Raw genomic sequence first — 131,109 nt, forward strand, 5'->3', positions numbered from 1 at the left:
ATGGCATAATTTTCCATATGCTAGGCAATTCCTTGGAATGATTCTGGTACCGCATCTCTTCGTGTTTGGTTTGTTTGTGGTTTTCTTGTATCTCGTTCTTTTAATGTAGTTAATTTTGTTATTTTCTTCCAGCGTCTCCAGCTGTTCCTAAGCCAATTCAGCTGCTTTGCATAAACGAATGCATTTTTCCAGATCTAACTTCTCCTCTCTCAGCAAACGGTCTTTTAGGCTAGTATTTATTTTGCCACTTATGATTTTATACTTTATTAGGCTGTCTTTTAGTGTGCCAAATTCGCATTTTAAACTCATACGTTTGAGTTCCGTTATATATTGGTCGATTGTCTCGACATCCTTTCCTGGTTGCTGGCTATTTGGGCTGTTAACCAAAATTCTACCAAAATTCTATTGTTTTCATATGTGTCTGCCAGAGTAGCCCAAGTGGAAGTTATCGTCCGTAAGTGAGGACTTTGAAACTATGTTCAATGCACGAGCTGTTGTTTTGCACAAATGTTCTTGGACAAATATTCATATCGACCTTATTTGACCGATAGAGAACACGATATTCTTTTCGTTACTTTTTTTATTGAACCGTAGATAACAGGCTTTGCACATGCAATTTGATTTTTATTTATGCTTAAATAAACACACTATTTTTAAATCACTTTATTTACTACTAACGTTATGCAGGAGTAATTGATGTAATTCTACAAATTTTCTCTGTTGATTGTTCTGTTTGATTTCTCCAAATGGAGAACTCAAGCAGAAATCCGTTTTCTTGGTTTAACCAACGTTTATTTAAAAAGAAAATTCCGAAATTTTTAGTTTGTTTTATAATTCAAAGAACAACTTTAATTTTTTGAAATAATAGTAATTTTTATTATACAAGTAAAACACCTTGTTATTGTGGTTACTATCAGTCTATGACTGATTCTTTATTCAGTTTCTGTTTTTCTTTTACTCTAAACTACTTATTCGATAATTTCAATAAAAAGTGCTGACTTAATTGTAAGTGCAGCGTGTGGAGGAAATGGGTTGTTTGGATGGGAAATGGGTTCAGTGAATGAACTGAATGGAAATAGGTGTTGGGTTACGGATGGGGTGAAGGTTATTAATATTTATTAGAGTGTTGGTTGAAGTGAAGGTGTTGTTGATGTTAACTTACATTTTTGGTTTTATATAATTTTATCTCACGTTTAGTCTTTAACTCTTAATTTTTTCTTAAACTTTTCGTTAAGTTTTTTTGAGTGGTCCAATTTTCGTTATGAGGTGTTCCATCAAAATGGCAGATTTTTACTGCGTGTTTAAAGGACAAAAAAAATGTATTTAAGAATGAGATGACTATATTTTTGCAAATATATTGCGCTTTTTCTTCTTCCATCTGGACGGTGTTGCCAAGTTCACTTAACACTAAGGTAACCTTTTTTATTTGTACCCTTCAACCCAAACCTCAGTACTTAGTTAAGGTGTAGTTTTGTCTCCAATCTACCACACAAATTCTTGGGCACGCCGCACAAAAATTGATTTCCACCATCAAAATGCGTTGTAAATTATTTTCCTGTTTACTGTTTATTTTCACTAGGAACAAAAACTACTTCTTTCACGTATAAATTTCACCATATATATACATACGTACTACTTCTAGATTCGAGCAGACATGGATTGTAGCAGTACGGATATAACTGGTGAAATATATACTCCTAATAAGTACTTTCAAAGAACAAGTTTCATTGGTTTTTCTGTAGCTAAAAAAATACTGGTAAATATACATCAGAAGCACTTCCAGATGTGCTTCGCTGATGTACTTTAAAAGTACATTTGTCTGTACTTTTAATGGAGAGGAAATTTATTTCATGTTGCATGCAAGAAAGAGATAAATGCTTCACGTATTCTTATATACAAAAAGTATATATATGTGTAATCTTCTCCAAATTTTATAAAAAAGAAACGCACTTTTTAAACAATGAATGTTTTTTAATTTAAAGTTTTATTATTTGTAAGTATAAAATGAATTGAGAAGAAACAAAATAATATAAAATTTACAAAAGATTAAAAGGACTCGCTTCGCTACTGAAGCCATTTGCAACAACAAAAGAACACAATTTATTTTTTTTTGTTCACTAAAAATTTTTCGTTTTATTTTCACAAAAAAACATATACATATCAGTGGCGTAGATAGCTTTTTGCTAAGGGGGGGGATAGATCTAGTTCGCAAATTTTTTTTTAAGTTTTAATAATGCTTCTTTGTATTGTTTTTATTCTCTTTAAATTGGAGAAAGTTCTTTCGGTAGTTGACGTAGAAACCAGCAGTGTAGCTAATATCTTTAATAAAATATAAATACCAGGACAACTTTTTTCGGTGCAGCTTTCGAGCGCTTTCAATGAGTTCATAGAGGAAGTATTTTTCTTTCAAAATTTTTTGTAAAAATTTCATATTTTTTCCAACTTGGCACTAGAACAAAAATTGTGACCAATATTTCTATAGTAAGTTGGAATAGGTGATCCCGTACATGATCGTATTTTTTTTATTAAAAAAACAAAACCGACTTCCATTGTCAAAACTGGGTTTTATGGGTTTTCTAATAGTACTGAACAGGCACCAGCTTTTCAATACCTACAAAAAGAATTATCAAAACTGGTTCACTCGGTCCAAAGTTATGAGGTGAAAAACACAAAAAAAAGTACAGACGAATTGAATAACTCCTCCTTTTTGGAAGTCGGTAAAACAGTTAGGAAATCCCGATTGTTTAAATAATATTTCCTTCTTGGATGAAAACTATAAGGAAATCTTATTGTTTTTGTTCTATTTTATGTGGTCTAGTTTTTGGTAAAACTCAACAGTTTCATTAAATTTTTTAAGCTGCTTTGTCTATTTCAGACGAAGAATCCTTAGAAAGAACCGGAAACCCTTCTAGTGTGTTTTCATGGTTTGTACATTTTTCTCCAAGGCGCATTACATAGAAATCGAGAAAAAGATTGAAAACAGTAACACGAAAATATTCTTTACTGTACTTTGAACCGAAGGGTTCGAACGATTCTTTTGTCGCTTCACTATTCTCTTATGTTTAACGCCTATGTCAAGGATTTCAGCTAATTTTTCCCATATACAAAAAACTTTCGAAAATGAGTCGTCTTCTGCCCGTTTAATTTTTAGTTGCTCCCTTAAATCTTTAGCGAGCTCCATTGCTTGGACCAAGTCTAAATTCACTCTTTGAAATACCGACTTAATGGGGTTGCGTACGATTGACCGCATTTTAAAATCTTGTTCTTAAAACCTCGCATCTTAAAATCTCGCATTATGAAATCTTTTTTATCGAAATCTCGCAATTTCAAAATCTCGTTTACCAAAATCTCGCAACATTAAAATCTCGAAATTTATAATCTCGCATTGAAATAAAATATTTATTAATTCAATGCGAGATTATAAACCTACATGATATTGCTAGCTTAGGAAAGCCCAGAACCTCCCTCTTCTGTTTTTTCGTTTTGTTTTGAAGAGATAAATAGAAAAGGAAAAGGTTAGTGCACTGTCAGACGCCTATGCCAGTTTTTTAATAGTGTTCAGGGTCAACTGTTGAATGTTGGAGTCAAAAGGACTTAATGCATGTGAATTTGTTGTATTCGACCTTCTCTTTTCTTATAATCTTTTGCTTATACATTTTGCTGCCAAAAAAGCAATTTAAATTTAAGATACTTTACGCTCTTCTTTTAATGAGAGATTTTGATATAGAAAGAATTTAATGAACTTGCGAGATTATTTCTAAAATGCGAGATTTTAATATGCAGGATTTTGAAAATGCGAGATTTTGCTATGTGAGATGTTAAAAATGCGAAATTTTGCTTTGCGTGATTTTTGCAAAAATGCGAGATTTTGTTATAAGAGATTTTAGTTTGCGATCAATCGTACCGCTCCCGACTTAATGGCAACGAAAGTTGGTAAACCATATTTATAACATTTAAGCTAATCAAGAACTCGAAATCCATAGCGTTTTTTTTTTTTCAAAGTGCGCTTCTTCAACTTATTTATTCATGACTGTTTATACTGCACAATTATCGATCCCAATGGGGGGGGATATATCCCCCTGATCCCCCCCCTATCTACGCCACTGATACATATTAATAATTTTCTCTTGATACTGTCCGTCGGCTGGAGTGGTGTTTGATCCTTGATGTATGTAATTTGACAAATTATTGAAGAATTGTAGCTGTTAAATGTTGATGGTGGTTTAATGCCGGAGAAGAAGATTACCTACGAAAAACATAAAATGATTAATTTTATTAAAAAGAAAATTACTAAGTTACATATCAGCAATGCATACCTTTATTTTTGGTTGAAATATTCCAATTTGTTCTAATATTTATGACGAGCCACGACGACGACATGCGAATAACATCACTTGCTTATTCAAGATGATTTTAAAAAAATAAAACAAACAATTTACAATAATAAAGTAGTGAATTTATTGTTAACACGATTTTTTTAACATCCGTTCTCGTTTATGTCTCACAAACTACTCACTCCAGAGATTTTCCAAGATCCCGCAGTTTCTATATTAATATGTTTGGTCAGCAAAATGACCAGACAATACAAAATAGAAATTGCTTGCTCCGTGAAGGAATGTGCAAACTATGAGTAATTATTATCTGGACTAACACAATCGGTGACGCATGTTCTGACACACTCGGCTCCACAATACAATCACGGACCCAATCTGCTACCTGTCTTTCTACTATGTACTGATCGCTATACGCCAACCGCCTTGCCCATCGCTACCTGCGATTCTACAGTCTTCTTTGGAACATAACCCTTAATCATTGCAATTAATTTATCTTTGTCAGTATTCTGGAGATGACTGAGATCCATCTCATCGCTACATATGGGCAAATTCTCCTTCTTCGGCTGACAGGCAGATAGCTCCCAATTCCATTAGCAATTCACTATCCACAGTTACCTTTGCCTCAAAGCAACCTAATGTATCTGTCTTCTGCCCTCTTGGCTGTGCTCAGCTCAACACTGTTTAGTAAAATTAAACTACATATCATACCGCAACAGGTTTAGGTCGCTACTCGTGTCGAATAAAGCTGACAACTTCTGGCCATTCAAAATTAAGTCTTTGAAAACTCGATTGCAATTGACTGCCAATGAGATTTGGGACTCTGGTATTTCCTGGGTATCACATGTTTTGGCAGTGTGAACATTGGTTTTCCTTTTATTCCCCTTCTGCCCCTCTTGTCCCCTATTTTCTACAATCCTACATTCCACTGATCTATGCCCTGGCTGCCCACATCAGAACCTGATCTCACGCCTCGCTGTACACTCTCTCGCAAAGTATGTCGCTTCACCACACCTGAAGCATCTTCTCTCCCCATTCTCGTTCTTGATGACAGCACCACTTGTGGATGGTACTGGTGTTCTTGGATTTGACAAATGTTGACTAGTACCCTTCAAGCAAACAAGTCCGACCTCGGTCCGAATCCACTCCGCCTCAGGCGGAGCTGAGTCCGACTTCGGCTCAGAAACGGGTCCGAAGGCGGCTCAAATTAGTATGGATATTATAATCACCGCGAAGCCGATTGCATATGTATTGGTGTGGTGAAAATCTCCACTCCAAGAAAATGGAGCCGAAGTCGTACCCGAGTCGGAGCTGCGAAAACCTACCAGAAAAAGGAACAAAAAAAAAAAAGAAATGACGCATTTGCGACCAAAAAAAGAACAATATATATTTTTGTTTCGTTGAATTTTTTTTTTATTTGTCAAACTTTTATTTTAATCAGAATAAATACAATATAAAACTTAAAATACAATAATGTCGTTTTCGATTGGAATCACTCAAGGATTCACTCAAACTGAAATCCAATAAAACTGTTTGAATTGCTTCCACTCAATTCTATTTTTTTTGTGTTTGTGTTTGTTTTTCTGTTAAAATTTAAAATGTCAAATATGGCATAAGACTTGAAAAATAAATTAATATGTGAAGAAAATAGTACCTAATATTCAACAAATTAATCGGGAATTCGTTTTGCAAAATATTTTAAAAGCTTAATTTATTTGTTTGAAAATAAATAAACAAATTAATTTCAGAAAACGAAAAATATTTGAATGAAAAATAATAAAAAACAATGATTGAGTGTATCTTTGACATGTGAGTATTCATGTATTAGTGCTTCTTGATTTTATTCTGATTTGAAATCAAGAAGAGAATTTCTATTCTGAGAAGCGTTCTGGCTGTCATTTTCATGCCAATAAAACGGTTTCAGAAGTCTTCTGAATGATTCCGGACGCTTCCGGAGAGCCAATCGAAAACGACATAAGTCTTTTAATTCATTTGTTGTTGCTGCTGGTTGTTGGTGTTGTGCAGAATACTTTCATTTCGCTAATGATGTCGTCTCACGCCAAATGTTTTTTTTTTTTCCTTTTTCGAAATTCCACTTCCCGGTTGCACATTGAAAATCGCGACTTGCAAACACAACATTTTTCATATTTAATTTTTCATAGTAAATTTTACATATTTTTGTATTATTATTTAATATATTTTAAAAACAATTAACTAAACAAGACACGACACGAGAACGAGACACTTCACAAATGGAATAACAAAATGACGCTGATTTTTTTTTTGCCCTTGTCTTTCCTACGTTCTTTTTTCCTTTCCACTCTTTTTCACCACGCTTCTCCTTCGACTTTGTGTTCATACACAAAAAGTTGCAAGTGTGTGAGTGCAACCCGGTTTTTCTCGGTCGGAGTGCCTTTTCTGAACTCCGTTTTCTTGCTTGAAGGGTACCCCTCATCTTTTCGTAAATTACTATTTGGGTTTTCAGCTGCGCGATTGAAGAGGCTTGGTATAAGCAGAGTTTATTTTGTCTGGTGTCGGGAATACCTTCGATGAAGTACTCGATGGTGCTTTCTTCATCCAAAATAATACTTTTACCTAACTCAATCAAACTGTAAAGATATTCCTTGAAGGACTCGGAAGCTCTCTTTATTGTTAAAAATACATTTTTACCCGACTGACTATACATATTCTGGAAGTTTCTCTACCTTTAAAGCTTTCTCAACAGACGTTATTTTTTTAATTGAACTCAAATTCAAACGAGAAAGAAGAAAAGACAAAATACAAAACAAATGCGCAAACAACTAATTTCACTCACCCCCTTTTTTCTCTTTATTTTCTTCTCGTTGTCTCAGCAACTGAAGCTCCTCTCTCTTGAGTGGTTCTCTTATTTTTGTTTTGTAGTGGTCTCTTTTTTCATTCGATGTTGGTATGTATATATTGTATTTTATGTGTTTTTTTTTAAGTGATTCCTCACGATGTAGTATGAGAGAGGAGAGTTGGTTGTTGCGATAAGTGCGGTGATGGTGTGGTGTGACAGGTATCTTTTAACGACGTTAATAAATTGTCAAAATTCAGAGGCGGAGGTAGCTCTACCGTACTGAATATGCAACAAATAATTATCGTGTGATACTGCTGCTGTCCTGGGGTTCCACAGAGTCTGATGGAAAAAATCTTCAAAATAATGAAAACAAAACAACTGATAATTTCAATAATCATAAATTTTATTTGCAGAGGCGGAGGTGACTCGACCGTACTGATCAAAAGTAGATGATTGAATGCGGACATTCGTTGTTTTAGCTCTCTGTTTATACAAATTTTCTTATGAGCTTTTATGCTGGAAGAGCTTTTGGTTTTGACATTTCGTTTTCTTATTAAGGCATTGCCAGATACTTAAATTTAGATAATAAAATAGTATTGCCAGAAGGGCTTAATTTTAATAGTAGAATTCATTTAGTTTTATTAATTAAAGTTTAAATCATAATATTCATAAATATATACATGTAGTTGCTACAACGATCATTTTCGCGCACTAAGAATTTTTCCCTTTTTTTTCTTGGGTCCGGCAATTCTGTCTGTCTGTCTGTCTGTCTGTCTGTGTGTCTGTCTCTATCTGGAGCTGCAGCCTAAACGAGTGAAGTGATTTTCTTCAAACTTGGTAGTTAGCAGTTTTTGGTGATTCCCTAGAGGGGAAATTGAAATTTTTTTTTTATGACCAAAACTAACGGTACCTGCCATATAACGGAAATAGAAAAGTTAATTTTTTTCAAAAACGGCTCTAACGATTTTGATTAAAATTTTTGTGTGTAGTACTACACATAAGGGCCAACTTTTTAAATAAAAAAAATATTTTTTGTACCGTTATTAACGGTACCTGTCATAGAACGGTTTTTTTTGTTTCTGAATATCTCGTACAACATTAACCCGATTTAAATGAAAATTTTTATACAAAAGTGTGTAATTAAAGATAATATTAAAATTTTAGAAAATTTTCAAAAAACGCATTTTTGGTTTTTTAAAAAATATTTCAAAATTTTTTTTTGAAAAATCAATTTTTTGAAAACGGATCAATGAAAAATTTTGAAATTTAATTTTTATGTGTAAATTAATTATTTCTTCACAATGGCATACCAACTTTTTTTTTGAAAAATGTTAAAAAATTTTTATATACAAAAAATTATTTTTTTAAAAAACGGCTCCTACAATTTTCGAAAATTTTTTTCTTAAAATACCTTTTTATACGAGAAATAAAATGGCATATTTGTTTTTTATTTTAAGATAATTTAAAACGGAGTTTAATTAATTATAAAAACAGATTTAATTTTTTTATACTACTTATGAAATTTCTTCAAAATATCAAATTTTAAATTTCTTGAATAAAAAGCTTTAACATTATAGTTACTTTAAGCATAAGAGCAAGTACGTGCGACCCCAGTCGTGCAATTTATTTTGTAAAACATTGTAATTATTTACGTTTTATTTTAAGATTTTAAAATGGAACATTTACAAAGAAATTATTTATGGTGGCGAAATATGTTGTTTGCGTTTGCGGTTTGGGATGCGACTGACTACTTATTTTTAATGAAATGGAATGCGGAAAGGAGGGGCGCGTATTCGACTTTGTCCGTTTGTCTGGGTGTGTGTTTGTCTGTTATCGTTTTGTCGTCACCGGGTGTTCTCGGAGAATACTTATTTTTTGAGTATCTGATGCAAATGCGATTTCCATCAGACGTTTTTATGAATTATATCAACATACTTATTGGAATATCTGGAGTTTCAGGAGGAATATAAGAATTGTATAAACAATGGGTAGGTGTACCTTTGTTACTATACCCCCCCCCCCCCCCCCCCCCCCGCCTTAGATTAAAGACTCTCATGAGGCTTCATGATTTTAATTTCATTAAGAGGTAAATTATAAATGCAATTCAATAAAAAAAACCTTTTTAAAAAGATTTATCGAAGAGCAGAGCTCTTTTCGTGTCTTTATTATTCGCTTGATACTTAAGAACTAAACTGACCATCGCAGATAGCCAGTGTGTTTCGCGACAAATTCTTTGTCAGCGTTTTATCTTTTTATTCTTTTCTTTGGTGACAAACACTTTGTCAGCAATTTATGTTTCTTTATCTCAATGATTCTTTTCTTTGGTGACAAACACTTTGTGAATTTGTTTACCGGTTCATTCGGTGCCTGTTTACAATTAATTAATTCATAAATTAATTGCGAATGATGTTTTGAGTCTTGATATAAATCTTTAAGAAAATTTTTTAAATCGTCCCAATTTAAAAACACTATTAATACAAGCAGTTTTTGCTTTCCCAGTAATTTGGGTTTGGATGTAATCGAGGAGTATGTATTTTTGCGTGGCTGTAGCCAGTGCGAAAGCACGGTTACAATCGCTTATGAATGATGACAGTTCTTCGCGATTGCCATCGAAGGGTTTTATAAATTTTATCAAAATATTAATTGGGAAATTTAGGAGGGGTAAGGAGGATTCTTCTTTTGTCCCAATTTAAAAACACTCTATTAATACAAGCAGTTTTTGCTTTCCCAGTAATTTGGGTTTGGATGTAATCGAGGAGTATGTATTTTTGCGTGGCTGTAGCCAGTGCGAAAGCACGGTTACAATCGCTTATGAATGATGACAGTTCTTCGCGATTGCCATCGAAGGGTTTTATAAATTTTATCAAAATATTAATTGGGAAATTTAGGAGGGGTAAGGAGGATTCTTCTTTTGAATCTTTTAATTCTTTTTGTAAAAAGTGCCCAAATAATTTAAGTAAAATAAAACACAACTGTTAAGTGGCAATCCGTTAAGTTCACCGGCGTCTAAAAATATGTATCTTTATTTCAATCTTTTACATCTTTTTCTTTTTCTCATTCTTACTTAGCTATGTTCCACATTAAAACTATAATCTTTCTAGTTGGTCGTGTTCAATATAAATTCTTCAATTAAGGCGTGTTTACATTTATTACACGCTTTTTTTTTATTATTATTTTTTTATACATTCAAGTTATGTAATTCATCACATCAGAGTCTATTTTATACAACGCTTAAATAATAATCTTAGAGTTTAATTACAGTTAATCATTATAACGGCTTGGTGGCCTTATTACTCTTCCACTGCGCGTTGTAGGGTATCTATTATTAAATGATCTATTATTAGTGACCAAACTAGATGATGGAATTTGAGTCATTGATGATTCAACGCTCGGGACCTCAGAGGTTTCATGATCAATAATACTTTCTGGCAAAGCCATGTGTGCACTTGATGTTTTGTTTGATCTGTCCACCTCTAATTCCCTAGGCTTATTCATATTAAAGTTTTTATTTGAATCTGGATTATTAACAGGGACAGGAGATGGCGACTCAACGGGTGTTACAATTTTTGGGCTATCAATATTTCTGACTAATGATTCATGCAACAATAACTCACTAGAATTGAAATCATTATTTTTTGTTTTGACAATAAAACGACGATTACGATGAAAATGATTATTATAATTATCAACAATAATATACGATCGATCGTTAACACTCCTCACAATTTTCCCGTAGTGCCACTCCTGCCCATTCTTCTTAAACATTACTAAGTCATTAGTGTTCAAGACCGGCAACGATTTTGCATGTTTATCAAGGAAATGCTTTTGAATTTTTTTCTTTTGATTCAATTTCCTTTCAACCTCCAAGTTTCCGATCTTGTTAGGGTACAACAATTTGTTTACAATAGGTAAATGAGTTTTCACTAAACGACCAAAAAACAGTTCCGAAGGGGACAGTTGCATTAATGCAACTGGTGTCGTGTTGTACTCCAAAATATGATATTGAAATTTATCAAGCACATTGGCCTCATAGCATCTTTTTAAAATGTTTTTAGCGATAGCAACTCCCTTTTCAGCCAACCCATTGCTCTGAGGGTACCTTGGGCTAGAAAATGTTAAGACTATATTTGCATTATTTGCATATTGTTCAAATAATCGTGAATTGAAAGGAACGTTATCACTTTTTATTTTCGACGGATATCCGTGGCAACAAAAAATTTCGTCTAAGATATCTATAACTTGGCGAATGGACTTGTCTCGCAAGGAACGAGTTATCAAGAAACCCGAATACGAATCTATTAGTGCAACAAAATTTTTTCCCGCATACTCATAAATATCAATCGATATACTCTGAAACGGGTACTTGGGTACTTCATTCTGCACCAGAGGCTCTTTCTGATTACTTTTTCACAAACGGTGCATCTTTTAACAACTTCCTTTACATCGTTTGACATGCCCGGCCAAAAGAATTGCTTTCTTGCCCGAGCCAAAGTCTTCTCTATGCCGAAGTGCGGGGCATGAAGCCAATTGCAAATTTTTAACTGTAATCTGCTCGGGATAACTAAACGATGATCTTTGAACAACAACCCACCCTCAAAATGCAAGTCGTCTCTATACTTATGAAACAATTGACTCAGGTCATCTAGCTGATGATATGAAGGCCACCCGTTAACCACGTATCGCTTTACTCGATTATACCTTTCATCAGATTCTAATGTTTTGACATACAAGTCAAAATTATCCCTAGATAGACAAGCGCTTTGAACTAGTGAATGCACCATAGCAGACAAATCTTCATTAAATGCACCCTCATCAGCCAATGGTGCGCGAGATAAACAATCGGCAACTAACATTTCTTTCCCCGGTATATAGGTAACTGCCATGTCGGGATACTTAAGCAGTTGCAAAAACATTCTCTGCAACCGAGGCGTAACATCATCTATATTCTTTTTAATTAGTGTTTCGAGTGGTTTATGGTCAGAATGGACAACAAAATTGCGACCATACAAAAAGAAATGAAATCGTTCACATGCAAACACGATCGCCAGTAGCTCTTTCTCAATCTGAGCCCATTTTTGTTCACACTTTGTCAGTGTTCGAGACGCATAGGCTACAGGCATTCCATTTTGGAGCAACACACTTCCCAATCCATCTTTTGAGCTGTCTGTTTGAATGACGACTGGTGCTTTTGGATCATAAAGAGCCAATGTGGGTTTTTCAGTTATATATTTAAGTAACTCTTTACTCTCTTGATCGTGTTCTTCAGACCATTTCCACTCAGTATCATTTCTAGTAAGATTACGCAAAGCTGATATTCTTTGCGATAGATTTGGAATGAATCGAGCCAAGAACTTGAATAAACCTAACAAACGTAAAACTTCTGACTTATTGGACGGTTTTGGCATATCAGTGATAGCCTTAATATATTTATCACTTGGCTCAACCCGTCCATCAACAACAACATGACCCATAAATTTTATTTTGTTTGTGCGATACTGAATCTTGCTCCCATTAAATCGAATGCCATTGGTACGAGCACGCTCAACTACAACAGCAAGTGCCTCATCATGCTCTTTTTGCGTGTCACCGGTAATACATATGTCGTCAAAATACACTAATACCCCTGAAATGTCCCCAAACAACTGTACCATTTTCCTTTGGAACATTTCGGGAGCACTTTTGATTCCAAATGGAACCCTGTTCCAACGAAAACGTCCAAATGGTGTCATAAAAGTCGTGAGGTTTGAACTCTCACGGTCTAGTTGCATCTGCCAAAACCCATTACGCAAATCTAACACTGTAAACACTCGTTTGTTTGATAATCGGCCCATCAAGTCCTCAAAAGTGGGAATCAGAAAATGCTCACGCTTAATACACGCATTTAGAGGTTTCGGATCGAGGCAAATGCGAATCTCTCCGTTTGATTTTTCAACCAACTGAATATTGTTTACCTAATCTGTTGGATAATCAACAACACTGATAATCTCTTCATTCACCATCTGATCCAATAATTTCTTAAGCCTGTCATGCATACTCAAAGGTATTCGTTTTTTGTAATGCAGTGAAGGTACAGAATTCTCTTTAAGAATAATTGAACATTTACCCGGGATTTTCCCTAGCCCATCAAAAATATCAGAGTTAGCATTGACAAATTCACCTACCCCGGGAGGAAACGATGTTGTTATTGAATCTAATCTCTTAACCAACCCGAAAGCTTCGCATGTTTCCAAACCCAAAACAGGTTCACATTTATCATCAACGACTAGAAAGTTACAAGTTTGATTCAACTGCTTCTCGGCATCAAAACACGTTAGTTGAACAGAACCATGTATTTTAATTGGATTAGAACCGTAACCAATAACATTACAATTAAATTTATTTGAATAAGGTTGAAAAGGAACTTGAATATTTTTGATAAAACCAATCGGTATGCAATTAGGATCTGATCCGGTATCAATTTTAAATTTAATCGGCCGATCTTGAATCACATAATCTTTGTACCTTCTGATCCGGTTTACATGTAACCTGCGTAAATTTAAATCATTACCTCCAATTGATCCTATTCTAATTGTACTGTTAGCACTACTTAAATTAAAATTTTTATTACCATAAGTTGCGTCACCATCCCAGTTGACACTGTGAATCGGTTTGTTTGGATGTTCAAATTTCTTAACCTGTTGATTCCTTCCATCTGGTCTCTCCTTTGGTGCTGATTTACAGAATTTGCTGAAATGCCCGACTTTTGAGCAACTGTGGCATGCCACATTTCGTGCTGGACAAACACGGCGATGATTTCCATTGAAGTTTTGACCACAGTTGTAGCAATTGTTTCGTTTGATGACCGCAATATGTGATTCCTTTTGTTCTTCATCAACGATTGCCTTGACTTCTGTTAGTGCGTCCCTTTGTTCGAGTATCTGCTTGTTGGCAGCTGCCGCTTCAAAAACCTTACATGTTTCGATGACTTTAGATACAGTATCTTCCTTAGAGTCCAAAAGCTTCATTTGGAGTTTCTTGTCATTAACAACAATGACGATACGGTGCGTTAACATGCGATCAGCGTATGGCGATTTACATTTTGTACACTCAAAATCACAATACTTTAACTGTGTTCGTAGTTCAGTTTCATATTCAGCAAATGACTGTCTCTCCTTCTGTTTGATCATATCAAACTTAAAGACTTCCATGGTAATGTTCTTACGAGGCAAACAAAATTCGTCAAATGCCTTTATGACATCTTTCAATGTACGAGTTGAGCGTTGTTGTTGATTGGCATTTTCTTCTACCTCCTCTTGAACCTCCGCTTGTGCATCGGAAAAAAGATCATCTAGTGAATCATCATCGTTTGGAAAAAATGATTCATAGATTTCCATCCCCCGTGGTCCAATCGACCATAAAAATGTTGCAATTTTATCCGGTTCGGAATTTGTATGCTTCCCTGAAGCTCGCAAGTAGACAAGAAAAGATTTCTTCCATCTCGGCCACTCCTTAGCAATATCCACACACTCAAGTTGAGGTGGTAAGCGCAGTTCTAGTGCAGCCATTACTGTGTTATATTTTGGCGACCAAGTGCGATACGACGACAAGAAAATTATTTTAAACTTCTCTTTGCGAGATGACTAATTAAATACTTTATGTTTTACTTCTGACACCATGTAAAAAGCGCCCAAATAATTTAAGTAAAATAAAACACAACTGTTAAGTGGCAATCCGTTAAGTTCACCGGCGTCTAAAAATATGTATCTTTATTTCAATCTTTTACATCTTTTTCATTTTCTCATTCTTACTTAGCTATGTTCCACATTAAAACTATCATCTTTCTAGTTGGTCGTGTTCAATATAAATTCTTCAATTAAGGCGTGTTTACATTTATTACACTTTTGAATCTTTTTTATCTATGTTGTCGCCCGTCATTGTTAGGTATTTTTTTTTTTACAATATAAAAATATAACTATAAAACGTTCTGGGGATAGAAATTTAACTTCCGACACCAATCACCAATATTATATTATGACTTTGATTGAAATTAAAGATAGATGATCTTGTTTGGTTTGCGTTCAGCACAAGACTGACTCTTTATTATTGAAACTTTTATTATTGAGATAGGAAGTGGGAAGAAAAGTGCAGATTTATGCATTTAGTAAGGATTGTTGTTTCTTGTGTGGGATGTGGGATTTAATGTGTGAAATGAAATAAGATAAGGATGAGAATTTAATGTGAAGTGAATACCACACGTAAGTGTTATTATAAGATAAGGGTATAGAGGATAGTATAGAGGATGTGTACATAACACTTCCTACAAACACTAGCTCAATTTTTCTTATAAAACATTATAATTATTTACGTTTTATTTTAAGATTTAAAAATGGAACATTACAAAGAAATTATTTATGGTGGGAATTATATCAATATACTTATTGTAATATCTGGGGTTTCAGGAGGAATATAAGAATTGTATAAAAAAAATGTGGAGTGAAGACCACACGAGTTACGTAAGAGATTCTCCGGGATCTTAAAAAAAATATAATTTTATATTCTTCTTCTAAACGTGGATGAAAAAATGAATAGGCGAACACAACGAACTTTTTAATTTTAAATGAGATCAATGATCTTTCTTTATTGAATATTGAACAAGAACTAACTTAAAACTAAGATACAATTGATAACTTAACCTACTGTGCCGAATTGATTATGTATGTATCTATTAGTGTTAAGTATCAACTGGATTGGTATCAACTGTGGAGTGGCCATGGGAATGGGTAGTGTTACCTTTGTAACTCACGTAAGTATTTATAAAAGGAGTATTAGAATGTGTATAATAACATTGGCGACAAGAAAATTCTCTGGATAACCGAAATATCCATTTCGTTGGATTACGTTGTCAACGATCCTCTTCAAATCCGATTTCAAATAAGGACTCAGACTAACAGTTTGCCAAAGGTGCTTAGCTCCATTTATACCCAAGGAATAAATTTTATTGTGAACCACATTGGACCATAAACTTTCATCACGTATGTAGCTTAGACTGATTAAAAAAAAAATATTTTTTTTTGTTCAAAGCATTACCGAAAATATTGTTGAAAATGACGAAAAAAAATACTGTAAAAGTTTCAGCCCTTAATATTAACATTAAGTACCGCCGCGCCGCATCGCAAATTTCTATTTCCCATATGATTTACATGGGAAAGATTGTGTTTTTGAGTTTGGAATTTTATAACTTTTAAATGGTGTTTTTTTTCCTCAAGCAAAAGAAATTTCATTTCGTCTTGAAAATAGAAGATCCTAATAAAAAACTCATCAGCTCATTTAAAAACATTTTTTAAGCAGCCTGCTCAAATATCAGGCAGAAAGTGTCCAGGTTGATGCTGCTCTATCGTGGAATATGGATGTAGTGAATCCTACTGCGCGTGTGGTAATAGTGAGTGGTACTGCTCTTTTCTGCACGGTCAGTTTGACCGAGCTAGCTACCTGCTCAAGCTGTTTCGAATCATCTGTATTAAACAGACCATACTTGTTGGCGATATCCGAGAGTCGTCGTTCTTCATCTTGTGCATTTTTTCTGTCCCGCCATACCTTTATCCGAAAAATTTAACCCCATTAGTTTATTGATAGCTTCTGGAGCAAGTATTTTGGTAAGGCATATCCAAGTAGATTCCTGTTAGGTCTACAGTTCGCGGGGAATGTGCCGTTCGGGAATGGGTTCCAGTCCCCAAACTGTCTTTCATCACCTCTTCCTGTGTTAACAGCGAGGGTTCGCTCTATTAACTTACGCGAAATGAAAGGACTGGCGTAGCATTCATAGGCATTATGATTTGAAGCATCGATGTATCCAAAACTACCTCCCGGGATAGCTGGTCGTGCTTCAATGGCTGGCAAGTTAGTAGTTGACTCTCTTCCAGCAATTGCCGTAATGTGTGGAAGGGGAACTCCACCTTCCGGGAAATTCATCAAGATTCTGGATCCTGCTGGAGTAATACTAGTATGTATACCAGCTATATACTCTTTGAATAATAGTGGTATCCTAAGTCTTTCAATTTCCAGTACTCGATAGGGATCTGCTTCGTTCGAGAATCTAGCGTCCTCATTCTCATCTATTGAGTGTTTTATGAGATACGCGTTGAGAATTTCAAACATGTAATGTTGATACATGCAAAAAGGCATTCTACGTCTGAGTCTGCCATCTGTTTTTTCCATGGCGTCGTAAGTTTGTTCAATTAGTAATGGAAAAGTTGAAAATTCTATATTTTGGGCACACTGCTCTATATTTGGCTTTCCACCGGAGTATAACCCTTCGAACATGACACCGTCTTGTGGTGGAGTTTCAGTCGTTGACCTCTGCTCCGATGCTTTCGGTCGGTACGTTGGTTTCGGATTCCGAACACGTGATAGAGCTTCCTGGCTCTTCTCATCGACCTCTATCTGGTTAGACCAGGGACCAGATTCTGCTTTCTGTTCGTTATATGCAGCTAGTCGGCTTGCATCACGGGAATTGTTTCCCTTACCCTTTACAATTTTGCTTGGTTTTCCAGAGCTTTGTTTGGGTTCTTCGTCCTGTTGCCGGCTTGGCTTTGCGTTTCGCTGTCTGCGATCCATTTTAGATAAAAATGTGAGAAAAATTCTGATAAATTTTCAGTCAAATTCGAAGTGTTTCTGAATTTCTCTTGGTTTCTCACCCTCCTTGATTTCCCCTGGCGGGGCTTTTTCCCGTTTGTGCGGGAGGGAGGAGGCCGGAGCTGCTTCAGCAGCTGGTAGTTCCTCCTCTTTTCGTAAAAATTGTTGACGATTCATTTTATCGAAAATTGTTGTGGTTTCGTTTAATCGGAAACGAAATTGTCCATAGCAAACCAAGTTCCACCAATGTGAGTGCAGCACTCACCAAGTGCAATGCGCAGTTTTGATGAACCCATCTTTGTCTACTGCTATCCAAACCCGTAGCGCTGCAACGTTCATTAAGTATAAAGAAGAACTTAAAATCTATTTTTTTTATAATAAAGAGCTAAACAATGTCAAATGAGCTATCTTAGTCAAAAAGTTTCGTCATCACTCTCCGAGCCAGTACATGTGGGCTAGTTTCTAATATTTCTTAAAATGTTTGGTTCTCTTCATGCACATAGGGTTAAAGTTTTATGATATCTGCTATCTTTTTTTCATTTATCGGTCTCTTGGTCATGTAGGCCCTTTCTGTTGGAAAATTTATGGGTTCTTGGCCAAAGTTTTTTATAGGAAGCCTTAAAACAAAACTGAATGTCCACAATGAACTCCTTACATATCACTTTTCCAAAGTCATCAGTCTTATGTATTTTTAGCAATCTTCTTTTCAATAAATTACATTCAATCACGTTCTTAATATCCTTTAAATAAAAATCCTGTAAACATTCTTGTAAACAAGAATGTCCTGGTTCACAAAACTTTTGAGTTATTTCTTCAACCAAGTTCCGATGGTCATAAATAAATTGGAGGATAGCGTCGACGTTATTCTATTCTATTAAACAGATGACGCAGTATGTTGTTTTATTCTGGCCAGGTATAATAAGCGTACCAGCTAAATTATATACGCAAAGTTTTTTTTTATAGTAAAAGTTTGAAGCATATATTTTTGGTAAAGTAAAAATGTTAAGAAAAATTGCTGTACTCCAGGTTCTGTAAATCTTTTTCCCTATCTGCCTTCGTTTATCTTTTTTCCTCCAAGTGCTTTTTTCAAAGCTGGATTACCGAGATAATGTTGATTTAGGAAAAGATTTTTCTTTAATGTCACTGCAAGTCTTCTTAATTTCCTTTGCGTCTCTTACCGTCTCTTTGAGTTTATCGTCGTAGAGCCATTCATTGGAAATCATTGAGTCAATCATTGGTTTAATATTTTCACACAGCTGTGGAGTAATATATGACTTCCGTGCTTCTGTCTGTTGAAAGTAAGCATCGGTTAAGATTTGTCCTGTGTGACGATGTAATCAGTAAATAGGTCTTCATCCAACCTCTCTTTCGGTGGATCCAAGAGCAATGAAACTGCTGCTCCCAACGCAGATATTGCAGTCCCGACGCAGTTTTGGGTCTCTATAAAATTTTGGTCTCTCTTTTTGGCGACATCTGTCAGCAAAAGAACGATTTCAGGGTTTGTTTTTGGAGCTCCCCTTTTCTATTATAGGCCTGCAAAATATCTTCTTTATTTTTCTCGGGTAGTCTTTTCTTTTTCCACTCCAACCAAGTTTCTTTTAATTGTGGGTGGTATTTAATGTTCTTTACAGTGGATTTACTTTTATCCTTTCCCAAAATCTTCAAAAAGTCATTCAATGGTATATTATCTCTTTCATTATTTGCATCTTCTGTTTTCTCCTTAGAGAAAGTGCTTCATACACACTTTCTGGCTTTTAACATTTATATAATTTTTTGTAGTTCCGTAAACCGCCAGCCATTTTCTTAGTGTCTCGGGATCATTTATTGGGAATCTATAAACGAAAATGAATTTTTACAAATACATAACATCAAATAATCAACCATTATTTTAAGCAAAGAATTTACTATACCCGAATCAAGAAATATTTGAGCTCACAGCACCTGGATGTGCTGTAAAATATACCTATATATTAAGGAAAAAAGATTGAAATGCATGTACATATATGCCTGTAGCTAGTTATGAAGAAAATAAAAAGATTCTACATTTCCACTTACGATTCAGAAAACTCAGGAATATCAAAAACTGTGGGAATTGCATCGGGTTTCAGATGCAATTCCTCGAATTTTATTTTGCAAAAAGAAGCCCATTATTTCTTTTTTTCTGTATTAGCTGGAAAACTACAAAGAAATTTATGTTTTTCTTATAATTTTTTCTAAGGTTTTCTCACTCTCTTTCTCGCTCTCGTCCTCACTCAAAATGCCTTCAACTGGCGTATCTATATTCTGACTTTTGTTTTCTTTCTCACGATGGATATCGTGTATCTTTTTTCCTCCAAGTGCTTTTCATAAAGCTGGATTTCAGCCTCTGTGTAACTTTCATGCTTATTTGCCTTTCGCCTCCTTTTTACTTCGTCCTTTTTGATAAAGTTTCCATAAAAAATCTTCTTTTCTTCCAAAGTAAGACTCCAAAAATACGAATGGATGTTTTCCTCTCTTTGCCAGTAAAACATGAATGTATGCAAAATTCACCCATAGCTCTGCCAGCGTAGGTAAGTCACCATTTTTCGCTTCGAATGAAAGACCCTGCTCTCGTTTAACGAAATAGATTAAATAAAACCAAAAGCCAATAATATTAAAATTCAATTCTCAGAATTCTCTGGGTGTGTGGTGCACATGGTATGTCTTCAATCTGATATCGATCGTGTGGGAGAACGGCTGTCACAATGTTAACTCGATAATTGGTGTTGTTCTTTTTTGCATCTGGGCCGAGGATATTGTTATCGATCAGTGGTCGTTTTCTAGTTTGGGTGCATTGTCTTGAGTTGTGACCTTGCTCATTACAATTATAGCGGGTGACGTTATTTTATTGTTTTATCGGCTAGGTTGATGCGTTTAAGCAACATACTCATTTCGAAACAATAATTCTCAATTGTCCCGCTTGCCCTCTTAACCTTTCTAACTAGTTGTTGGTGTATGTCAATTTCATTTGTCTGATGAGGAAAATTAGTTTTCAGCCCTTCAGCTGGTTGGCACCATGAACTACATACTTCTTGCATTGAATCCCACCAATGAGGCCACTTCCATAAGTAAAGAAACATCACCAGGTGAAAATAATGGGATTGCATCCGCAATTTCTCATTTCATATGTTCTTTATTTTACATAAAAAAAACTTAATGCTAACATTGATTAACAAGATAAAAATAATAACAATATGAAAAACAGCGTAAATTTATTTATATGAAATAGTTCGGAACATTCAGTTGTCGAACGACAAAAGTTGAATGCACCATCAAATTAAATTAATTTATGATAAATTGATGGGGATCAATATTGTAATTTTGTATAATAATTTATTAAGATATAAAATTTTTTTTTTTGTTTTTATGTAATTTATGTTTAATCGAAAATAACATCAAAGAGAGAAAAAAAATATATTTATTAAAAAATTAAAAAATATCAAACTACTATATTAAGAATTGTATAAATTATCATTATGATTTAAAGTAAATGGGAAATATTTAATATTTTTCAAAAACGCATCTAATATTATTTCCTTAGGGGACATACGACAAACGTTTACCGAAATTCCAGTAAAATTTTTTTTTGTATGGGTTCAACGCTTTCGGAATTTTTAAGGGATTGGATTGGTCAAATTCACACAGAATTTAGGTTCATCCACAGTAAAGAAAAGCTATATATCGGCTATTATTGGGAAAATCTATAAACGGCCACAGATTTTCATGGTTGGGTGGGTATAGGCCGCACTGCACTTCCATCTGCAGCGCTATAAATTTGTCGATATCTCTCTCCGGCTTTCTTTTAAGCTTTTTTGTCCAGTGTTTTTAAGCAGCGCATAGCTAGAAGGATCTTTCTCTTGAAATTAACATTTTAATCCAATGTTTTTCTAACAGCCTTATTGCGTTGATAAAACTTAAATTTCGATATCTTATTACTTAATTAAGAAAAAAAAAATTATAGCAACCGTTTTTTATTGAAATGTAATTGAAAAATTCCATTAAGAAGTTGCACATTCTCCCTATAAACTAAGTTGTAAGATACCAAATTTCAGTATTTATCAGCTATCAATTGATAGGAGACACTCACAATACGGGTGTAACACTTTACTTATAAATTTCGTTTTTCTTGCTTTTTTGCTTTTGTTTTCAACAAACTTAAGTATCTGGTATGATTTTTTTTTGTTTAATTTATCATTATAGAATAGTCATAAACTTGTCATAAGAATTCAAAACCAATAACAACAATGAACCTTAAACGCTTCAAATTTAACTGTCATTTAAGCTATCGCTGTAAAATTTAAGATTAACTGAAGTAATTCACTTGCAATTTAAAGCAATAGCTTTAACATAATAAAAAAGAGTAGGTTCAAATAAAATACAATAAAAAATTTAAATTCCAGAGTATTTCGATGTTAATTTATGTAAAAACTTTAAAATTCAGATTATTTTTTTTTGGTAATAGAAGGTTTTAATGTTGTTAGTAAAAAAAAAAAAAAAAAAAAAAACAGTTTAAACTTGGACCTGATTGAATGTTGCAGTACCTAAGGAAACGATTATTTATTAATTTAATGGTAACATCTAATTTATGTTTTTTTTTTTTAATTTATTACATACCTCCTTCCATACACAAATAAATGTCCATTTAAGAAAAAAATAAAATAATTTGTTTTATTGATCGTTAAATTAAAATTAAAAATACTTTAAACCGAAAAGGAAAAACTGGCTTTTTCAAATAACTACAAGGACACCAACGTAAGTACATATATTTAAATTACATTCTCAACATAACAACACTCAAAAGTAAGGATATAATGTTAGGTTTCGTGGATGGTAAAAATATATTACAAAATGGCATCGCTACAATCTACTCTTTAAAGTAGACTCTTTTTAAAAATGAATCTCAACGGCACGCACCAACACAAGCAATTTTAAATATTTTTATTTGAAATTTAGTAAAAATCTTTAAAAGATTATCCTGCCTAGAAAAATACGGGATTTCGAAAATATTAAAATTTGGGTTTTTAGTACGCATTTGAAGTTACTAGTAGTTTTTTTTTTTTTTTTCTTAAAAACAGCAACCCTTTATTGCTTATAAATTTTTGTAGTTAAGTATTCATTTCTAACAATTCAATATTGAATAGTAATTATTTAAAAAAAAACTTTATAATGTGTCTTTATTTTTTTTTATATTTTTTGTTTTTGCAAGTCGCTTAACTAAAAACAAAATCATTCTTCTAATATCGTAGATGTGTCTATCACTTTAGTATGTGTTTTGTAATGTGCCTGAAATTAAAAAGAAATAAAAATAGTTAATATCCTTAAAAAATAGTAAAAAAAGAAAAAAAGAACTTACTTGTAAATGATGTTTTCGTTTGAATCTCTTTTCACAATAATTACACTCGTATGGAACTTCTGCTTTGTGCACAGCTTTGAAATGCGTTCGCAACGTATTTGGTGACATATATTTTTGAAAGCACTCAGGACACTCAAATTGCTTTTCAAAGTGTGAATAACGATGATTAATCATGTGTGTGTTTGCCTTGAATCTTTTTTCTAAAATAAAGTTTTTAAAAAACTATATACAGAAATTGTGCGATTTTGAATTGCGAAAATATTGAAAATTACCACAAATATCACATTTATAGCGCCTTTCATCTGTATGACACCGCATGTGTGTTTTTAAATCGCCTTTACTGATGAATGCTTTCTGACAAACATCACAAATTATGTTTCTTTCATTACGATGATTTAGCATGTGGTAGGTGTAATGTACTTTTTGATTGAAGGTTTTTTCACAAATATTACATCTTTAAAAATCATACAAAATTTGAAAAACAAAATATATGTTAAGCATTATTTGAAAAAAAAAAAAATATTAAAATTAATACATACTGATAGGCAGGTAATCCGTTATGTACATTAATATGGGCCTGATATGTATCTTCACACAACAGCATCTTGAGACATATTGGGCATTGAAGTTTTGTTGTTACTTTATGCATTTTCTTTCTGTAAAATAATTTAAAAAATGAGATGCAATTATTTCAATTAGTTCACCATAAAAGCAAAATCTAATGACCATTTTTCTTCTAAATTTAGACTTAGATCCATTTTAAATTCTTTTCAGAAAAAAATTATATACAGAAATTTGACTTTGAAGAAGAGTGTAATTGAGAATTTTAGTGTTAAAAAAATACTTAAAAAGTATGCCAATTTTCATATTTTTGTAACAAATAGTTGAACTGGAGGAAAACCCTATCTTATTCTCTTAAGAAACTTCGGCTACTCGAAAGCTCTAGTTAGAACTGAATCGTAAATTTCAAAAACAAATTAAGTCCACCAGTTTACTGATGGACTTAAGTCGTTTTTTGTAATGACCGATTCAATTAAGATAGAACCTTGACAACTGTGGAATATCATTTGTTTTATTTATTTCCAAACATGTGAGTTTAAATCCGCATTTTGGCCATAGATGGCGTTAGTGACCCTATGAATCTCCCACATATAAACCTGCAAAACTTTAATTTTTTTTATTTTTGCAATGATTTGCAAAGTTTTTGTTTGGACATTATGTATTATGGGTTATGTAACTTTAACACTAATTTAGTTTAGTATAGTCATTGAATAATTACAAATAGAAATGGACATCCAGGGAAACTTCCGCTGTAAAATTGTCGGCCCTAGTATCTTGCGTTGAATTTAAAAAGCAAATCCAACTATCCAAAAGCAAATCCAACAATTCAAAAGCAAATCCAGCTACCCAAAATCTAATCCTAAAACGCTTATACATATAGATAAAAGTTTACCCATTTCAAAAAGTGGAAATAGCCTAGAAGATAAGGTGAATGTCTGGTAAGTTTACCTAGGTTCGAATCTGACGGGAAATTGAGATTGTTTTTTTTTTTTTACATTACTAGCATACAAATTAAATAAATTTGTCAAAAAAAAATCTCCACAAAAAAAAAACAATTTAATTTTTTACCGGTATTAGAACCTAGACCAGTAGGAGTAAAAGGCATCGTCCTTGTTCTCTAGACTAATATGATTTTTCAATATACGAAAACTTGTATCAATATAAGCTCTTTGAAATGTATAATAATAATTACACTGGTCAACAAGGTTTTTGCCACAACAACCAAAATATACTTTTCTAGTAGTTTTTGATGTGCTGAACTCGAATCTGAAGTCAGAAAATTGTTATTGGCCTCCGTTTTTTAAATATTACCGTTAGAAAATGTCAAAAAACGTCATTTTGGCTGCTTTCGAGGTTATGTTTTTATGTGGGGTAATACATTATGAATAAATTTGTAACGGTGGCTATAAGAACTGATTTTATTCTTTCAAAAAATGTTTAAATCTTTCCGATATCTCTTTTACTGCCCGAGATATTTAAAATTTAAATAGCGGTCTTTGAATCAGAAACAACACTGGCCAACCAAATTAAACTTTTTTTGCCACAAGAATTAAAATATACTTTTCTGAAGGTTTTTGGGTTGCTGAGCTCGAATTCGCAATCAGAAAAATTTTATTAGCCTTAGTTCTTGAAATATTACCGTTATAAAATGCAAAATAAAGGTTTTTTTTTATAACGGTAATATTTCAAGAACGAAGGGTAATAGAGTTTTTCTGATTGCGGATTCAAGTTCAGTAACCCAAAAACCTTCAGAAAAGTATATTTTGGTTCTTGTGGCAAAAATTCTGTGACCAATGACTTAATCTTTAAATTAAGTTTAGTTTCTCTTTGGCTTATTAACTGAAACTTAAGATATCTCGAGCAATAAAAGAGATATCGGGAAAATTTAAACAGTTTTTGAAAGAAGAATATCAGTTCTTATAATAACCGTTACACATTTGTTTATAATGAATTACCCCACATAAAAACAGAACCTCGAAAACAGCCAAAATGACGTTTTTTAGCATTTTATAACGGTAATATTTCAAAAACGGAGGCCAATCAAATTTTTCTGACTTCAGATTCCGATTCAGCACCCCAAAAAATACTAGAAAAGTATATTTTGGTTCTTGTGGCAAAAAAAAAGTCAAATTTTGTTGACCAGTGTTATTAATTTTTTATGAAGGTTTAAAAAAAATTATTAGTTAAGACTCAACTCGAAAATATATGATAGTTGAGGCGCAAACATGTAGTTCATCTATCTTCCGGTACGTTGTGGTCGCATGAGTAATCTGCGGTGTCACTTCTATTTGTAATTATTCAATGGTATAGTTTTTCCGAAACTTAAAATTTTAAAATTCCCCACGAAGTTTAAAATTTTGTAAAATATGAGAATTTAGTTCGTTAAGAGCCCCCGCACACTACTAACTTTCTATCGGTCGACAGTTAAGTCGGTCTCTTAATCAGTTTGAAAATGTACCTATGAAAGAGCGCACACTAGAACGATTAAGTATCCGCCGATCAGAAAGTTTGCTAGATCGAAAAAAAAAGTTTATTTTGCTACAAAATCGCCTTCAAACTCACGGTTAGTGACTGTTTATTCTGTATAAGCATTAAAAAAAATCATTCGTACACCTGAAAAAATTGTCTTTCACTGGCAGGGACTGAGATTCGAACCCAGAATCTGCCCTCATAGTCCATCGCACTAACCACTCTTGTGCCACTGAAAATAACTCCACTTATAAAGAATTATGACAAAAAATTAATATAAACTGTTATAAATTACATATGTAAATAATTTAAGTGAACGTAAAAAATACTTACTTATGTGTACTTAATTGTGTTTTAAATTGGAAAACTTGATCACAGTAAGGACAAGGAAAAATACCATTACTCTCTTTAGATTTATTAGTTGACTTTTTTTCGTTTGTACTTTCTTCCAAAATAATACTTTCTCCATCATATTCCTCTTCATTTAATTCTATTTCGGTATTTTCTAGAATTATATCATCATCTAAATAACAGATCTCAAAATCTTCGTCTTCTGATGTATCCATACGAATATCTTCTTCATTGTTGGTGAAATCATCAAAATTCACAGATTCGTCTTCTCTTTCCTCATTGTCTTCGCTTTCTTTTTCTGCTCTTCGGTCTTCTACACCTTCTTCTCTCTCTTCTATTTCTTCTTCTATTTGTTCTTCAACTTGTTCTTCTCTCTCTTCTTCTATTTCTTCTTCTTTCTCTTCTTCTGTTTGTACTTCACTCTCTTCTTCTATTTGTTCTTCTCTCTTTTCTTCTTTTTCTTCACCTCTCTCTTCTTCTATTTCTTCTTTTCTTCCTTCATCTTCTTCTTCAACAGGTACAAATATATTTTCACCCTCAGTCTCCAATTCATCATTATTGATAATGGCATTTTCCGCTAGGTAATTTTCAATAAAGTCACTATCAGAAAAATCATTTCCAGTGACTTCGTTGTCTGGTTGTTCATTATCTCGGCAATCAATATATTCACCAATCGAAGTATGCTCATCATTTTCAATAAAATATTCATCCTTTAAAAGGCTACTATCTATTATTGATTCGACGTTGTTGGCTAATTCTGCATTGGATTGGTTTTCTTCAGTCTCCACATGATATTCATCTTTGCAAAGAACACTATTAAATAGATCATTAAGTAATAAATAAGATTCAAGAGCTTTGTTTTTAAGTTGTTTAAATAGTTTCAACTGCAAATCACAACTGCTACAAATATATGCAAGCGTAATTTTTCCATCAGCGATCTTAAATGAAATAAATAAATTTAGTTTTTTTTAATCAGAAAATATTTAAAATGGATTAATGAGTTTCTGTTATTTTAATTCTTAAAACTAGTATGCAGATGAATTTAATTATAGCTCCTATTAAAACTCTCTTAAACTTAGCCGAGATAAAATGAATTCCAGAACAGCCGATTTGCGTTAAAAAATCACAGGATCAAGAAAACATAATATTCCTTTTATTTTCTATCTCCGTTAATGCCTCAAGCGCATCTAATATATGTATACTCACACTCACTTAAAAAATTGGCTTATTGGAGTAATTGGAGTTAAATCAATTTAGGCCCAATCCACTATTCATTAAATTTAAAGACTCCATTAAAAATAATAAATCTGTCAAATAACATACAAATTTTAAAATTTCCCGTTTTTAATGAAGACTTTAAATTTAATGGAGTGTGAATAAATTGGGCCTTATTGGATTGACTAGCTTTGAGTGTTTCAACACTGACTAATTGGTCTAAATTGATTTAATTCGACCATGTTTCACTAAACGAAATGGAGAAATACATAATATTTTTGGATTGGAATGATTAACATGGAACTCATGGCAGTAAGAATGTAACAGGAATAGTAGGTGGAGGCTCACGTTGCAGGCAAGAACCAGACCTGCGCAGTCAAATTTTTTTTTTTCAAAAGTTCAAAAATTTATTTCTTAAAATTTTTTTTTGATTTATATTCAAATTAAGGCCCAATTCCATTAAATTTAAACCCGCCATTAAAAAAGGGAAATTTTAAAATTTGTATGCGATTTGACAGTTTTCTAATTTTTAATGGAACTTTTAAATATAATGGAGAGTGAATAAATTGGGCCTAAGTAAATGCTTTTATATATAAATTGTTGATAAAATTGAATAAGTCGTTTGGGAGAGATTCAGAATTAAATAAAACGGTTCTAAGATAGATACCGTTAATAATGAGAACTTTCGTATAAAACTTTTTCGTAAAAAGATAGATCTTGTCCAAAAACTCACACTTGAGTTTTTTTTTAAATCGTTAAAAGATTTTTTGAGAAAATTATGCTTTTCTAGAATTGGTATATTATGAAAACGTGATTTAACTTATCACTTCACAGTTTCACAGATCGGGAATTGACCCCCAGTAACGTTAAATGAGTTTCTTAAAAAAATCAATTCCAAAAAATCCTCTGTACAATATCCAAAATTGCCAAGTTTTAAGAAAATCGATCTAACTGTTTAGGCTGTAGCTTCTTATACAGTTAGATATTCGAGTCACGCTGAAGTCTTAAGCATGGAATACACGGTACAATTATCTTACCGATTATGGTCGAATGCTGATGATGGAAAACAGGAAGTAGTATGTGATTGATTAGCTGAGGGCTGTACTGTGTGTTGGCTTTTAATTCATCTATGAATCAGTTTTTGAGATTGATAAAAATGAAAAAAATTGTTTGACAGATAATGAAATCGTAAGTGAATCGCATGGTGTATGTGCTTTCTTTTGATATTGAACGATATTGGTACAACACAAATCGTGTACGATGATTGTATCATGTATTCCATACTTTAGATTCAGTTCTTATGGGGTTTATTTTTTAAAATTTAAAATAAAAATTTAAATATTAATTTCATATTTTTTTCCTCACAAGAAACAATAATTTAGACTATAATGGAGGATTCCAACTCAGCCGTTCAAGATTTACGTGGCCGCTCCCATACATTTTCAATGTTTTAATTTAGTTTTGCCGCAAACAATTATTCGAATTGAAGGGTGCTTTTAAGGGTCAACATCAAAAAATTATATCGGGAGGTGAAAAAAAAGTTAAACTGGAGTATAATCCCACAGCAGAAGCTTGTATTGAAAAAAATGGGAATATATTCGTAGTAGGATATACGCAAACTGTGCTGAGGCCCAACATGCGGTTTTTGGGTAGAACAATTTGTTATTCTTCTTATTCAATTAGGATGAAAATATCTTTCAAACGGAGACGCTCTGAATTTGGCCGACAACAAAGGTACACTTTTGCTAATGACTTACCCGCCTCTAACAGTGTGGTTATAGGTGAGGAAAATCTACCATCGACCAAATATTCGTGCTAGGAAGGCAAGCAGTCCCTTCTTGCTCTATCTAAGGGGTCGGTTATAGGAAAATGAATAAGGAAAAAATTTCAAATGGATATTTTGTGATGTTTTAATTTGATTTGAAACACAAATGCAATACCAATCGATTTATAAAAATGACTTAAAGAAATTTTTTCGGAAAGAAAATTTACAAGAGAAATATTATTTTTTATTTAAATTGTATTTATTTGTTTTCCTGATGCAAATTCATTTTTCGTGCCAACTGACTGACATTTGAAACAAAATGAAACAAATCGTTCCCCGGAAATGTTTCAATTTTTACCTGTTGCACTGCATACGAAAAATTTTGTCGTGTGTATTTCAGTCAGGAAAAGAAGATAGTAGGTAGATTTTGTGTGTGTCAACTGACGTAAGTTTTTCTGAACGCTATAAACGAGCACCAGAAAAAAATATTCAATTCATACTGTTTTTTTTTTCTGATGCATTTTCCTGATCGCTATAACCGATGTCTAAGAACGAAGGAGGCTTTGTAAAAGATCTTAATCATCCCATTGACAAAATATCAAATTTCGGGGATACTTGGAGAGAAAGTTTCTTTTAGAAAGATTCAACGACGAGCTATACGGACTTAATAGTGTCATCGTCTTGGTCAAAAAGCTGAAAATATAGCGACTCGGATATGTGTAGCATATGAACACAGTCGCGCGAGCCTCACGGGATCTTGTACCTAACCCGTATATGCGACGAAGAAGATATCATCTAAGATAGCGCACTCAAGTATAGAGCAAACTCAGCCAGCTTTATGTGCGCAACTGGAGAGCGCTAACAAGGAACAGAAGAGGTTAAAGGTTGAAGACTCTGTTAGTAAGAAGATCTCATGGGTGAAAATAGAGTTCGAATGGAAATCAGAATAGTCGTGATAATGTTTCTTATGTTCAGAAACAAATAAATCCAAGCCGCAGATTTTGATGAAATGTAAACACTAGGGGACTCACCAGGACGGACTCAATCTATTCAATCTCGATATTACATTGATTATGTGTGTATTTTTTGTTAAAAGGGTAAAATTTCTAACATCATTGATTTACTAATTATTATTAAAATAAATTGTACTTATAAAATTAAAAAATAAACAAAAAAGTTTTTATTTACTACACATACGGGTATGCTTAGGACTTCTTCGTACAAATCACCAACTACACTTAAAGTTTTCTTGTCTTCCAGAAACAAATCTTGGCGTCCAGTTGATTGGGTTTTGGATAAACAAATTCTACAACAATCTTGCTCCATTTTTTTCAATTCAAAAATCAAAAATATTTATTTACTTTGGATTAAATGAGCGTGGTACAAAATTCAACTTTTTTAAAAACAAAACAGAAAAATGACATTTGGTGTCAAAATAAGTTCTGTTTCTTTCTTGTTTGGGAAATTTAAACGTTCAGGTGCGAATTATAAACATTGCAATAAGGGAATTTTATAATCGTCTGTTGAACCCTTGTCGAATTAAAGTGAAAATTTTTCGACTAGCCCAAGTGAAATGATTTAATTTGCAAAATGACACATAAATTGTCATTCAAATCTTAAATTTAAATGTCGCTAATTTAGTACTAACCAAGGCCGCAAACTTTGAGAAAGTTAGAATTAGTTGTGCTTAGCAAGAGTAGAAAAACAACACTGAATACCCCGTTTACCAGAGTCTACACCGTTTCATGAAAACCCCTTTTGTCTCCATTTCTATTTGAGTTAATTTCTTATAGCTGGATTCGACTAGAGTCCAAATGAGACGCAAAGGAAATTATTTCATTTGACATTTAAACTGAGATAATTTAAGGTGAGAAATATCTCACTTGGTTTATCGGTATCGATTGTTTTATTTGATTTTCAAAATTTACATAAGTAGTTCATGCAAATGTTTGGCGAAAAATCAAAATATTCAACAAAAAAGGCAAATTTACCACAGTGCTTGAACACCATTTGAGAGAAATGGAATTTTAAGGAAAATATCCCGTCGCTTCACTAAATCCATGTGTTTCTAGCTTAATGTGTGCGTTTTGTATATGTCAAAACAAAACTAGATGTCAAAATGCAACAAGTCTATTTTTATTTTTGCATTCGCGATAATTTACTTTTTTTATATTTCTAATTGTATTTATATCTTTTAATAATTTAACTTAAAATATTATACCAAATACAAGATGAGTTTCAATAACAATATTCTTTCAAAAATAAAAAGTATCGATGCAGAAGATTTATATTTGATTGAAAATGATTTATGTTTTTACGAAAAGGTAACTCAAAATAATCAACATGAATCGCGACCATATAATAAAATCTGTCGGTCCATAGAATATTTCTTATGAACAATAGGTTCGGTTCTTCCCCTAAACTTTTATCATTCGTTTTCAGAGTGCGTTTTTTTATTTGATGATCGAAAGTATGTACATCCATTTCTTCAAATTTTATTTGAATGTTTTGTGTACATATTTTCAAAAAAGTCTGCAACTTTAGTTGATACAACTGTTTACCTCTTTAAGTTTCCTTCAGCATCAATGAGAATCATAAATTATCGTCTTAAATCAAAGCTTTTTGGTCCTTAGTCCAAGTTTAGCCCCCTGGGGTGCTATTTCGGTTCTATGATAAACAAAAATAATAAATTGATCACCATTCAATTTAAATTGTGAAAAGTTTTTTCATTGAGCTTATCACAGAACCAGAATAGCCCCTCTAGCAAAACAAAAATTTGATTCACAGTTCCTACTGAATTCAAATTACGGTAGTCAACAGGTATTAACCTGTTAACCTGGAATTAAACTTGAACCAAATATTTTAATTAATTGAATATGTAGTACTTATGTACCTACTTGAAAATATGCAGGAATTTATAGACTACTCATAAGTAGAGAGTAGATGAAAATGATATTTTAGTATAACCTCCAAGCTACCACTACCTACTCATTCTCTCCGGCGCGAGTAGATGAGTTTAGCACGGACTTCCTTTATTTCCTAATGAAGTACCTCTATGACTCAAAATTTGTATTCCACCCCCAAATTTTCCAACCGCAGGTTTAGAAGCAATCTTAAATCTCAATCCCTTAGATCTATTTGTACAAGAATTAGCAGCAAATAGTGCCCTACGACTCAGCCAAACCAACATTTGGAGAACTATTCAAAGCGGCCATACTACGATCCTTTCTAACTACGTTGGCAACAACGTAAGTATAGATTACATTACCCCTTACTTAGACTTCAACAAGTCTTTTAATGCCAGTTTCCCCAACAGACAAAATTGGGAAACAGTGTACCTATTTCCAATGAGTCGACTATATCCATCTTCACCAATGGCTCGAAAATGAACACTGGGGTTAGTGCAGGTTTCTACTCAGAAAACCTCAACCTTGCCAGTTCTTTCCCCGATTACAGCAGTGTCTGCCGAGATACTGGCAGTGAAAAATGCTGCTAAACAAATATCCATGATGGCGATAACACCTGCTGACATCACCTTTTTCATTGATAGCCAAGCGGCAATAAAAGCGATTTCTGCCACCTAAATCAAGTCAAAGCTTGTTTCTTGCTGTTGCGAAGAGGTTAGGATTCTTGGTATGCAGCATAATGTAAGACTCTGCTGGGTTCCCGGCCAAAGTGATGTGTTCGGCAACGCAAAAGCGGATGAGCTTGCAATGGAAGGCTCAGTACTTGATCACTCTCTCATAGACCATAACACCACAATGTGAAATAAAACGAAATATTGTCAATAATATTTTTCAAAAAACCAATGAAAGATGGAACCTCCTAGATACCTGCGGTCACACCAGGAAACTATGGCCGAATTACGACGAGAAAAAACCCAATAAGATCTTACTACTTAGTAAACCTTCCTTAAGATCCCTTATAGGCGTCTTAACGGGACATAACCTACAAGGATACCACAAAAAAAAAAAAAAAAATGGGGCTTAGTACGGATGATCTATGTAGAGGCTGCGGCAATGAGGACGAACAGGAAAACACTATTCACTACTCTGTCACTGTCCAGCACTCTGCCGCATTAGGAAACTACTTCTTAAATGAATTAGAAGAACTCTCAGGCAACACCCTACTGAACTTTGTCAAGTCCACCAAATGGATCGACCAACCATAGCATTCATAGGTTAACACTTTTTTCATGAAGTTACAATGTTTCAGGGTATCACAAGGGATCTACATTGATCTAAGTGTGACGGTAACAAAATCAAGTGTCAGCCCATATAACCTAACCTAACCTATGCCACCCCCAAAGAACAGAGCTAATAAAAGGCGGTCCAACGGAAACGCACGTTGTTAATTGTAAATAAAACATTTACACTTACATCTAATCTTGTCCGTAGATAAATCTAGCGGACCAGAAAACACTGCAGCGCTAAAAACTAAGTCCATTGGCTGATACAACAGAAGTAATTAATACAACACAAAAAGACAAAACAGAGAAAGGACAACAGAAGAACATAGAACTAAGGGGCACAGAGGGGTAGACATATTTTAAAAATTGTCTCATGTTATCGCACAGGTGGCTTCAGTTAAGTTGGCGATTTAGAAAAACTGCTCAGCCGTCCCTTGGACTCAAAGCCACGATGGCTCTGCAGTTAACTATCTATTCCCGAAAAGGCTATTTAGATGCCAAATACAAATATTATCTTATGTCGAATTCCTTTCAATTGAAAAATCGAATTTTCGGCGATCTCGAAGCGAATTTTTTCTGAAAATCATGTTCCATAGAAAAAAAATCGCCTCAAACGAAGCAGAATTCGAATTTTTTTTAATCCTTCTTTTTTGAGAGATTTACACGGATTTGCACACACACTTGGAACATTTGACATTTCTCAAACGTCAAGCTGAAAGTTTTCTTTGCGTTGTTTGTTTATTTGAGAACACCAACTTCAAATAAAGAGAAAATTTTAATTGAATATCGTATTTTTATTGCGGAAAAATATGAAATAAATAAAAAAAAAACAATGTGTGATCAAAATATATTTTTTCCTGGCATAGTTCTTGTGAAAAAGTCAAATTACTGTGACTTTTCTTCTCGTAATTATCGTCAGAAAAATTTTTCTCTGTAAAACCACAGCATACGGCCAAAATAATAACCTTCTACTTCATCTTCACTCAGATCTTAATAATAACTGCAATTTCCCTTTGATTCTGATTAGAATAAATCTATATTACCGAAGAAAATAAACAAAATTATTGATCAAAGGAATCTCTGGTTTTATTTTGCAGAAATTGTTTTGGTTTCAGCTTGACGTTTGTGTAAAAATTGTTGTCAAATGACACACATACAATCGCAAAAAGAATTCGGTCTGTTTTCATGTTCCTTTTTAACACCAAAAATTCGATTTTTTTGAGGCGATTCAAAAAATTGAAAGGAATTCGACATTAGTATCTTAGTTACTTCATAACTACCCAGGCAAATTTTTGACAGCTCTTCCAAACTGAACAAATTGTACCTCAAGGGGTACTAACAACATAAATGAAATTTTTAAATAGGAGCAAACTTTATTTCACTGTCTTCGATTTTTTTTTTTTTTGACACGACACCAATACTAGCTTTATAGACCAAGTAAAAATGTTGACAAGTGTAAATCAATGAGTTTTAAAAATAAAAAGAAATTAGGCTCTTATTATTACATGTTTGAGTCTTGTTCATTAACTAGACCATCCTTTTTTTGACTTGATGATGATACTTGACCCAAAAATATCTTTCAGGTATCACTATGATTATATTTATCAATAAGGCTAATCAAACTTTAGGATTCGTTAAACGATTCTCTCGTGATTTCCATGATATAAACGTCTTAAAACTGTTATTTATATCATTTGTTAGGTCTATATTTGAATATAGCTGTGTTGTATGGTCACCATACTATTCAATATATATTTATAGAATAGAAGGTATTCAGAGAAGATTTATGTGATTTTTTCTCCCACGGTCTCCCGGAGTCTACTATCTCCTTACTACATCGCCATCAGCTTTGGATCGTTTACATTTCAGTTTTAGTCAAGCTAACATAAGAAGACAAATACCTTTACATATATCCATCTTTCAATTGATTTCGGTATTTAATAAGTATTACTTTATGGTTTCTTCAGTTAATGATAATTTTAAAAGTATTAAATTTAAACAAACCTTTAATTAATTTTAAAATGCATTTTTCTTTTGGAAAATCAGCTCAAAATGTTATAATATAATGCTATTACTTGTACAATAGTTCTTGTTTCCTACGGGCGTGCATTCATAGAATCTTATCTCAACTTATTTTTACCTTTTTTGTGAAAAAATATATTCGAATATTGGAATTTTTTTGTTATTATTTCGTTTTGATCATGGATTCACAAAACATGGATAGACATCAAATAATAGTTCATAGTCACCAAAAGATTGTGAAACGACTTTTTATTTCATACACCTTAAAAAAAACTTTCTTTTTATATAAAATATTCACACTTTAAAAATAAAAACGAACATATTTTATATATCATGTATAGGTATCGTTAGCGTTTTTGCTATTTGCTGATTCAAAAACAAATGCACAATTCATTTTACAAAAACTACTAATTATATCATCAGCTCCAGATACAACGACAGATATTTTAATCAGCTATACACAAGTAAATCAAAAGAACTGGAAGTCATATCTTGTGGAAGCCTTAGCAATTATAAAAGCCAATAAAGTTTTGCGAAAGCTTGGTTTGCGCCTTTCAGACGTCCGAAACCATTTCCTGCCACACATACCGGAAATGAGTTTACACATTAATCCAATTGTCAAAGTGCTTTACTCAATGTGTGAAATGCTTACGCCCATCGATGCTGGTAAACTTGTATTGGAAGTTCGTGATACAATAAGTCCCCAAGATCATTTACGTTTTTACAATTTTGACTATTTGGAAATTTTTCTACTCGACTGGATAACGAAACGTGTCATAGATGCATCTGGTAGTGAAACAACAGATATTTCTATCCTCATTGATTATTTTAAACTTAATAGTTTACAAAATATGAGAGATATGTTGGCATATTCGTTAAGAGATATCAATATTCGAACAAATGATAGTGCAAGAAGAGAATCTAATGAATTGCAAAGTAATAATTTTGTCAATGACTGTTCGAGTTCTAGTGCAGAAGCCTATCAGCGTCCAGAAGTCTTTCAACGTCTAGAAGTCTATCATCGTCCTGTGGAATTGAAAATGGGTAATTGTTATAAAATCGAAAAAGAAAGTGCAGGATTTGTATTAATAATCAACGAACAAAAATTTCATAGGTCAACAAATCCCGAGTTACAGGTAAAGTAAACAAAAATTATTTTTAATTATTATTATTTTTTCTAATACAAACAAAATTTTAAATTCTCTTATAAAAAAAAAAATCATTACCACATCATAAACACATCTTCGAAGATACAAAATTTTCTATTTCGGTTTTGCTACAAAAAAAAAAAAAAAACTAAATTTCAATGAAACCTCATATCTCATTTCAAAATTTCCCTAAAATGCTCATAACTCTTGAAGTCAAGTTCGGTCGTACTTGTAGAGATTATTTGGTCAGATTGTGAAATGCATTAACGGACTTTGTTTTTCTTTTCAATTCTGAAGAAACGGTAAATGAAGAGATTATTTGATAGATTCATTCCAATCTCACTAAAAATACATTTTTTTTAGAAAATGAAATTCCTTGGTAAAAACGCCAAACCGCAGGCCGAAAATTAAAGGGTCGTATGCTCAATGGAAAAGCACTAAGCCATACAAATCTGCAACGTACAATGTAAATCAGTCAAATTGAGCAGAAAATATTGAAAATTTGGGAACAATTCCGAACTCACTAAAATTTTGTAGGTACACTTGTTTTTTTATCTCATAACTTTTTTAAAAAGAAAAAAGAATAAGGTTTTCTTGGTTTTTCTTTTTAATCACTTGGTTTCCGAAAAATAAGAAAACACGATTAATAGACAGTAAAATTTGCTTAAATCCTCATTTACAGTTTTTACAAATAGACTCTTTTTGTACAAAGTATGAAACTTTGAGCGTGTTGAAAAGTCGAAAAAAAAACGTTTTTTTGAAAGTGATGTCCAGAAAAACCATAAAGTTACAAAATATTTATAACATTGCTCAAAGACTATGGTACCACCTATTAAAGACTTTTCAAGCACAAAATTTTTTGGTTCCGAAAATTTGAAAAATATTTTTATCGTACCTAGTTCAGTGAAAATGAACATAAAATGATAATAATAAATACTAACCCAACAGACTTAAGTTCAGCGAGGTCCAAATTTTTCCGAAGTGGTCTATTTTAATTTTAGTAATGATCATAAGTCCTAGCTTTCCCACTGGGGAACTAACACCTTATAATCTCTAGTGTTCATCAACTTCACACGTGAAGTAGGCCGAGTTACCTCAGAAAGCGAAGAAAAATGGCCCGGTTTTCTATTTTTCCAAAAACAGATACCATCTTCCAGTTGAAGTAGTAATAAAGTTTTTGTTTGTATAGACATAAAACTGTATCTCATGTACACTACTGCATTTTCTTAAATAATTTATGAGAAAATCAGAAAGGCATAACTTGGGAGCCACTCTTCATACATATATTCATCTCATTCTCATCGTATTCACCTACAAATTTTTTTGAGTGAAAATCATCAAATTCATTTTAATTATGTATCATTTACTTTTCGTTATAATAATTTTGATTTATAAAAAAAACTTGTTACGTTTATCTCAGCATCTCCTGCCGAAAAAATCATTACTGGAACGTTCAGGGACAGATGAAGATAAATTAGCATTAGAAAAAACATTTTCATCCTTTGGTTATAGACCAATCGTTAGGGATGATTTAAATCACATTGAAGTGTTGAGTAATGTTCGTGAAATCGTAAGGCGTTCAATCATGTACGATTCGTTAATTGTATGCATTCTAACTCATGGCTGTGAAGGTTTGTTATTTGTTTGTTGACAATATGTAATACTTATTTTTATAAACACAAATATCAATTTATTTCAGGTTCTGTTTATGCATGCGATAGCATACCGATAAAAATAGATGATATCAAAAAAATATTAACTGAAAAATCATTGATTCGTAAACCAAAAATGCTTATAATTCAAGCATGTCAAGGTACTAATCTTCAAAGAGCCAGACATGACGACAATTTGGAGAGTGACGCACCTGAAGAAGATGCCACAGATTATGGAGATATGGTGCAAGCAATGTCTACAGTTCCTGGATTTGCCTCATTGCGTCACACGAGGACAGGATCTTGGTTTATACAAACTTTGTGTGAAAAAATCAATGAGTTAGGCGATAGGTGAATTTATTAATGTGTTTTTACGTTTACGAAACATTTTTGTATAATTTTTTTTTATTATTTCTTTTTACAGCGAACACATATTAGATATTTTAACTGAAGTGAACGATGAAGTTGGGAATAAGAGAGGATTTGATAATGCATGCATGACTCCAATATCATCTCAAACACTTAGAAAAAAGTTTCGGTTACCTAGTCGCTTGGTTTAATGGCTAAGCCATTAACTATTGTAATTATTGATAATTTAAAAGAAAAAAAAACTACATATTTTTGTATTTAAATAAAATAAGTTGATATTAATAAAAAATGAATAAAACACATTTACCGTATTCAATTATTAGATTCAAGGCTCTCAAGGAAACCGGACAGAGAGGTTTTTGGGAATTTTTGGAGCCCAAATGCACATAAGGTTGAAGTATTAATTCAACCTCAAATTCAACGCTTTTTCTTATAGCGTTTTCGTTTGGTCGTCCGATTCTGAAAATGTTCGTTTGGCACTCAATGACAGTTCTAATTCTGAAAAGAAGAGAAAATCGATTCTGAATTTTGAGGCAGAATCAAAACCAGAATCACGCACACATGTTCACACTTAAGACGTCAAAGTAATAAAATGTCATTCTTTGTTGTTCATTTCTCAATTTTTAGATTTTTAACTATGCACAAACTTTAAACTATATTAAAATAAAGTGAAGAAAACAAAAAAAGAATAGATAACTTAATAATAATAAAAAAAATAAAAAAAACAAAACTTTCATCAGACGTTCGCATTTGATGTTTCACAAATACAAAGAAACCCAAACTTCAGAATCAAAAAAAAGTATACAACTCTGATCTTTTGGCATTCCGGATCGGACAGTCCCGGACAGTTCTAAGAATTCCCAAACGAAAACGCTATTAGTCTCCTCTCCATTGTGCAATGCATTCGAGATCAGAATTTAATGAGCTTATATTGTAAGAGCTTGCATCAAAGCTGTCAGCTATGGATGTATAACCAAAATTATCTACATTTTGGCAGTTTTATAGTTGTATACATCCTTTTATCGAATTCAAAAGTGTATCAATTTTAATTTTCTGATGTATATTGTTTTCGGGGGGTAAAATAACGTTAGTTTTCCAACATGAATGTTAGGAATGTATGAATGTTAGGATTCAAATGTGAAACTTGTCCCATAAAATGATTTTGGTCTCAGTAAAAATGACATAGAGAATTGAGCACTCAGAATGTACTTTTTTGTGGGGCTCCAATATCCAATATATTTTTGTATATAGATCTTTCAGTGCACACATGACTAGTTAGTTAGTCAGTATCCATGAAAAACTAAACTAAAATGTTTATTTCGTAAACAAAAGATTAGATCATTTTTAACAATTCATTTCGGTAGCCCTAGTGGAGACATGACTTGTTTTGAAAAAATCAAATCAATTTACAAGTATTAACTACTTCAACGTTATAGATCATGAAATCTCTCATAGCCCGAAAATATAAGAAACGCGTAAAACAGATTGCATATTATTTTAAATAATATCGATTTGCCTTTATTTCGTTTCTTTTTTAATTTTAACAATACAAACATAGTTAAGGTATTATTTAAATATTATCATATTGTTGTTTGTTTTTCTTAGTAATGAGAGCTTTTAACAAGCAATTTCAATGACAATTTTTTTTAATGTTTTCTCACTTTTGTTTTCGTTTTGGCAAAAATTAAAGGAATACATAAGTAGGTACATTAATTTACGACATAATTTGTCAACTTAGTGGTCGGTTTAACTTTTTAAATTCGAATTTTTTTAAATAAATTATTTATTTAACATTAATAATAATAATAATACATAATAATTATACATAAATTTACCGTCATTGTTTTTTGGTTTCATTTCATTATAATAATAATGCTGATAGCTTTGGACCTTATTATGGTACATGCTCGTATATTTAATTTTATGTTTCCATTGGGTGTTTTTTTTTATTTTTTTTTATTATCGGCAATGTTTACAACATGTGCATTAAACTTTTTCGTTATTCCTACAAGTTTTATTTTATTTTATTTTGTTATTTTTTTTTTTGGTAATTATTTTTTATTTGTTTTATTAAAAAAATAAATATGGAATGAAGCGAAACGCTGTATGCTAAATTGATTTCAATTCAATTTCTATATTTTTTTGATGCATTTACATTTTATTTTTTCTCTTTTGTACTGACCGTACTGGGCGTCATTGGGTGCGATTAGTTTAGTGGCCAATATTATCCTTGATCGCGTACAATCTCGATCTTATCACATATATCTGAGTCAGGAATAGTTGTAAAATGGGTGCGATCACTTCTAAAGGTGTTGCGTTCGTTTGAGCTTGTTTTTAAAGACCTTTCCGATGGAGTTTCAGTGCCAGGCTGTACACGTTTTTGGAGGGCTGATACGAAATTCTGTGGATTATTTGAATAGATTAACAAAAACTACCAACAAATCCTACATACAAATTTTATTTTAATTTGGATTCAATTTCTCGTGTGTCTAAAGTTCAAAAAATTGCATTATTTCGGAAAGAACAATTCTGATTGTAATAATGTTTTTTTCTAACGTCGGTAATCGGTAACAATACGGCAACAGCAGCAAATTTTATTTCTATTAAGGTACTATAGGGCAGATTTAGGATTCGTAAAAACTCAAACTCGAGATCTGATATGACATTACTATGCCAAAAAAGTGGGTCCCGCAATTCTGTCTGTGGGTTTCTATCTCGAGCTACAGCCCAAATCAAAGAATCGTTTTAGTTCAAAATTCGTTGTTTTGTATTTTGTAATCCAATCATTTTCTAATAAAACATGGTGTTCAATGGCGTATGCGTAACCTTTTTTGTCAGTCTGTAAGTTAGAATTTACTTATTATGTACTTTGTGAAGGGTGATTTGTGTAATATTCTGGATGAAAAAAAGTTAAAGCGTGTTCAATTTTGTGATCAATAGTTTTTGGAAAATTAATTTCGAAAAAAATAATTTTTTTATAATTTTTTTTTATCAATTTTTGTTTAAGATTTTTTTGAAAATCATAAATCATAAAAGCATAAACTTCTTTCGTAAAAGTAACACCTCGTTGCCAAACAACCAAGTATCGGTGGTGTCCCCTAACGTTACTGCATAAAAACGGCAAAAACACTGCAATTACTACCAAGCGTTCTAAGACATTTAATAGAATACTGCAACTTACTTGTGAAATAATGTCACCTCTAGCTGTTCTAACTTGATAAAGATATCGATACTTTCGCTGGCGAGCTTCTTCTCGTGTTTCTCTAGGCCTGGAAGTAGATCGACAACGTATGTCCTGAGGATGTCTATGGTAAATCCGTTTGCGATGATCAACACGCCATCCAGTAATGAAACATTGTACCATTACACTTATAATGGCTGCAACTGGCCAAGTACATATAAGAATTCCACCAAAACAAGGAGGTGGGGCAGGATTTGGTTTCATGTTTAAAATCTAAAAGGAAGATATTTAAAAAAAATTAATGTGTTTAAAAAAAAATTGATTTGTTTTTTACCCAGTTTGCAGTGTCAAGTCCATGCATGAAAAAGTCAATGGAAGCCACAATCATTGCAGTACCAACTATACTAGATGCTAATATTGTTATGTATTTTACACAACAGAGTGTTAAAACCGAGAAAATTACAGCTCCACCAACGACAGCAACATAGATTTCTCTTGGCTAGAATTGAATATAAAATTATAAAAAATTTTTTTAATTATATTATTAAGATTCAAGAATTATATGTACCAAAAATAACTTACCCCAAACTCATTATCTGGCATTGTTGCTACACAAACCGCCATAGCAACAGCTGCTAAAAGTGCTCCAGCGAAAGCACTAACTAATGCCGATGCTATAGGGTGAGCGGAACCTAAAACGGCTCCAATTAAACCAGCTACAATTGCAAGAGCTGAATCTGCTGGGCTTCCCAGGAGTGTAATTTTCAAATCTTGCAAAATGAATATACCATTGGCACCAACAAGCAAACCACTCAAAAATCCAACAGCTCGAAGACATCGATAGCCTTTGCAAATAAATGAAAGGAAATTAGTTTATTGTAAATATTGTAAAGTCGTACATAAAATATCAGTCAATATTACCTAATAGTGCATAAACAATTCCAAAAACAGCTGTGATTGTCCATAAAAGGGCAGATATTGTATCTGGGGCAGGAGTTGCACAGGATGGATTATCCATTATTCCCTGTTGATAAATAAAATTTTAATTTTATATAATAAAAAAAACTATGTTAGCATATCAAACTTTGAGAAAATTCGGCGGAAAATAATAGCAAATCTAACTTGCTTTGCTTTTTATTGTTCCGCACACTCAAATCGATTAATTAAACACCGTTTTAAATGATGTTTAAAAAAAAAAAAAAATTTTCGAAAATCATAGGAGCCGTTTTTTTAAAAAATAATTTTTAATATGTATGTATATAAAAAATTTCTAACATTTTTCAACAAAATAGTTGGTATGCCATTTTGAAGAAATAATTAATTTACACATAAAAACTAATTTTCAAAACTTTTCATTAATCCGTTTTCAAAAAATTGATTTTCAGAAAAAAAAATTTTGAAATATTTTTTAAAAATACAAAAATGCGTTTTTTGAAAATGTTCTAAAATTTCAATATTACCTTTACTTAAACACTTTTGTATAAATTTTTTTATTAAAATCGGGTTAATGTTGTACGAGATATTCAGAAACGAAAAAAACCGTTCTATGACAGGTACCGTTAATAACGGTACAAAAAATATTTTTTTTATTTTAAAAGTTGGCTCTTATGTGTAATACTACAAACAAAAATTTTAATCAAAATCGGTAGAGCCGTTTTTGAAAAAAATTAATTTTTGTATTTCCGTTATATGGCAGGTACCGTTAGTTTTGGTCATAAAAAAAATTTCAATATAGGGAATTACCAAAACCTGCTAACTACCAAGTTTGAACAAAATCACTTCACTTGTTTAGGCTGCAGCTCCAGATAGAGACAGACACACAGACAGACAGAATTGCCGGACCCACTTTTTTGGCATTCTCCATCATCGTAATGTCATGTAAAATTATCTCGAGTTCGATTTTTTTTACGAATCCTAAACTTGCCCTATAGTACCTATATCGCAAGTAAGAAAACGGGGTCGCATCTAAATATCTGTCCACATGACTTTATGTGGAGAAAGTTGTTTAAATGGTTTACCATACAATTTTTACAATTTTTTTTCCGAATATCGTTATTCATTTTTTCAAACATTCCCCAAAAAAAAAAAAATTAGAATGTATTGCTATGGAAATTTTATTAGAAACATAAAAAAAAAAATTTGTTTTAAATTTAATTTTACAACTACTCAAACACTTTTGAATATAATTTTTAGTTGAAATCAATCAATTCATTTAGGAGAAAGTTAGAAATCATAAAAACGGTTTTGTATGAAAACCAAACTTTCTTCAAAATAAAAAAAAAAAAAATCAATTAATCACGTTACTTGCACGCAACTTGCATAAAAAGTAGTTGTTATTTGTAACTAATTTGTTAATAAAAAGGAAGCTTGCAAATTTGTTCATACTTCCGAAAGAATTTATTGTCAGCAACTATATTCCTTCGATCATTACCTATAACAAAAGTTTCTAAGAAGATCATGTACAAATTTCAAACCGATCGGTCAAGTCGTTTCGGAGAATTTTTTTTCATCGACTTTGAAAACACTCTTTCGAGAAAAACGCGTTTAAAGTGTGTGTTTTTTTGTTAGTGCTTTTTACTTGTTTTTATTTTTAACCCACTCTATCAAACTTAATGACTTGTCAAAATTTCCACGAGTAACTATTAAAGCATTTCGTTGAACCTTTACGGCATTTTGAAAAATACAGTATTTTTTTATATTAAAGCATTCCAAGATACAGAGTTTGGAAGATACAGATATAAAATAGATAGATAGATAGAAAAAGTGAGAGCATTTTAACAAGTTATATAAGATTGAAAATTGGATAGAGTGGTACTAAAATATAAATTCAGTATTTTCAATTAAAGAATTTTGAATTTATAGTATTTTGAAGTACTGAATTTAATTTTGATCATACAGATATTTTAAGATGCAGTCATACAATTCGCTATCTTTTTTTGCATGGATTTTTTTTTAACACCAAACGAAAACGAAAAACGATTTAAACATATTTTTTAAATCCACCTTCCTAGAAAAATCAAATCGTATTTTGTAAAATTCATTTCGATTTTTAGTTAACTTTGAAATGATTTTTTATCTTAATAACTTCGTACAAAATTATCCATTTTAAATAGTTTCAAATAAAAAGCAATCAAAACAATTTTGACCCAAAAGCAAGTACTTGTGCCCAGTCTTGTATGGGTATTATAATTGTGAATTGACATTGTTAAGAATGTCACGTTATTCCTCGGTACAAGAAATTAAGTATTGGACCGGTCTGGTAATAATCCGGGCGTGAATTCCATAGGGTACGTTTTTTGGAGCTTATCCCCTTTTGTACGTTATTTTTTTCAAAAAGTATGAATTTTTAAACTTTATTTAAGTCAATCCGTATCTACATGATATGTGCAAGTAAATGGGACAACAAAATTCAAGATATTTCGACAAAAACTTTAAAAACTGAGCAAAAACTGAACCGAAAAATTGTATTTTTTTCGCTTGGGCCTAATAATATGGCAAGGTACTGTATATGTGTAGTATACCTATATCGCAAGAAAAAATGTAAAAAGCAGTTTATTGAACCAAAAATGACATGATAAACCGTTAAAAAAATGTCCTATTGAACATGTTGGTCAAGGTTGAAATTTTTTAACACTGTTTTATCTATTTTTTCTTTTTATGTTTGCAAAGAACAATTTTACTTAGATTGTGAAAAATTTGAGGTTAACAAAGATTGACTCTAGAAATTAAAAAAATATGGTTTATGTAGGTATATAAAAAACTTCAGACAAAGGTATGATAAAATAAAATTATTAATGAAATTCTGTTTACTTAATTTCGAATTTAATAAACGTCTTTCACAAAAAGCATTCATTCATTATGTCTTAAAAGAATACCAATATAGGTATTTTTGCCAATTCACGCATTCATTTTTTACATCTTCAAAAAAGTAAAAAAAAAAAAGGAAGAATGTTAAAGAAGACAAAAATGATCTCAGAAACCTCGACTATAGCAAACCCAACAGCTACAACAGCACTCGTCATAGTCTATGTACTTTCGTATTCGTTACATTTTTATACATGACTGGGTTACAGGCACGGTCCTTTCAATTAACACAAAAAAAAGGAGAAACAAATTTGAGTGGGAAAGTATAGCCTAGCTCCTGTTAGTTTCTTTTTCACCTTAATTGGAAGCTAGTTTTTTTTTTTTTTTTTGTTTGTTTGTTCTAAATAAATTTCTAAAGAGATGTATAGGTTTAGGTACTCGTTCTCGTATATATATGCATGACTTTCACTGATCTGGATTGCTATGACCTAAAGTAACACGCAACGAGTTCAAGGTTTGACCTAAAAACCAAGAATCTACTCATCATTTTTGCATATTAGCAAATACTTATGTGACTAAAGGACGAATTAATTAATTTAAACCTATTAACATGTTAATTTATCAATATGTGATTGTTGCTAGGCGGAGTAGAAGAATGAACGAACAGAAATAAAAAAAAAGTGTTGTTGATTACCTTTATAAGAAATGGCCAATCTAGTACAGGTATCTCCGTCTCACTACCATTTTCGTCACTATCCTTGGAGTGCATTTTGCTAGAGTGTTTTTGTTGTATATTTTTTTTTAAATTTTTAATTCTTTAATTTTAAACTTAAGTATAGGTATTAAAAGGTATTTTATTGTTATTTATATGAAACCACACACACACGCACACACTATGTGTCATTCATTGTTGTTTTTGTTGTTCCGAATTGAAATGTATATCTCGAACAGCTAATTATTTGCATTGTCCTTACGCTGCATTGTCCCAGACGCACAAAAAGTCCTCACACCCGTTTTTGTTGGTGAGATATCAAATTCGCTTATTGATTTTTCAATCCTCATTTTCTTTTGTTTACCGACTTTATTTATATTTTAATTTTTTTTCTTGCTGTTGTTTTGTTTTTATATTAAAGGATATTTTTTTTTTTAAAGAGGCATCAGCATTCATCGGAATGAAAGTAATTAGAATGTTCATGCACACCATGTGCTTGGTCAAACAACAAACAAAGGAACACATTCATTGTGGGTCTTGGGTGAACTCCCGCAAATTTTTCACCCTAAATTTTATCTTTTCAGAACTGGGTATGTAGGATTTTTTTTTAGGAAAATATTGGTTGCATTTTAGCGGAGTTAAAGTGTGAGAAGAAGGATTTTGTTTATCAATATTAAGTTTTTATTTATATTAAGTTTACTTTGTTACTATTTTATTACTTATTTATGTAGGTATATTTAATTGAAATTTTGGAACAAGAACTAGGAGTGCTAAGTGAAGTGAATAATGTACTTGGAACAACAGACGCGACAGGACTTCCACGAAAACTTCTACATACTGTTAATATCCACATTTAGCTCGTTGTCCTTTTGCACAAAAGGATTTTCGAGAATGCGCAATGGAAGAATGCAGGATTATGATAGGGTAAATTGGCAAGTTCAATATTAAAATGTAAACTCGTTATGTTTAGCAGTTGTTTCCTGTTCGTTAGTTTTGAGTGACCGCACCATCAAACAATTTTTCCGTCCCGACCATCTCCAACGAACGCATCGTTATGTTGCATCCCTACACAATGCACGATTATTAGATATCTAAGGCTCATTTCCTTATATGAAACATAAATTTAAATCTTACATGTGCCAGACTTGTCCCGGACGTATCCCGGGCGTGTCCCGGACATGTCCCAGACGTGTCCCGGACATATCCCGGACGTGTCCCGGACATATCCCGGACGTGTCCCGGACGTATCCCGGACATGTCCCGGCCGTGTCCCGGACATGTCCGGCCGTTTGTCGGACATGTCCCGGACGTGTCCCGGACATGGCCCGGACATGTCTCGAAAATGTCCCGGACATGTCCCGGACATCCGGGACATGTAAATTGGCAAATTGACATGTCCGGGACACGTCCGATACATATCCTGGACGTGTCCCGGGCCATGTCCGGGACACATCTGGGACATGTCCGAAACACGTCCCGGACGTGTCCCGGACATGTCCCGGATGTGTCCTGGACATGTCCCGGACATGTCCCGGATGTGTCCCGGACATGTCCCGGACTTGTCCCGGAAATGTCCCGGACATGTCCCGGATGTGTCCCGGACATGTCCCAGATATGTCCCGGACATGTCCCGGACGTGTCCCGGACATGTCCCGGACGTGTCCCGGACATGTCCCGGACGTGTCCCGGACATGTCCCGGACGTGTCCCGGACATGTCCCAGACGTGTCTCGGACATGTCCCGGACGTGTCCCGGACATGTCCCGGACGTGTCCCGGACATGTCCCGGACGTGTCCCGGACATGTCCCGGACGTGTTTCGGACATGTCCCAGATGTGTCCCGGACATGTCCCGGAAGTGTCCCGGACATGTCCCGGAAGTGTCCCGGACATGTCCCGGACGTGTCCCGGACATGTCCCGGACGTATTTCGGACATGTCCCAGATGTGTCCCGGACATGTCCCGGAAGTGTCCCGGACATGTCCCGGATGTGTCCTGGACATGTCCTGGACATGTCCTGGACATGTCCCGGATGTGTCCCGGACATGTCCCGGACTTGTCCCGGACTTGTCCCGGAAATGTCCCGGACATGTCCCGGATGTGTCCCGGACATGTCCCAGATATGTCCCGGACGTGTCCCGGACATGTCCCGGACGTGTCCCGGACATGTCCCGGACGTGTCCCGGACATGTCCCAGACGTGTCTCGGACATGTCCCAGATGTGTCCCGGAAATGTCCCGGACGTGTCCCGGACATGTCCCGGACGTGTCCCGGACATGTCCCGGACGTGTTTCGGACATGTCCCAGATGTGTCCCGGACATGTCCCGGACGTGTCCCGGACATGTCCCGGACGTGTCCCGGACATGTCCCGGACGTGTTTCGGACATGTCCCAGATGTGTCCCGGACATGTCCCGGACGTGTCCCGGACATGTCCCGGACGTGTCCCGGACATGTCCCGGACGTGTCCCGGACATGTCCCGGACGTGTCCCGGACATGTCCCGGACGTGTTTCGGACATGTCCCGGACGTGTTTCGGACATGTCCCAGATGTGTCCCGGACATGTCCCGGACGTATCCCGGACATGACCCGGCCGTGTCCCGGACGTGTCTCGGACATGTCCCGGATGTGTCCTGGACATGTCCCGGACATGTCCCGGATGTGTCCTGGACATGTCCCGGACATGTCCCGAACGTGTCCCGGAAATGTCCCGGACATGTCCCGGATGTGTCCCGGACATGTCCCGGACATGTCCCGGACGTGTCCCGGACATGTCCCGGACATGTCCCGGACGTGTCCCGGACATGTCCCGGACATGTCCCGGACATGTCCCGGACATGACCCGGACATCCGGGACATGCAAATTGGCAAATTGATATGTCCGGGACACGTCCGGGACATGTCCTGGACGTGCCCCGGGCCATGTCCGGGACACATCTGGGACATGTCCGAAACACGTCCCGGACGTGTCCCGGACATGTCCCGGACGTGTCCCGGACATGTCCCGGACGTGTCCCGGACATGTCCCGGACGTGTCCCGGACATTTCCCGGACATGTCTAGGACATGTCCCGGACATGTCCCGGACATGTACCGTACATGTCCCGGACATGTCCTGGACGTGTCCCGGACATGTCCCGGACGTGTCCCGGACGTGTCCTTGACATGTCCCGGACGTGTCCCGGACATGTCCCGGACATGTCTCGGACATGTCTCGGACGTGTCGCGGACATGTCCCGGACATGTCACGGACGTGTCCCGGGCATGTCCCGAACGTGTCCCGGACATATCCCGGATGTGTCCCGGACATGTACCGGACATGGGCCGGACATGTCCCGGACATGGCCCGAACATGTCCCGGACGTGTCCCGGACATGTCCCGGACGTTATATTTAGCAGTTGTTTCCAGTTCGTTAGTTTTGAGTGACCGCATCATCAAACAATTTTTCCGTCCCGACCATCTCCAACGAACGCATCGTGATGTTTTATCCCTACACAATGCACGATTATTAGATATCTAAGGCTCATTTCCTTATATGAAACATAAATTTAAATCTTACATGTGCCAGACAAGACATGTCCCGGACATGTCCTGGACGTGTTCCGGACATGTCCCGGACGTGTTCCGGACATGTCCCGGACATGTCTCGGACGTGTCCCGTGTTCCGGACATGTGCCGGACATGTCCCGGACAGATGTGTCCCGGACATGTCCCGGACGTATCCCGGACATGTCCCGGCCGTGTCCCGGACATGTCCGGCCGTTTGTCGGACATGTCCCGGACGTGTCCCGGACATGTTCCGGACATGGCCCGGACATGTCTCGGACATGTCCCGGACATCCGGGACATGCAAATTGGCAAATTGATATGTCCGGGACACGTCCGGGACATGTCCTGGACGTGCCCCGGGCCATGTCCGGGACACATCTGGGAATGTCCGAAACACGTCCAGGACATGTCCGGGACATGTCTTGTCTGGCACATGTAAGATTTAAATTTATGTTTCATATAAGGAAATGAGCCTTAGATATCTAATAATCGTGCATTGTGTAGGGATAAAACATCACGATGCGTTCGTTGCGTTGTCCCGGACGTTATATTTAGCAGTTGTTTCCAGTTCGTTAGTTTTGAATGACCGCACCATCAAACAATTTTTTCGTTCCGACCATCTCCAACGAACGCATCGTTATGTTGCATCCCTACACAATGCACGATTATTAGATATCTAAGGCTCATTTCCTTATATGAAACATAAATTTAAATCTTACATATGCCAGACAAGACATGTCCCGGACATGTCCCGAACATGTCCCGGACGCCGGACGTGTCCCGGACATGTCCCAGATGTGTCCCAGACATATCCCGGACGTGTCCCGGACATGTCCCGGACGTGTGCCGGACATGTCCCGGACATGTCCCGGACGTGTTTCGGACATGTCCTGGATGTGTCCCGGACATGTCCCGGACATGTCCCCGACGTGTCTCGGACATGTCCCGGACGTGTCCCGAACATGTCCCGGACGTGTCCCGGACATGTCCCGGACATGTCCCGGACATGTCCCGGACATGTACCGTACATGTCCGGGACATGTCCTGGACGTGTCCCGGACATGTCCCGGACGTGTCCTTGACATGTCCCGGACGTGTCCCGGACATGTCCCGGACGTGTCCCGGACATGTCCCGGACATGTCCCGGACATGTCTCGGACATGTCCCGGACATGTCTCGGACATGTCTCGGACGTGTCGCGGACATGTCCCGGACATGTCACGGACGTGTCCCGGACATGTCACGGACGTGTCCCGGACATGTCACGGACGTGTCCCGGGCATGTCCCGAACGCGTCCCGGACATATCCCGGATGTGTCCCGGACATGTACCGGACATGGGCCGGACATGTCCCGGACATGGACCGGACATGTCCCGGACATGGCCCGGACATGTCCCGGACATGGCCCGGACATGTCCCGGACGTGTCCCGGACATGTCCCGGACATGTCCCGGACGTTATATTTAGCAGTTGTTTCCAGTTCGTTAGTTTTGAGTGACCGCATCATCAAACAATTTTTCCGTCCCGACCATCTCCAACGAACGCATCGTGATGTTTTATCCCTACACAATGCACGATTATTAGATATCTAAGGCTCATTTCCTTATATGAAACATAAATTTAAATCTTACATGTGCCAGACAAGAATTGTCCCGGACATGTCCTGGACGTGTTCCGGACATGTCCCGGACGTGTTCCGGACATGTCCCGGACATGTCTCGGACGTGTCCCGTGTTCCGGACATGTCCCGGACATGTGCCGGACATGTCCCGGACATGTCTCGGACGTGTCGCGGACATGTCCCGGACATGTCTCGGACGTGTCCCGGGCATGTCCCGAACGTGTCCCGGACATATCCCGGATGTGTCCCGGACATGTCCCGGACATGGCCCGGACATGTCCCGGACATGTCCCGGACGTTATATTTAGCAGTTGTTTCCAGTTCGTTAGTTTTGAGTGACCGCATCATCAAACAATTTTTCCATCCCGACCATCTCCAACGAACGCATCGTGATGTTTTATCCCTACACAATGCACGATTATTAGATATCTAAGGCTCATTTCCTTATATGAAACATAAATTTAAATCTTACATTTGCCAGACAAGGCATGTCCCGGACATGTCCTGGACGTGTTCCGGACAGGTCCCGGACGTGTCCCGGACATGTCCCGGACATGTCTCGGACGTGTTCCGGACATGTCCCGGACGTGTCCCGGACATGTCCCGGACATGTCTCGGACGTGTCCCGGACATGTCCCGGACATGTCTCGGACGTGTCCCGGACATGTCCCGGACATGTCTCGGACGTGTCCCGGACATGTCCCGGACATGTCCCGGATGTGTTTCGAACATGTCCCGGACGTGTCTCGGACATGTCCCGGACGTGTTTCGGACATGTCCCGGACGTGTCCCGGACATGTCCCGGACATGTCCCGGACATGTCCCGGACATGTCCCGGACATGTCCCGGACGTGTCCCGGACATTTCCCGGACATGTCTCGGACCTGTCCCGGACATGTCCCGGACGTGTCCCGGACATGTCCCGGACGTGTCCCGGACATGTCCCGGACGTGTCCTGGCCATGTCCCGGACGTGTCCCGGACATGTCCCGGACGTGTCCCGGACATTTCCCGGACATGTCCCGGACGTACCCTTACATTTCCCGGACATGTCTCGGACGTGTCCCGGACATGTCCCGGACGTGTCCCGGACATGTCCCGGACGTGTCCCGGACATGTCCCGGACGTGTCCCGGACATGTCTCGGACGTGTCCCGGACATGTCCCGGACGTGTCCCGGACATTTCCCGGACATGTCCCGGACGTGTCCCGGACATGTCTCGGACATATCCCGGACATTTCCCGGACATGTCCCGGACGTACCCTTACATTTCCCGGACATGTCCCGAACGTGTCCCGGACATGTCCCGGACATATCCCGGATGTGTCCCGGACATGGCCCGAACATGTCCCGGACGTGTCCTGGACATGTCCCGGACGTTATATTTAGCAGTTGTTTCCAGTTCGTTAGTTTTGAGTGACCGCACCATCAAACAATTTTTCCGTCCCGACCATCTCCAACGAACGCATCGTTATGTTTTGCATCCCTACACAATGCACGATTATTAGATATCTAAGGCTCATTTCCTTATATGAAACATAAATTTAAATCCTATATGTGCCAGACAAGTCCCGGACATGTGCCAGACTTGTCCCGGACGTATCCCGGACATGTCCCGGATGCGTCCCGGAAGTGTCCCGGATATGTCCCGGACATGTCCCAGATGTGTCCGGGACGTGTCCCGAACATGTCCCGGACGTATCCCGGACATGTTCCGTGGGACACTTGGGAGATGTTATTGAAAACCCAACTAAGCCAGATCCTTTACCATTTACAATTAAATATGAGTAGAAATATGTTTTTCCAAAATGAAGATGCGCAAGTTGTGTATCAAGCAATCAAATCGCGCGCGCGATTTGATTGCTTTATACACAACTTGCGCATCTGAAATTTTGGGATTTTCGCTCGGAGATTTTTTTTTTTTGAGATTTTTTCCTGGAGATTTTGTCTATACCCAGGTCTGTCTGGGGGATTTTGGCTTTGGGGATTTTCTCTTTGGGAAAATGGGTTTTGGTCATTCATCACCAACCCGTCCCAGACGTGTCCCGGACTTGTCCCGGATGTGTCCCGGCCAGGACAAGAGAATTCCACAGTCCACACATAAAAAAAACCTTCGCGAAAGTATTGTTTGTTTTCTGTAACTAAAACCATGTTGACTAGTTTAATCGTTCGGTCTTAGAAAAATAAAAGTATATACTCTTATTGTGTATTAATGTTTTTATTTTTTTTTATTTAACCAACAAAGCTTTAAAAACCAATTTATTCCTAGAAAATATGCACTTTATGTGCGAAATATTTTTAAATAATATTTTTAATTAAATTTAGTAATTTATATTTTAATTCAGGTATTCGAGGGCAATGTTAATTGTATTATTTATCTTTGCAGAAATTATCACAATATTACTTTTTTTATTTTTTGTTGCATATGGCAGTAGTTTTGTGGCGTATGAGCAATCTATATATTTTTTTTTATTTAAGATATTTGCGATAAATTTCATCCATCAAATAGTCCACCAACTTATCGATAGGAGATATTATAAATGGAATCGATGCAAGACCAATTGCAGTAGGAATGTATCTAGCATTGGGTACTTTGAAACGTTTCACTAAATAACTTGTACCTTTGGTTAATCTGTTAAAAAATCAAAAATCAAAATTACTTTATTTGATGAGAATATGGTTGTTCCAACCTATTAATTGTATATCCAGGAATGATAACAGAGGCAAACATTTGCCATGTTAAAACATCTCCAGCCCTAATTGCTACATCTTTATTCGTTGAACCTTGCTTCTCGTGTGCCTTGATGCCTTTGTCGGCAGTGTCAGCCAGAACATACGCCACTGCAATGCCATACGTTAAATTAACAATATGTTTGGGCCAAAGTTGGCGAAAGGCTTCGCCCACTTCATTGCTGTAACCTAAACAAAAGAAAGATAAATCGAAATTTTATCTCGTGTTTTACATCATCAAAAATATAATAAACAATCGTCAAGGGTATGCAGGGACCTTTAGAGATTGAATCGGCAACCACCTTGTTACCGGATGCACTTGATTTATTTCTTTTTAATTAGCATTTTGCAAATTTCTCATACATACCTAAAAAGCGTAAATTACTATCACGGTATATATCATAGGTTTGCTTATTGTTGTTATTATTGTCGGACATTGTAAATTTTTTATAATTGTAATATTTTTTTCTTCATAAAGTAGAATCTGGAAGTTGTTACATAAAAGTTTATGAATGAATTCATCAATGAAAAATTGAAAGTAAACACTTTACCTTTGACACAATGCAATGGTATGATAGTTTTTATTAAATTGAAGTATTCATTTGTTAGGATATTGTTAAGGAAACACTTTGTTTTATTTAAATAATTTTAAATTTTTAAACAAAACTGCAAATTCGAGCAAAACAACAAGGTCAAATAAATAAATATTTTTGTTTGAAGTAGTTGCACTCGAAGTGTCAAAATTGGAGTTTTTTCTTTGGCTTTAAAAAAGCTGTAGATGGGCTCAATGGGTGAATATTAAATTACCTATCATAACCAAAGTACTTCATGAGCAATTTTTCTGAATATTTCTAATATCATGATAGAGTGTTCTTTGGGGTCAAGAATCTTCCCCCAAATACTTTTAAGTACATCTGAATGCATTAAAAGCTAAAAATAAAGCCTTAACAACATTGGCCTAGTAAGTGAAAAAGTAGAAAAGTGAACATTTTCAAACTTATTGAAGTTATATGTACTTCTTTTGCAGTGTGGAGTATGAAAATTCACTTTTGGAAAAAATGTAAAAGGGATTTACAGGAAGCGCCATCTAGTGCTCATTATTAGCCCTGTTCTTTTGGAAGGTGGCAAAGCACTACTAGTAGTTTACTAGCGATTTTCAATCGAATGCACTTTCAACAAATTCAATACAAATTGTATCTACTCGGGAAGAAGAGCATGAGTAGATGAAAGAGTACTAGATGAACTAAAAGCTGAAACACAATCACGCTTTGCCGTCGATTTTGACAACTGCGAAAAGTTCAACTATAGGAAATCTGTGTATCCTCACACAATGACGCTTTTCTTACGTACGCTTTTTTTGACAAACGTAAGGAAACGTAAGAAAGCGAGCAAAAGTTCAACCAGACTGAACTTTTGCTCGCTTTCTGACATTTAACAGACATAGTAACAGTCACCCACATTATTATTGCGCCAAATGTGAATAAAAAAAAATAAATTATTGCAAAACAATGTGTGTTTTTTTAATTTCTCTATATAGATTTTGCACAAAAAAACGACATCGAGATATTTTAAATCAAAACAATTTACGTATTAAAAACAAAAAAAATTTAATGATGTTTTAGACTGAGTTTTATTGTTAAAAACAATATATTTTGATTGGTTTTGTTTTTATAACTATAGGATTAAAGAATAAACAAATTTCTATACATTTTTTAAACACATTAATATCCTTTTTCATTTTTCCACAATTAAACCAAGATAAAGACTTGGCCCAATAATTTTGTGAGTGACTGTGTTTTTTTTATTTGACAGCAGATTTTATGTTGCAATCAGCTGTTCAAAGTCAAAGTGACAGAATCGCGCTTTGAGGATTTCTCAACGTAACGCAACGAAGCGACGCCCTAAAGCGTGATTGTGTTTCAGCTTTAAAACATCTACTAGTAGTAAACTACCACCTCCAATGGAAGAGGGCTATTGTAAAAGAGTTTTGTTGTAGTATGAACCTACTAAGTGAATTTCTGTGAGTGAACAGTCGCGTGTACATGTGCGCACACATTCTTTTTGTTTGTTGATAGTTTTACGGACTGGAAAACTTAAATAAATGATGCAGAAAGCTTATTTTTTGTTTTAAGCCAAGTATACGTTGCTGATGCAAAACGAAAGTTACCGTCGGTCGCCATGAGGACAACGAAATGCTTGCGAAATAGCAAAGGACGTAATATGTTCACAAACTGCAAAACAGTAATAATGAAATAAAAGCAAACACACTTCGCAGAAAGGCATGCAATGACAAAATAAACAGCAAAAAAAAACAATAAAAAATGTCAGCAAACCCGGCAATGATCGAAAAAGTAGTGGAGACTGAAGACGTTTTAATTTCGGTGTTAGAAACAACTTACTGCAGAACGAAAACTGAACGAAATTTTTAGTTCACGATTTGGTTGTGTCAATTTTGTATGGGACTTTTCGTTTCGCATCAGCAGCGTACTAGGCTAGGCTTTTACTGATGAGTATTGATTCATACGGCATGAAATAACTTTAAGATGTAATCCCAGCATTTATTTAATGTTTAACAATTTTTCATACTTGCGTGTAAGAAAACCAACAAATGTCACTGTGCGAAAGGGACGCTTAAAATTTTCATATTTGAAAAAATTGAAAAAAATTTATTATTGTCAGTTAAGAAAAATAAACCATTTGTAAATTTTTCTATTTTTCGTTAAAATAATAAAGTTAAACCATAAAATAATATAATAAACTATAAACTGCTTTTGTTTTTAATCTTAATAATATAATAAACATTAAAATGAACTTAATGGATGATGATTTTGCTGTAAAAATAGCTGTACGGGAGCGTCCTCTTCGAGAAATCTTTAAAAACAGTGGAGTTCCCAGTGCGATAAACTATCATTCCTCAAATTCTAATGTAATTAATATTATTAATAGTTAATTAAAGACAAATTATAGTTATAAACTTATTTAGATTCTTGTTGTCGATGAACGTCCCTTTGCATTCGATCATGTCCTCCCGCCAAGTGTTTCACAGGAAGAACTTTTCAATTTCTTGGTTATGCCGCTGGTCAGCAAAGTCCTCCAAGGATTCAATTGCACGACACTTGCTTATGGACAAACTGGAACAGGCAAATCATTTACAATGGGACTTAATCCAGAGGTAACTAATTTTTAATAATGTTATGTTAAAATGATAAATAAATCTTTTTTTTTTGTAGAGCCTAGAAGGAATAAATGTTGGAATGATTCCTCGATGCATTCAAGCTATTTTGGACAGTAAAATGGAAAATGAATTGAACAAAAGTGAAATATCCGCTTCATTTATTGAAATTTACAGCGAGAAGGTTTTCGATCTGCTTAGTGAAACACCTTCCGAGCCAATTATTGCCAGAGGTGAGTTGGATGATTTGTTTGTTATTATTATTATTTATTTAAGTCAGTTTTTACATTGACAGTGTTTTCTATTTCCTTTATTCGGTTCTGTTATGATCTCGGCAATGGGTAGTGCGATAGACTATGACGCCGAGGTCTGGGTTCGATTTCCAACCTCCATCATCTAAAAATAAAAAAAAACTTTTTCGGAGGTACTGCCTTTTGCGAGGAATTAACAAAGCCTCCGATAGTATCATTGTCATGGTGCATCTCAGCTAACGTCTTTTTCATTCTTGCAATTAATTAAAAGCACAAAAGAATGGTTAAGATTTGTTAGTCACTAAATCTAGTAAGTAACAACTCTGGACCATTCTTCATGGGGTGTCGAAAGGCGAACTGTAGCAATTGGCTGAGGTCAAAGCCCAAAAAACTACCAATCATTTTATGTTATCACTCACGACCACATACATTCAGAGGGTCCTTTCCATTTTTGACCTAAAACAAGCTAACAGCGTCATATTTTTATACCAACCTTAGCTTATGGTACATGATCTTAGGGCATTTTTCAGTGCTACATTTTATGGAGCTAAAACCAAGACAATTGGATTTCCCTGACAATCGGACTTTTGGCTGAAAAAACACTTTATAGCTTGAAAATAAGAATCGTCATAGCAACTCCCAGGGATGGTTTTTTGAAAAAAATTTTCATATTTGTTATCTACTATACTGCCCATAATCTAGTAAAAGGCCCTAACAACAATTTTCTTACTTCTGAGTTATAGAAAGAAATCTAATATCGCAATTTGCATATAAAAATGAAAAAAAATCAAAGTACAATTTGAATTTTCTGACATATTTGAAGACCTAGACTTAAAAAATTAATGACAATAAATCAGAGAAAATGTTCAACTCCAAATATGCAAACAAATCAAAACCGAAAATTTTGTAGTTAGGGCCTTTACGAGATTATGGGCAGTATAGATGCCCTTTGAAGCCATATATGTAGGTCTCATTCGTATCGATGCTGGTTTTTTTCACCATATATTTTTGGGCATTCTCCATTGTTGTATTTTACCTTTAGTAATGTGTGCTCGAATTTTGTAAAAAAAAAAAAAAGAATTGAATAACTCTACATCTCTTCACCAATAAAAACCTTTATCTCAAACAGGGTTAAGTGAATCAAACCGAAAGTTAACCCATGGTTTGATTCGTGCTGTAAAGAGGTCATCAGGGTGAGAGAAGTAAGGTTGCGATGTTCTAAAGCCTACGCTACTCTGAGGATAACCGGAAAAGTTCAAGCAAGCCAGGAAAACCTGCAACGCAATGTTCGTAGATGATAAAAAATTAAGCAAAAAATATACTGCAATGTCCCAAAAGCAGTAAACATCTTTGGTCATTTGTAAAAAATAATTGTAACAACACCTCGTGTTCGGTTCCCACGGTCGTCCACAATATAACTCCATTTGTACGCAATTTTCTTCAAATTCCATTCTTGTTGTGAGTGTCATGACTTCGCCGTTACTTGAGCTCGTAAATGTTTACGTGGGATTCTTCCCGAGTAGATGGAAATCTGCATTTTTCCAGCCAATACAAAAAAGGTAAATTTTCCTCAACTTCTAACTACCGGCAGATTGCTGTAACTTCCCTTCTTTCCAAGGTCATGGAAACGCTTATTAATCATCAGCTCAAGAAATATCTTGAAGAACGAAAGCTTCTTTATGACTGTGATCTGATGATGTATCTCACCGAGCAGTGAATCAAACATTTACATGGTTTTGGTGAAAATAAGATTATTTCAATTGATATTTCTAAATATTTGATAGAGTTTAGCATCAAGCTCTTTTATCGAAATTGCGAACTTTTGGTTTCCAAAAATCTTCTCCGTTGGATGAGAAGCTATTTTCGTGCCGATTAATATTAGTTAAATTGGATAGGTTCAAGCCTGGTACCCACAAAATAAATGCTGGTCTGTCCCAGGGCTTCGTTTTGTATCCCATCCTCTTCTTCGTTTTTAGTTATGATTTACTGTCTGAGACCTAATCCTAAACTGTTTCGCTGACAACAGCACTTGCAGCTTCACATGTTCTTTTGCGGATTCTCACCGTTGCGGTCAATGAGGATTACGAAATCGTGTAGAATTTAATATTTCTAAAACTCAATGCTGATCTATAAAACATATCCGTCCTAAGCTGGAGTACTGCTGCCATATTAATAAAAGCGCTCCTTCTACTTACTTGAGTTTTTTGGATGGTATATAAAAAAAAAAGAGATAAAAGAGAATTCAAAATTATTGGAGATAGAACCATCGTGAAATCTAGTTCTTCACTTGAACACCGTCGTAACATCTCTTTCCTCTTCTTATTTTATAGATATTTTTATAAACAGTGCTAGTTGCATTCCTACCTTTAAATATTTCAACGTTAATACTCGCGAATGCCCATCAGTTCACCCTCTCATGGATGTACAGTTAAGTATAGAGATTTGTTTTTCAGCTGCACCACAAGAATGTGGAACGCTTTATCCCCTCTCATTGTGATATTCAGAAGTTTAAAATCTATGAGCACCTGTTTCTCTTCTTTAATCCCCTCCTGTTTTCCTAGCGCACGTAGTGTTTTATGTTATACAACATTTAAAGTGTGGTCATAACCCCTTAGAGTCTGCGCTAATTTTAAAATAATACATATATTTGTATATGTAATTATAAAAGTATTTATTTTAAAAATAATACAAAATATAAATTTATTTTTAGGTTACAAATTCACTGGTGGAACTAAAAAAACAATGAACACCATTCAAGATGGTTACAATTTGCTTCATCAAGGCACCAAAAATCGTCATGTTCGTCCAACCAAAATGAATGCTCAAAGTTCTAGATCTCATGCAATTTTCACCATCTACGTTCGAAATGAAATCCAAAATAAAATCACACAATCTTGTTTAAATTTAGTTGATCTCGCTGGATCCGAGGGTGTTCGTCGTACAGGTCACCAAGGTGTAGCACTTTCAGAAGGAGTTCACATCAATCAAGGTTTATTGTCAATTGGTAAAGTTCTACAAGCAATCACACATGGATACAAAGTCATACCATATCGTGATAGTGTTTTGAGTTCTGTTCTTCAAGGTAAGTTATTTAAATTTCTATTAAAGCAAATTGTTTTCTAATAAAAAAGTATAAATTTAATTTTAAGATTCCTTAAATCCAAATTCGTATTTTACGTTGTTGGCGTGTATCAGTCCACATAGAGAGGATCTAAGTGAAACGCTTTCCACCCTTAGGTTTGCTCAAAATGCGAAAAATCTTAAAAACAATCCACAAATTAACTCCAAATTGATGGAGTTAAAAGTAAGTTTTATTTTTTTAAATATGATGTATCAGAATTGTATTTCAAACTAACTTTTAATATAAATCCAGAAATCAAAAACACCTTATAAATCCAATCCACTTCGGCCAAAGAATACAATAGCAACACCAACGCCATGCAAAAGACCATTCTCTCTTGCTAACAATCCTAATTTACATGGAAATACATTTTGTACACCAAATAAAAAACGGAAAACAGAAAATCCAATTTTTAACCGCACGGTTGTTGGATTGACTCCTAAGGAAAAGCAAAAGTAAGTAACAATAAAAAAGTTCTGTAACAAAAAAATTATTTTTTTTTTGCATTTTTGAGAAATAGGTATAATCCGCGATAAAATCTGTAATTTTTACCAATGGACTTATCGCGGATTTTCCCTATCTCCCAAAAAAATACCCTTTCACCTAAAATATTTGTATAGACTGTTTAGATTCATGGTTTCTGTTATATATGAAACATTTTAAATAATTGGTGTAACAATTTTTTCCCAGTTCTTGTGGTACTAATTCCGAATTTCATCATTTCTTAAAAAAAACACCGTTTCCCTAAAGATATTTTTGTCCACTTTATAGACTCTTAATTCTTATACCAACCAAAATTTTTTCACCAAGTTTTAAAAATTAATAAAATTTAAGAAAGCTGTTATGATACCTTTCTCACATATAACTCAGCCCTTCACCAAAAATATTTTTATGTACTTTTTGAATCCTTTATCTCTGCTTTATTTAAAACCTTTATCAGTGTTGCATGGTGATCCTGAGTGGCAGCTCCAAGAATTGTACCAATGCAAAGAATGAGTATTCAACTCTCACGCTGGACTTAAAGGTTAGAAACCTATCAGTTATTTTTTTTTCAGTTCCTGATAAAAAATTTAAAATTATTTGAACAGTTTTTCTTTACAAGAAACCATAATTTATATGGTTCATCGCATCGCTTTAAGGTTCAATAAGAATAGAACAGAAGCGGATTGCCGTTAAGTCGCTGGGGTTGGGCGATACCATTAATTTTCATATGTTTAATTTTTGTTGACGCTCAAAATTATCGTTAGGTCACAACTTGGCTGTTATCTGTTAGCATAACCTGTTATTATGGTGGCATAACGAAACGGAATTAAAATAATCAGTAAGCCCTTTATGAAATTCGTATTGACCCAAATAATAAAAAAAAAGGTTTATAAAAAAAGAGCATTTAAAATACCAGATATCGTACCCAAATCATGTGAAAAAAGAAGAATTTTCAATTAAATAAATTTAATACAAAATTTACAGTTTATGGACTAAAAAATACTTGTATATTCGTAAATATTAACTTGGTCTCTCTCAAATCTCTGTTTTAAATATTTTGTTCTTCGCAAAGTGTTATGAATTTGCTTTCATTTTGCTAACAGTTTTATATTTTTTTTAATTTATGAAAAAGGATTGGAACGGTAAAAATGCCAGTTTCAAAAGTGGTTCCGTTCTCTTATGAACCATCATCCGTGCGAGAATCAATAAATTCGGATATATTTAGTGATTTAGATCTTCTTGGCTCTCGTGCATCATTAAATATTTCATCATCTACCACCATTGACGCACCACAGAATAACAAGGCACCAAGGTAAGTTTAAAGAATAACAAAAAAAAAAGCTTAACTCTTTCGAATATTAAAAATAATTTTTTTTCTTTCTAATAGTACTTATAGCCCGATTGTAAGAAAATGCATGGCAGAAGTTGAAAACACATTCAAATCAAGCATGTCACAATTTTTGGAAAACCTCAAAAGCACACAATCGGTACAAAAACCCAGTCTTTTCAATTCCTCACCATTGAGCTGTGAACGTGAAAGAATTCGAACTATTATTAGACAAGAATTATTTTCCCTAACTAGAGAAAAGAATAGTGAAGAAATTAGAAAAATCGACAATGGCATTAATAAGGAATTGGTAAGTCTTGTAACCATTGACACTTGTATAAAAATTTATTCTCATGGCCAAATAAATAATTACAGTTTGCTGATGAAAGCAGTCCACTTTTTAAAATTCCTGCTCTACCAGACATAAAACAAACCCCGGACCCTTGCTCCAGTCTGTCATTAGATTTAAACTCGACAGAAAACGAGCAATTTTCAAACATAGAAGAAACAGTTCTCCCAGTTAAACCATTGCGCAGATCTCGAAGACTATCTTCAAGAGCTCAATCATTGGGTGCAAATAATGATTCTGTTATTGTTCCAAAACGAAGAAGTACTAGACTTTCAATAAAAAGTCTACACGATGTCAGACGTCGAAGTATTCGTTTAATGTCACACAAAGAGCATTCCCTTGAAGAAGTACAAGAAGAATTAAAAACTCCTGTTAAACAAAATGACAAACCAACGACATCGAGAACAGTTAAGAAATCGAAAAAACCAGCTGGATCTTTGGTACAAAATCCTACAATTGCTGGGTATTTTGAAGGGAAGGAGAACAAATCAACAAATCTTAAATCGAATCTTGCCAAACATCAGAAGGCAATTTTGGAAATGTTAAATTCTGCATCAATGAAAGAATTGCAGTATTTACCCCAAATTGGTTTGAAAACAGCATTCCAAATTGTAACTCAAAGGTAAGTCTTTTTTCTAACTAAAAATATTTTATAATAACCTTAAAATATGTTGCATTTGTTTAGAACGCTTCATGGTAAATTTAAAAATTTTACTCAAGTGAGCAAGTTGCCTATTTGGAGGGGAAAAGCCTGGGAACGTTTTAAAGAAGTAAATTTTTTATGAAATATACATAACAATACGTTATTCTAACTTTTGTGTTTTCTTTTTTTAGGCAAACAATATAAGCTGATTGATTACTTAACTTTAAGGAAAACACACATGCTTTTTTATTCATTGATCATTTATTCACTAGTGTATATAAATAAGATAGTAACTAATATAAAAATTATTTTTAATTTTGAATACATAAAAATCGAAAAAAAACTATTTTTCGCAGTTACATTATTTTTACAAAAGGAGTTCTTTAAATTGAACAAAATGCTCTCGTCAATTTTTTACAAAAAATGGCTTAATCTAATTTCCGTTTTCTGGTATTTTTGAGAAAAACAAAATTAAATTAAAAACAAAATTAAATTAAGAGCTGAGAAAATTGTCACCGAAACATATTTATAGAAAAACCCATCATAGGTAGACATTCAATAAAATGCGCAACTGAGTCGCAAGTTTTTGTTTATTTGGTAAAAAATACTTCATGATGATCATAATTGCCGTGATTTTTTTTTTGGCACAAATTTAGATTCGTGTTAAAAGAGTTAAAGTCCATCCATTAACACAATTTGACTTAATTAAGGATTTCAATTTCAATTTATTTCATATTTGTGTACAAATCATATTCGTAATAAAAATCGAATTCGAGATAAGAATCAGACATTACGATGCATTACAGTCTGCTGCAAACCAATGAAAGCAATGATAAAATGGGTCTCTCTCAAAAAATTCTATAAAGATTTGCGTTTAAACTAAAAATACGTGTAATGTCGCCGATAATGCCCATAAACGTTTTCTTGATTTCTGACTTTGTTGTCTTAAACGATAAACCGATTTCGACGAAAATTTTTTGTAAAAAGCATTTTAGTGACCATTTTTCGTTTCATTTTTTTAAATTTCAAATATTCGTTTTGAAAATTCAATTTTTTGAAAAAAAGACCAATGAATTGTTTTTGAAAAGGCAAATTTTTGAAAATTTTTATTTATAATGGCTGTGTTCCTTTGTGTGGGCTCAGTAAAGTACTTTTTAGTACTTCTGAATCCATTCAAAGACATTTTTTCTATAGGAGAAATGGAGTTGAATATAACCAGAAGTACTTAGCAGTTGATACTTAAGGCCAAAGGAACACAGATAATAAAACTACTTTCTAAGAATTTAAAAATTCTTTGTTTTAAAAGAAAATAAATATCAAACCTCGTTTGGTGGTCAAAACATTTAATTTTTTTTTGTAATTTTAAAGTCAAATTTTATATTATTTTTTTTTTTTTAGTTTTTATTAGATTTCTTTATTTTAGCTCAATTTAAGTTTATTTTACAAATTACTTGAGTCACTCAAGCGACTAATTTGTTTATTTTATGGACATAACATTTAGTTAAGAATATTTTCGTTTGTACAAGAAAAATTGAAATGTAGGAATTAGGTCAGTCTTGTAAATTTATTGAAAACTTAAAACCAAACACAGAAACCATTCGTAATGACAATTTATTATTTTATTTTCATTAAAAAAACTGTTTTATTGAAGAGCTTAGTTCAAAACAAAAGCTTTTTTTTACAGCGGCAACAAATCTCCTAAATTTTTCTTAAATGCTCTAACGACTTTGATTTAAAATCAAGTGACACACTTTTTTTTTGTGCTTAAATTCATCTAAGAATGTGTATTATTTTATTTTTTTTTAAAGATCGAATTTTAAATTTTAAGTTAAAATTTTTACATTCACAATACATAAAATACATAAAATTTTAAACAACTTATTTTCATCTTGAAAAACCAATCTTATTCTAAATATTTTAGTTTAATCATGTCAATAACAACATCACGAATTCTGGAAAGTGTTTCAGGAACTTTATTTTCAAAAGCCTCTTTCGTAGATTCCAAGTCTCCGGCTTCCATTTTTGCACTTAAATCATCCAAATCAGGTACATTTTCTGGTTTTGTTGTTAAAGTAGGTATAAGCATTAATCCCATTACCATTCCAAACGAACCGAACTTTTTCAATTGATCTTCAAAAATTGATCGTGGAAATAATACTGACGGATCGGATCCCAGTCTAAAATAGTTACAAATAAATTTAAAATAATAAAGAAGACAAGATTGAAAGTATGTCCACCAAACCTTTTTAAAAATTGGTCCAATTCAGAATAATAAACATCCAATATTTCTTGATAGTATTCATCTCGAAATGATTTAGATGTACAGCAAAAAATGTAGTAAGACAAGTCACAAACTGGCGAAGCAAATCTTGATATTTGCCAATCAATTAATTTAATATCTATTGCTTTACCATTCTAAAACAAAAGAAAGTTATGTTAGTTATAGCGATAACGAAGAACAACAATCTTACTTCAAATTTAAATAAAATGTTATTATTCCAACAATCGCCATGACAAACTACAGCATATGGCTCTGCTCTAGAGCTATCAAGGAGTTCTCTAACTTGATTGTAAATCGGCTTTTTTTGAAAGTAGGTTTGCACCATCTCGAGATTTTCCTCATCACCTTCCTTCGATAATGCATCACAGGCAAGAGTTTTTAGGCCATTCATATAATCTACAAAGAACTTATCACTTCTTTCAAAGATCTCTTCAATATCTCTAAATTTTGCAAATTCCTCAGGACATTGATCCTTCAATGCAAAAGACAATGCATGGAGCTTGCCTAAAGCTCGCATTATTAACTTAACTATGTCCAATGATGGATGGACAAATCGATCATTCATGCAAAAGCCTTTTACGGCGAGATCTTCCATAAAAATGGCTTCTTGAAGATCATCAGTAAGAGTCTTGTAACATATGGCATGTTCTTTGAATCCATCCTTTTCAGTATTGATACTTTTATTTTCCTGAAATTTCACTAAAAGTGGCAAAAACTGGAATTATAAAAAAAAATAAGAAGTTTAGTTTATTGAAGCTGTAATTGAAACAGACCTCATCATACATCAGTGATTCTCTAAGGAAACAGGGTCGGGCAAAGAATTGATTACGTCTTTGAATGTTATCGGGTGGAACCTTAACAAATATGCTCATCTTCTTTGGTTCAAGAGAGCCTTTATTGTCGCTTTCTTCATACGAGATAATTAAGCGATGGACAATACCAACGTAGTTGTCACCTATTGATGATCCTTTTTCGGTTTGAAGGGTATAGTTTTTAGTTGGAATGTTATTATGTATTATTTCTAGAAGTGCCGAGCGAACAGCATCGTTGGGCAGCATTTGTAATACTTCGTCGTTTGTTGACATTATGTGGTGAGTCCTAGAAAGATATATCAATTTTTAAGTTTATAAAGTTCTACACTTTCTGTATAAAGGAAGTCTGTAAAATTTTTTAGAGTTGGGAGAAAAATAAAAAAAACAAGTTGAACACCATCATAAAATCACTATTTCGTATTTTACGTTTAATTGGACACAATTTAAAAATAATGCAGCAATATTGGAATTGAATTAAAAAAAAAATAAAAAGTTTTAACTTTTAATGGAAAAGAACAAACATTTACTTTTTGGAAATGTTTTATTTTGCTCTTTTGCTGCAAAATGAAATTATGGCAAGTTAAACATTTTTGGAACAAATAGTTTGGTTGGAATTAAAAATTTATAGTTCAAAGAGTAAATCCCCATGCTATTCCCATAAGAAACTTCAACTGCTTGGGGGCACGGGAAAGAATAGTTAGAAACTTGAAACTTGGGGAGTACCCATTGTTTTGTATGTACATATTTCCAACCATGTAAAGAACAAATTCCAATTTTTTTTTTTTTTTTTTTCAAAATATGTACCTAATATACAAAGGTACTATAGGTACGGTGACCATATTTCTGGAAGCCAAACCCGGGACGGATAAAAAATTCGTTGGATCGTTTTGAAAATATTGATTTTTCAAAACAAATTTAAATTTTTTCAAATGAGTTTTCATAATTTTTCCTTTTTTTGATATTAAGATTTCCTAAACGATTTTATGGGAGCGTTTTTGTTGAAATCATTTAAGTCGTTTACGAAATCAGAAATCAAGATGGTTTTTTAATATTGTCTGTTAATAACTTCTAAAAAAATATTTTTTTAATCAAAATCGGGAGAGCTGTTTTTTAACATTTTTATTTAAATGGTTTTGAAATTGTATGAACCTTAACACAACTTTTAACATGTCCTTAAAAGTTTTGAAACTTATCTGGGTTCTTTACTCTTCCATATGTTGTTCTTTATTCGAACACATTTTTCCTGGTATACCAACCTGACAAACAGAAGCTGGAACTAAATTACAATTGACGAACATTTAAAAAAAACTAAAGCCTAGTCTAGAGGCAAAACGAACATTTTCATACAAAACCAGCACAACGAAATCGTAAACAAAAATGTTGCTTTTCGTTGCACAGTAGGCAGCTTAGGCAACAAAATTCTTACCTGTGCTAGAATATAATAGAGAGTTTTTAATCGTTTTTTTTTTACTTTGGAGACTTAGAAAATTTTTCGCTTTGCTTCAGCAGCGTACTAGAAACATTTTAATTTCCAACCACTGTTTTCTTGTTTCCCTACAAAGTATTTAAAATATTGAATATACAAATCAGAGAATGTGCAAATACGGGACAATCACGGGACAAATTACAAAATACGGGACACTTATACGTCCCGGGTTTCTTAAATAAAAACCCGGGACAAGCTGTAGAAATACGGGACAGTCCCGGGTAAACCGGGACGGATGGTCACCGTAACTATAGGGCAAGTTAAGAACGCTAAAAAAAAAATCAAAATAGAGGCATGACATTCAATGATTGCTAATAAAAGTCTGTCTATTTCGACCTACAGCCCAAACCACTGAAACGATTTGTTTTAATTTAGTAGTTAGAGGTTTGAGGTAATTTCCTTGAGTGGAAATTGAAAGTTTTTTTTAGAGTCAAATTAACGGTACCTATTATACATATGTATAACCAATTTTGATTTAAAAATTGTGACTGTGGCAAATAAGGTCCTCCTTTTGAAATAAAAAAAATATATTTTGATGTGTTATCAATGGTACCCGCGATCTAACCGTTTTCTTGACTTCTATATATTTTTTTAATAAAAATGTATGCACGAAAACGCTTTTTATATTACTAATTTTAAAATAAAGAAACATTTTCAAAAAAATCATTTTTCGGATTTCCTAAAAATGTGTGCATTCCCTGTTCTGATTTTCGCTTACGAAAGCAATACTTTCGTTTTTTAAAAAGAAGTGTTCCACATTTCAATTCTTTTTTAATTCTTGAGAATTGTGGAGTTGCTACAACTTTATTTTTGATGTTTTCATTTCGTTTCGATTTTGGTATACCGTTTTTAATTCTGTGTGAAAATCAATTTCGGTAACGAATTCAATTCGGAGCGAAAATCAGAATAGGGGTGATTATGTACATTAGGGCGTTCGTTATTTAGGTTTTTTTCGAGAATCAAGTTCCTAAATGGAAAAACTGTTTCTAAATAATAAAAAAAAAAAAATCCCCTAATTTGTTCCTCATAGGTCAACATATACCTTTGTCAACCTCTTAGGGTTAACAATTTTAAAGTAGTTCTCCCGCCGCTACTAAAGTTGAATAGCAACTTGGTTATGGTGCCAGGTTCAATTTTAACTAATTGTTCCGACTTTTTGAAGCAAAAGTTTATTTAGTTTTTATAATAGGTATAACTCTTTCACCCTCGTTAGGAGGCTGTGCACTAGGGACGTAATTAATTCCCACTCACTTTGAGACTGGGCTTTCTCTTAGAGTTATTAGGTAGCGCTCTATTCACCCTCGCTAGAGAGGTGTGCACCATAAACAAAAAATACCAAGACTGGAAAATTTCGTACGTCTTTCCCCCCAAAACCCTTTTGTGCACAGTGCTGTCTGTGAATATATGTGAAAGCCACCACGTTGATAAATGACGTTAACACGCACACATTTATAGATTCACGACATTCACCACACATCGGACACGAACACAACGATAGGTTCACGACATTCACCACACCGCGCAGCTTGTAGGCAAACGTCAGTTGACCGCCGAGTTTCCAGTCTTGGTATTTTTTGTTTATGGTGTGCACCTCTCATCTTGGGCCTGGGCTAATTCCTACTCAACCTGAGCAACGGGCTTTTCTAATCAGAGCATGTTAGGGTATAACATAGTATAATAAATAAAGAAACAATTAATTTAATAATTAAAAGAAAGTAGTTAGTCTGTTGAATAAATAAAGAACATTAATAATTGGAAAGAAATCGGTGGTTTTATTCTAACTGAATTTTTAAGATTGCTTTTCTCAGGACGAACCTTGGATCCCGGCGAGCTTACCTCAGCCTTTGAAAATTAAGCATCACAAATTATTTTTCTGTTTTATTTAGAAACAGTTTTTCCACTTAGGAACCTGATTCAAAAATAATGAACGCCCTAATGTAGATATGTACATAATGTACATATGTATTTAATTTTATTTTTATGTGTGGATTAATTCTTCCTTCAGAACGACATCGGCATATCAGTTTTTTTTTCGAAAATGCTTGAAAATTTTTATATATATACAAAGAATATTTTTTTTAATTTTTAAAAATGTTGTACATGTTACACAAAAAATAAATAATGAATTAAAAAATTATTTCTAAATTTGCCTCTTAGCAGATTCTAATGGCGTTTTTAATTGGCAATTTGGGAGCAAAAAAAACAATCTGATAGCGTTCAATTGGCCAAAACTGACAGTTCTGATTCTGAAAAAAAAAGAAAATTTCTCTTCTGGTTTTAAAAACAGAATCATAAAGCAGAATTACTCACATATTTATAGATTTAAATGTCAGCAGCACAAAAACAAATAAAATTTGGCGCGAATACACACATACATATATGACGCAAGTCAAACTCAACCAATATACATTCACACCAAACATCAGATTCTATGGAATAAAAAAAAAACTGTTCAATTGGGATCCGAAGCGAAGAACAATTCCGGATTGCCAATTAAAAACGCCATAAGTCACATTCACATTATCATTGTTTAAAATGCCAATCAGCTTGCACAAAAAATTTATTTGCATCGGGAAAAGAAATACATATGTATGTAAATATAATTTTAGCCAAAATAATAGTTCCATTGTAAAAAAAACGTATACCTTTTAAGTGAAAAGGACTAGAAAGTCGTGTTGGCGAATTAACAGATAGTAAAACCGTCCTTTTTTTCAACAAATATACGAATAAATTCAATTATTTAATAAACAAAAGTAAACTCAACTTTAAAAAATGATCCAGCAAGCAAAATCAAAAATGAAATTAGGTAAAATGCGATCAACAATAGGTTCAATATGTATTACAGACTTTGTCATTATTTTAATGATATTTAATTGCAAAGTTAGAAAAATAAACATAGAACAATTAATTGACTATTAACTGAAACGTATAAAGAGTAGTGAGTAGGTACCTACCTACTTTTTACTTGGTTAATTTTTATTTATTTTATACAACAAAACAATTAATGTGAATTTTAGGTTAATTTAGAATGGAAACACCACAAGCTTTTTATGATTGTATTTTTTTTTGTTTATTAAAAAACTTTCTTTAAACAAATAAACAACGATAAGAATAAACAAAAATTATTGTGATATTTTTTGTATTAGCTATTAATAAATCATCCGAATGCTACAGAGCCATATGTTCGACTGGATTTAAGCTCACCAAAACATCATTTATTTATTTGAAATAGTTTATTCACACTATTAGAATCATACATGCATAAGTATAAATGTATGTCAAACATGAAAAGCTTGAGAATAATTAATAGATGATTCTATCTTGGTTTTGTTTTGATAAACAAATAGAAAAAAAAGCTCTACGTGTGGGCTGTTTAAAAATTCATTCATTTTTTGAGATAACATAGGTAGAAAAATAAAATTTATTTATCAAACATTTCTTTTGTTTTGAAATTAAAAATGAATTTCAAAATAACAAAATACTGAAATTAGTTGGAGATTCTGACTACCTTGGGGATAGATATATCTTCATTCATACGTGTGAGTACCTACGTACTTACATATACTTCTCTGGTTTAATGAATGGGTGTAATTTTGTATGAAAATTTTAGGTTAGTTTTTAAAATACATTAAGGATGATGATATTAAAAGACGATGACGTTCTATTTCAATGTCCGTGTGACCATTTTTGCCCACTAAATTCGTTTAGAATGTTATTTTGCAAGCATATAACGATTACGGGAATTGAGCCAATTACCCATCTAAATTTCTAATGAGATAATTTCTACTTCATTAGTCCGAAATAAGCTTGGAAATGAAGTAAATACTAACGAAAGCACTCTGCACTTTATTGTGAATAGGTCACATCACTTCAGTAACTTCATTTCCTGCAAATGAGTTCCAAATTATCTCATTCGAAATTTGTATGGGTAATTAGGTATCTCATTTGTTTCAATACAAAAAGGCTACTAAAATTGAACAAATACAAAATAGTCTTAAAAGTTGGATAATTTTGACATTTTTTTTTTTTTTTAATTTTAAGAAACCAGTTGGTATTGATTGGCCACCATTTCAGACTTTAGACTTCAGACTTAAGACTTCACAAGTCCCAAATTAACAAATACAAAATAGTCTTACTAAAGTTGGATAATTTTGACATTTTTTTTTTTTTAATTTTAAGAAACCAGTTGGTATTGATTGGCCACCATTTCAGACTTTAGACTTCAGATTAAGACTTCACAAGTCCCAAATTAACAGTTTCATAGTGTTGCACCCAAGGTGAGTCGAAGTGAATGGGTGTCCTATTAATAAAATAAGCTTTCAGAAATATTTCAAATTGATATCTTAATTAATTTTTAATTGGTATTCGAAAGCACGTTCTTGTAGGGGAAAAACCCAACGTTCCAAATACGATATATTATTCTTTAGGTTGTAAATAAATTTTTAAAGTAACAAAACAAAAAATTTCTCATAAATATTTTTAATTGCAATCAAAATATTATTTTCAATTCAATTTTTTTTTCATTTGCAATAACATTTTTTTTAATGCAAAATAGGTATTTATAGTTGCAATAAATAGGTTTTTTTTTTGTTTTAATTGATATTTTTACAACCCTGAAATAGAGAGTAAATTATTCTTAATTTAAAACATAAAAATTAAAGTATTCACAGTACTTTCCTTTTTAGACCAGTGCCGATGCTTTCAAAAACATTAAAAAGTACAAACAAATCATAGTAGGATGAAACCCATTGGAAAAGGAGGGGAATATGATAAGAATGAAAGGAAAAATAAATTACGGGTGAGCCGAGTTCGGGAAGTGGGTGGGTTGAATTTTTAATGGTAAAAAATGGTATATCTCGATTTCCGTCAAAACTACAAATCCTATAGAAAAAAGTTGTATATGGCAAAGTTGTAGGTAGTAAAAAGATCTACAACTTTTGTATCAACAACTTTTTGACATAACCTCAAAATTTATGTAAAAAATTCAAAAAACCGAGTTTTTGGTTTTTTATTTTTATCTTTTTCAAAAACAAAAATTTTTCTACGAAATTTGGTGAAAACTTACCTTATTATATCCCAAATACACTGTAATTTTTTTGATTTAAAATATTAATTTGTTCACCTAATTTTGACTTAATACCAAAAAAACACCCTAATTTTCAATCGAAAATTCACGTGTCAAAATATCAGCTTTTTTCAAAAAATCGTTGGGCATTCCGTTCGTTAAAATGTTTTTTTTCTGATGGTGTAAAAAAATTTTACATTAGTATACTATAGAACATGTTCTAGTAAAATTCAAAAAATGAAAAAAGCTTGAATTCGAAAAAAAATTTTTATCATCGTTTACAATTTTGGCCTATTTATTCAAATTTACACTTTAATTACTCAAAAAACGTAAGATTAATCAATGTCACATGAAATCTTACATTTTTTGAGTAATTAAAGTGTAAATTTGAATAAATAGGCCAAAATTGTAAACAATGATAAAAAATTTTTTTCGAATTCAAGCTTTTCATTTTTTGAATTTTACTAGAACATGTTCTATAGTATACTAATGTAAAATTTTTTTACACCATCAGAAAAAAAACATTTTAACGAACGAAATGCCCAACGATTTTTTGAAAAAAGCTGATATTTTGACACGTGAATTTTCGATTGAAAATTAGGGTGTTTTTTTGGTATTAAGTCAAAATTAGGTGAACAAATTAATATTTTAAATCAAAAAAATTACAGTGTATTTGGGATATAATAAGGTAAGTTTTCACCAAATTTCGTAGAAAAATTTTTGTTTTTGAAAAAGATAAAAATAAAAAACCAAAAACTCGGTTTTTTGAATTTTTCACATAAATTTTGAGGTTATGTGAAAAAATTGTTGATACAAAAGTTGTAGATCTTTTTATTACCTACAACTTTGCCATACAACTTTTTTCTATAGGATTTGTAGTTTTGCCGGAAATCGAGATATACCATTTTTTACCATTAAAAACTCAACCCACTCACTTCCCGAACTCGGCTCGCCCGTAATTTATTTTTGCTTTAATTTTCATCATATTCACCAACTTTTCCAATGGGTTTCATTCTACTATGATTTTTTTTGGTTTCAAAAATTATCGACTATTCTATCTATTTTTACAAATAGCCATTTTAGTTTTTCAAAACATATACACGTTTATTCATAATGCATCGGAAGAACTTGAATTTAGGAATGAAAGTTTATTAATTAATTAATTAATTTAATTAAAAAAAAAACATGCATTGCCGTATTTTGTTCCCACTTTGTTTCTTGTCTTACACCAAACTACCTACATTCATAACACAAACAAACTGTACAATTAAATCCAACTTCTTTGGCTTTCTTTTTTATTTCATCTTCACAGCTTTCCCCGAAATTCACTTTAAATAAAAAACAAGAAATACAAAAAAAAAAATACAAAGAATAAAAAAAAAATACAAAGAATAAAAAAAAAATAAAAAAAATAAAAAAAAATAAAAAAAAAAAAACTGTCGCTGCGGACAGGATTCGAACCTGTGCGGGTAGAACCCAATGGATTTCAAGTCCATCTCCTTAACCACTCGGACACCGCAGCTGTTGGAAATCAAACGTCAAATCATGGTTAGTTGCCTTTTCTCCAAAATTGGATTGGAAACTTGTTTTTGTTATGCAGTGTAGCATTGATAAATTATGTTGTAGCTTTAAATTGTGGCCGCTGGGAGAGTTTAATATTGAAATCTCGATTTTTCAATTTTTTTTTGGAACACTTTGAAGGGAAAACAGTTTTTTTCTATCGAAAAAACAGCTCTTTTGTTATTGTAAACTAGAAAAATCTCTTCTTAGTAAATTATGTACATTTGAAAAGTATCGGTGCTGTAGTTTAGAAGTTATCAGGGGCAACGACTTTGAAAACGTGATTTGAATTTTGAAGTTTACCTACAAATGGTTTGAAGTTTTGAACACTGGTATAAAAATGAAGTATACAAAAAATTATAACAACAATATTCTTAAGTTACTAGGGCGTATGAGTGACTATTTTTATTTGGCTTATAGAAATTATTTGAGTTTAAATTTGTTTTTTTGTGATGCAGTGCAGCCATGATAAAGTATTAGTAGCCTGTAAATACACAAAAATTGGAGCCGTGTTTAACGCTGGGAGAGTTTTTTGAAATCTCGATTTTTCGCTTTTCTTGGAAAACTTTGAAGGGAAAACGCGTTTTTATCGAAAACAGCTTATTTGTTATTGTAAACTAAAAATTATTAAAAAAATTGAAAAAAAACTTCTTCGTAAGTTATGTACAGAAATAGTGTTAAAAATTCCAAAAATACCTATAGGTGCTGTAGTTTAGAAGTTGTGAATGGTTTTGAATTTGAAAACTTGGTTTTTAAATTACCTACAAATGCTCTAAAGTTTTTAACACTGTTATGAACAGTTTATAAGTGAAGTATAAAAATATAATTATAGCTTCATCAATTTTGCTCCAATTGACAACAATATTCTTGAGAACTTGAGATATGCATTCAGTTGAAAAAATAATCTTGAGGGTCACCAGGGTGTATGAGTGACTATTTTTATTTGGTTTATAGAAATTATTCTTTATATTTCAAAATAACAGGACTAACATTGGGCCAGTCTACCTTTCTTTCTCATAAATCACAAAACTGGTTTCTTATAAACCTTTTTTAAGAACGTTTTATTTAATAAAAGCATTTATAAATATTTGTTTCCAATAACGGGTTTATTTTGCATTTTATTTTTTAGATTCGATAAAAATTTAATAGCGATACCGACATATTTTATGTACATTTTGTAAAGTTTCAAAATATAATAATAATTTTCGATAAAAAGGAAAAAAAAAATATTCATCTTTGTGTTCAAATTCAAATTTTCTTTTTTATTTATTGCATAGCGGCAGGTGCATCTCCTCGCTTGAACATACTGTTGCAAGCAAATAGGCTCTTTTTTTTATTGTTGGTATTCATCTGAACAGGTGCACTCATTTCATTTTTTTTTTATTAAATTTGTTCGGACTTTAAACAATGTCCAATATTTGATTCCCAAAAGTTTGTGTATGTGTGTATAATTGTATTTATTTTCGCAAAACAAAGTAGCAGTATTTTTTTTTGTGCTACTGATAGTAAAATGTGATTAATATTGGTAATCTTTTGTAAACAAAAACAAAAAACCTCTGTTATACACATTTTGTGGTGGTGACAAATTGTTGTCATCAATATTTTGCTTACCTGCTACTATACTACTTTGTTTATCATTTTTCCTTGTTCTTCTTGTTTCTTGTATCATAATTATTTCGCTGAGGGGCATGACCGCAGCTCGTAAACACCTTGAAGACATGAATTGACTTTATTAAATGCAGAAGTGTTCAAGTTATCTATGTGCATCGTTATTTTCTGTTGGCAATAACAAAAGTAATGAAAATAATATTATGTGTAGTAGTGAGCTTAAAAATTATGAACAGAGCAGTAGCTTGGAATTTCCAAATTGGGCCGGGGTAAAAGACATGCATTACGATGAATTTATTTAAAATATTTTATTTAGACAAAAATTGCTTTTTATTCCATATTTCCAAAATCTCCGAAAAATGTTTCCTGAGTTTTCATTTGAGTAAATGCATTCTCATTTAGACGGATCTAAAAAACGTTTTGAAAAGTTATTATCTAACATTTTTATGTTACGCTGCATAAATTTTTATATATCTTGGAGCTCACTATAGTATGATGATGTTTTTTATTTTGACTTATTTAGAAAAAAAATTAGCTTGTGGCAATATAAATGAAGTTTAAATCCGTCTTTGTTCTTACTTTAATTAGTTTGTTTTACTAGAGTTCGTGGAATTATATCCATTTTGGTTTTTGGAACGTTAAGTTTGAAATGGAGATAAAATCCGCACTGCAGATTTATGGTTTTCAAAAGTCTGGGAATGGGTAGAAAATCTGCAAAATGCACATAAATCTGTAGTAATAGCATTACTGCTGGTGACTGAACAACTCATCTCAAAGTACTCATTTAAGACCATAGATATATAAAGTCAAACATTTTTACACTAGGGTGGAATGAAATACATATGTTCGCAACCATATACATATAATGCGTGTCCTGTACATGAAAAAATCTTAAAAAGGCAATATTAAATAAAATTTTATGTTTAAGGTCTAATTGCATTTATGTTTTCTTTCCATGTTATTGCCCTTTTAACTTAATGTTCTATAAGAGGCTTCTTATATAAACTTTTCGTTGAAATAATTGATTTTACAAACAAATATGTTTTCACATCGTAAATCAGTCTGAAAAAGATGCTGCCGAAAAACTACTTTTGAACGCCATTTTTCCGATATGGTGGTGCGATGGCAAAGTTGATACTCGGAGAGAGCACACCGTAATCAATAAGTCACCAATTTTTATGACTTCCGGAAAATTTTCCAGGTTAAACTAAACGACCAAATGACTGAACTGCAGGCCTCCCAGAATATTATGCCAACCTTATGAGGAATTTAAAAAAAGAAGACTGATTGTCAGGTGTGGGAGAAGATGTTGATTAAGTGTTAGAATTCGTTAGAAAGCAGTCTGTTATTCTTGGATTCCCATTTGTTAGATTTTCTTTGTCATTTGGTTAACTTTGTCCACCTCTGAACATAAGTACCTATATTTTTTCAAACTCCACAAAAAATTCAAAATATTTATAGTGGACCTTCAAGCGTTTTCTGAATTAATGTATAAACAAATCTCGTAAATAAAAAACAATTTGGGGTCGAATTACGGCATACGATTATGCAAAGTTCAAAAAGTACAATTTTGGCTCGACTATGGCGTTCAAAAATCTGTAACTTTTTTGAGTATGGAAATAATTAACTCAAATTAGGAATATATAACCTGAAATGTTTAATAAATTATTTGACACACTGTTTTTTAGCTAATATTTTTTATTTAAGTATAAAAAGTTTATTCAAAGCTATATACGATTTTGACTTGGCTAGAACGTCTCAAAAATCTGTATTTTAAAACTGGTTTCTTAATTATTAAGGTCTTCCTTTTGAGTCTTAAAATTACTTAACTATTTTTATGAGTATAAAAAAATAAATTTCAGTGTAATTTGTTTGTGTTACGTTATTTGAAATTAAAGAGAGGTATTTTATTTGAAAAATATAGAAAAAATATTGATTATACACATTTTAAATAAAGTCGTTTTTAAGGCAAAGTGAAATAGTCGAAAAACTCCGTATTTGGGAAAAGAGAAAACAAAAATCACAAAAAACTGGTTGTCAATTTTTTGAAAATCCTTCTTAGTTAAATACTTTAAACGGCTCTTTTGAAAATCTTGACAGTGCGAACAATAGAACTCAAGATATGTATTCAAACAGGTCAGAATGCACCAAAATACGTTTTTTTGTACTGTGTTAATCGAAAGATATATCGTTCTCTATCAAAGAAAAGCAGATATAAGCAGCCAATTCTTTTTGTATCTTTTAGTACATAAACCAAAGATAGTACATAAACCAAAGAAAAAAAATGTGTAGAAATGTAGACAGCGGAAACATTTAAAACTCAATTCGCAATTCAAAAACAGCAAATAAAAGTTTATTGTGTGAAAAAAATAATTTTAATTAAAAATTTATTTATTTTAATTTTTATTTTCAGCAATATAAATAGCAGTTAAAATAAGCTTTCCAACGACATACAACACTTATATAATTTATTCAAATATAATTTTCAATTTTGAAGAATTGCTTTATTTTGTTACTCAAACAAAGTATTTTCAAGTGGATACTTCCGATACAATTTTGTAATAGAGGAACTCATTTTAAAAACCAATTTTCAATGAAAACATATAGATTGACTTTCCCTTGATTCATTTCCGTAAAGAAATTTCCAAAAATTACAAATTAATAAAAAACATTTTTGAGGCGCAAATGGTCATTTGGGCCCATTGTGACCAATCGCCTGCAAGTGAGTGCTAGAACCCGCTCAATGCTGACGATTCACTCACATTTTTACTGCTATAGGTAAGGACCCCTGCCCCTATGTGCCAACAAAATTTTGAATCAATTATGGAATCTTATAAATCAAGTTCAACAAACCAAAATTGAAAATTTATTTAAAATTTTTTTGATTTCAAATGTTTTATTTGTATGAAATTTTGTTTGAAGCCCCTCCCTCACAACTAGTTTAGCTACGTGCTTGTAATGAGCGAAAGTTCTTCGGCTTAGCTAAGAAATGCATTAAGTTAGCTGAATGAATGACCTCATAAATGTAGGCCTGTTGAGTAGTAGGTAGGTAGGTAGGTTTTATAGGTATCTGTTTTTGTTTTTCCCATAAACAAGGGAATTGATATGGGTTTGTTTTGATTCCATCTTCGTTTGATATTCTTCACTCTATTCGCTGCACAGCGGCAATGTTATTTGTTTGCGGTGTTGACGTTGATAACCAAAGCGTGCCGCGCCGGCCGCGCCCGCACCTAACTTATGTGCCAAAAGTTGCTGCACCAGTCTTGATCGAATGAGGTTTTAAGCGTTTGTCAGTACTGATTACTGTTTAGTTTCAAATAAACCTTACTCGATTCCAGATCAAGTTTTTCCAACGTATAGAGAGTTTTATTTGTGTTTTTTGTTTTGCTTTGAAAATATTGTAAATAATAACTATAAATCGTATTAATAACCATTAAAAAAAAAAACAAGCTTAGTTAAAATGCAGCCCATAAAGTTTTATTTTGATGTTCTATCACAACCATGTCGAGCTTTGTATATTCTTTTGGAAGCAGCAAAAATTCCATACGAAGCTATTCCGGTGAATTTACTTAAAGGTAAATAATTAGTTTAATTCTATGAATTGAGTAATATATGGCGTGATACTTTTTAAATAAATAATTAGCAATAATTACAAAGTGATGTTAAATTTTGAAGTAATTTCAACAGGAAAAATCAATTAAATTTAGTTTTTTTTTGTAACAGTTTTTGTTGAGTTGCTTTAATATAAAATGCGTAGTTTTTGAATGTCTGCAAAGCATTGACCGCATTTTTTCAAAGTTGAACTTAGTGAACTGCAACGTAAATTTTGAACTCGCAAACTTTTTTGTTTTTCCATCTTTTATAGAGTACTTAAATATTCAGATTAAGTATGAGTTAAGATAGTGACCCAAACAGATATCTAGAATTTAAAAGTCTATTGACGATAATGTCATAATGTACCTAGCTGAATTTTTTCGAAACATGAAGTGTAATTATTAATCTCGAAAAACATCTCAAAATCATATTTATTTGACACCTACAATAACGTGCTGTATCTTTTTGTAAAACAAAAAACCTAGTCTTTTATTAAAATTTTAAATTTTATGGGACAGTTTTTGAAAAATTAAGGATTCTAGCTGTAGGTTTTCTGTTTTTGATAAAAAAACAAATAAGAAGAGCATCGAATTGAGAAATCTAAATTAGCTCTTAGGCCGTGTGTGAATTGCGTTAAATAGTTAAATCCGTGTTAAATTTTTGACACTATTGAGGTGAACAAAATAATTTAAAAAAAAAGAATTTATTGTTTAAAATTTTGTCTGCCTTTTTCCTGCCATGATACTCCTTTTTAATAAAAAAAAAACAAAACCATCTGCAAACAAAATTTAACTCAAATTTAACCAGTTCCTTAATAACAATTTTGAAAAAAATTAGTTGAAATTTTCTTTTCTAATTTTTTTATTTAAATTTTGATTTTGAGAACTAAGTTTTCAACAACTATACCATAAAATGGTTTTACAACTATACCATACAAAATTTTAATAAAATACAAGGTTTTTGGCAAGGTATAGCACGTTAACAGTTTATTTCTAATATTTTGTATTTCCAAATTAAGTCAGTTTTTTTTTTTTTTTAATTGCGCCTCCCCATGAAAAGAGGGAGAATAAAGCCCCCTCCCACACCATTTTATTTTGTCTTGACCCAATCTACTACCACGCTCTAGCTTTTTGGCACATTCTTCCTGAATCACCCTGTAGATTAAAAGACAACAAAATTAATTTTTATTCAAATAATATAGGACTAAAAATAAAAACACAAAGATTAAAAAACCATGAAATATGAAGCAATACAAAACTACAATTTTCAACAAAACTTACTATTAATTTATATTTTCGTTGACAGATTGTAATAGATTTTGATGTTCTTAATTCGAATCCGGACTCAAAAAAAATCTATGAAGTCAAGTTTTTGAAATATAACAACTCCAAAATGTGTATCTTCGAAACGTGACGTAATCATTTTTTTTTTTGCTATTCCGGATTTGAATTTAAAAAATCTATTTGAAAAGTACATTTTGTTACCAAATCACGATCACGAGGAAAATAAAACGCAGCTATTATAAAAAAATAGCTTTTAGTGTTGCCATCCTACATTTCTTATGACTTGCATGTAAATGAAGACAATGATGATTTTAGCAGAGCTGCTGAATAAGGTGGAGTGAAAAGTCCATTTTTTATATCTGCTAATACCTGCAAAAACGTGTCACCCGTTTGAAAGTACTTGCATAAATATTATTTGCCTTATTTAACGTTTATTACCCAGGCTAATTTAGGTCTGGATAACCCTCACAAATTTAAAAATATAAAATTTAGAGTGCTAACATAGTGGAGTCAAATTAGCTTTATACCTCGGAATCCAGGGAAAGTCGATGCATCTAAAAAACGAGTATAGGGCTGCATTATAAAAGGGTCAAATAAGAAAGTTAAAAAAAAAAATTTCACCGCTCTCGATTACAACAGTTTTTATGGACCGTTAACTGTCATTCCGTATGCAAGCGTCAATCGGAATTGCGGTCTCATTTTAGATTTTGATCAAACTTTGTAGGGATGTATTCTAAGACTATAAGGAAGCAAATCCATGATGATTTAATTTTAAGTTGCGTGGTTTCCCCGCTACCCGCATTCGAACTTTTTCAGAAGGTCATTTTTATGTTATTATAGCTTTGCGTCTACTAAAGATATCTTTTTGTTTGAAACGCCATGTTAAAGCTTAAGAGTAGTAATTTTTGAATATATATTAAAAAATTACGTAATAATTATCCCTGAATTAAAAATAATTTTTGAAAAACTGGTAATTTTGCTGATTTTTCATGGTTTTTGACTGTCTCCAGAACCTTGGCTATTATATGTAGGAAGCTTATACTTACCAAATATTAAATATAGATATTTTTCAACAAAATAAATCTAAAATGAACTCGATGGCTGTACTCCTTATGCAAAAATTTTAAGTTCAAAATTTTGAGTTTTTTGAAAAAATATTTTTTTATACTATGATTTTTTACGATTTGACTAAAGATAGAAACACGAAACTAACAGTGTGTTAAGTTGAAACTTTTAACTTTAAGTCCTCTAAATAAAATTGTGTTATTTTCATATCTTCTTAGTGTACCGCTTGTTTGAAAATTCGCAAAAATGCTAAAAAGCCAAAAAAACCCTACTTAAGGCTATGATTGCACTATGTTTGACATAAGATAGAAGCATGAAATTAATAGTATATCTAGTTCGTACTCTTAGCTTAACACACTGTAAGTTTCACATTTCTTCGTTTAGTCAAATCGTAGAAAATGACAGTATAAAAATTAGCTTTTTTAAAATACTCTATACTTTGAACTTAAAATTTTTGCATAAGGAGTACAGCCATCGAGTTCATTTTAGATTTATTTTGTTGAAAAATATCTATATTTAATATTTGGTAAGTATAAGCTTCCTACATATAATAGCCAAGGTTCTGGAGCCAGTCAAAAACCATGAAAAATCAGCAAAATTACCAGTTTTTCAAAAATTATTTTTAATTCAGGGATAATTATTACGTAATTTTTTAATATATATTCAAAAATTACTACTCTTAAGCTTTAAACAAAGTTTGATCAAAATCTAAAATGAGACCGCAATTCCGATTGACGCTTGCATACGGAATGACAGTTAACGGTCCATAAAAACTGTTGTAATCGAGAGCGGTGAAATTTTTTTTTTTAACTTTCTTATTTGACCCTTTTATAATGCAGCCCTATACTCGTTTTTTAGATGCATCGACTTTCCCTGGATTCCGAGATTTTACAAATTTTATGTCTAATTTGACTCGACTAACATTTCAAAAACTAAAATTTAAGGGACATCTCAAAATGTTGTCAGCAATACAAAGTTTATTGCACATTTCATATTCAGCCAAATAACATTGTCAAATCTATATAGAGGAAGGCCGTGCTTCAAATACGGTGATTCTAATGTGTAGTACAGTTGACCTTTTTCAGTTTTCGGCAAAAATGCAAGTTTTTAATGTTCTTTGATTTTGGCTCTTAAAGACGAACACCTTTAGTTCATAATCGTGAATAAATCCCATCCTTGATGTTGCAATATTGCAGGTTTCCTTATAGTGAATAACCAAACTAACATATAATACAAAATGACAAATTTCCAACTGACTCCAATATGTACCAAAAACAGTATTATTCAATTTTGACGATTGACGGTTTTTAAAAAACCAATATCTTAAAAACTTTTACGCCAGCAGAAATGAGTTTAGGGTCCATGCATTGGAATCTTTATAAACTCAGTCTTAACCCTCTGTAGGCACACCTCTTTATTGTTACATGATAGGCACACGGGTGCGAATTTGGTTTATACTTTTTTATGTCGCTAGAACTTTTTTCGGTCAAAATATTTTATAGAGAATGAAGTATGAAATTGATGTAGAATATTCCGAGGAATTCGAATATTGTACTCACAATTCCGAAAAAAAAATATTTTCACCCTTATAAAGAGACTTTTTTGTGACCACTTTTTTGAAAAATCGTAATTTTTTTATTTTTGTCCTGCCAAATTCGCACCCGTGTGCCGACAGAGGGTTAAATTTCAACAATGACTGAATTCGGGTTCAGCCTTCCTGTATTTCGTTCATTTAATTGGCTTTTTTTAATTAACTTTATTGTTCTACTTTAAGTGTTCTGATAGAACTACACGGTCAAGGGAATTGGTCAACGCGTTGAATTCCTGACGTCATCAATAGAATATCCTCATTCTGTCAGCGCAACGTCATATCAAAACTCAAAACTGTGGGTCAGAGGTGCGTTCTTTTTCTAACAATAGTCAACTATCGTTGTTATGTCAAAAAATATTGTTGATGTGTCATTGTTAGAAATTGTTGGGTTTTTTTACAAATCATTTAGGAACGATTTATTGTTAGATATTGTTAAACTGTCAAACACAAAAAAAAATTGTTTTGAAAATATTATTTGCATAGGTAATTATAACAAAAATAATGTTTTTTTATAGTCAAAATAAATTCTCTTGCATCATAAAATTGCAAAACTCTGTTTTCATTTTCATTTTATTCCGCTTATTTCCAAAAGAAAAAAATCCTTAAGTTGGTTTTGTAAACAAAACATCCACTTTGACACATCAACAATCTCATGAGTGTTCAACTCATATCATGGAGGTGAGTTGGAAATAGTTACGATTTGTAACTATTTGACACTTCAAAACGAGTTTAGGAACGATGTTCATCTGTCAAATAGTTACAAATCGTAACTATTTTGTAGTTTAGGAACGACAAAAGTTAACGATAGTTAACAATAGTTAACTATTGTTAGAAAAAGAACGCACCTCAGTGCGAGTGTTATGGTACCTATCCGTCAACGAATTGACATCATTGTTTGTGGACACATCATTTTTACGTCATAATACAACGGGTTGATCGTTTACTTTGATTTTGATTGCATTGACCTTATTATATGTTTTTTACTTTATTGTCTTTTTTTATTTCTTATCAGAGTAATTGTATGCTGTTTTTGATTAAACATAAACTCAGACTTTTGACCTCTTTGAAAGGAGATGGCACATTTTTGGGCCCAGTGTGTTCACTTACGAAATGGGTATCAAATGAAAGGTGACGGTAAGCACATTACGTGGGTAAAATATTTTCAAATTCGTTAGTGGGGTTTTGGAGATATTTGAGTTTGAAGTTTCGGATTTCAAAATCAAGATTTCAGCTATTTTTGCGATTGCAGAATTAAACCCAGCAAAATAACTGGGATACTTCTATAACTTAAATACCAAAGCCATAAGGTTATTTCAATTGAGCATCATTTGTAAATTTCTTTGATTCATTGGATACAAATGTCTTTAATAAAATAAATACAAAATGAGAAAATTGATGCAAACTAATCTATGAATTTGAAGTGAAATCAATTGATTTTATCGGTCATTGTTATAAAGTTTCAAATATTGAATCTCGCGGTAACAGCAGCGGTACCAAGTCGATCCACCTGTTTGTGTTCGGATTTCGAAGAGTTTTTCCGATTAAATCAAACAATATTTATATTCACCTAAAGATCGTGACACTCACTATACAAAATGTTGCATTTTTGATCTAGAAAAGACAACTTAGGTAATAGATTCAAAAATTTTCCATCGTTGAGTTCTCTTCACATTGACCTCTGGTTTGTTTGGGCTTGAAAATTTTGTCTGCATAAATTTACATTGATGATTATTTATTTATATGGTGGTAAAAAAAGGTTCCGCTTTGAAATGCAAATTTGTGTTCCTATTGAAAAACAAAATTGATTATTTTAACTATGCACAGCTGCTTATAGTTGCTTCATTTAAAAAGACCAATTAAATACTTTTTTTTATGTTTTATTGCAATCCATATTAATATTGGATTTGAAAACTCTCTTAACTAATAACAGTTGCTGTGAACATTATTATTAACATTATTATCGAAAAAAACAAAATGCGATTTTATTGTTTCACAATAAAATTAAATCGAAAATAATAATATCTCAGGTATTAAATTAAATTGCTCGTTATTTGTTAATTAATATTTCTAAATGAAATGAGTAAAGTTCACAGCAGTTATCTGACAAATAAGCCACAATCACACAATTTTGAGTTATACAATACTGGGGTCGAACTACGGCATACGTTCGTTAACGTTTTGACTATTGCTCTCTCTATTTAATCAGAAGAAAATGATAGAGACATATAGCGTCAATACGTTAACGAACGTATGCCGTAGTTCGACCCCTGATGTTCAAAACAGTCGTAGTATCTTATGTAGCATTGTGTGTTTTACAACTTAATATGTGATCTGAAAGATAACTGCTATAAGGGCGAATGACATTTCTTTTTCTTTCCTTGTGCGGTGTCAGAAATTGATATTGCATTATAACATCTTGTAGGGAGAGTAATCGGATTTGTGGTTGCATAAACAACAAAATTAAATTTATTGCAATACACAAATGTAGGTATATGCAGGTACCTTCATAAAAATTGTATAAACAAAATTATGATTATTTAGCCGATTTATTCTCTGTACAATTTTGACTATATTTCTTATCGAACTATATATCAGCGATTACAATGTTCATCCAAATTTTTGTTTTTGTTTTTTTTTTTATTTTTTACGATTTATGTTTTTTTTAAAAAGGAAAAGCAGTTGGAATTATTGAAAAAAAAAAAATTGCAATGTGGTTTTGGTTTTATAATTGTGATCTTAAAGCATTGCCACGATTTGCCTTGTTAAAATAATAAAATAGTATTCAATAAAATGCACTATTGTTCCTTCACCTTTAATTAAAAATGGAAAACCAAATGCGCCCTCAAAACGTACAGAAATCAGTTTTCATAAGAGTCAATATCCCCTTCTGCCAGAAATCGTAAAAAACAGTTCTTCCACCCACTCCTTTTTTCCCTCCTTCCGGGCCAAAATTGGATCGAATTGTTTACAAATTTAAAGTTTTAAAGCTGATTTTTGGTAATAAACTATTAAGAATATTTAATTGAAATTAGTTTTTCTGTGATTTAACTTCATAGGAGTCTTACGTTGTTCCTATAGTTTCAAATAGGAATATCAGAGAGCTTAATTATATGATTTTACAAATAATAAAAATGAAATTTGCAGTAAAGTAACTCAGTTGTTTGGTTTTGATCACTTTGTGTTCAAACTGTCATAATAGAAATATCATTACAAAACATCGCATCGGTGCAAATGTTATTTTATAATAGATTAAATTATAACCATTCTATGTCAACTAAAATATAATATGAAAATATATTGATACAAATTTTCATATTTTTTTTTTTTTTTTCAAAATTCACTGCCCTAATTAGGCATCGAAAAGTATTTTGGCCCACATAATAATCCAAACAACTGAAGATATCTCGGACAGTAAAAAAGATATCGGAAAGATTTGAACAGGTCTTGAACGAGGGAAAGTTTTTTTTTAAAACGGTTACGATTTATGTTTAAACAATTTTTCTTACATAAGAATAACGTCCTAATAATAACGGGAGATGATCAATTTTTTCTGACTTTGGATTCGAGTTCAGCTCAATTGTTAGTATCATTAGTATGTTCTGTTTTATTATTAAACAACTAATGAAATGTATTGATTAAATCTAACGTCCTAACCTAACATTAACGCGCTAACGAAAATTGTAGAAAATCGTGAAAAAAAGCGAAAAAAAAGTCTCTGCCAATAGATATTTTATAAACTGTATCACATACATACAAACAACACTGCACAAGATCTTTTTCTAGGAAATTTAATAAGCTTTTTCGCTTTCGAAAAAATGGGATGAATTTTTCTAGTTTAGATACTATGTACAAAATTGGTGATGAATTGAATAGGAATCCTAATAACATTGAGAAATAGCTCGAGAATTGTTTTTATTAGATTTTTAAGAGCAATTAAATGCAACTCAACCAAGTCATTTATTTTATCTTGATGTTTCAGTTTATTATTATTCATTAATCATCATATTTTATTAGCTTATAGATATAGGTAAATAAAGTTATAAAGATAAAAGCACCTCATTAAATGAATACAAATAAAATTAAGTAGCAGAAGTTATAAATAACAAAAAAATCTTTATTTATCTTTTTGTTTAGTAGTTGTATTTATTTGTGTTGGGATAGTTTGTTTATATTAATAAAATAATCAAGAAAGTTTTTTGCTAAAAATAATCTAATATTGTTTGTGGCTAGATAAACAAGTGCACACCATCTGAGTTGATGTTATTAATTGCACTTACATATAAAGTTTATTTTAATCAAAAGGCTGCAATAAATGTTATCATTTATATTTGTTTGTTTGTTTTGTTATTTCTTATCATTTATAAAAAGTCAGTTCTCTTTCTAAGCTACATAATCCATCTATTTCATATTTGTTTCAGTTTTGATAATATTGTTGTTTGAAGAAAATACTTAGTTACAAAAGATGGCCAAACCAAAAGAAAAAAAAAATTGCAGAACATTTTACAGTTATATTATAAATTATGCCATGAAAAGGAATTAAAATTACTTTTCAGCTTCATGGATAAATTTGAATAAAAATGTGATAATTTAAGAATTTAACCATACTTTGTAAACAACATGACTTTCAAAAGTATCCACACGTTAATCTAAAACTTGACTTATTAAAAAATCGAAAACTGTCAAGTGATAAGAAACTTCAATCAAAACAAATTAATTAAGCCTGTTTAATAAAAACAACATTGTATGCACGTAATGTACATACAAAATACTTAAAGATATAAAAAAAAGCTACTTATTTTTAACAGGTTCTATAAATAATTAAGTCTCGCAATGCATTCTCTGAATATATTTGAGATAAAAATCGTGGGAGAACTTCAATGAAAACAATAATTTGTTTTGCAATGATGTTTTTGTTTATGTTTATTGCTTAAAAAATATGAAGATGTGATCAAGGTTTATTTCCAAATTTTGGTCAAAAATTCAAGTTTCCTCAAAAATAAAAATAAAGTGCCCAAGTTAAAACGAGAACATCTGCCCCTTAATTGGAAATGGGAACGTAATCTGACAACAAAACAAAGTAACAAAACAAAAAACCGGCAAAAACAAATAATTCATTAAATTTTATTATTTTTAACAAAAACAAAAAAAAAAACAAAACCAAAACAAAGAAAGATATACAAATGCGCATGGATGAAGTAAGAGACATTACTGAAACAGAATATTTAATTATTATTATTTGCATGTCAAATACGAGTCTTAAAAAACAAAAAATTGAATTAAGTTTAACGATAAGATATGTTGCACTTAATGGCTCATGATCAGTTAAGTCTTTAGTAAATTGAGGCATCGAATTAAAAGAGTTTTATTTAGGTTTTTTTTAAAAGGTCGCATTCTTCTTTGTTCTTTTTTTTAACCTGTTTGAATAAAAAACACAACAATCGGTTTTATAATAGTTCTTTTTGAAATAAGGACGTACATATGTATAACAATGAAAAATTAACCCTTCTCAAACTTCCACGAAAAATAGCTTTTAAAAATATATCATACGCCTAAACAGCACAAGTAGCACAAAATAGGGTAATTTTGGTATGATAGATCTTAAGTTTGTATGTTCTGTTCAATTCATTCCGACATTTGTTGTACCCGTCCCTCCCGTTAATACGATGGTTGGTTACGCCAGAGGTTTTGGATTCACATCCTGCCTTACATTTTTTCAGAAATCGACAAAACCTAACGATTAAGGTAAAATTTTCTTTTTGGCTAGTGAAATAACAAAAAGAAAAAATGTTGCTTAAAATTTTAAAATTTGATTTTTGATCTGCACAACATTTGTGCCGACTATTCACTAGTCGATTTTAGCCGAACAATATGTCGCACGGCTAAAGTCGACTAGAATTCTTCTATAGAATTGTCATTTTAATCACGTGCGGCTTACGTTCACATAATTAGACGTACACCGAAAAGCTTCGCCGCACAGCAAAAATCAACTTGTGAAAAGTCGGCTTTAAGAATCAAGTGAAACATCAAAAGAAAGAGTTTTTTAAGCTCTTTTTATAAGTGAAAACCAAAAGTTTCTTGGAGGTCTTATTGTTGAAATATTTGCATCCAAACATTTTTTGCTTACATTTGGAGGCAAGATATCTGAGGACCAAAGTCTCGAAACAAGTTTTGGTTCACAGGTATGAGTTCACTGTGAATAGGCCTATACATGTTGGTACTTAAATCACAAACATTTTTTCACAGATTCTCACAGATTAATTTTGAAAAAATTTCTTCCAAACTCATCGAATGGGACAACAAAAGAAAGCTCTTTTTAAGCAGTATTCTTAACTGAAAACCAAAAGTTTCTTGGATTTTTGGTTGCTGAGTTATTTGAATCCAAATATTTTTTCTTCTTTGTCTCGGAGGCAGATATCTTGAAACCAAAACCCCGCAGCAAGTTTTGGAGGTCTAGCTGCTGAGTTGTTTGCAGCCAAATATTTTTTTTTTCAACATTTCGGAACCAGAAAACTTGGAACCAAAGTCTCGAAATAAGTTTTGGTTTAAAGATGTGAGTTCCCAGTGAACCGGCCTTTGAATTTTGGTCTACAAATTACAATTTTTTTTTCAGATTTTTGAAAAAAAAATTCAAGGTTAACCCCTTGCTGGAAAAAATGCATTTTGAAAAATTTCCACCAAACTCATCGAGTTAGACATCAAAAGAAAGGTCTATTAAAAAGAAGTGTCTTAGAAGACTTTTTAAGACCAAATATAATGTAATATCTACATATTTAATAAGGAATAAAATTAAATTAAAAATTAAAGAGGAATATTATTCCCATTTTAGAAGATTTTTAAGTTTCTTCATATCTCCTCTCGAACCTTCCATTTGCTCTTTTTATCTACTTACCTCAAATTAACCTAGATCCTAGATCATTCTTTGAGAATCCATCCATCTCAAGAAAATTGGCAAAAAGAACACATGTTTTGCATACATATCCACCGAGACCCTCGACTTTTGAGGACTTTTGACATTTTACTTTAATAGACGTATAAATGCTATGTACCAATTTTCAGCTCTATGCGAATTATTTCTGGATTTGTCCTTTTTTACCGACTTCCAAAAAGGAGGAGGTATTCAATTCGTCTGTATTTTTTTTTTTTATGTTTGTTACCGCATAACTTTGGACTGAGTGAATCAATTTTGATAATTCTTTTTGTATTGGAAAACTGGCTGCAGTGTGGTCCCATTTCAATTTCGTTCACTTTTAGCCATATGAACTATTTTAAAAACCATAAAACCCAGTTTTAATCCATGGAAGTCGGTTTTGTTTTTTGCTAAAAATGATTACATATTTATGTTTATTTTGTCTGGAATATAGTTCCACCTGCAAAAATTTAAATTAAATACAATAATTTTTTTTAACAATTGTATAACTGTCCTTTACATCTAATATTGAAGGTGTCTACTGTCTACATCGCAAACAAAAAAATAATTTATTCAAGTCTGTCAGGTGAACGAATACGGATCGTATATACCTAACTACATTTGTGCAATAATCGTGCCGGATTAATGCAATACAGATAATTTATATTTTATTTCTTAATTCTTTTTTTTATTCTATAAGACTCGGTTATTTGCGCATTTGACATTTAATTTTCAATACAAAACAAAATTAGAAAAAATAAAATAAAATAGTAATTCCAATGGCAGTCAGTCACATTAAGCCAGAGTTTATACATATATATTTTGTCGCGTTGTACCAAGTGTATATACTAATGTACCTGTCGGAATTGACTTGATATTATTAAGTAAGCAACCAAAACAAACATATTGATTTCAATTTGTCATCATTCATTAGATATCTGTTTGCTCTTACGTAATAGCTCTCAATCTTAATTTCTGTTATTGACATCATCCAATTGACTGAACGGATTTAATTTTATAATATATGTACGAGTACATATAGGTTTATAGAAATATCAGAAAAGTTGAAAGTTTGAGCTTGATTTTAAACCCAAAAAATACATGTACATATTCAAACTATATACATACATTTCTACAAGTATTCCAAATATTATAAAAATTTTATCAGCCGTATTCTGCTATTTGGTTCACGTGAAAGTCTTAAATAAGAAGCATTTAAATGGGGGTTAAAATTAACTTAAACAATTTTTTTTTCTTTAAAATTTCCAAAACAGACGGAAACAACTTTTTGCTTTAGAAATTAAGCGTTTTTTCAAAGCCATGTTGACGTGGTAAAGGAAGGAAATCTTTCGATTCACCTGAATCGAATAGCAGAATACGGGTGTATGGCTTTTTAAATCACCTGTAGTAATCTAAGCTTAGAACGTTATGTATATGTAGTTCTACAATTACCTATATGAGTCTAATTTAAAATCAGTTGCTAGATACTTTTTCATTTAAAATAGAAAAAATGATCCCAAGCACCCCTACTTTTTAAACCCATAAGCCTTCAAATATGAGTTGAATTGAAATAATTTTTGGACAATTTTAACAATAACGATACCATTTAAAATAATAAAGGCAGCCTGCTTCAGAAAACTGTCTTGAGTTTTCGCGGTTAATTACTAAAAATACGTATAACCTTGCATTTTTTCTTTAGACCTCAAAATTTTAAGTGTTATTGCGTGGGTTCAAGTCTTACATCCATAAACTAAATGCAGATATGCCTCAAAATTCTGTTCTATCTCCGAGCTCTTTTTTTGTCTTCATCAATGGTCTTGCAGAAAAATCTTAAAATCAATTCATTATTTGTTGTCAAACCAGTATTCTAGATTTTTTCTAAGAGTTTTCAGAATAACCTCTTCAAATTCATTGGATGTAGTATTACCTAAAACTTCAAGGTCTTAATAAATTCGTTAAGTTCTGATCTAAACAGAATTTTTCAATAGGATATCATTTACCGATAATGCTGACTAATTGTATCTCGCAATATTTTGATTTTAGAAAAAAATTCATATAAAAATTTCTGCTTCCGAATTTTCTTCCGCATATTTTCGATCTTTCAAAAAAAAAGGGAGTATAGAAAATTGGGTTTTCTACCAAATTTGTACTTTTCCGAATCAACCCAACATATCACAGTACTCATCATCATATGACAACTCATCATGGGAAGCCCATCATTAGACAGGTCATCGCAAGTTTCGGTTGGCACAAATTAATTTTTGGTTAAGTTTTGAATATGCTTCACCTTTCACGGCGGTTCTTGTTTTTATTTTTCTTAAAAATTGTTTCTTTTTGTGAAATGATGAACTGTCTACGAACAGACAAAATTACGTGTTAAGTTGCAATTCGAGCATATTTGAAAAATTAAAAACATATTGTTTTTGGTTTGAGAAATAATTTAATATTAATTTTTCGTAATTTTTTTTTCAGGAGAACACATGACAAAGGAATTTGAAAAAGCTAATCGCTTCAAAAAAGTGCCAGCTATTAACGATCATGGCTTCCAACTTACAGAGAGTGTGGCTATATTACGACATTTAAATCGAGAAAAAATAGTCCCAGAACATTGGTATCCTCGCCGCAATTTGGCCCGCAGTCGCATTGATGAATATATGGAATGGCAGCAAACGAACATGAGACCAGCATGTAGCAATTATTTTCAAGTGAAATGGTTGTTGCCAACTCTAAACAAAACCCGTCCAAATGAAGATGATGTAAGTCTTCTTAGATAAGCAAATTCATTTCAAATATTTACTGATTTATTGACTTATTTCCAGATCAATATGGCAGCAAAACGACTTGATCATACAATAACAGAATTCGAAAATGGTTTTCTAAATTCAAACAAATTTATGGCGGGCCGTAATGTATCATTTGCAGATCTTTTAGCAATTTGTGAAATTGATCAACCTGGTATGCTTTTTTTTAATCAAATTTTCTTCAAGATTGAATAACTTTTTTTTTTCTTCTAGTAACTGTCGGATACAATCCATTCAAAAACAGAGCGAAATTAGCTCAATGGTATGAAATTGTCCGAGAAGAATTGGGACCTATCTACAAAGAGGTTCATGATGAATTCGAGCATAAACTTAAAAATGCTGGTGTAAAAGATGAAGCTATTTCGATCAAGCAGTAATATTTAAGATGTTGTGGATATTAAGTTGAAAGAATTAAGTAATATTTAAGTTAAAAACTAGTACCTTTATATAATACATAAATACAAAATTATTATTTGTATTCTATAATTCATGTTGAAGTCAATTCGGTTAAGTTTTTTTTTTTGTTATTTTTGTATGAACTTGTAAGTATATTTTATGTTTTTTTTTTTGTTTTTGTGAAATATATTTCTTTTCATTGGTGTAATGAATGTAGGAGTATGTATAAAAACTAATATAATATGCAAAATGCATAAATAAAATTATGTTATAAATACACGTCACCAGATTATAGAATAATTTCTTTAAATCAATATTTTTCAGTGTCTTTGTAAAGGTTTTGAATTAAAAGTCTTTATATGTTTTCGTTTTGACAGAGATACTTTCTTACTTGAAGTTTCTATCAGTTTCTTCTTACTAGTCTGTTTCTTATTAATCTCCAAAAAGAAATCTCCGAGACAAAATCCGAAAATGATGTTACAAGTTACTTAGACTGTGTATCAAGGAAACCAATCGCACCCGTGATTATGGTGCAACATGATTAAAAGTAGGCAAAAATGCGTGTGTGTGCTTTAATCTAACACTATTAAATAAAAAATTAATTTGTTATTAATTCGATGTCCATTTAACAGAGCAAAAACATGCCCAAATGAAGGGAATCATCAATAAATAATTGCTGATGAAAAATAGTTGATTATAAGTGTATAACATAGATTTCTCTATGGAAATGTCATTTATTCATTAATGAAATTACTATGTAAGTAAAGCAGCTGAATAAGGATATTGTTCTTAAATCTAGTACGCAGCTGAAGCAAAACGAAATTTTCCATACAAAAATAACATAGCGAAATCTTGAACCATTGAATATTTTTTTGGGTGAAGACACCAGCCTATCATTTAATTTTTAATTTCTTAAAAACTTTTTAGCTTACATTTATTATTCAGTATTTAACTTACTTATGTTAATTAAATATTCGTATAGTTTATTTCAAACATTTTTCCTGAGTTAAAACTTGCGCTAAAAATTTTTCAATTCTAAAAGATCTACTTTTTGTTTGTATTAGGAAGCCAAAATAGCCAAAACTTAAGGGAAAATCATAGAGAAGTTTTAAATACCTACTATACATTCTAAAGAATATATACATAGGTAGTAATATATAATAACCAACTAAAAAATTCAGAACTTACCTTTCGCGTAAAGCACTAAAATGGTCAGCACATAAAAACATATTCTGACCCTTGATACATAAGTTTTCCGGAAAAGGAATTTCCAAAATTTAAAATCTATATTTTTCTATAAAATTAATTTTTAGGAAATCTAAAACGCTTTTTTTATTTTCACAATCTTTATAATCGCAATAATTGTGTAGATAATATTCTTTTAAATAATGTTAAAATAAAAAAAGGAACAACTACCGAAAGGTCTAATTCAATAACAAAGAATTAAAAAATATAATGATTTTTATTTTTGAATCACCACAAAAAAAGAAACAACTACCGAAAGGTCTAATTATTGAAAAATTTTATATTGTTCAATTTTTGCTAAAATTTCCTCATTTCTATTTCCTATTATAGGATGTCGACGTGTCAATACGATTTATTTTTATTTCATATTTGTTTTCTTATGTTTTTATAAGTTAAATTTCATTTTTTATAAAAAAATTTTTGGAAAATAATTATTATTTTTTCCCTTTTGGGGATTTTTTAGTATACATCTGATTGCCGAAAAAAAATATTCTGGCGCTAGAAACTATCGGTGTCACTTTTATGTACATACATATAATATAATTATTCAATGCTTGAACGAAAAATTTCGTTTTGCTTTTCGTTTTTCAGTACGCAGCTCTAGGAAAAAATTGGAGAGTTTTCACTCATTTGTATGTACATATACTTACTTTTTATTGTCCTGTGCATTTTTCTTGATTCCAAGAGCAGTGTTGACGGTTTTTTTACTTTTAATTAATTTATTTCTTGTGTTAAAAATTATTTTCTGTTGTTTTTTCTTGATTTTAAATCAATTTTGAATTTTTTTATTTTGACTTTGACAGAATACTCGATCATATTTTGTTAGCATTTTCGTTAACAACTTTAGAGACTTGAAAATTTTTCTTTTCGCATCAGCTGAGTACTAGGTTTTAGGCGGTAAAATTCGCTGTATAGTTAAAAAAAATGGGTATGTATAGAAATTTCGACATTTTGGAGGTATATTTCTTGTTGGAGAATTTGCCCCTTTCCCCCAAGAGGTTTTTTACTGCGAGGACACAAGCCTCCCGCGATTACGAATTTTAAAACTGTCCCCACAGTCGCTTGACCAAAATCGAATGTGTGTTCCTAGCCTATGGGTCCTTAATATCTTTTAGAGTTCTAATGAACACACTGAATACTTACGGATGGTAAAAGAAAGTTAATCTTGGTTGAATATTGTTTAGTGTAAAAAATTCAATTTATGTGAAAATGTGCATTTTTCTTAGCTTTCCCGATTTCGTTTTTCCAAGGACGGCTCAAAACGGCTATCAGAATTGATTCCTGAGTCCACCAAATATACGTTATGAGCCACACGTAGTTAATTAAAAAAAAAATATATACATATATCAATTCAAATGGGTTCAAATCACACAAAACTCCGAATTCCGTAACAAAGATGCATTCTTCTGGGGCTTTCCGAATAAAACAAAATATTTGAATATTTTTAGAAAACCATAACGCATAAAACATGAGTTGCACACATTGATTTGAAAGATAAGTGATTGGCGTTCAATTTTGTACAAAAAAGTTACGCATACACCACAGTGAACTATTTAAATTTTAAAGACTAAGTTGTTCATAGTACATTGTGGTATCTGTGAATGTGTGCGGACGCGTATATTTGTGTTTATGTGCATCTATGAAAGTGAGTTAGCTCAGTGTGCATGTGTGTGTGTTGAAGACTATGGGTGAACACTGACCATATACACTAAATAGAGAAGTGAAAACAAAGTGTACCTGAAAATATTTTAATACCATAGACGGCCAAAAAGATTTGTCTTACATAGCTTCAATTTTTTTAAGAGCAACAACATCACCTTCACACAAGCTTACTTTTTTTTATTTTAAAATTGCGTAAAGGCCCTTTATAACAATATGAAAAATGCATTTGGAAACTTTTTTCAAAACGACTTCAAACCTTATTTTTGGCATACCATCAATCTTTAACATTGCAAATTAGTTTTTATCAAAAATAGCAATATCATTATTTCATTTAAAATTTATTTTTCTTATTTATTTTGTTTGTATTTCCAAATATATAATTTTTGTTTTCGGTATCACTATTTGTTTTTTATTTATTTTATTTTTTTGTTTAAGTTTATTTTTCCAATTCATAAATGAATCACAATTCAGTTATAAAGATGAAGCAAATATTGGGCTTACATTTTTTGTATTTTGTTTTTTTTTTTTTAATTTAAATTTATCAACAAAGAAAATTTTTCAAATTGTATATTCCATAATAGTGAAATCCGATTTCATTATCCAAATAAAATACAAAATTAATAATGCAATATGAAATGAAAAACACCCCATATAGACCTAATCCAAGATAACAAACATACATACTAAGTAATACAGCAAATTTTGTGCAGTTTCTTTATTTGTATATAGCAACATAAATATATAAAACAAAATAATTAATGGTTTTTATTTTCTTCTTAGTGTAAAATTTGAATAATTTTTTATTGTTAATTATGTAGCTTTAATGTAGTATTTTAAACTAAAAACAATTTTCTTTTTCTTGTAGTTATTGAATATTATTTTTTTTTTATGTTTTTCCATTCATTTTTTTTTTCTTTTCAACTCAAATCTTTGCACTCTCCTGAGGTTCTTTTAGTCAATCGTTGTTGTTGGAAACGTAGTTTTTGTTTTATTGTTAAAAAAAAAAAACAAATATTAACTCATGCATTTTAATGCCCGGTGTGCATTAAATTTTAATGTATGTATAATGTAATAAATAAAATTTTTTTTTTATTAATTTTTTAAAGTTTTATTTTCTTTTGGCGCGATAATGTTTTTTCTGTTGTTTTTTTTTTTTTAAGTTTGTGATTATAGTCCAGAGGATTTATTGGTTAATTTTATGTATTAAAATAGAGACATTTATTGTTTTATTCAAAATATTATTTTTATTTTCCTTCATTAAATTATAATTTAATTAAAGATAATTATCTTTGAATGCCCTGGAATCTAAAATAACATAAACAAAACAAAGAGGGAGAAAAACTTTTCCCAAAAAGGGCCCTTAACAGGACATCCGCTTAAACAAATAACATATTATTAGTTTTAAAAATTGGTATCGAGTAAAATTTCACCTAGTTAGTACAGCGTACCTAAAGACAATTAAAATTAGAAATATTGTCCATTTTGTATTATTTCCGTTGCATTACATATGTATATAGTCCGCATAGTTTACTTTATTGTGGCAGAAAAATATGCTTTTGTATTATGCATTTTAAATATGCTAAATTTCTGTTGTCACTATCTTCTAAGAAGTGGTCAATTCTTTTGCAGCCAATAAATGGAAATTTTTGATAACACAGAACCACGATTGTCCTAATTTCAAGGTAACCAACCACATCCATCTCCTATAAATGGGTCGTTTGTGATATAAAGATTGATTCAATCTCGGTAAAATCACAATTGGACCTCTTGCAATGAAAGAGTAGCAGTTCTACCGGACACTTTCAGAGAAACTAACGTACTTTGAAAAATTAGACTTATTCCTTCAAAGAAAGAAGGAACGTATACGTGAAATAGAAATTTCTTTTTTTAAGTACTAGCTTTAGATTAAAGCTTAGCAGTGATTTTAACAACTAAATATTTGTGTATTGTAAATTGTGTATATCTGATGGAAGTCTTTTCACTGTACGATTAGAATTTGGAATCGTTTATGCTCTTTTTCAAAAACTTTTTAGCTTATTTGAATGTTTTGGCGCCGATAACCTTTTTCAGCTTGGTTCAATTGAAATAATCAGCCATATCGGGAGTTTCACGTGAAAGGCTTTCCAAGCGGAATATTTTTGATCGCTCGTAATTTTTAAAGGTATGGTGAGTTTCACCCGAAGGGAATTTACATATTCCGCTAAATTAGTTTCTTGTTCTACACCAACATTTAAGTGAGAGAAGAGCTGTCGACTACCCCGTATATTACTTGAAAACAAACTTGTTCACGTGAAACTCACTTTTTTCATACATTTTTATTTGTTTTTTTTTTTTTAGTTTCTGAATGCTTCACGCAAGCACTTTTTTAACTTTAAACCAATTGTTTTTTAATTCATATTTTTTTTTATAATTTCACGTTTGTAGGAAAATAAACACTTCAAATTTTTTTCTAGGTAAGGTTTTATGAAAAGTATCGACATCGAAAATTTAACAATTCTTGATTTTCAAGATCAACAACACCTTTGTTAAGATTATTGCAAAAAAAAAAAAATTAAATGTTCTTATTTTTTTTTTTCATTTAAACGTGCACTTAGAAAAAAATTTATGTTTAACTTTACTTTTCAGGATTTTATTTTTAAGATAAAAAAGTGCCTTTTATAAGGAATTCAGGGCTGTTTTAACTTAGGGTCTTTATCGTAAAGTTGTTCAAAAATTGGTGTTTATTTTTAAACCCGATGAACATTTTTGAGCAACGAAAAAAAAAAAACAATAACTAACCCATGGCTTGTAATAATTTGAGAATGGCACTAAATTTTTTTTTAGGCTTTGTTTTTATCTAATCTAATTTTGTCTTTTTCTACTTAAGAAATTGATTGTAAGTACCAATTTTAAAAACTAATCATCAGTTGCTAGGCGTGTTTATATAAAAATATAAAAAAAATGAATTTAAGAAGCTTAACTTAAAAAAATTTATTAATTTTATGTGTTTGTTTTAAACTAATAAAAATTATTAGTTAAAAAAATTTGTTTTTAACTTAGAAAATCGGAAGCCAATTTATTTAAAATTGTTTTTATGTATTGATTATTTAAAAGTAAATTTTAAAAACTAACGCCTCTGACATTTTTCTATTTACATTAACTTTTATTTATTTAAAATTTTATTTTTAAGTTTATTTTTTATGGGGAGTGTGTTCGTTAGTTTTGAATTAAGATATCGCGAGTGTTTAAACTAGCTCTAATTTTATGTTTTATTTTTTGTTTTGTTGTTGTTTTAATATAATACAATAAATATAGTTATTATTACTATTCTATATTCGCTTCGTCACGTTCTGCTCTAAAAGCTCTAGATTCTATTACAAAACTATATTTTGCGCTTAAGTTTACAACGTTTTATTTATTTTTTTTTTTTGTTTTTTTCTTTGGTTTTTGTTTCTTATTTTTTTTATTTCTTAGCAAAAATAATATCCTACTCTCTCTTAAACATTTTGTTCACCTTCTTGGTCTTCATCGTGCTCATTCAATAGTGGACTGTCATCACCCAAACGATTTGGTGGCAATCCGGTGCCAGGTGTGGTTGGGGCAGATCGAGATATCCACCCCTTACGACCACGCCCACGACTTAGGAAACTTGTCCCACTAACTGGACTCTTCATCGAACATCGGCCATTCGAACCACTACTTGACATCATTGGGATGTACATTGCTTTGTTCGGCTTCGAAGAAAAGAATTTCTTCCTACTCTGCTGCAGCGTCGATGGACGTTTTGAGATTGGATAAGAAGTAACCTGTGATGCGCCGGATGATGACAAAGACGAAGAAGCACCACAATAGTCGGCAACAAGCTGTTGTTGTGGCGGCTGCTGAGGCGCACCTGCTGCGCCTCCAGCATGTGGAATGTGAATTGTTAAGGCATTTTCATCTAAACTAGCACCCATTTGTAATTGACGAATCTGATCGAGAATCTCTTTAACTTCATCGGTTGGACTCGTGGCTTGGGGTGGGGACGTTGGTGTTCCAATATTAGCTAAACTACTCACAGCCGAGCACGTTGTCGAGGTAACATAACTCCGCAATCCGTCCTCGAATTTTTTGGCCAATTCAATGGCTACCGGGGATTCGGCATTATTGAAATTTGCCACCGAAGGCATCTGCTGTTGTTTTTGTAGAATTTGACAGCAGGTTTCAAGACTGCGACGTAACATATTGAGATCACGGTATTCACGTTCGCCATCTCGAGCAACAGGAACTGTAATTGAGATTCCACCTATTGAACCACAGGAATTGTATATGGGACTGCTGTGCTCTACAAATTGATTGGGATTTGTGCTGGCCCTATGAAGTGGAGTTGGACTGGAACTTTGATTGATCGTCGTTGTTGTTTGTGCTTGGTGTTGTAGTTGCTGTTGTGAAGGAGTTGTAGCAAAACTATTGCCAACGTCGGGTGTTCGGCCGCCGATGCCAGCGCTACAGCTATTATTCACAAATATATCGCTTAAGCTACTGTTACTATTCGTAATGTAATGGAAGTGTTGATCACTCTGGGAGGTTATAAATCCACCTCCACCTCCCCCACCTGGAGTGCCATCACCACCATTATTACCGCCGCCGGTACCACAACCCCCAATGCTATTTGGTCGATCTGCATGGGAGTTAGTGTGCCGGAAGTTAACGCTTTCCGAAGAGCGCATTTGATTGGACTGTTGTAAGTGATGGTGTACCGTAACGCCATTTCCATCGATAGCCGATTCCATAATTTGCTGACCATTTTGGCAAGTTGGGGTGCCTGCACTTTGTTGCAAACAACGAAGCTGATGACTAGCATTCTCAGTGGAACAAACTACCTGTGAAGCTGACCGAGGGATCATAAAGTGCTGCTGGAAGTGCGAGCTTATACCGATCTCAGGGCTGGCAGCACGGGAATATGGCGGTGGTACTAGGGTATTGGCTTCGTTTGCATTGCAAATGAAACTGGAACTTAGTGAGTCTACGGTACTTGTCCCGGAAAGTGAACCAGCTGGTCTTACTATGTAGTTTCTAAAATATTGTACCATAAGATAGCTAGCACCATTTTTGCCATTATCACTGTTGCAGGTAAAAACTAATGGATAGAGGTCAGGCTTTGATGTCACCTATATTATTGAATTATTTAGAAAATATTGAAAATCAATGAAAAATAAATCTGAGTAAAAATAATAAAGAAAATATGTAGTTACCTCTGTGTAAGGGGGTGGAGGGTGGTGAAAAGAACTGCATCGGCTGTACTGGGGTGGAGCATAGCACGAGCCAGCTGAATCACCTTCTGATTGTACGTGGTGGTCTGTAAAACCCCATCCACAGAGCGTTCTTCGCTTCTTCCATAGCGAATATGCACATAATAGTGCTAAGAGTATTGCTACAACAACACACCTGAAAGGAAAAAAATACATTTAAGTCTCAAGACGTTTTTAAAGTCAAAATAAATTATAAGAAAAATACTTTTAATACAGTAAAATAAGGAGAAAAAAGGGGTAAATCTCGGAATGAATGTTATGTCGTTTTCTATTGGCTCTCCGGAAGCGTCCGGAATCATTCAGAAGTCTTCTGAAACCATTTTATTGGCATGAAAATGACAGCTAGAACGATTCTGAGAAGAGAAATTCTCTTCTCGATTTCAAATCAGAATCCATTCAAGAAGTACTAATACATGAATATTGAAATGCCAAAAAAAAAACTCAATCAGTGTGTTTTTTTTTTATTCAAGAATTAATTGTTTTCTGAAATTAAAATTAATTAAAAAAAAGAAATAGTTGCATTAAAGCGACGGAATTATTTATAATCATCATCTTCTTCGTCGTGGACCTCATAATTATTATTTTTCAACATTAATCCATGTCATTCGTTTGCCAGAAAAAAAATTAATTCAAATTTTTGACATATAAAATTTTACACAAACGCAAAAAAAAAACAGAATTGAGTGGAAGCGATTCAAACCGTTTTATTGGATTTCAGAACGAGTGAATCCTCGAGTGAAACCAATCGAAAACGACATTAGTAGACATTTTTTTTGTTCAATATCTTCCTTTTGCCATTCTATAACATATCTCAAAAGTCTAGAAATATCTCATGTCCGCTTGTCGCGATTTCAAGGTCAAATCGCAAAATGGAGATTTTCAAAATTAGCAAAAATAGGCTATGGTATTATATACACATATGATACATGATTTCAAGGTATTTTTTAATGCTGATTCCAAAAAATCTAAAATTAAGACAATCTGACGTCTCTGGAAAAAGTTATACCTGTTTTTCATCTGTCAACTCATATTATTATAACAGTTGCAAACTTGCTGCCGAAAAACCCTTAAAAGTTATGGTAGATGAACCAAATTTTGCATGAAGATTTTAGAATCCATCATTATTAAAAATCAAAACAATCCCTTACAAAGAATACATATATATACCTACGAAATAATGGTATTTTTTGATGGAGGGGCAAATTTTAGGATATGCACTAAAGAAGATTCTTGTTCATCTTAGGAATAAGTGCAAATAGGATAATTTTTTCATTTTAATCTTTGTTTGGATATTCTTTAACTACCCTCAAAAATCTAAAAAAATCTCATGTCCGCAAGTCCTAATTTTCTTGGTTTGAAAATAAAGTGCAGATTTAAAAAAATTGGAAAACTACATTTTAGATATTTGTGTCAGATCAACATGAATAAGGTGCATTACTTTTCAGGGATGGTCAGGTTGACTTGTTTGTGAGTTTTGTTGGAATTAGTGTTAAAAAATACCTTGAAATAATGTCGCTTATGTTGGTATACATATAAAAATTTAAACTTTTCTTATTAATTTTTTAAAATCTGCACCTTATTTTCAAACCAAGAAAATTAGGACAAATTTTACCCCTCCATCAAAAAATACCATTATATCGTAGGTATATATATTTTTTGTAAGGGATTGTTTTGATTTTTAATAATGATGGATTCTAAAATCTTCATGCAAAATTTGGTTCATCTACCATAACTTTTAAGGAATCAGCATTAAAAAATACCTTGAAATCATGTATCATATGTATACTACCATAGCTTATTTTTGCTAATTTTGAAAATCTCCATTTCGCGATATGACCTTGAAATCGCGACAAGCGGACATGAGATTTTTCTAGACTTTTGAGATATGTTATAGAATGGCAAATGGAAGATATTGAGCAACAAAAATTTCTACTAACATTCATTCCGAGGTTAAACCCTTATTTAACTGGATTATTTATAAGTTCTTCTTATTACATTCGAATAAATAAGGACAAATATAATTTTAGATAATTTTGAAATTTGATAAGGCTTTGGAAGTTGGTGTAATTGTTCACAATATAACGTCACTACAATAGAAGACGTCACTAAAATAGAATACTACGTCAGTACTTTACGGATTTACCACCCTATTTTACATATTTTTGTAATCTAACTTTTTTTCTTTAAACTCTTTTATTGGACATTCAACTTAAGCACAAGTTCAACAGCACAAGCTCTGATACAAGTTCATATAATAAAAGTAAGTTAAGTATATCACCAGGATGTGAGTCACCGGAAATAATTCAGAATTTATTCGTCCTTATTGGGAAAGTTTTCTTTTGAAAGTTCTGTGCACTCAATTAAATACAAAAGAGAGCCTTGATGACATCTAATAATAAAATAACTTGATCCAAATGGGGTAGAGGTTATCTTTTCTATATATTTTCCCAGCATGCCTCAACGAATATAATATTATGTCATATCTTTTATAAAGTTATGAATGAGGAAATAAAGGTATATACTTATGAATGCTTGTGTAGATATAAGTTAAATTTTTATTATTGTATTTTTTTTGTTCTTTGTACCATCTAATGTTTGTTTTTATTTGTTTGTTTTGGCTTTTATTTGTATGTAGTTTAATATTTTGAACAATAACAGATTTTTTTTAAAGATAAATGATGTTGGGTGTAGAAGGAAGATTATTCACGCAGTTTTAAATATTCTTAAAGCGTTTAAGTAAGTACAGTCAAAGTAGAAATAAATTGGGAAGCCACTTTAAGCAGTTTGACTTAAGAAATGTGAAGTTATCACTGCCTTGATGAGAATAGTATTTTTACTTGCAAGATAGGTGCTATAGGACAAGTTTAGGATTCGAAAAAAAAAATCGAACTCGTGATATATTTTGTTTATTTTAAAGTTTTTTTTTTGTATTTTAAATTTATAAATTAAGTAATGCTAAAGCTAAGATTCTACACTTAAAATTAATTTTAAAATAAAGTTACTTTAATCAATAGTTTTATGGAAATTAACGAGTGAGTCAGATAAAGAAAGTAGTTTTTCTATTTTTCAATTTTATCAAAAAGTAGAAGGCATATAGGAACATATGATTTTCATGACTTGATAAGAAATCAATTAAGGCAGTTTACTTTGTCAATCAATTTCGTATTGAATACCACAGACTTTGTGAAAATTGTATTCAATGTGATTTTTAAACGTTTTTTTTTGTGTTTGAAATCGTTTTTTTTTTTTTCAAAAACAATTGATTAAAAAAACTTTATTTTAAAATTAATTTTAATTAATTGTAAAATCTTAGCTTTTGAAAAAGGTATCAATCATAGCTGTAAGTGTTGTTTTTTAATAATTTTTTTTATTTTAGGTATTTTTTTTTTAGAAAATTTCCCCTCCCGCCAAAACGGGGGGAGATAGATCCCCCCTCCCATAGTCAACAATGATTGTATTTAACCCCTCTAAAAAATCTCATTATCAATTCTTGGTTCTTAAATTATCGTACTTTCCCCTCAAATGTTTCTGTTTTACTTGAGTAAAATTAAAAATGCGAAAAAAAAGATAGATTCAAATAGCCATACTTAGGTTAATGTTCAATGAAAAAATTTATTGAGCACAGCATTTTGAAGGAAATTTAATCTTCTTTTTTTCCATTAGAGCAATGTTTATGCCTATCTCAACCCAAAAGAAATATACAACTAAAAAAGTAAAAAACACAAAAAATCGAAATTTTTGATATTTTTTTCATGATTGTTTTGACTGTTTTGGTATGGAATTCTTTTTTTTTTTCAATTTTTAAAAAACATTATTCTAATAGGAAATTTAATTCTCTACAAAAAGTTATATGTGCAATATATCAAAATTTTGATATATTGAAAAAACCAAAAAGGGAGCTTTTGCACCCCTATCTTCAATTTCCACCTTCTCATTTATTAGCACTCCACGGTTTTATCTTCTCTTATAACCCATTGAACGATTCCTGCAATAAAAACCCGTGAAAGTCTTAGTTCCTTTCTAAATGATATAATCAATAGCCTAAAAACAGTCTGCGTGAGAAGGACTCTATATCCTGTCGCTATGGTCAACTTGAGTGTAGGTACTTCTTCACTGAGGGAAAAAACGCAACGTTAAATGTAATATGCTCAACTTTGATTTAATGTAAAAAAAAAATAACATAAAACATACTTAAATTAAAATTTAAGCAACGTAAGAAAATTTTAAATCTTTTGTCGGACTTTAGCTTTTGTTGCATTTTATCACCCTTATTTCCTGCAGTGAAATAACAATGAAAAAATCACTTTAGACCAACGATGTTCTACTTTGATTTTAAAATTATCGTCTTCAACGCAAAATTATTCCGGAAAATATTTTTTTTTTTTTCCTCAGTGTTAGGAAAATGATAATTTGAATACTTTCTTACAACATTTCAAAATATAGTTAGTCTAAGCTCTACGTAAATGGATTCGGTTATTTTACTAAAGAGATAATTCCACTTTTTATGTAAAATTTAGTAGATCACGCCGCCGCACAGTGGTAAAAATGATCCATCTAGGTAGACATTTGGTTGAAATTTGAATGCAATTAAGAGACAAACTGGACTTTTCACAGTTATAAGGAATGATTGACAACTATGAAACCACCCAATTTATTTCATTTGAGAAAATTTCTCCAGCTTAACAGAGCAGTCTTTTCAAAGCAAAAGATGATTCCAGGACTTTGCACATAATGCAACTTTTTTTAAGATTACGTGTTTTAGCTCTGTTTGTTTTCAACCGAGTTTATTTTTTTTGAGAATTGTCAACAGTTGTCAGCACTATATGTGTATATGCAACACTTAAAGAATGTTTTGTTAACAATACCCAATAAACACTGGAGAACCATTTGATAGAATTAAGAGTCTATACAATTTTTGAAGTTCTGTAACTTTTTTTGCCCACCTTTGCCCACCTTCCGGTTTTCGTTGTCCGGACGAGTAATTCATATAGATTACACAACGGTAATATTTGAAGCCATACACAACCATAAGCGTGCTATATTGGAAATTTTCTTTGAAAATTTAATTTTTACGGAATGATTTAATTAAAATCTGAAGAGAACAAACCGCTCAAGAAAAGGATTTTGATGTTCGCAACTATGTGAATGAACAGATTATTTTTAAAAGTTTTGATAATGAGAACTTTTCAGTTTTTTGAGAAATGGGTTATATGACTTTTAAGCCCAAAGAAGAAAAAAAAAAATTCAGACCAGTTTTATGCTGTGGTTCCCCATGAGTGTGATTTAAATTTTAGTGACACAAGTAACGGCGCATGAGCTCAAATGGATTTAGGTTATTCAAAAATATGTAGTTTTGATCATAATTATTAAGAAGAATTAGAAATACATAACTTTTGGTATATAACCTAATTTTTCTCAAATCAATATTGCTTACAAGCATTCAAAATGATTTCAAAAAGCACGATTTTGACTTTACTTCGACATTGAAAATAAAACTACAGATTCGTCAATTTTTAACCAATTTAATATTTTTTTTATCTATTAAGAAATATAGGTACCTACATATATTTTATGGTTAATGATAAAAATCGAAAGCCAGTTGAAGTTGGATTGTGTGCACAATAGGTGTCAGAAATCAATTAAAATTAAATGAAAAAAGAAAATCCGATTAAAATAGATTTTTCGAACAATTTTGTTAATTTTTTATCGAAAACTATTCGAAACTATTTCAGCTGATATCGAAGCAGAAGTAAAGTAAAGAGTTTACTGGCAGCAATAGTTTTTTTTTTATTAGTTATAACTTCGAAAATAAATAAAATCAATAAGATAATTTTCAAACACATGTTTCAATTCTATTTCGAGTAAATGTGAAATGTAGAAACTAGCTAATAATTATTTAAATCTGCAGAAAATAATCCTCTACAGTTAATAAACATATACTCAGTACTTGTAGTAGATAATTTACAATTTTAATGCAGTTTATGAGTAATGTCCACCTAAAAAGTCCCTTTTTACCAGTCTGCGCCGCCGGACAAAATCAAAACTTCTAGGACTCGTGTAAATTGAATATTTTTGATCGTCACTTAAGATGTTGGCTTCGAAATGTATACCATGTGGTTTTTTTAGCCTTTAATTTAGCCTCACCTCGTTGTGATGTGGCTGTTAATGTGGTCCTTTAATCATTTTTGAGTAACAAAGGTTGAGATTTTTTTTAAATACACCGGACTGAAACAGATTGCATACATTTTCAATAAGTTAAGCTAAATTTTATTAATAACGTTTAAATAGTTCCACGCACATTGACAAATGACAAATCAATTTGTATCTCAAACGCTTTTGTGGGTAACGGTTTCTACAATTTCTTTCTCATTTAGGAAAGTATTCAGTTACCTAGATTTTCTGTTAACAATATTTTGTCATAGGGACAAGTCATTTTGAAAATTCTTGGATGACTGCCGGCATAATTTTTTGGAGAGGCCTTGGAGTTCTATTTTTTTTTTTAACAACATCTTACAATAATTTTCATATTTTCAATAAAGTTTAAGAACAGCACAAGTGGTGTTAACTTGTACCTTTCTGACTTAACATTTCTTTAAGCTTTAACATTTTAAATTTGTTTTTTTTTTTTTATGGGCATATCAAGGGACATTAAATCTTTACATTATTAAGAAGGTGATCGATTTGCTATTAAACAGTTTTTTTCGTTTTATCAAAACTAAAATTTTGTCCTTGTACTGCTCCTTCACTCAGCCAATCATTTTAATTCAAAAAATTAAGTTTTAGTTGGTTAATGTGAAGAGTAATAATAAGTCAGTAAAGTTTTTCAAAAAATTAGAAATGAGTAAATCTACCACTAACTGATGGCTTTTAATAGAAATTGTAGAAAAAAAATTAAAGGTGTTTGTATACAATTTTTGACACAAAATAAAAGAACTATACATCATTTTCAAGTGAAATTTTTGATGACAAAAACTGAATTTAAAATATTGTTCTGTTAACTGAAAATATTTATTTTTTTTTTTGTATGGGAATATATTCTCAACAAATATATATTCTCAACAAATTCAAATTTTAGATTCTTTAAGTCTAGAAAACTGAATGTGTTAATTTAAATTTAAAAAATATAGGCGGATTTTTTTTTGAATAATTTTATTTTATAAAATTTAAAATTTGAACGGTTTTGGAAAGTTTTTAAAAGATATAATTCATTAAACTCTTTTTATTCATAAAACCAATTAAATTTGTATGTATTACGTAGGTACAATACTTTTATTGCAAAAAAATTAATGTGTGTTGGATTGAATAGGTTTCTTGAAAACTGTTCATTAAATTAACTAAATGTAACTTAAAGAATGGGCTATAAGAAAAATAGTAGGTAACTGTAAAGTGTTTTTCATTGTGGTCAAATATTTTGTAAGAAAATTCCAGCTATTCCCACTTAGTTTTTTTTTTTTTAACAAATCCTTCCAAACTTTTAAGATCATTTAATGTATTTGATCTTATACAAAAGTCTTATAACGACTAAATTTAAAATTAAAAATTAGTCTCAAGCATTAAAAAGTTTTAGTAAATAATAAATTTAAAAAAAAACAATAAACAAAGCTGGTGTTGATTACAATAAAATTCAGCTGTTAATTTTTTATTTGGGACATGGATCAGATCCTTTTAGAATAGTGGAAAATCGGTTTTGTTTATAATTAATTTTATTTTTAAATCATCGATATTATATAGAAACAAGAAAAAAGCTTTTTATTTAAAAAATAAAAAAAAAAATAAAATACAAATGCATAAAAGCAGTTCAATTGAAAAATTTAAAATCATATTTTACTTAGAATCAACTTTAAATAATTTAATCCCAATGTTCACTAAAATCACACTTTTTTGTTTGGAAACCCAACATTTGTACTGTTCTTCACAGCTCTTAGCTCAAAAATTTTCTACCATTTAAAAACTATTCAACTTAGCTCAATACTTAATACGCCTTCAATAAAACACCGTTTTGCACCAATTCTTCTAACACAACCGTTTTATTAGGTTCACTTTTTGTTAAGTGATTTTTTAATTTATAAAAAATAAAATAAAAGTAAATTTATCTCACACAAGAAAATACAATAAATTTTTACTTCTTCAAATAAACATCAATTAACGTCTGTTTCAACGTTGTGTATCTACTATCCTCCATAACAGCGCGACAATTTACAACTAACAGATGTATATTCTCAATTCTCATGAAACCTTCCGGTTCCGTTCGCAATGGAGTGTCTTCAAAAAAGAAAAAAAATCTACCTATCCCCTTCATTAGTCGCATTTACCTAATACAACCTAATACAAAGGAATATAAAGAATACCATCACTAAATAAGGTCAGAAATCAATTTTGCCAATGAAAACATGCACCAAGATGCAGCTATATTTTGACTCGATATGGTAACCTTGCTGAGACCACTTTTGATGATCACTATCTGGACTAAGTATTACGGAACGAAATACACTACTACCTCTTATATAGTAGAGGGATAGCTACAGTTTAGGTTTTGAACTATAAATGATAATATAGGGGATGCTCGGCATATAGTACACAGTTTACCTATATTTATGTGTCTTGTCATGATGTATAAAGAACCACTGGAGTTTTTCTGCTGTTTCATCAATATAAGGCCAAGTACACCACAACACACTGGATTTATCGATCTTTAGGTTATAATGTCAGGCAGGACTTGAATGTGAAAGGGAGCACGTGTTCGCTACAAGAAAATATTTACCGCTATACACTCCTTTTCATCAGTTACAGTTACGACAACGACTAGAGCTATAATAGGAAAGGGAAATCAATACAGAAATGTAATCCATTTTACTGTCGTCCTTTATATTCTTTTGCGCTGTTTTTTTTTTTTTTTAGTACCGGGAGACTAATAAACAGATTGACATAAAGATGGATGGAACTCGAGCCATAGTCGAATTAAAATGATGGCTTTGGGGTGGAGTGTCGTTTGCACAAAATACGAGGTCACAATGTTCATCATCATCACTACATACATATCGAACGACATAGCGTCGTCGTTGTCGGTCGTCGCCGCCGTTTAACAACAAAAGAAAATGGAAGCTGCGTGTACGATCCGATTAGATTAGTTAAAATATATATAAATTGGTTGAGCTAATTTATTTTTTTATGACGAATTCTTTCGTCTTAGGAGATAATTAAAAATAAATTAGATGCATAAGGCGATTGCATTTAGTAGAGATGTCCTTGCTTTAAGTTTTGATATTTTCTTATCCTTTTATAAGTCGATGTTTTTTGTCAATAAATTGTATACCTATAAATGGAAATGATTTCATGCCGTTTTTTAAATTTTAAAATGAAAATCCGAAGGACAATAATTCAACCTCCATAGAAGGTAATCATGCAGTTTCAGTGCCAATTATTCTCAGGCGATTGTTATGAGCCTGTTGCTGGCTAGTCAGGGTCAGTTTAAATATCCTTGGTGAACTTTTTCTAGGTATTCAAAGGATTAAAAAAAAAACCTACAAAAATTAATTAAAATTCAAACTTGAGTTTTTCAATGTTAACACATCGTGACTTGTCGACCAATTTAGCATTCAGTACAGAAAAAGTAAACCTATAAATTAAACGAACGAGATATGCCACTAAGACTAACCATTTAATTTATTAAAAGCACTTTTTAAATGGTGAAGGTCCGTCAGTTCAGTTTATAGTTTAATCTATAAAATTTTTTTAAGTTTACATTTAACTATTTTCGTTTGAAAAATATATAAATTATATATTTTTAGTCCACCATAGCCAATATGACGCTTTTGACTTTCTTTGTGATAACTCAAACACGTATTCAATTCTTCGTAAGGAATAGTCGCCCAGTAACTCTAGATTCTGACTCACAGTTTTTCCATGAAACTCCATGCAAATTTTCGACGGGATTCAATATCTAACATTCTTAACGATTCTATGTTTTTACACACTGATGAAAATGACAGTTTATTTCGTGCCTACAAAGTGTAATTAAACAACGGTTAAATTACTTTCATATGAGTTAACCATAAACAGATGGTTTTATTTGCAATGTAGGTACAAAACAATGTCCTTCCCAAGAATACATTTTTTATTAAATGAAACTTTATTTTGTCACTTTCACTAGTTGGAAGGTATAATACCCTTGAGATCTATAGGCAAAATTTTATTTTGACACGAAACTTTTGTATAGTAGATTAAGCATTGGTTGAAACGTTTAAAATTTTTTAATCCTGTATTTCCGTTTTTATTTCTCTAAATTCGGATTTATATTAACCAGAAATATACGAGTTCATGCATAAAGTATCCAATAATGGAATGATATACAAACTAAATGTTTATTTATGTAGACTGTCTCTTTACAGGCCATTGGAAAAGTTTTTGATTAAGATCTTGATATTTCTTCCTAGTCTAGATACAGCCTACTAAAAATTTTGAAGGTCACTAGGGCGTATGCGTAACTTTTTTTTTTATTTCAAAAATAAAAAAATCCAAAAATAAAATTTGAACTACATATTTCACCTTGGCACGTCCACTTATAACCATAAAGAAACCAATTTAAATTTGTTTTTTTAAGAATAAACCCTGGTTTACAGCTAAAATGAACAAACATTAAAATCAATTAAAATGGACACGTTTTTGTGATATGATTTTTCAAAGTTTTTCCAAGCATACTTATAATTCGGACTCTATCTCTAAAAAAAAGATTCGAAATTTTGTATCGTTATAAAAATGGTCATATATTTATAACTTATTCATAGATTTTAAAGAAAAGTGTTTTATAATCTTTGTCAGAAATAAGACTACAAATATAAAAATTTAAGCTACGAGAATTCAAAAGATTTTCAATTTTTCTTTGAAAAATGGATTTTATAAATGGTCTAAGCCAAAGATGGCGAACCAATGGCACGCGTGCCATTGGTGGCACACCATAAAATATTTCCGGCACGCCACCAGTTTAGTAATTCAATTGCCATTTGAGCGACATTCAACGATTTTTCCAGTAAAATTTGTCTTGAGATTTTGTAAAACTGTAAAAATCTCTTCTTCTCAGAAGAAGATACTCACGTTCTGAAGAACGGATTGAATTTACATGAAAAACCAGACCAAGTAAAATTAACTGAACAGTTTCTTATCGGTAGGTAATTAGGTTTTCACAAGTTAAAGAATTATCGGAAATGCTAGGTCTACTAAGGACCCTGATACGACATCCTTCGATAAACTTAACATGTCTAAATTTTACTGGTAGGAAATTGAAGAAATTGAAATGTAGCTGAACGAATTTGTCCGATATTGACTCAAAAATTAGTCGAAACGAGGAAATAGTTGGAATCAATCAAACTAGAGAGGTTGGAGGGCAATACGCCCAAAAACAATTAGACCGAGAGCCGACAGCATATTTTGGCAGTTTTGATATAACCGAAATTTGAGTGTGCACATATCTAGATATGCACCACAGTATGTCAACGGAACAAGTCTGGCAGTGATCTTTTTCAGCTTTCCCTTGCCAGACGCATCCAAAGTGCAGCAAAAAATCAATTTTTGGCGTTTTGGTATAACCGAATAAATGATACACCAAAAAATCATAAAAAATCCCCTGATTTCGAATCTGTGGGTACCGCAAGTTTCTTTTTCAGCTTTCCCCCCGCCAGACCGCTTTAAAGCATTTTTAAGTGCATTTTTCTTATAAAAAACCTAATTACTTATTTTCTGTTAGGTATAACCGTATGATGGTAACAAATTAATATTCTATGTCTATTCCAGGTCTAGAAAATATAATTTTTAGCCAGCTATTTTTCAGCCTTCCCTCTGCCAGACGCATCCAAAGTGCAGTCAAAAATCAACTTTTGGCGTTTTTCTAGGTATTACCCCAATAAATGATACACCAAAAAATCATAAAAAATCCCCTGTTTTCAAAAATGTGGGTACCAGAAGTTTTTTGTAGCTTTCGCCCCGCCAGACCGCTTTGAAGCATTTTGAAATGCATTTTTCTAATTAAAAACCTAATAGCCTATTTTCTGTTGGGTATAACCGTATGATGGTAACAAATTAAAATTCTATGTCTATTCCTGGTTTAGAAAATATAAGTTTAAGCCAGATATTTTTCAGCCTTCCCTCTGCCAGACGCCCTTAAAGGTTTCCCAAATAGGTTTTTCCATAGAAAAAACACCTAGTTTCTGTTTTTTTCTTATAAAATTGAAATAATATTTTTTTGTTTAGAGTAACCATATGATGGCCAAATATTAACTTTCTCTGCCTTTTACTGATTTAGAAAATGTAAGTTTAAGCCAGTTTTGTTTCAGCCTACCCTCTGCCAGACGCCCGAAAAGGTATTTCAATAGTACGGGAAAGTTAGATTTTGCTATATGGGGCATGAGGGTCTGGGAAAAAATCCGAAATGCATTTTGACTTCAGGGCTCGAAAGGCATAAAGACACGAGTCGTAAACCAAATTTTGTTCAATCGCACTTAGAGTCATTTGGCCGCCATTTTTGTTTAATACAAATTTTAGTTTTTCACATAACTCGCGTATTTTTGAACCTACAAAAAAAAAACAATGTATGACAAACTTGAAATAATTTACATTTTCTAAATCAGTAAAAGGCAGAGAAAGTTAATATTTGGCCATCATATGGTTACTATAAACAAAAAAATATTATTTCAATTTTATAAGAAAAAAACAGAAACTAGGTGTTTTTTCTATGGAAAAACCTATTTGGGAAACCTTTAAGGGCGTCTGGCTTAAACTTATATTTTCTAAACCAGGAATAGACATAGAATTTTAATTTGTTACCATCATACGGTTATACCCAACAGAAAATAAGCTATTAGGTTTTTAATTAGAAAAATGCATTTCAAAATGCTTCAAAGCGGTCTGGCGGGGCGAAAGCTAAAAAAAAACTTCTGGTACCCACATTTTTAAAAACAGGGGATTTTTTATGATTTTTTGGTGTATCATTTATTGGGGTAATACCTAGTAAAACGCCAAAAGTTGATTTTTGACTGCACTTTGGATGCGTCTGGCAGAGGGAAGACTGAAAAAAAGCTGGCTAAAAATTGTATTTCCTAGACCTGGAATATTCATAGAATATTAATTTGTTACCATCATACGGTTATACCTAACAGAAAATAAGTAATCAAGGTTTTTATTAGAAAAATGCACTTAAAAATGCTTTAAAGCGGTCTGGCGGGGGGAAAGCCGAAAAAGAAACTTGCGGTACCCACATTTTTGAAATCAGGGGATTTTTTATGATTTTTTGGTGTATCATTTTTTGGGGTAATACCTAGAAAAACGCCAAAAGTTGATTTTTGACTGCACTTTGGATGCGTCTGGCAGAGGGAAGGCTGAAAAATAGCTGGCTAAAAATTATATTTTCTAGACCTGGAATAGACATAGAATATTAATTTGTTACCATCATACGGTTATACCTAACAGAAAATAAGTAATTAGGTTTTTTATAAGAAAAATGCACTTAAAAATGCTTTAAAGCGGTCTGGCGGGGGGAAAGCTGAAAAAGAAACTTGCGGTACCCACAGATTCGAAATCAGGGGATTTTTTATGATTTTTTGGTGTATCATTTATTCGGTTATACCAAAACGCCAAAAAATTGATTTTTTGCTGCACTTTGGATGCGTCTGGCAAGGGAAAGCTGAAAAAGATCACTGCCAGACTTGTTCCGTTGACATACTGTGGTGCATATCTAGATATGTGCACACTCGAATTTCGGTTATATCAAAACTGCCAAAATATGCTGCCGGCTCTTAGACTAAATTTTTGTAGTTTTTTTTTTCGAAAACAAATAACGCTATAAAGAAATAATAATTTTGTAAATCTCCCACTTTTTGCAAAAAGTGGCCATTTAGTTATACCTTTAATCTGAAATTTTGTTTTTCTTTATTAAAACGAACTACAATAATATAATCTGTTATTTTCAAATTTAAATTAATAGGTGTGTTTACAAATAAAACGCTGCGTAGTTTAAAATTAATTATTTTTGCTTCTAGTGGTCACAAAAAAAAACTAGATCAAAACTGTATGGCACGCTAAAGGCAGCTCTAATAAGTATTTTTTTTTTAAATGGCACGAGGCTCTTAAAAGGTTCGCCATCCCTGGTCTAAGCTATTTTAACAAAACTGCATTTTTAGTTTTTCTCAAAAAATTTGGATAATGGAAATACGGCGTTGCCATTTTTTGCAAGAGCTGACATTTTACTTATTTACATAATATTTCGTTGAATGGTAGACAAATTTTATTTAAACTTTAAAAATAATATTTCTTATCATTCTTAATGATTCTTGTATTAAAATGAATTAAAATTGAAAACAAAATTCAAAAAAAAATATATTTTTTGAACATAATTTTTTTTTCTTACTAACCAAATCGATGAATTTCCAGCGGTTAACTAATATTTATGTACTTTGGACGATAAGAGCAAGCACAGCGATCCAGTCGTGCATTTCATTTCTATTATTCAGCAAATTACTCATGGTCACTAGGGCGTATGCGTACTTTTTTTTACATAAGAAATGAAAATGATTTTGTTGTCTTCAAATGTAAACAAAACACTCTTATTATACTTTGCAATCTACCAATTATTACAAATATTTATCAGAAAAAAAACGAACTTCAATTTATTTTTTAGGAAAAAAGGCCTGAGAATTGTATAGATTGAATTAATTGATGTAAATTCCAGCACAAATATGGCTTATTTGAGGCTTTAAAACTGTTTTTTAATTTGCTAAAATGATCTATTTATCAAATTTATTAAAAGATGAACCTATTTATTGTAACATCATTTTACTCCCACAACATAAGAAGTAAGTGAACTTTGACTGACTATAATTTCAAGTTAAATCAAACCGCAAGTGGTTTCGGTGATTCGGTGTGTTGTAAAATGAAAACCCAACCAACAATCTTTTTCAAGATTGCGGTTTAGCCATAGAGCTATCCGGATTGTCCCAACAAATAGTGATTTTTAATGTAGGTAGGTAGTTTAGGTACCCAAAAATATTCAATGAACAAAATTTTGGCCAGCATGCGATTTCCTTGACTTAATTGGCTTGACTACTTTGTTTGTATTTCAAAAATTTTTGATTTGAACGGATTCTTCAACGTATAAAAGAATATCACATAAAATATTGACAATTTTATCTTTTTTTATTCTGCACAAACTATGGTCAAATAAATTGTAATACCTGCATACATTTGTTCAAGTAATATGTCAATTACAAGAAAAAAAACATCATATCGGGCTTTTTGTGTAATTTCTCAAGGTTGTCGGGTGAAAATTTTTAGCACATTCAGATTTTAGATTTTAAACATTCAGATTCATGTTCAACACACCAACAAATAAAGAGTAGCTACTCAATTAAACTCATGGTCTTCCTCTTCAGAAACAAGATTACCGGACCGTAAGAAACAGTTGAATTTTATTAATAAACAGTGGCGTGGTATACCTAGTTTCATTAATTTATTAGGTTTGGAAGTTTTTTAGTTTTAATAGGTAGCATTGCGAAATAAAAAATTTCGAAACAAATTTTGCAAAATAAATAAATAGAATTTCAATTACAACACACTCTTAAGTGTTGAATTTCTCTTTTCAAGAATTCAATAGAAAAAAAAAACATAAATTAGCGCATTCATTTCAGAAATAGATAAAAGGTTTATATCTTTTATTCTCAAAAAGGAAAACACTCTCCATCACCGTCGACATCGTTTCTATAAAATATCCTTTATATCCTTTGAGCAACACTTCTGATTAAACCCGCATTTAAAATAGCTCTACACACCTTTTTTTCCCTCAAACATAGGTACCTATTTTATTTTTTCCAAAAAGATACCTTTCATCATCAGACAATGAGTGGGAGGTGTATTTAGAAATAAACCATTAGTTGGTAATACCTATACAGTTTTCTTTTTTTTTTTCATTCTAAGCATCAATTATTTACAAAATTTCTTTGATCTTTTTTCTCCTCTTTCCAACTCATCAAAATCTCTTTTGAATAAAAATACAAAATATAATTTAAATGTCAGTTGTTCCAATTAGTGTCACATTTCGCAAATAAGACAATATACCTTTTATAACTTTAACTACAAACTTTCTCAACTTGAAAACTTAGATATTTCAATGACAAAAAAAGTTTGATTTGTCATTTGATAACCAACTCTAATTTGTAGGTCCATGCAAAAGTGATTAACTATACAACAGAACGGTGGTGGTCCTGCCTGCCTGCCATTCTTGCCTGCCTAACACGAGTTTTCAACTTTTTCTTGCCACAAAAACAGACACAGAATCAATAAAATTAAATTGAATCCACCCACATTTGACCCGCTTTTTCACCTCTCTCTCTCTTTTATTCTGTCTCTCTCTCAACCTCATCATACTCATCTGCAATTCACTTATAACAAAGATGAAAATAAACATCTCTATAGAATAGAGGCATAGTATTTTTAAAGCTCCCTCTTTTCCTTTATAAGAAAAGGTATAAAGAGATATACATTATACAACAACTCATCAAACTTTAGCACATAAAACAACACAACTCTTAAGCACGTTCTTTAACGTGTATATCTCGTTAAAGACCATGTCAGATACAGGAGGTATAGAAAAGGTAGGTATAGGTTAGGTTTTTCGGTTAAGTTTTATAGGTTAGGTCAAAACTTACCAAAAATACCAATGACTTATGAAAAATAAATTAAGAACATGATCTGTGGCCGGGGGCAATTGTCTAGGTCCGCTCTGATAAGGGGGACAACATCCTTGAGTACAACACTCCCTTGGCAATGAGCATATATGTCCGCCTTCGCAGAAACGTGCAGCTACCTGTAATTGATTTTCAAAATAATCCAAATATATATATAAAAGTATGTATTTTTGTAAAATAGTATTCTAATATAATGTATATATATATGTATGTAAGCACAGTCAAAAAGGATTAAAAAAATATTAACAACCTATAATTGTATTCTTTTATTTTTTTTTAGTAGAAACGTGATCACATGCAAACAATTGGTGCAAATTATAGATAAAAAAGAGAACGTTGTAGTATCTCTCTCTTTGGACCTTTCGTAATGCACACATCCCAGATAATCGTCATTGTTTTGTCAAATTTTATTTAATTTTTTTCTTATTTAGTATTTTTTTTTCAAAACTTTTTTTTTTTTAATTTTTAAAAAACTTTTCTTTTTTTTTTATAAGTCCATCACACTTTCTTTCACACACACGTCTATATAAGGATTTATTCTATTTATATATATATATATAATATGTATGTAGGTATATTATAAAAAGCCAAAAAGCAGCAACATAAGAAAGTATCTTAAGGCAAATAGTAGTGGTAGTGATAGTGATAGTTGAAAACTGCAAACACTCATAATTGGATTATCTATAATTTTCAAAGTTTAGTATTTTTTTGTTTGTATTTGTATTTGGTATTTTTTTCATATTTTTGGTTTTGGTATCCAAAATCGATTGGCGCACCCTTAAAAAGTACTGAATACTCTTATTTGAGAATTTATTTATTATCGTGGTGGCACTCATCTATATCTATATACGCACTACTTCCGTTCTTTTTTTTTCGAATTACAAAAAAACACTCATGGAATTATTATCGCAAAATTTATAGAGAAGATGAGAATTATGGCACGGTGATGCTGGTGTTGTTGTAGTATAGTAGTTTTGGTGGTCGTTGTCGCTATCGTGTCGTCGTCAACGGCCAGCATCCTTTCGCACGGACATACGAAGGAACATAAACCGAAGCGATTTGGAACGGTCAAGCGGAAGCAATTGTGCACAAAACGAAAACGAACACACAGAGCACCACACGACACAGCACAAACAGAAACACAAACCGAACAGAACAGAGCACAGATTACATTGACGCGGAAGAACAAGGACACAACAATAACAAGGATATTGCATGCTTTTTGCACATCACACATGCAAAGAATACAAAAAAAAAAAGACACAAATAAAAAAGGATAAAAGGAAGAAAGTATTAAAGTGCTCCACATCACTCTCTCCACTCTGTTGGCTAATGGCGCTGCTGGTGCAGTGTCTTCTGTTTTATGTACGATTATAGGCAAAAGCATGCACATTTAAACATGTGTGTATGTGTGTATATGTGTATGTATGTATATTTAGTAAGTCACTCACGCTAGTCGGTGAAGAGAAGAGAACGGATCCGACAAATAGCAAGGTTGCAATCAAGTACCCAGTATGAAACATTTTTTGCTATTATTTTGTAGAATGTCCTTGCAAAGACAATGCAATTTTTGCATTGTTGTCTCTCCAGTTTCTGGTATGGTACACTGCTCCTTATACTGGCTCCTCCTGTCCTGCTATTCGGTTTCGGATGGTTGATGGTTGATGTGCCTCTTCCTCTGCTACTGCCACTGCTGTTGCTAATTAATTGGTTTGAATCTCCTCTGGGGTATGAACTATATGTGCTGGGTTCTTAATAATTTATCTATGAAATCTATCTATCTATCTACACTAACACTCGCTGTGGCTCTTCTTCCTTTTTTTGGGTGTAAATTTTTTCTTTCGTTTTTTTCTTGTATTTGTTTTGCTCTTCATGAGAGCAACATTTTTGTACCTACACTGTAGAACATGTTAGAAATTGCTTTTTCGTCGTATGTAGTACAAAGGATTTCATTTTATTGAATTTTTTTTGCTTTGATTTCTTCCTTTTTACTGGACTTGTTTTTTTTTTTCTTTCTTTCTTTTATATGACAAAGCAATATGAAAAAATTATCACATCACAGAAACACAGAATTGATTACAACAACAAGGATTATTATTTGCTTTTAAATAGATATAGAATAAAAAAAAAACACTTATGTTATAATTATGTGGACATAATATGGACAACATGTAGAGGAATCATTTAAGGAATTTTTTTTCTTCGCTTCTTTGAATATACAAAAAAAAAACACACAAGAATTTTCGGAAAGGCAAACACTTAGAATCTCATGAAAACATAGAAAAGCAGAAAAGCACTGGTAACTTCTCTCAGTGGTGATGAAAGAACTGGTGGAAAAAACCACCCCCACACATAGTTTGAAGAAGGAAAAAGGAAAAAGTTGTGTTGTGGCTCCTCTCTTCGAAATCGGGGGGGTTTTTTGGTCTTGAGTATCGTCAAATATTTGTTAAGGGGAGTTTTGTTTTCAGTTATTTTTTTTTTGTTTTTTTTTCGGCATTGCCATTTAGTAGTTTGAAAATGTTTCATATTATGTACTTTTAGTAATGAAGACATAAATGTTAAGGCTCTATTTAATAGCATTTGTTGTTCCAAGAAGTTTTTCACTATTTAGGATTTTGATTTAAAAAAGAAAAACTTAGTTAACTAGAAATACATTTTTATTAAAGCAACTTTTTGAACGGGTCACTATGGTGTATGTGGAACATTTTTTTTTTAACTAATTTTTTTTTTTTGCTTAACAATTAGAGAAATCAATTGACTTTTTAAAGACACTTTTTCGAATATTAAAATTTGTGGAAATAATATTTTGTACGAAAACTGCTAAAAAGCAAAGCGTTGTTTCCGTTTCTTTAAATAATTATGTATAGACAAAAAAAAATGTTAAACCTAATTTTAACCTGCATTTAAAGCTTGATATTTTAGACTTTCACGTGCATTGAGAAAATTGAAAAATAGGAAAACTACTTTCTTTATCAGGCTCAATAATGAGCGTTCTGGTACCAAGAAATTTTATTTTTAAAACATTTTTAAATGGAAATAAAAAAAAATTCATGGAATCGAAGTAGATTAAGCACAGTACTTTTTAATTTTTGATTTTTGATAATGGCAAAGCAAAATAGCCAAGAAAATAAAAATAAGATAAAGAAAGTAGTTTTCCTATTTTTCAATTTTCTCAAAAACTAGAAGGCATAGAAACATATGGTTTTCAGTATTTGATAAGGTATTTATTGAGGTAGTTAACTTTATCAATTTATCCCGTAATGAAACCCAAAATCTTGACAAAAATAGTAATCAATGTATTTTTTTTAAACTTCTTTTTCACAATTGTTGACTTTGAAATCGATTGTTTCGAAAACAACTGTTTAAAATAACTTGATTTAAAAACTAAAATTAAGTGTACAATTCTAGCTTTTGAAAAAGGTATCACTCATAACTGTAAGTGTTGCCATTGTTTTTTAGTAATTTTTTGTATGATTTTTTAGAAAATTGCCCCTCCCGCCTAAATTGGGCGACATAGATTCTCCCTTTCATAACAAAAAATGATTGTATTGAATACCTCTACTAAAAACCGTTTTCAATTCTCGGCGCCTAAGTTATCGTACTCGAGCCTTGCTTTGATATGAATTTTTTTTTTTCGAAAAAAAAACACGTTAACGGGGGGTATCTCGGAAAAGGAAGCTAATCCGATTTTGGTAAAAACGAATTATTATTGCTGAGACCTTCAGGAACAAAGCCTCATCTTTAGTTTTTGTCGTTATTTTAGGTCAACCTTAAACTTGTTCAGGCTCACTGTGCTTTGTCTTAATACAATACAAGTACTATACTTATTTGAGTAATAGAGACTCCCAAAAAGAAACTCTGGGACACACCAATGCAAATTTTAGTCCTAAATTCTGGTGAGCCAACTAAACGAATATTATTGGGTAACTGTGGCGTATACGTATCATTTTTTTTTTTAATTAGAAACTAAAACAGTTTAAATTAGTTTAAATAAATCCATTGATATTGTATAGCCATTTTCTGAACATTTAAATACTTAATGTGTTCATTCTTTTGCACAGCGTTCTATTACCACTCCATTGTAATAGAACGGAGTCGAATTTCTTGTTTTTTATTTTCTAGTTATAAAAACTGGGTCTTGCACAGTCCGGATTTAATAAGTATGTCATCTCACAAAGGGGCTTTGGTAATACTTCTTATATTGTACTGAAAATAAAAGATAAATCGTTAGTCCCTGATTTTCAATCGTCATTTAGTCTGCCAAAAAATAATGTCGATAAAAAGCTGTAACTGGCATTAAAATGACTGTTTAAAAATTATTGTTGCAAATCATTTAAAAAAAATTATATTTACTATATTATAAAAAATTAATATTAGCTTACCGTTGCGTTGCAGTTGGTTAGACATCAGAAAAAAATGAAAGAAATTTATTTTCAAAAAACATTTTTTTTTTATTTTGTTCAAATTTTGTTTTTGAAAATTTGAATACTACACAAAGTCATTGAAAATGATAACAATTGTGTATCTGTATGTAAAATTTAAATAAAATCATTTAAGCAATCAACGTAATATGCCTTTATAACCAAAATGTCAGTTTTCGAAAAAACGGCAACGTTATCAAATTTAACCGGAATCATTACAGTCTTTTTTGAGACAAATGCAATAACTCGAAAAATTTGTATATGTATCAAATTTCAAGAAAATCCGTCCACCGGCTTTTAGGCTGCTGCTTCATGTACAGATGGACGCAACGATGACGCACAGACCGACAACGGACGTCATGACGAAACCCAGTTTTTTGGACTTCTCCATCGTCGTAATGTTAGTTTTGATTAAAATCTCAAAATACTTTTTGACACGAAATATTTTTCAAATAATTGAGTGCAACCAAGATAAATCTTCATTTTGAGATACCAACAACTTTAATTATGACGCCTTTATTAAATAGTTTTTTATTTTGCCGGAAATCCAGATTTGTGAAAAAATATACAGTTTTACCAACTTTTGATGACACACAATTTTAATTTCTAGTTATGTGAGTATGGGTTTCTTCTTTTTTCCATGGAACAGTTATTATGTTATTATTTTAAATACCAGAGACCATTTAAATAAATGGTTTCCTATTCTGTTCGTGCTGCATCAACGGGTCACTATGGCGTATGTGGAACATTTTTTTAAACTATTTTTTTTTTTTTGCTAAACAATTAGAGAAATCAATTGACTTTTTAGAGACACATTTTGAACATTAAAATTATCATATATTCAATTGAAATATTACATACAATGTGATTATATATTAAGGTAATAGTTTGTTATGTAAGACCAAAGTGTTACCCCTTAAGAATTTTTTTCAGGAATACATAATTAATATCCTAAACAGTTAAATAAAAAAAAAAACTATTCTCAGTGATGACATGATATCTTGATATATGTATAAGGGGTAAAGCATGAATATCTTTTGAACTAATATAAAACCAAAATCATAAGATACGCCCTTAATATGGAACACTAATTTTGTATCTGGCAATTCTGTTCAGCAATTCGAAACTCAATTCCAGTTGAATGGTGGTATTCTTTTAGCCGTTCTCTCGCTCTTAACTTTTTGGTTTAGATCCTGCGCGTTTTCATATTTAAATGTGTCATCTTTCAATTATGTACTGCTACTCTAAATAACAACAAAGACTCTGTCAATTGTTCATCAAGACGTATAGGTATGCTTCGTTAAGTTCCTTCCTATATTACTCACTCACTCTCAATTCTAAAACGCATGCTCAACTTTTTTTGGGAGCGTATTTTCTATTTCCTGTCCGTTTGTCTGTCATCATGTTTTATTGTTTAATGTTTCAAATTAAAACCTCTGTGGTATATTGTAAAGGCCTGACGCAAGCATTGTTCTATAATGTCTAGTTGAAATGATGCTGTTTTTGTAAGGGTGTATCTTGTATTCCTTTATACTTACTTGAGATATTTTTTGATAATGTGAACTGTGTGTACTCGTTTAAATTTGAAAGGGACTCAAGGACGGTTATCTGGGTTGTGTTATCGTATCTATATTTGTGCACAAGCACATGAATGGGACAGATGACGATGAGTCCTTGTAATGAAGATGAAGGCTTTTGTTGGTTCAATGGAAAAACATATTGCATTTTATTATGCGATGCATCAACAAGCAATTTTATGAATGTAAAGTGTTTGTTTATGTTTCTCTTTTCCTTGAGATATTGCAGACAAATTGTTTTGTGCATTTTTTATCTATACATATATATATACACTTTGCAATCGTTATTTTTTTTTAGAGGATTATTTAAAACTTTGTCTTGCTGTAAGGTCGCTCAACATGTTGATAGATACAACGTTTGGAAGAGTTTTTGGATAACGATATTTGATATTCCTATCAAAAATGGGATTAGAAATCGAAAACATTTTCTGTGAACTTGGTTGTCGCTAACGATGAAGTGGGTTTATTATAATAAAATGGCGTGAAAGACGGCTTGATGTGATACAAATACAAGAATACAAAAAAATACATACTATTACGTACCCGTCAAAAGCTTAATCCTCCATTTGACTTAACCTTTGTTATGTTAAAGAAATTGTGAACGTATACCTTCCAGTATACCTTCCAACATATATTTTTTTAGAGAAGAAAAACATGTATCGGATAACAATTAGCTCAGCAAAAATTAAAATTTTTATCAATATCTTTTCATTGTTTCTAGTTGAATGTTTATAGTTTAATCTGTAATAAAATAAAATTTTCAGTCAAATGAAAACAGCAAATCGAGCTCTGAAAAAGGTAAAAACTGAAAATCTTATGAAATATCACAATTTTGTTTTTTTTTTTCAATTTTCTGAGAAACGACAAAAAGTGTTTTTATCCCCTTTTAAAAAGTCACTAACCATTTATATTCTTTATAGTTTTTATCATTGTGTTATGGAAAATTAATTTAATTCTCTAAAAACGGAGAAAAAATAGCAAAAAATTTGTTTATATTACAGTTGAAAGCCTCAACCTACGATGCTAAATCGGGAGGCACACGAAGAAAAAAAAAACAACAGCTAAAAAAAGGGGATTCTGTAAGTAATGAAGAGGATTTCTGCCTGGTTTTTTAAAACGGCCAAATTTTATTTTTATTTTTTTGAATGTGCACGGAGAAAAAAAGGACACCTTAAAATAAGATGATACCCTACCCACTTTGAATTGGATTCTAGCTTAAAGCAATACGATTTTCGCTTAAAATAAGTGGATTCTAGTTAAACTCTGTACAATTTAAGGTTAACTTCATTTCATTTTATAATGTGAATTTTCATCTTACAAAGTCGACAAAAATAAAATTTTAAAATTAAAGTCAGACTTTAGTTTTACTTGCAGTTTATCATACTTATTAAGAACACTGAGACAGCACGATGGTAAGGAACTTGCCTAAAGACGAAGGACCCCACAGTTTTAGGCTTGATTCTCAGTGGCTACCAGTTAAGATAAGATATAAGATGATCTCCTTCTTAAAATAACTGGCTTTCTTTAAAACTTGCGTATTCAGAAATTAAGATGAATTGTCCGCTTAATTTAAAACGAAAGTCATTTTAGAAATAAACCACGCAGAAATTCTCTTTATAAGCCTACGCAGCTGAAGCGAAACGAAAAACTTTTAAGTCTCCAAAGTCAATAGCGAAGCTTTTGCAAATAATTCAGTAACCAGACGTCGAAGAAACTTTTGGTTTTCACTCATGAATAGAGCTTAAAGAGATCTTCCTTTTGATGTCTCACTCGATGGATTTGAAGGAAATTTTTGAAAATGTAATTTTTTTAGGCAAGGGGTTAACCTTGATTTTTTAGCGAAAATCCGAATAAATAGATTTGTAATTTTTTTATATAAATAGATAGGCCTGTTCATTGTGAACTCGGATCTGTAAACCAAAACATGTTTCGAGACTTTGATCCGAAAATATCTGCTTCGGAATCTAAAAAAAAAAAATATTTCGATTGCAAGCAAATAATTCAGTAACCAGAAGTGGAAGAAACTTTTGGTTTTCACTCATGAATAGAGCTTAAAGAGACCTTCCTTTTGATGTCTCACTCGATGGATTTGGAGAAAATCTTTGAAAATGTATTTTTTTTAGGCAAGGGGTTAACCTTGATTATTTCGCGAAAATCCGAAAAAATAGCTTTGTAATTTTTTTATATAAATAGATAGGCCTGTTCATTGTAAACTCGGATCTGTAAACCAAAACTTGTTTCGAGACTTTGATCCGAAAATATCTGCTTCGGAATGTAAAAAAAAGATATTTCGTTGTTGGGATTTTTTTGTTGGAAATTTTTGAAAATGTATTTTTTTAGGCAAGGGGTTAACCTTGATTTTTTCGTGAAAATCCGAAAAAATAGATTTGTAATTTTTGTATATAAATAGATACCTACCCCTGTTCATTGTGAGCTCGGATCTGTAAACCAAAACATGATCCGAGACTTCGAGACTTTGATCCGAAAATATTTGCTTCGGAATGTAAAAAAAATAGGGCTAAAAGAGACCTTCCTTTTGATGTCTCACTCGATGGATTTGGAGGAAATTTTTGAAATTGTATTTTTTTTAGGCAAAGGGTTAACCTTGATTTTTTCGCGAAAATCCGAAAAAATAGATTTGTAATTTTTTTATATAAATAGATACCCTGTTCATTGTGAACTCGGATCTGTAAACCAAAACATGTTTTGAGGCTTTGATCCGAAAATATCTGCTTCGGAATGTATAAAAAAAATATTTCGATTGCAAATAATTCAGTAACCGGAAGTCGAATAACTATGAGTGTCAACTTAGCGAAACAACATTCACCGATCCAAACGGGACTAGGTGCATAATTTGCCGTTATTTAGTCGTTAATTAGTTGTGGTAATTTTGATTTTGTCGTTCATTGTTTTCATATATATTTTTGATGTTTCGCTAACTTGATATCAACTTAGCGAAACAACAACTCTTAATAAAGGTCTTTTTGAACATTTGCGTATGTCATAATTTGCTTTTAATTAGTCGTTAATTAGTTGTGATAATTTTGATTTTGCAGCTCCATATTTTCATAAGGAAATGTGTTGTTTCGCTAACTTGATATTAACTTAGCGAAACACCATCTCTAAAAAAGGTTTTTTTTGAAAAACTGAGTATGAGGGAATTTGCCGCTAATTTGTCGTTAATTAGTTGTACCAATTTAACTTTTTTTATTACTCTCTATTTTCATTCAAATTTTTGACATTTTCCAAATTTGACACGAATTTATCAATTCGCTTAAAAAGTGACTTAGACTTAACGTACCAAAGCGTGGCTTATACCAAAATTTGTTGTTCGAGACCCTTGAATTAGTTGTGCCATTTTCATTTTTGTCGCTAACTGTTTTCATTCAAATTTTCGACATTTTCCAAATTTGACAAGAATTTACCAATTTTCGCTTAAAAAGTGGCTTAAACCTAACGCATTAAAGCGTGGCTTATACCAAAATTTGCCGTTTGAGACCCTCGAATTAGTTGTGTCATTTTCAATTTTGTCGCTCACTGTTTTCCTTCAAATTTTCGACATTTTCCAAATTTGACAAGAATTTACCAATTTTCGCTTAAAAAGTGGCTTAAACCTAACGCATCAAAGCGTGGCTTATACCAAAATTTGCCGTTTGAGACCCTCGAATTAGTGTCAACTTAGCGAGGCACCCTTAAAAAAGTGGCTTAAACCTAACGCATCAAAGCGTGGCTTACACCTGAATTTGCCGTTCGGGACCCTCGATTTAGTTGTGCAAATTTCAATTTTGTCGCTAACTGTTTTCATTCCAATTTTTGACATTTTCCTATTTTAACACGAACTTACCAAGTTTCAAATTTTCTTGTCTATTAAATTGGCTGAACGCATTCATTTTCAACATCACACTTTTGAATGAAAACAGTGAGCGACAAAATTGAAATTGGCACAACTAATTTGAGGGTCCCGAACGGCAAATTTAGGTGTAAGCCACGCTTTGATGCGTTAAGTCTAAGCCACTTTTTAAGCGAAACTTGGTAAATTCGTGTCAATGAAAACAGTGAGCGACAATTTGAAAATGGCACAACTAATTCGAGGGTCTCGAACAACAAATTTTGGTATAAGCCACGCTTTGGTACGTTAAGTCTAAGTCACTTTTTAAGCGAATTGATAAATTTGTGTCAAATTTGGAAAATGTCAAAAATTTGAATGAAAACAGAGAGGAATAAAAAAATTTAAATTATATAAATTGGTACAACTAATTAACGACAAATTAGCGACAAATTCCCTCATACTCAGTTTTTCAAAAAAACCTTTTTTAGAGATGGTGTTTCGCTAAGTTGATATCAAGTTAGCGCAACAACACATTTCCTTATGATATTATGGAGCTGCAAAATCGAAATTATCACAACTAATTAACTACTAATTATTAGCAAATTATGACATACTCAAATGTTCAAAAAGACCTTCATTAAGAGTTGTTGTTTCGCTAAGTTGATATCAAGTTAGCGAAACATTAAAAATATATATGAAAACAATAAACGACAAAATCAAAATTACCACAACTAATTAACGACTAAATAACGGCAAATTATGCACCTAGTCCCGTTTGGATCGGTGAATGTTGTTTCGCTAAGTTGACACTCATAACTTAAATTAGCTCTAATTATTTAACTAAGCCTGTACAAAACTCGATTTTTATTGTACAAAACTGTACAAAACTCGTAGACAATTTTAGATTTTTTTTAAATTTTGATACAATTTTAAAAAATGTCCGGGCTGAGGAAACGTTTCCCCAGCCCGGTACTTTCAATTGGCTATAACTTTCGTTGTAAGCTTGAACAAAACTCGAATTTGGTTGTACAAAACTGTACAAAACTTGTACAAAACTTGTGCGTACTTTTTTTTTATTTTTTTTATTTTGAGAAATGTCCGGGCTGGGGAAACGTTTCCCCAGCCCGGTACTTTCAATTGGCTATAACTTTCGTTGTAAGCTTGTACAAAACTGTACAAGCTTATCGCTTTTAATTTGCGATAGGTCCGGGCTGGGGAAATGGACGTAACAATAAATCGTTCCTAAATGATTTGTAAAAAAACTAAACAATTTCTAACAATGACACATCAACAATTTGACAAAACAACGATAGTTGACTATTGTTAGAAAAAGAACTCACACCTCTTGTAGCTTGAAGTAAAAGTTGTTGCCTCGACTTGTACCACAGCGAACTGCCTTGCTACAGCCACAGCTACGTATTCTGGCACCAATATACTAATTTCATACTTTTTAACATTGACAGCGCCACAAGACACAGCCATATAGCTACATCATTCTGTTGCACCAATTAAGCCTAGTAAGCTGCTGAAGCGAAACGAAAAATTTTGAAGTCTCCCAAGTCAACAGCGAACATGTTAACAAAAAAATACCACCGGGTATAGGGAAGTTCAAACATTTACCCTTGTCTTCTCTTTCTTTTTACAGTTATCTTTTTGACGTTTTAAACTCTGCGAAAACCAAAACAAACCAGCAAAAACAGACCAACAAAACAAAAAAAGCAAAAAGTACAGCATAGAAATATATTTTAAATTCCGTATTTTTTTCGATTTTTAGACACTAAATCAAGTTATAGTAGAACGTTCTTACCAAAAAAAAAACACTTGAAATTGATTTGTATGAGTTTTTTTTTACAAAAAACAGTTCTTTAAAATTGCGCTCGTCCTTGAAAAATTTGGTTTGTTTTGGTTTTCACCCGGTTTAGGAGATATTTTTTTTTTATTTTCTTTTGTTCGTTTGGTACTGACAGATGAGCGAAATTCCGAATTATAGCAAGGGAAAAATAATAAAAGTACAAATCAAAAAATTCAAGAAAAAACATCAGAAAATAAGTTTTAAAGCAAAAACAAAGCAAATTTTATTTCGTTCAAGATTTCGTTAACGAAATTTTTGTATGGA

At 32.3% G+C, this 131,109-nt stretch overlaps 8 protein-coding genes and 1 non-coding gene across 13 annotated transcripts; 3 read left to right on the forward strand and 6 right to left on the reverse strand.

Annotated features, from left to right (window-relative positions):
- Window positions 1-22,268: 22,268 nt before the first annotated feature.
- LOC129912235 (zinc finger and SCAN domain-containing protein 12-like) lies at window positions 22,269-30,897 on the reverse strand. 2 transcript variants are annotated; one of them, XM_055990388.1, is made up of 7 exons: window positions 30,690-30,897; window positions 26,730-27,450; window positions 26,495-26,666; window positions 23,671-23,787; window positions 23,404-23,585; window positions 23,132-23,331; window positions 22,269-23,061 (listed from the first exon to the last, which is right to left on the reverse strand). In XM_055990388.1, exons 1-7 carry the CDS (start codon window positions 30,816-30,818, stop codon window positions 23,005-23,007), a joined length of 1,578 nt encoding a protein of 525 aa, XP_055846363.1. In that variant the 5' UTR covers window positions 30,819-30,897; the 3' UTR covers window positions 22,269-23,004. The 2 variants fall into 2 exon arrangements, with proteins under 2 accessions (XP_055846363.1, XP_055846362.1); XM_055990387.1 differs by having other exon boundaries at window positions 26,495-27,450.
- A 786-nt stretch (window positions 30,898-31,683) lies between these two features.
- On the forward strand, window positions 31,684-39,097 carry LOC129910336 (caspase-8). The gene is made up of 5 exons (XM_055987675.1): window positions 31,684-31,816; window positions 36,045-36,839; window positions 38,272-38,482; window positions 38,551-38,854; window positions 38,928-39,097. The coding sequence occupies exons 1-5, from the start codon at window positions 31,724-31,726 to the stop codon at window positions 39,061-39,063; spliced, it is 1,539 nt and encodes a 512-aa protein (XP_055843650.1). The 5' UTR covers window positions 31,684-31,723; the 3' UTR covers window positions 39,064-39,097.
- Window positions 39,098-40,468: 1,371 nt separating this feature from the next.
- LOC129910337 (transmembrane protein 198) lies at window positions 40,469-47,155 on the reverse strand. Its single transcript, XM_055987676.1, has 6 exons — window positions 46,552-47,155; window positions 42,975-43,077; window positions 42,636-42,898; window positions 42,388-42,552; window positions 42,054-42,326; window positions 40,469-41,273 (listed from the first exon to the last, which is right to left on the reverse strand). The coding sequence occupies exons 1-6, from the start codon at window positions 46,624-46,626 to the stop codon at window positions 41,097-41,099; spliced, it is 1,056 nt and encodes a 351-aa protein (XP_055843651.1). The 5' UTR covers window positions 46,627-47,155; the 3' UTR covers window positions 40,469-41,096.
- A 6,804-nt stretch (window positions 47,156-53,959) lies between these two features.
- On the reverse strand, window positions 53,960-55,169 carry LOC129910503 (mitochondrial fission process protein 1). Its single transcript, XM_055987907.1, has 4 exons — window positions 55,019-55,169; window positions 54,835-54,951; window positions 54,428-54,656; window positions 53,960-54,369 (listed from the first exon to the last, which is right to left on the reverse strand). The coding sequence occupies exons 2-4, from the start codon at window positions 54,902-54,904 to the stop codon at window positions 54,207-54,209; spliced, it is 462 nt and encodes a 153-aa protein (XP_055843882.1). The 5' UTR covers window positions 54,905-54,951; window positions 55,019-55,169; the 3' UTR covers window positions 53,960-54,206.
- A 2,041-nt stretch (window positions 55,170-57,210) lies between these two features.
- Window positions 57,211-64,135, forward strand: LOC129910123 (kinesin-like protein Nod). The gene is made up of 11 exons (XM_055987391.1): window positions 57,211-57,393; window positions 57,451-57,639; window positions 57,698-57,872; window positions 60,601-60,972; window positions 61,040-61,194; window positions 61,264-61,466; window positions 62,627-62,806; window positions 62,882-63,131; window positions 63,197-63,792; window positions 63,856-63,940; window positions 64,005-64,135. Exons 1-11 carry the CDS (start codon window positions 57,274-57,276, stop codon window positions 64,020-64,022), a joined length of 2,343 nt encoding a protein of 780 aa, XP_055843366.1. The 5' UTR covers window positions 57,211-57,273; the 3' UTR covers window positions 64,023-64,135.
- Window positions 64,136-65,571: 1,436 nt separating this feature from the next.
- Window positions 65,572-71,454, reverse strand: LOC129911893 (uncharacterized). 2 transcript variants are annotated; one of them, XM_055989893.1, is made up of 5 exons: window positions 71,347-71,454; window positions 66,868-67,192; window positions 66,285-66,809; window positions 66,056-66,228; window positions 65,572-65,990 (listed from the first exon to the last, which is right to left on the reverse strand). In XM_055989893.1, the coding sequence occupies exons 2-5, from the start codon at window positions 67,177-67,179 to the stop codon at window positions 65,717-65,719; spliced, it is 1,284 nt and encodes a 427-aa protein (XP_055845868.1). In that variant the 5' UTR covers window positions 67,180-67,192; window positions 71,347-71,454; the 3' UTR covers window positions 65,572-65,716. The 2 variants fall into 2 exon arrangements, with proteins under 2 accessions (XP_055845868.1, XP_055845869.1); XM_055989894.1 differs by having other exon boundaries at window positions 71,351-71,425.
- Window positions 71,455-74,897: 3,443 nt separating this feature from the next.
- Window positions 74,898-74,979, reverse strand: Trnas-uga (transfer RNA serine (anticodon UGA)). Its single transcript has one exon. It is a non-coding gene; the product is annotated as a tRNA-Ser (tRNA).
- A 4,835-nt stretch (window positions 74,980-79,814) lies between these two features.
- Window positions 79,815-94,304, forward strand: LOC129910700 (glutathione S-transferase theta-1). Its single transcript, XM_055988188.1, has 4 exons — window positions 79,815-80,200; window positions 93,538-93,821; window positions 93,885-94,020; window positions 94,080-94,304. The coding sequence occupies exons 1-4, from the start codon at window positions 80,086-80,088 to the stop codon at window positions 94,241-94,243; spliced, it is 699 nt and encodes a 232-aa protein (XP_055844163.1). The 5' UTR covers window positions 79,815-80,085; the 3' UTR covers window positions 94,244-94,304.
- Window positions 94,305-99,194: 4,890 nt separating this feature from the next.
- On the reverse strand, window positions 99,195-121,479 carry LOC129912563 (uncharacterized). 3 transcript variants are annotated; one of them, XM_055990859.1, is made up of 4 exons: window positions 120,618-121,479; window positions 119,128-119,285; window positions 102,383-102,575; window positions 99,195-102,298 (listed from the first exon to the last, which is right to left on the reverse strand). In XM_055990859.1, exons 1-4 carry the CDS (start codon window positions 120,687-120,689, stop codon window positions 100,646-100,648), a joined length of 2,076 nt encoding a protein of 691 aa, XP_055846834.1. In that variant the 5' UTR covers window positions 120,690-121,479; the 3' UTR covers window positions 99,195-100,645. The 3 variants fall into 3 exon arrangements, with proteins under 3 accessions (XP_055846834.1, XP_055846836.1, XP_055846835.1); XM_055990861.1 differs by lacking the exon at window positions 120,618-121,479 and adding an exon at window positions 119,526-120,150; XM_055990860.1 differs by lacking the exons at window positions 119,128-119,285; window positions 120,618-121,479 and adding an exon at window positions 110,563-112,710.
- Between the last annotated feature and the right edge of the window lie 9,630 nt (window positions 121,480-131,109).

This window comes from Episyrphus balteatus, chromosome 2, assembly GCF_945859705.1.
Source record: "Episyrphus balteatus chromosome 2, idEpiBalt1.1, whole genome shotgun sequence".
NCBI lineage: Eukaryota > Metazoa > Arthropoda > Insecta > Diptera > Syrphidae > Episyrphus > Episyrphus balteatus.

Coding starts and splice junctions, on each gene's coding strand:
- LOC129912235 (XM_055990387.1), bottom strand. CDS start 30,818: ATGGAGCAAGATTGTTGTAGAATTTGTTTATCCAAAACCCAATCAACT. Junction 23,586..23,670: donor AACGGATTACCTGCCTATCA/GTATGTATTAAT, acceptor TGATTTTTAAAG/ATGTAATATTTGTGAAAAAA. Junction 23,332..23,403: donor CTATAAATGTGATATTTGTG/GTAATTTTCAAT, acceptor ACTTTATTTTAG/AAAAAAGATTCAAGGCAAAC.
- LOC129910336 (XM_055987675.1), top strand. CDS start 31,724: ATGAGTTTCAATAACAATATTCTTTCAAAAATAAAAAGTATCGATGCA. Junction 31,817..36,044: donor ATTTATGTTTTTACGAAAAG/GTAACTCAAAAT, acceptor TATCATGTATAG/GTATCGTTAGCGTTTTTGCT. Junction 36,840..38,271: donor CAACAAATCCCGAGTTACAG/GTAAAGTAAACA, acceptor CGTTTATCTCAG/CATCTCCTGCCGAAAAAATC.
- LOC129910337 (XM_055987676.1), bottom strand. CDS start 46,626: ATGCACTCCAAGGATAGTGACGAAAATGGTAGTGAGACGGAGATACCT. Junction 42,899..42,974: donor AATTGTTTATGCACTATTAG/GTAATATTGACT, acceptor TTATTTGCAAAG/GCTATCGATGTCTTCGAGCT. Junction 41,274..42,053: donor GAGGTGACATTATTTCACAA/GTAAGTTGCAGT, acceptor AATAATCCACAG/AATTTCGTATCAGCCCTCCA.
- LOC129910503 (XM_055987907.1), bottom strand. CDS start 54,904: ATGTCCGACAATAATAACAACAATAAGCAAACCTATGATATATACCGT. Junction 54,657..54,834: donor TAGTAATTTACGCTTTTTAG/GTATGTATGAGA, acceptor TCTTTTGTTTAG/GTTACAGCAATGAAGTGGGC. Junction 54,370..54,427: donor CCTGGATATACAATTAATAG/GTTGGAACAACC, acceptor ATTTTTTAACAG/ATTAACCAAAGGTACAAGTT.
- LOC129910123 (XM_055987391.1), top strand. CDS start 57,274: ATGAACTTAATGGATGATGATTTTGCTGTAAAAATAGCTGTACGGGAG. Junction 62,807..62,881: donor CAGAATAACAAGGCACCAAG/GTAAGTTTAAAG, acceptor TCTTTCTAATAG/TACTTATAGCCCGATTGTAA. Junction 63,132..63,196: donor ATGGCATTAATAAGGAATTG/GTAAGTCTTGTA, acceptor AAATAATTACAG/TTTGCTGATGAAAGCAGTCC.
- LOC129911893 (XM_055989893.1), bottom strand. CDS start 67,179: ATGTCAACAAACGACGAAGTATTACAAATGCTGCCCAACGATGCTGTT. Junction 66,810..66,867: donor AATCACTGATGTATGATGAG/GTCTGTTTCAAT, acceptor TTATAATTCCAG/TTTTTGCCACTTTTAGTGAA. Junction 66,229..66,284: donor ACATTTTATTTAAATTTGAA/GTAAGATTGTTG, acceptor CTTTTGTTTTAG/AATGGTAAAGCAATAGATAT.
- LOC129910700 (XM_055988188.1), top strand. CDS start 80,086: ATGCAGCCCATAAAGTTTTATTTTGATGTTCTATCACAACCATGTCGA. Junction 93,822..93,884: donor CCCGTCCAAATGAAGATGAT/GTAAGTCTTCTT, acceptor ACTTATTTCCAG/ATCAATATGGCAGCAAAACG. Junction 94,021..94,079: donor TTGTGAAATTGATCAACCTG/GTATGCTTTTTT, acceptor TTTTTCTTCTAG/TAACTGTCGGATACAATCCA.
- LOC129912563 (XM_055990859.1), bottom strand. CDS start 120,689: ATGTTTCATACTGGGTACTTGATTGCAACCTTGCTATTTGTCGGATCC. Junction 119,286..120,617: donor TCTTCTCTTCACCGACTAGC/GTGAGTGACTTA, acceptor AATCAATTACAG/GTAGCTGCACGTTTCTGCGA. Junction 102,299..102,382: donor CTCCACCCCCTTACACAGAG/GTAACTACATAT, acceptor TCAATAATATAG/GTGACATCAAAGCCTGACCT.